This window comes from Haliotis rubra, unplaced genomic scaffold, assembly GCF_003918875.1.
Source record: "Haliotis rubra isolate DU_JTF1 unplaced genomic scaffold, ASM391887v1 Scf152, whole genome shotgun sequence".
Taxonomy (NCBI): domain Eukaryota; kingdom Metazoa; phylum Mollusca; class Gastropoda; order Lepetellida; family Haliotidae; genus Haliotis; species Haliotis rubra.
In genome coordinates, this window is record NW_025765470.1 from 1,279,190 (window position 1) to 1,392,663 (window position 113,474).

General features: G+C 40.9%; 1 protein-coding gene and 1 long non-coding RNA gene across 5 annotated transcripts; one reads left to right on the forward strand and one right to left on the reverse strand.

Moving 5' to 3' along the window:
- Nucleotides 1-53,304: 53,304 nt before the first annotated feature.
- On the reverse strand, nucleotides 53,305-98,366 carry LOC124270503 (ras association domain-containing protein 10-like). 3 transcript variants are annotated; one of them, XM_046705519.1, is made up of 4 exons: nucleotides 98,295-98,366; nucleotides 96,983-98,009; nucleotides 67,058-67,744; nucleotides 53,305-56,284 (listed from the first exon to the last, which is right to left on the reverse strand). In XM_046705519.1, exons 3-4 carry the CDS (start codon nucleotides 67,061-67,063, stop codon nucleotides 54,641-54,643), a joined length of 1,650 nt encoding a protein of 549 aa, XP_046561475.1. In that variant the 5' UTR covers nucleotides 67,064-67,744; nucleotides 96,983-98,009; nucleotides 98,295-98,366; the 3' UTR covers nucleotides 53,305-54,640. The 3 variants fall into 3 exon arrangements, with proteins under 3 accessions (XP_046561475.1, XP_046561476.1, XP_046561477.1); XM_046705520.1 differs by lacking the exon at nucleotides 98,295-98,366 and having other exon boundaries at nucleotides 96,983-98,030; XM_046705521.1 differs by lacking the exons at nucleotides 96,983-98,009; nucleotides 98,295-98,366 and adding an exon at nucleotides 68,410-68,852.
- Nucleotides 98,367-109,206: 10,840 nt separating this feature from the next.
- Nucleotides 109,207-111,905, forward strand: LOC124270476. 2 transcript variants are annotated; one of them, XR_006896812.1, is made up of 2 exons: nucleotides 109,207-109,268; nucleotides 111,583-111,905. It is a non-coding gene; the product is annotated as an uncharacterized LOC124270476 (long non-coding RNA). The 2 variants fall into 2 exon arrangements; XR_006896811.1 differs by lacking the exon at nucleotides 109,207-109,268 and adding an exon at nucleotides 110,872-110,981.
- Nucleotides 111,906-113,474: the final 1,569 nt, after the last annotated feature.

Below are 113,474 nucleotides of genomic sequence, written 5' to 3' on the forward strand. Positions count from 1 at the left end.
TTATACGTTTTTTGCCTCATGGAATCTGTTTCCACTGACAGTCGACTAGACTGTTAGTGTTTTATCTTAAATATTATACTCACCTTTCATAATTAATTACATGTGTATTCAATCATAATTGCATCACAAAGAGACAAAGACACCTGTATAAAAACAACTTTTTTCCAGATTTTTTTAGATAACATTCAGTCAAAGAAATTACAAATACACCCTTCTCAATACATTTTATAATTGTTGTGTTCTTGAATGACACAACAAACAGGGAAATCCATCAGCAACTGATTACAATAATGGCAATTGTTGACACATTTAATGTGACTTTTCGATTCCCCATATACTCTGTGTGAAGCCCATTTCTGGAGTCCCCCGCCGCGATATTGCTGTAATATTGCTAAAAGCGGCGTAAAACCAAACCCACTCATGTATTTGGATACATGTGTGTAGGCATTTAGCAAAGTGCAAACAAGAACTGCACAGGTATAGACGAGGCTATATTACAGGGGCCAGTAAATATGGTCTAAGTCAGTTATAGCAGTGGTTGATACTGTGAACAACTTCCAAGTAAACAAAACCCAACTGTGGTCGTGAAGTTAACCATCCTTATATCACAGATGTGCAGCTGTGTTGCCTCTTTGTTGGTAAATCGTGAAGGTTAGAACTGGTCATTAGTAACCCATGCTTGCCGTAAGAGGCGACTAACGGGATCGTGTGGTCAGACTCGCTGACTTGGTTGACACATGTCATCGTATCCCAATTGCGTAGATCGATACTCATACTGTTGATCACTGGATTATCTGGTCCAGATTCGATTACTTACAGTCATATAGCTGGAATATTGTTAAGTGCAGTGTTTTGGTAACTGTGATGCAAACTGACTGGATTGAACTTACAAAGTTTTTTGTCACGATCTACATAGTCTGATGACGACAACATCAAACATATTCTCTAATCCCACTGATCCTTCGCTTTACCTATCTACTGACAGGAACGCCAATACAAGTACTTTTGGCCAGTCGTCCTTCAAAGGCTATGATCTTCCTAACAGATCGTGGCTTAGTACCATCATCTCTGAAGTCATCATGATCAGTTTTGTGTAGATTAACTATACGTTTTATGGTATCATCTAGACAATGAGTTAGGAACGGCATGCCCAGACATGTCAATATGATAATCCACTTTAATCTCTAATGACGCAGGTCGGTCAAAGATGGAATCAGACTCGTCTAGATAACGAAAAATGTGTAATGACAGATGGGGCAGAATCGCAGAACAAGTATTTTCAATAAACGAAAGTTTTAAGTACTCTGTACCTGAAAGCAATATTCCGCGTCTTCGGTAGATTAGGTCAATATAGGACTTGTGGTCTGGATTTAGGAGTAAAGGTAATACCAGGAAGTAGTTTCAGGGATGCATGAAGAGCATCATACGAAACCTTTACAAGAGGACATTTCCCTGAGAAGAGAACTGTCATTGGTGCACCATCAAGTATTTTCACATGTACTCGGCCTTGGTGGTTGTCTTCATAATTCAGCATCTTAATTCTGCATCATCTGGACATGTCGTGAACAGCAACATTGACGTTATGAGTATTATACTATTTTCCTTATCCTGTATATCATCCGTCGGTATCTGAATATAGAACCTGTGACTTGTATAAAGAGGGTGATATATGAAAAGGGTGATATATGACTCCTCGCAAGTATAGCTTCTGATGTGACTTGCTGGTGAATATGGGATTACTTCACACATACATCATTGGTTTGATATAGCCTTTAAGATAACCGACTTCGTCCAGAGAAGGTATATCAAAGATTAATAATATATAGCCATTGTCAAAGATAACCATTTTGTAGCCCATAGATCTACAATTGCATCCTAGTTTCAAATTCAGCAAAACCCACGCCTGCAGTAAGAGGCGACTAACTTGATCGGGTGGTCATGTTCGTCAACATGTAATCGTATGTGATGCTCATGATGTTGATCACTGGAAGGTCTTATTCACATTCCATTATTAACAGACCGCCGCCATGTAGCTGGAATTAAACAACAAACAAACAACGTGCGTGGTTGCAACATGACATGGTAATCCATTTAATAATAGTGTTAACATTGGTGAAGTAACACCATTCTCCATGTCTCCCAGTAGTACATTACAGTAGTGAACTAGAAACAGACAGCCTGGCTCCAGAGTTCAATTTGTTCGAAAGACGTTGTTTTTATGCCAAGCGAGGTGGGACAGAAGTTGTGGTAAAGGTTAATAAAGCTGCCTTGAGAAGACGACGTTCCCATTGGCTTACAACAACACATTACGTTTATGTATGTGCTGCGTGTGTTGAAGACATCTACCATCTCATGTTAAGTGACAGGTTTGTCAGCCGCACCAGTTACACTGCAAACACGTCGTATTTTTCTGTACATGTGCATTGGAAAATATCCATTTTTGTATGTGTTTTTTGTCATTGGTTTTTCGTCCAAATAACGCCGTTATGTGATATCGGAATTTACCGCAAGGGAATGTAATTGTGCCTTGGTTCAAGAGCAGCACATCGGTGTTACATTAACTGATTCTTTTTTATAGGAAATAGATTGTATAGTTTCCGGCAAGATGGTTTTGATTGAGCAACATTAAACGTTAATGGTAACGTTACATACTATAAAACCGAAGGAAATGTATTAATACAGACATAATTGCAATGTCTAAAATGCCAAGCAAGTTTGGTTTTTAACACCAGTAACACACAAAAGATCAGATAGCCTACATATGGTTCTTTCACATCATGTTATATAATGAAACGCCTCGTTGCCAGAATAAGCTTTAAAATGTCAGCAATGAAAACATGGTGATGAGTACGGTTGTTTCACATATACCAGATACATTACCGGTTTGATAGCCTTTAATATAACTGACTTTTATGGAGAGTGTTTAAAACTTCATAACAATTGTCAAAAAATATAATACAATTAGACAGTTAAATTTATAGCTCATAGACTAACACGTGCTGGTTACATCATGATATTGTAACAAACTGAGAAATTGGGACAACATGTTAAAATTCATACATGGATTCCATGAAGATCAACAGTATACCACAACAGTGACTCGGCATCAGACAGTCTGAAGTTGATTAATGAACAGAATATTCATGGCGGGCGATGCAGGACTTTGAAAAAGGTTACTACGATTGCCTCCAAACCTGCAGACATCAGGCAAAGTGTTCATTCCATTTAAACTAACATAGACAATAAACGCACGCACACACCAGACAAACACACATACACAGATACATACATACATGTACACAGACACATGCATACATGCATGCATACATACATATATACATACATACGCACGCACGCACGCACGCACGCACGCACGCATTACATACATACATGCATACATACTTACATACATACATTTGTCTATTACTGTTTATTAATTACCGCTATATAACCATCATTGGGATTTCGGAGTTGAACCTGTGTCACATAAACAGGCCCACAGACAGAAACAAACTGCAGCAACAAAGAACGTTCCCCGACAATCATAATAGTTTTCGTGAAATTGACAAAAGGTTTGAAATGGATGTGTATAGACGTTCGAAGTGCTCTTGTAAGACGTGTATTTTTGACGAGCGATGGTCAAGAAGGGTTTGACGTCAATGTGTCTCCCTCCTCACAGCGATGTCAGAAAACTGCTTTCAATATTGCTTATATCTGCACATAGTTAGCTTTTGGGTTCATGTAGCACAAGTGTGCATCCCTCTGCATGGATTTGGATTTCGCGATAGTGAAACACAGTATTCACTCGTGTCAAAAGTATAGCTGAATTCATAGAAACTGATTAATGTTGTAATGTCTCGCCTTTGAGTTCTAAAGGAAGAAATAGTTATGTTCAAAGATATTTACTGCATCTGCCTTAAAATATGTGAAACTCATAAACTGCATTTTCGTCATTATATACCAGATGCAGTTTTCATATTATAGCAGATTCATGACGACTGCAGCACCGTTATTAGGTTGTCTTATCAAGAAAGTCTATTCATCACTAACAAGAGTATAGTTCCTATACCATGTATGTGACAAAACAAACTGTGACACATCTCCTGAATGTGGCAGAGCTGACATGAAGACATCTTGGATACTGTGTGTTGGGTACAGCTGGATACGACACTGCTCCCAAGCCTTTTCAATGGAAGACATGTCCCGTGCGCTTTATACAAATGTGTATGACAGATGTCAACGTTGATGAAGTTAGCAATGTAATATGCCGTAGACATATTCACCATCACCCAAACCCACGCTCACAGTTTTCTTTCTCTCTTGCATGGTCTCATTGTTTGGTCTTCTATTTCACAGACTGTAAGGAACCGGTGCCACCGACAGAAAGCTAGTCCCGGAGTGTGTATATTGTTGTAAGCGATGGGTTTGATCTGGAGCACAATCTGTACTGTGACCTGATATAATTAGAAAAATGAAGTTTTGCAACATCAAGCATTGCTCTATGCAAGCAGTCAGAAAATCAGATGTGTTTTGATATTGTGTTAAATGCTTTATACAGTTTTTCAGGACTTATGTACCAGCTCATTCATTCATTCATTCATTCATTCATTCATTCAATCATTCGAAGCTCCCTACACCCATCTATCACTCTAACCTATTATGTGATAATAGGCTTATTTCTATACTTTATAAAAGTCTCAGTATATTGCATTGAAGTCAGTACATAGAGTCTCGTCACATACGGACTTCTTAAGAATTGTAGCCAAGTGGCCCCATTAAACATGCAGGGATATGCAGTGTTTTATTAACTCCATATTGCTAAAGATTTTCCGCGACAATCATGATAATCAAATCAGCTGACATTTAGCGTAGTGTTGAGAATTCATTAACGGAGCAGAAACAAGGATAGTTTTGAACTATTCTTTTCTTTAAAACGAATCGTGGAAAGAGGAACTTATTGAGAGACTCAGTACGTAATGATCCTTTGCATGCGTGTAGTCTTGCAGAGATCACGAGATCATGGGATACCAACGAGAAACCAACACATTCTGGCTTGTTGTGTCGGATAACTTAAAGCAAGCTTTCGTCCGAATCAATATAAAAATATTCATGGTATTCAAGACATGCAGCCTGTGATACTGATTCCACACTGAAAACAGTAATTACGGGATGCTGGTTTACGTAAATACAGATTATTACCCCGGTTGATAGTGTTGTAGTTTCTATATTAGCCCGAGTAGAAACGTCCACAGTATCAGAGCCTTTGATTTCTCTTTGCAATTTTAAGGTTGAATAAATAGCATTTATGCCTCAGACCGAAATCATTCAAAACATAGCCATGCGTTTATACACCCCCGCAACCATTTACACATGTCGATATAAATGCGTATAACGTTTAACGCCTTGCTTTTGAAGTTTGGATTCGGTCGATAGAAATGTAATACACAACATTTGTCTGAACACACTATTTCATTAAGTTTAGTACATAGGGTTACTGTCCACCCACTCCACAAACAAAACAATTGGATACACCCCTCGACGATTTTTCACTTGTGTTTCAGACAAAAAAGACAAAGCTTACATTGCAGAGATTGTTGCATGTTCATAGCTTTGATAGCATGTTTTCTCCTGTTTACTTTTGGGTATCTGAACAAATTGGATGTGCTAATGTTACTATATTCAATTCAATTTTCAGGTGTACAACACCAGAATTTGTCCACGCCACGAGGCTCTGTTATTGACTCTGCCTTTTTACACGGAACTTGAAAGATAACATTGAAGATTATACATGCGATACATATTAAAACAAACATCCAGATATTGCATAAACGGTTTTGTCATTTTAGAAAGGTAATAGTGACCTTTTATCAAACATGGTATGTATTTGAACGATTTCATGGCTACATTGATTGGTTAACTTCGCGATCAGGTAGCATGCATGGCCAGTTAAAAAAGGGTTGTTTTTAATTAATATATGTGGTTGTGGTTTAATTAATATCACGGAATATCGCATTCTCGTTAAAGCATAAATCAAAACGACTTAATGTTTCAAACAGCCTTGATTTCGTCCCATAGGGACAATAAAACCAGCAGACAAGTTCACGTCCATTGTGTAAATAAGCTATAAACATAGAATTAATTGAAACAAAGAAGTTACATGGAGTAGTGGTCGATTATACGGAAGGAAGAGTGCTGTGTATTCCCAGTGCATAACCCCTGCCGCCTTCCCCTCATGAGACACTGAAGGCCAGCATAGATGTCAGGGTGATCACGAGTTGATCACTGTGCACGTAGGTAGAAATAACCCCGAGCGAACTCAGTGACTTGCAACTGTGGAAAGAGGACTATTTGTGCAAAATCTATGGTCCCCTCAGCTAGATGAACAGTGTGGAGTTATCCAAACTGAAAGGCCGCAAAAGTATCCACAAACATGCATTCTGAGAACAATAATAAATAACTTAACCGTCGCGTGGCAGGAGTACTGCTGTGCAGCATCAGGGAAACAATTCATCCATTTTATGGCAAATTTTGTGAACGGCGGCTGCTACCAGTAGGACAGGACATGCTTACCTCTTCGCGAGCACCTGTGTCATCTATGATTCTCGGCGATCCATTCCTACATTTTTCACAACTATTTTTCACTTATACACTAAACCGAATTTGTTTCTGATGATAGTCAAGCCTGAGTATTCTTTCGCACTGACGTTATATGGGAAGATCGGCATCTGTATATTCGTAAATCTTACTTGGAAAAGTCCATCAATTTTATAAATGAAAATATTTAATAGAGTTGAAAGTTTTGGAATGAAAATGAAATATCTTAATTTTGGTTTCTGACTGCAAGACATAAACCTGTTTGACAACAGCTTTTCCTTTAAATAGAAGAACCATAAAGAAGTGAATTCCATCAATCTGTTAGTCTCTATACATGGCTATGGTGCGCATGATCATATCTGCAATACACCGTCAATAGTGTCCAAGTACGTAAATGCCATTCTATGTTTACCCATAAAACACGAAAGATCTAATGCCAACACAAAGCTTCTCTGGTTTATTAAACAAATAGTATGACACGAAAAACATTAAGCCAAATGTCGTCTTCCCAAACCACAACAACGGCTTCCTATTACAAATATGAAGCTATTAGAGAAATTAGGTTAGCTCTGTTTTGTCCATTAAAACCTTTCAGAGAAATAGGTCGAGTTCACTTACTGCTATATGAGATTTGTTAAGAGAAATACAAGAAAGGATGAGCTAATGCGAAGGTCTTGCGACTTAATGAATGTACGACTGTATCGTTCAAAGAAGGATGAATATCAAATATGACACATATAGCCCGTTAAACTTGAAATGCATATCTGGTGATGACGGAAGACTGTGGCTCGAGAAGCAATGTATCGATGATCATCTTAAAGCTAAGATCGTTTTGTGCAACTGGACCCTGCCCATCAGTGGTCAGATTGGAAATGTCAAACCAGTCCTTACCCATGGCCGTAAGAAAAGTTACCGTTTGAATTAACATACGGACAAAGATAGAATTGTATATAGTGTCAAAACTAGATGATTTACTGGTTATGAACTAATCATTATCAATTGCCGTGACACCCAAAGTCATTTCTGGGGAATGATATACTCATATCATGGTGTTTTCAATACCAAAGGTTTTACTTCACAGAATGTGTCGCAAGTATGTAAACCAATTAATAAATAACCATAATCCAGATGATCCAAAGGTAGCTGATCCATGTACCAGTAATGGCTCAAGTCTGTGTATTCTTTTGACATTTTCAAAAATATTTTAATTTTCATCACTCATAATTAAAATACAAATATGCAAACACACCTTCACTAAAATATATATTCAGATCTGTGAGAGAACATGCAACTAAAGAAAGACATACCATAAGGTCAACTACCTCAATATATTTTAAAATTACTGATCTACAAACATGGGGGAATTTAAATTCATGAAGTACTTGTGCACAGTTCTGCAAGCAAACAGAAACTGCACGTGTCTATACCAAGCAGTCTGTGATATTCCAGCAACTTGATTACCCTGGTCTGTAAATTATGGTCTGGGTCAAAGGTTGAATCCTGATCATCTTCGGTTAAAAGAAACCAAAATGGTGACCGATATGTCACAGATATGAAACGGCGTTGCCTCTTTTGTTCGTAATGTCTGTGATGTAAATTCGACATGACGTTGTTGATTGATCTAGCTCATCGAAAACCGACCCTGTTTCCCGAATGAAACATGCTTTCATTTAATTGGTTTCTGAAGAAAGTCTTTCATCTTAAGGTCTCATATGACCGCAACGGGAGATCGTCGTTCCAAATACGACATAAAATCTCCTACGATTCCAGACACAGTGATTCAAAATCTTTGTTCCTTTTTTTCTGCTTAAGGTATTGTCAAACATTGCTAAACTAATCCCTCTAATTGACGGATACACGATCTGGTCAGTACCTTTGGACGTTCCATATATACATTAGACAAACAAAAGATTCATCAAAGTTTTCAGTCGTTCATCTAGACGCATCGAGGTTCAGTACCATCATCTCTGAAGTCATCAGTTTTGTGCCAAGTAGATTGGCGATGCGTTTCATGGTATGATTCAGACAATGAGACATGAGGAACATGCCCCAGACATGCCAGTATAATAATCTACTATAATCTCTGTTGAAGCAGGTCGTCTTGGAGGGAATCAACATCGTCTGGAGAACTAACATGGTCTCACTGTGGATGGGACAGAATCACGAAATAGCAACTTTCAATAAACAAAGAAATTAACTTGGCTGAAGCTGAAATCAATATTACGCGTCTCGGGTATTTTATCCGTCGATATCTGAATATAGAACTTGTGGCTTGTATGTAGGATTAAAGGGTAGTATTTAGTTGTAGTCCTTTTTCAGATATACACATGAGAAGGACAGTATACGAATACGTGATGAAAGGACATATCGTGGAAATTAGAACCGTCATTGGTACACCATCAATTGTTAATTGACTGGATGTTTTCATTTCTTTTCATTATTTACCACCACTTGGGCATGTTCTGAAAAATAATAATAATAGACGTTAAGAATATTATTCTTAGCAGCCTGGCAAAATAAAAAAATGGATCTCACCAGAAATTACTAATCTGAATGTCTAAGAACATGTGATACCTCATGGGTTCAATGCTACGTTTGATGCCAGTAGGTGACCTATTGAATAACGCCTTCAACGCCACACAGTAGCCTTCAACTCTTTGTACTCACAGGCGGTTTTAATGTGTTACATTCACATGAAGGTTTATGCCTCAGTCCACACTGGTTTGCCACGAGGACAAAGGAAATGTACAGTGGAAGTATAAACAGCATACAGCTATTTTAAGCCGTGGCAGACAAACCTATGAAGACATAGCGGTATGCTTGCATTTGAGAAGTTAACTAGGCACGTTCGGAGACTTAAAATACATGGTGTCTTGTTATTGTGTCGCGTCGGTGAAACCAACAAACGACCTTGATGACATTAGTTCAAAACCCGCAGTCACCATGACTTCCATAACTAATTCTTCACTCAGCACGTATCAACACGAAAACCATCTTTCCTGAAACTGAATGTGTCATAATTATGCCGCCTCCCCATATCACCTTTCACCAAGCATTTGCTGTCTCATCCACTGTGTGATGTCAATACTATTATTCTCAGCTATATTACCATGCGCACCGATGTGTTATACACGTTCAACCATGTCTTCTTATATTTTCCCATTTGGTTTCATGTCGTGTTAATTTGATTTGCTGCAGTGCAGAAAGATGAATCCATAAGACATGGAGTCAAGATGTCAACCACATCAGCCGTATGCAAGGATTAAGACAATGTGGAAATGCCACATATAGAAGAATATATAACCAAAAACATTGATGATTTTATCAATAACAACAATATAGAGGCCGGTATGATCAACAAATAAACTCAAATAATCAAAGTATCATTTTGCAGTAATGTTGCCAAAATCGTTTAGATATACTGTTCAACATTTACTTAGGACCACGGAATGAATTAAGTAAAACGTGGAAGATAAATTAAATCCATGAATAATGAATGGTGTATGCACATGCAGTGACTGGAAGATGATGGAAAACGTCATGTATGATGTGTGACAGAATGACAATCACGTGCTAAGTGACATGTTTTGAGCGTTGTCACATGCTATCCGTGGGGAGATTTCTCTGCTTGTTTTCAGTATTGTAAGCCATAACTGACTGTTCAGTTAACAAACATGGTTAATCCACGTCGTTTTGGATGCCAGAAGAACTGTCACGAGACATTGGAGTGTTGCAACGAGTGGCGACTCAGCGTGAAGTTGATGAAGAACCTTATGTTAGCTGCAGTGTCATCAATAGGACACATGTTGGTTGACTTAGGAGATAAACATCATGTGTTGGCCAATTTCCGGGTGTTATTGAGTATTTGAAGCACGGGAATATTTCATTTGACGGCGTCAGCCGGAGGTTTCAAATGAAATATTCCCGTGCTTCAAATACTCAATAACACCCGGAAATTGGCCAACACATGATGTTTATCGACATTGTAAACACAAAAGTAAAACAAAAGGTCCACACACGCTTTTGTGTCTGCACTCATTGACATCGAGTACGTGTACAGCAGTGAAATGTCACCAGCCGGCCGTTTCGGCTGTCTCCCATGGTACCATCTGGAACTGCTCATTTGTGACGTCATTCGGACTTTACGTCACAATATGATTTGAATGACGTCATCACAGCTGACGACGTAACAATACAATGGTGTGAGCGATGTTTGTATGTATTAATACGCAGCGAATCAGATTAAAGGTGAGGTGAGGTGAAAGTGAGTATTTCGCTCATATGACGACGTGCATGCGTGTGTATGTGTATGTGCGGCTGCTTGTACTAGCCGAGACTAAAGCTGGTTTTATAGTGCTAGCCCACTGAGATACCATGCCGCAGTGAAGCATGAATACCCCACTCAGACACATTATACTGACTCCGAGCCGACCAGTCCTTGTTGTACCCATTAATGCAGAGCGCCAGGCAACAAGTACCATATTTATAACGTATTTTGGTATGACGCGGTCGGGGATCGAACCCTCGACCTTCCGCTCTCCGGGCGGACGCTCTAACCACTACACCACGGAGGCGGTCATCAGATTAAAGAACACAGTGATTTTTGGTTTACAATAGTCCTTTAACGCCGCACTCAGCAATATTCCAGCTATATGGCGATGGTCTATTATATAATCGAGTCCAGACAATCCTGTGATCAACGGCAAGAGCATCGATCTACACAATTGTGATACGATTACATGTGTCAGAGCCTGACCTGCCGATCCCGTTAGTCGCCTCTTACGACAAACATGTGTTGCTGAAGACCAGTTCTAACCCGGATCTTCACGGGTAATAGGTCATGGGATGATCGTTTCCAAACATGTGTCATTGCTGTCAGACGGCATGGTGGAGGTCGTGTAAGGTCAACAAAGCCACGGAATGGCCGTATTCTCTAGATAAAATCACTCAGACAAAATAACAGAAATGCTACACAAACTGTCCGAAGACGACTGCACGTGAATGGTTTACGTGTGAGATGACCCCGTGTTCAAATCTCTTTAACCCCTGCTTTCATGATAGGAAACCTGATCTAATTTAGCATAATTACAATCATGGCCATCAAAGCAAAGCTATTTTGGTGTATAAACACACACAAAATCATATTGCCTTCATACGGTTCTTGACAAGTGAACGGTATAGCTTTGAAAACTGGGTGCTTCATTATATACCAGATACGTCATCAATATAACTGATTCCATCTCCAGGAGGGATATGGGAAAGTATATGAATTGTCAGAAATAACATCCTTTTGAAAAGTTTCATTTTGTAGCCCATACACGTAAATCTACACGTGCATTGTTATAACTTGGCTTGGTAACACGTTCAATTATAATGGTTTTAACATCAGTTTTACACTCGGATCGCATAGTGTAAAACCAGACCAGTGAACCAGACAGACTCCAAAGACTAATTTTATGGCGAGGGTTGTGGGACAGAAGCTAACAAAGGCTAACTTGGTTATCTCCAAATCTGCAGAGATTAGGTGACGTTTCCATTTGCTTACAGAAAACACATTACTTACTTCTATGTGCTGCATGTGTTGGGCATATCTTGTTTCTCGTGTAAAGTGCTGGAGGTTTGTCGCCTGCAGCAGTAAGTGGATGATGTCTGCAGTCAGCAGTACGCCATGTGTGTCACAGTGTCCTGGCCCGACAAACCAGTAGCTCAGCAGCGATGCGTCAGAATATCAAGTGTCAAAGGACACACATTGTCACCACTCGATCTTTTTGACCGGCTCAAGAATTGCTAAATACAAGGCAATATAGTGAAAAACGTATCGTCGGTGCATGTAATAAACTCATACCAAAGTGTAGACGGTTGCCCCGGTGTCCGTTTATATTATTGAATGATGTTTAATAAAGATACAAAGAGAGGAATATTTGTGGGAAATTAATCTTACAAATTACCGTTTACCACATGCCAGATAGAAGAAAGTTTCATTGATCTCAAGCCTTCGTGACAGGCCATGCTCAGCAACATCTATCACCAAGTTTCAGTATTACTATTTTCTGTGAAGAATTTCAGTTCTTATAGGTGTCGCCTGTTTCACTGTCTATTATTGTTTATTTATTACCGCTTTATAACCATCATTGAGAGTTTAGACCCGTATCTGTGTCACATGAAGAGAAACACACAGCCAACCGAAATGAAACATAAAGGACAATCGCTTACAATCATGAATAATTGTGCCTTTTAAGTGATAGAAGTTTTGAAATGAATGAGTATTGACGTCCATAGCGGTATTGCTTGTAAGAAGGAAACACTCTCTGAAAGCAAATTATTGTAAGACGTCTCTTCTTGAAGACTGAAGGTTAAGGAGGGTTTGACTTCAATGTGTCTCCATCCTAACAGCGCTGTCAGAACAGTGCGCTCAATATTGTTTATCTCTGCACTTAGTTTGCTTGTGGGGCCCTTTGCACGAGTCTACATCACCATGCATTATCTTGGATTTCGCAATATTGAGCCACGTTAATCACTCGAGTCAGGGGATAACTGATGTCGAAGAAACTCCGGTGCCCTGTTAAAATGATTTCCTCTTGAATTCTGAATGCAATGTGGTGCTGTCCATTTATTACCGCTTCAAATATATTAAAATATATTTTTGGTAACTGTTTAAAAATACTTGAAACGTACCCTTTATTTTATAATGGAAGCAGCTTTCATATCATAATCAGATTCATGTCAGCTGCATGCCTGCACTTAATATAATTATGTTGCATGCATGATTAAAGGAGGCACATTCCCTGTACCATATATGTGTCAGAACTGTGTGACACATCTCCTGAAGCTTTTATGCTGACTTGGAGACATCTTGGATACCGTGTATGTTGAGCGACAATGCTCCCATACAATGTCAATGGAAGTCCCTTGCGAGTGTATACAAATGTGTATATTGACCGCAGTGGTTAACCTCGCCTACATGAACACCGAGCAAGTTGTTCATTTCCCTATGAACTTCAATATGTCGCGTGATTACGTTGTCAATCGAACGGAGAGTTACAAATCTTCATTTGGTAAATTCTTCAATTTCCGTGCGGCGTAAAACTAAACTCAAACTCACCTAACAATGAGGTTTCTTTGGAATTCGCAAGCTATGCAGTTCCATTAAAGTCTGGAGTCAGGCTGTCTGCTGGTGGCACACTGTTGGCGTATACTGCCTGGCCACATGGAATACAGGCGTAGATTGTAATACCTGGATGTGTTTGTCATTGTTACTGCAACTGTATATTGCAGCAATGCACGATATCCGGCTCTTATTAACAATACTGGCATAACTGAAAGCTATCATTGACAACGGTTAAACACATTTAAACACTTTAATTCATCCATGTCAGTTTTGTGAAATCCTTGTAAATACGTCTGACATATCCGATCAAAACTATCACACTACCATGTAGCTGATTGATGAAAGTCCTTAAACGGCATGTAATAATTACCCACCGTGGATACATTTGTAGCTAACCGTTGTTAAATACCCGTGTTGGCCATTTAGTGCTCTTTTGTTTTTAATTAAAATTGTTTTTACTTCATTTGCGGTTTCATACCCAATTTTCAGTGGACAAGACATGCATTTAGGTATGGAATACTATACATTGCTCATGGAATCATGGTTTAATGTATAGAGTTTATGGAAGCTTGATACGCCTTAATTGTATCCTCTATTTTGACTACCAATGCAAGAACGTTAGGCAACCAGTTAATGCCTGAGCAGGGGTCCATGGAGAAGAGGTTTCATGAACCACAATCACATGATGTGACAATGTGTTCACATTATCGTCATTTACAAAATTAACTTCACTCACTCTTTAGTACTTCGCAGAAACAAGGCCACCCTCCTTCCAGCAGTTGATTCTTATATTTCTGTTTTACATGTAGACATTCAAATTACATAAACCGATAATTCTGTACTAAGATCAAGGAATTCAGGCCCCCACATAAATTGTAAAAACAGAATGAAAGAAATACTAAAATTATTGAAAAGCTTGAAAAACATTGTTTTTGTTGAAAACAACCAAACTACCGATTCAACTGGACCTCTTCACAACGTGTGCTAGATTTGCCAAACATTTGTTTCACATACTTCAACGAGAAAGTGTTTCAAGACACCTTGAAGACAATGTGTGTCTCCGTGTCTTTGAGACGCCTCCGTGGTGTAGTGGTTAGAGCGTCCGCCCGGAGAGCGGAAGGTCGCGGGTTCGATTCCCGACCGCATCATACCAAAAGACGTTAAAATATGGTACTGGTTGGTCCCTGCCTGGCGCTCGGCATTAATGGGTACAACAAGGACTGGTCGGCTCGGAGTCAGTATAATGTGCCTGAGTGGGGTATTCATGTTTCACTGCGGCATGGTATCTCAGTGGGCTAGCACTATAAAACCAGCTTCAGTTTGGGCTAGTACAAGCAGCCGTACATACACATACACACGCATGCACGTCGTCATATGGGCGAAATATTCTCAAGCACGACGTTAAACCCAATTTCACCTCACCTCACCTCACCTCACCTCACCGTGTCTTTGTTTGTTACCTTCTTCTCTCCTGCTCACAACACCTTGAACCTCTCGAGAATTGACAACCTGCTTCCGATTCAACAAGGCTACATATCCGTCAGTGAGACCTCCATGTACAAACAACATACACCACGAGCCTTGTACGTATATGCATATCGATCGCACATGTCAAACACAATTTTAATCGATTTTCCGATTCATAATAACAAATTCTTAATACCAAAATTCTCCCAGATCGCCGGAAATGCTTTTCACTCTTAGTGCCAGACAGATAAAAAAAAATAGTTGTCTGGGAATAAATTCATCGTCGAGAAACTGCGTCTCGTGCTGTCGACTTTGATCCCATGTAAGGTTTTTAAAGCCAGTCGACATTGTGAACGTGCGCGTGACTGTCTGTGTGTGTGCGTATGTGAATGAATATATGTATGTCTTATCAGGAACACTTTAAAACTGGGAAATGAACAGCTCGATATTTGTGAGGATACATCCAAATGACAAATGTTACACCAAGTGCATGGGTATCTTGTTATTATATAATAACCACATGGAGCTAGTCTGGACACTGCTGTTCTGAAACCGAGCTTCTGGTTCGGATCTGGAACATTCGATTTAAAGGGATCGTAGTGTAATTTGATTTACTGAGTATGACTGAACTACCTAACACTGATAAACACCCCATAATCTAAAAAATATCTTTTGGCAGTCGCTTAGAATGAACAAACTACATTTAAATAAGCTTAAAGCTTGATATTTATTACATATGAGTTTTGACTCGCACAATTTCGTATCTATGTCAAAGGAACTTCACAGAAAGAGCATAAGTTGAAATATCTGAACAATTACCATGAATCCGAATCCAAGTAAAATGACAGGTAAGGTAGCATTGGAATTGAGGCAAGCGCAAAAATATATAAAATGAGTCCAGATATTTCTTCCTGTCAAATCTCCTTTATATCTGCACAAGATCTTTCGCCGTTCAACGGCTCTTCAGGTGTGCAATGAAAGCTGAGAGTCGTAATAGGCGACACATAACGGTAATAGCTATGTCGTCATCATGCGTATGACGTTAACATGAACTGCCGCAGCAAAAATGTTATATGTGTTTTAACATGTGCGGGATGTGGTGAGCACTATATTGGAGAAACTGGAATGCAACTAAAAGACCGAGTCACTGTACACAGATTCGAGATCCTAATGTGCGATGTATAAATGTAAGCAAACACATTGATGAATGCGGGAATGGCCAGTTTACTATCTTTCCGTTTTATCAATTGTTTAACAATGATAAACAATTACGGATGGAAAAAGAACAAATGTTCATAAGGCTGTTTAAACCTAAGATAAGTACAAAAGTATAATTTTGTAACTTTCTTAATGTAACTCAGTATGTTTTTGTGCACTGAAACCATAATGCATACACGTCCACCACTATTGTTTCTAACTATGACGTCAAAAACACGATGACGTCACAAACGTAACCTTACTGTCAACCATGACTACGATTTACGTCTCCCGCTATTGTCACTAACTGCTTAACGTCATACGCATGATGACGACATAGCTATTACCGTTATGTGTCGCCTATTGCGACACGCAGCTTTCATTGTACACCTGAAGAGCCGCTGAACGGCGAAAGAGCTTGTGCAGATATAAAGGAGATTTGACAAGAAGAAATATCTGGACTCATATTTTATATATTTATTGCTTATACACCTGCAGAAATCACTTGTTTATATATAAACTGTCAAAGATACAAACAACATCATATTCATGTGATTCGTAGGGAGCATTCACAATGACATTTACTCTAATATAAATAATTTAAAAAGGTACCTCTTGCAGATTTATTCAGGATATTCCAATAAGCCTGGGAAATAGACAAAACAGTTTCAAATCGGTTAAAATATATATTTCTGAGTCATTGTAATTTTGACCAATGACAATTTTGATATAAAAGACTCTGACGTCTTGTCATTCGAAATGGTTTCAGTCATCTTCAATCCAGATACAGCCAATAATGTGGGAGCATGTAGATGTTGACAAAATGAATACATTCTGTTGGGCTGTTTATCTTAATAATATCATTATATTCTTATTTTTTATACACTATCAAGAATATATATGAATTGTGACATGCTAAACACCAACGCTTATAATAAAGGATGCATCTTGTGAAAAAAAATATAAACTGTTAATTAGGTATACATCTGAACAAGTTAGGACCAGTGACACATCGTACCACGCATATAACATTATATAATTGCCATATTTTATCATATTATCATACATTTATAAGCCGCACCTATCCACATACTATTATTAGCTCATATTCGGTTTATCTGTTCCTACCTTTGGAACTACCATGTAGTTCAGTAACGTCATTCTCAACTCCCTTGGGAGTATTCAATCCAAGCTGTTTGCGGATACTATTTATTTAAACCCTCCTCATATACTATATATACATTCAATGCTTGGTCAACATGGTACATTTTAAGTCGTACATTTGATTCTTTTGCTCCAGGTGACACCAAACTGTTTGCCACTTTTGTTTCGTCGTATGAACAGGTTTTGAATGTGGTAATACATATCCTGAATACTTCTGAATACACTCAGGCACAATGCTCCAGCTCAGACATTCGCAGACGTCTAGGTGACTGCATGGTTTGGACTAATGTCATCAAGTCATTTTGTGGTTTCACCAACGCGACAAAATAACATGATACCTTGTTTTTTTAGTCCACAAAGGCGACCAGTTGGAGCAACCGTACAACTTAGTCTACCAGAGGTTGTCTGCCACGACTTGAAATAGCGGCATGCTGTTATTACTTCCACGGTAATTTTGATCTTTCCTCGTGGCCAACCAGCGAAGACCTACCCATAAACCTTAATGTGAATATAACACATTTTAACTGACAGGGAGTGCAAACCGTTGCCACGCACAGAGGTACTTTCCAAAGCGGCGTGATTTGTGGGGGAGTGCAATTTGGTGACACTAATACCATTGTTCCGTACATTTGCCACTGCAACACCAAGAATGATTGATTGATTTTATTTCAGAAATGTAGGCCATGTAGAAATGTAACACCAAGAGTGCACTGTACATGTGTTTGTTCTCAAACTGAGAGTCGTTTCCATGTTTTAACCACAAGCTAAAACCGTGTCACCGATCTAATCAGCCCACTTAATCGGACATTATGTAATGTTGCTGGTCACAGAATGACCAATTTCTTCCGCAGTTATGAGAAGAACCAATAACATCCATTCAGTTAATAAATGTTGCCGGTTCTGTTTTCCACGAAATGTCCTTTTGGCACGGTTTTGAATAATGTTCTTCTCATATTCTTATCTGAAAATGCTACTAAATATTACCCCTTACTCGTAAATACAAGCCCAAAGTTCTACATTCAGATATCGACGGACATAAAATACCAGAGACGCGTAATATTGACTTCAGCTCCAGCCTACTTAATCTCCTTAGTTTGTATTTTAAAAGTTGTTATTTCGTGATTCTGTCCAATCTATAGTCATACTATGTTAGTTCTCCAGACGAAGCTGCTTCATCAGAGATTATAGTGGATTATTACATTGGCATGTGTGGAGGCATGTCACTCTGATCTGACTGTGAATCATACATAAAACGCATTTTCAATCTACTCGACACAATATTGATGTATTATGTATTTGCAGATGATGCTACTTTACTCGGCCTATGGAAGACGGAATGCGGACTCGTTCAGAATTCTTTCTTGGAGAATGGCCCACACTATTGACTGGATCGTATATCCGTCACGTAGAGTACATATGTTTGATATTACCTGAATCAGAAAAAAATGGAACAAACATTTTCAAAGATCTTTTTCCGATAACGTATTTGTTTAATGTTTCCGGAACACGCCAGTGACAAGACATAAAAGCACATGGAAATATACTGTATTATTTTGGGGGCGTAATAAGGTCCAGCCTAAATAATTTGTTATCATTGCGCATTTCGAACAGCCGTGAATTGAGAGCCCTTGTATTATTATTATTTATCTTAAATATTTATTTTTCAAAGGTTATTTTTATAGGTGTCTCATAAAACAAAAGGTAACACATTGTACTGTTTTTATAATGTCTTGCGTATGTCTATGCTTAACTCGTGACACTTTAACAAACTATGTCTAGCAGACTATCAAAGAAAGTCAAAAATGCTGAATTTCTTGTATCACATGTTCAGTTCGGAATGTGCAATCTTAGATGGACCAAAGCTCATGCAAGGGAATAGACCTTATGGTATTCGGACCAAGTCAGCTGAAATCATTGAAACAGTGAAACAACAGTCAGATGACAAGAACACTGTTTCACTGCTTGTGTTGACGATGCTCATGGTATCAATCATCCGTCTGTCTTGGGTACAGAGAAGTATTTCTAAGCCGCCGTGTTGCAACTTGAATATTGCTGAGCTATATTATTCATGTTTTGATGCTCACACTAGTTCATAAGCTAAAGGGTCATCTTCTAGGACATGTTTCTATTACTGCAAATCAGGACCAGTGGAACCAAAGATGGCACAATGACACAGCTAGGTCACAATGACACGATCAGGTCACAATGACATAACCAGATCACAATGACATCACAAGGGCACAATGACACAGCCAGGTCACACACGCCTGATTCTCAAGCGCCACTAGGGCATCGACTCCAGAATTGTGTAATGTAAAATGCATTGGGGTTGTCTGGATATTTCCTTCTAAATTCTGCAACCATTTTATGGTGTATGCGTGGGTTTCCTTGTCAGTGATACATGCACACATTAGTTACAGATCTAGAACAGCTGGAGCTGTCGTTCAGTGCTCCCAACAGCATGAGTTAAATGTCATAGTTCCGTTTGGCAATTCAATCAGAAATTGGAGTAGCTCGTAACGACAAGGACTTTCAACAATGTGTCGTGACCAAGCCCCAGGTGTATGACCAGACCGCTTTCCACTCAATTCTCGACTCTCTGTATTTGTTACTGATTGTCATGTCGACGCCCTTCCAGCTACATCATGCAAACATTTTCACAGTTTAGATTTGGCGAACGTCAGTTGCTACATTGCTAAAACAGTCCTTTGAGCTTCTTTACCTTCTACTCCGTCCACTGGTGTTGACTCCTTTAACCTCAAGTGTCGACTTCACGGCATGTATAGAGAGCACAACATGACAAATTAACCTTTTAATTGTGATTATCCGAACCTGTACTAAAACGGGGAAGGTGGGCTAGCCTAGTTGGTAAAGCGTTCGCTCGTCACGTCGAAGGCCCGGGTTCGATTTCCCACATGGGTACAATGTGTGAAGCCCATTTCTGGTGTCCCCCGCCGTGATATTGCTAAAGGCGGCGTAAAACTCACTCACCCACTGTACTGAAACGACGTGGGTGATTTTATATTTGTTTCAACCAGGCAGCAGTACAACTACTGGGCCTCCACTTAGCCCTTCTGGGCACAGCCTATGTTTATACGTAGTATTCGTGGTGACAGTCACACGTAACATGGATCCTTATGGCCATTGTGGTGACCCCAATCTTGATACGACCAATATTAGTCACATCCACTTTGTTCTATCCTTTCACCATGTTATTGCCGACATCGATCAGATAATACAAAACCAGTCTTTTGACGATCATAATATGATTATAAAGGAATATATAACATGTTGAAACACTGCACTAGAAAGAGTTAAGTTTAACTGGTCAGTTACACGTAGCCAGTTCTGCAGGGTCGTCATCTTACCTAAATCAATGAGCTCTCACCCTGTAAACACGAAAACGTCCTTTTCTTCGTAAATTGGCATTCGACGGGGAAAAGAGGAAACCCAATTAAAACTGATCTATTGGTGAGTGTCCAGAAAGTGTCCGAAAAATGTCGAATTTTTCATCGGTAAAATGTACGGGAAATGAACTATTTGCTCCGCCTCGTACAAATGTTAACGCCCAATCACATGGCAGCGGTTCCTTGACGCACGTGTTCACTAAGGCTTCCCTTGTGGAGCAGGAGGCTTCATATTACTGGCTCTCCGTGACATGACTTGATCTTTAGTGCAGCAGAACTGCTGATAAGTCGGTGTTCGGATATGAAGCCTGTCAGCGGAATTCGGACATGCACAAAGACGTTAAACTAAATCATGTCACCAAGTTTATTGAGGTCAGAAGCCCTCCGCTAAGGTGCCTGTATAATAATCGGTTTCTATTGTTTCATTACGACACTAAAACAGAGTCAGTCTGAAGTATGTAACAACGCTATGTTCTGACTAAAATATCCTCCAGTGGTTGGAATTTGCCCGGATCTGAAGACAGATTGTGGTGTTTGAAATTTCCAGAGCACTTATCATTCTCATATCTTCGATGCTGGAGCACGCTTCTTTGTGACATCTTATGGCGAAAGACCAGTATATCTGTATTAGTTTCTCATCTAACCTCTAGATTTCAAATTGCATAAAAAGTTGTATAATTTTCCACTGCTGTTTTGACCTGTAGAAAGAGTTGACGTGTGGAAAGAGTTCATACAGCATTTGTACATGTTCGATCACAACTGTTTCTGTTTCAAAGTTATTAGTTATATTTATAGCAAAAAGCAGTGTTTTGCAACTAAGGTGGCACAAACATCATGTCTTAAACGACACAGTGACATGGCTTGTTGTTTCGCCATCAAAGAAAACAAGAAAACGTCTGTGCTTTGGCTTTCTACTTTTCAGACTTTTTCTGAACAAACCTCAAACACAGAAGGGCAGTATTTATCCCTTCCGCTGACAGCTACCCGCACAGCGTCCAGTCTGACACCGAGAGGTGGACAATGAAAGATGGAACATCAATGTCAATCAAGAAAAGGGAGGCAGTGATGGCATCGTTCGTTTTCTCTCAGTACATTTTCAATGCCAAGTAACGACGTTATTTGGACGAAAATACTATAGCATGAATACATCCAGAAAACGTCGGGTTATCGTCAAATGCTCATAAACAGAAAAACGACGTTCTCGTTTTTACAGTGCCATGAAGAACAGATACACTCAAGTAAGAAGCCTTTCCACTTTTAGCTGTTACTTCAAAGCAGGAAGTGGCAGTCTGAGATTCTGTAAGTGCGGAGTAGAATTCTTTGTAAAGACATTTAATGCGTTACTTTGGAGTCTAGACCACTCGTTGCTGTCTCCATTCGTTTCAATTTGACATGTATGACAGGATCAGTAGACTGTTTAGACGGAACAAAGGAAAGTTTACAAAATGACGTCGAGATAATGACCGTCAGAGGGCACTTATTGTTAGATGGTCAAAGAGGACAATATTGTGCAAGGTTTAGGTGGGATGTCCTTTGACCATGTGCAGAGCGTGAGTCTATGTCAAACACACTGTGTTCTTCAAGGCAATGTAATGTCATGACGAACTTAATTATGTACCTGTTATGAAGTGTCTAAAGTAGACAAACTGACGTGTGTACCACTAAAATATCTCCTGCTCCGTAAGAAGACAACAGGGACAGTGAGGAACAAAAGTCTGCGCGCTGTCACGAAGAAGCAGGTATCACATACATCATCTCAGAGACAGGATATATATCTGTTACAGGAAAACCAAGCCAGAAGTGCGTGTGTTGTCCAGACTAAAATTAAAACCACTTTATCTAAGAAACTAAATCAATTGTGTTTGGTTTCTTTAGCTCTGCTAATAGAGTAAGATCTTCAGCTCTTACTGATGATAAAAGACGATTGATGTGGTAGGTCTTTGTTGACTGAAAAACTCATTCCGATGGCATAGGGGTGCTATACACGCACCACCTGCTCATCGTTCTTACACACAGATCATGTGCTCGTTCAAGTATTAAGAAAATCAAACATCGTCAGTACATTACCGTCACATTCTCATTTACGGATCAAGGATGACAGTTTCTTTAAAGAAACCAAAACTTCCAAAAGATGCAGGGAAGCGTCCTTTGTGCATGCAATGGTACACTGGATGTTTATGTTAAAATATTACAACAGGTTCACTACTAGGTATTAACCAAAATGTAAATGATTTATGACCCTACTCCCACACTGGCTCCCACATTTTTTATCGTGTATGACATTGTAAATGTGTCAAAAATCTTAAACGCATATACAGCTTCTTAAAATTAATATGAGCGACGTTTCGGTGTAGCCACTAACACTGTTATCAAGCAAGTTGTTCAAAACACAAACTTCTAAATGCCACACAAAGAAGTTGCCTTTTTCAAAGTATAAGAGCCCAAGCCTGTGATGGTCAGCTTGCTTAGTAGAGACTGCTTTATGACATATAATGAAGTCTTAGTTCAGTGGATTGAAGCGTATTAGATTTGGTGGAGTTAATCGATGAAGACAATGTACCTTACCTTACCTAGGCCAGACTGACAATGCAAATATAATGATGAAGGTTTGGATGTCAGTGACTATTGATTTGTCACTGCTACCAGACAGTCTCCTCAGTGTAGGTGTAAGGCGAGGCTGACTGAAACAATGATGGGAGATGCGCCCAATAAGTTAATTGTGACATAAACTAGACATTAGCGTCTCCATTCCAACAGACAGTTAATAGATTAAACGTTAATAACAGCCATGTTGCTGTCAACTATATCCCAAACGAGGTGATTGTACCAAGCTGTAAGGAAACCAGAAACCTGGAACGAGCGGGTAACGTGAACCTCTCGATGCTCTACATTTTAATTTTGCAGAGACTATGATATTGCAGAGTAAATGGTATTCATGATTTTTATAGTCATCAATGTCATATTGGTAAGTAGTCATTAAATGAAAATCGCTTGGATTAAATGTCACCCAGTAGTATGCAGTGACTGAGTTTAGTTTAACGCCGCTTTTATCAATATTCCAGCAACATCACGACATGGGACACCAGAAATGGGCTTCACACATTGTACCCATGTGGGGAATAGAACCGGGCCTTCGGCGTGACGAGCGCACGTTTTAACCATTAGGCTACCCTACCCCTCATGCAGTGAACCAACATCATACAGTTTAGTGGACACCAAAGATGTCAATTTTCTATGGCGAGTGATGCAGGACAGAAGGATTATACAACTACTCGATACCAACCAATCTGCTAATTAAACTATCCCTAATCTATCCCAAAACATCTTCTTATTGGGATAGTCTGTTATCTGTGTGTGATGCATGTGTTGGGAACATCTTGCACTTGATTTGGGTGAGCGCTATTAGTAATATTCCAGCGATTGGAGGGAAACACCAGAAATGGGCTTCATGTATTGTACCCATGTGGGGAATCGAACCCGGGTCTTCAGCGTGACGAGCGAACGCTTTCACCACTTGACTACCCCACTTCATATGACGTGACGTTTGTAGTGGTCGGGCTACATTGGTATTGTCGATTGGAATAGAATCCGGGTTCACGGAACGAGTCTTTAATACCCGACCTGTCTTCCTCAAATCACTCACACCTAATCTGGGATAAGCAGGCACTTGTTCTGTAATCTGTATTTTCAAGCCCTAGAACAGTGTGGGAATACCTTAATTGGTGGCTTCACGGTTCCATGCTCTATCATCCTCATCTCCATCACACAGTGTCCCTAGAGGGGGCAGCATCATGTATTCCTGGCTTGATATTCTTCACACACATAATAGACTTCTCCCATCACGACGTGTTAAGTAATGTGTTTGCAGTAAGCAAATGGAAACGTCGCCTGATCTATGCATGTTTTTTAAAGAAATCGTGTAATTGTATTAACCTTTATCACAAATTCTGTCGGACTTCTCTCGCCATAAAAATGGTTTTCTGTGGCTTTTTTTCCACAAGGATTCGCAAGCCGTACAGTTCCATTAAAGTCTGGAGTCAGGCTGTCTGAAGCTGGCTCGCTGTTGTCGTATACTGAAGGGCTACATGGAATCCAAGTGTAAATTGTAACATCTTGATGCTTTTACTAATGTTAACACTATTTGTCTGCTGTTACATGGCTTGTTATCACGTGATGTAAATATAGGTCAACAATGCATGCTCAGATTTATGGCTATGTAATATAGCAGTGTCGGAATGGAAGTTATTTTTGACAACATCGCGTTTAAACATGTAATTGATTACGTCTAGATTTCATATGAAGTTCATATACATGGACATTTGTGTGTTCGAAATAGATGTTGTCATACTGCAAAATACTTGTGGTTGATAAGCAAAATAAAACACATCTTTTATAACCGTGGATAATTTGAAACTTTACTGATGAGAAGATCAATATTTTCAAGCTCTTGAGAGATTTTGGTTTCGATGTTTTTTCCTTGTTATTTTCATGTGTTTTCTTTCCAAAATGTCACATTTTACACTACACAGTACATTCAGAAGAACAAAAACATCATGCATTATTCTTGCCATCTGCATTTGTTTCAAAAACATATTGAAAGTAACAACATCACTGTTTCGTTTTCAATGTATGTTTCTCGAAACACGTAAAAAGCTGAAATAAAAATTGAAAATTGTGCGTAACTAATGACACTGACGAGTTGGACTGTCAAAGTCTAGGTTTACATGTCTAGTAGCAGTGTGTTAATATTATCACGACTATAAGCATAGACCTTATTGTACAAGCACTTTGCACAGCAGCCTCAGGTATGAAAAAACGAACTGGTAAGAGAGGAAACAGAGCTCAAACTTGGCATGATGCAGAGTGTGATAAACTGAAAAAAGAAAGATGCAAATATTTAAATAGGTTTCGTAAATCTAATGATGTTCGAGCTCTAGAAGATTACCATTGCATTAGAAATACGTAAAATGCAGTTTGTAAACAAAAACGAAGTGACTATTTGAAACTGAAACAACAACAATTAGAAAATAGTGTTAACAGTTTTGGTCTTCGCTGAAAAAATTGAATGGGGAAGCAAGACAAACAAATGACATTGAGATCAATGAATGGTATTCCTATCTTAAAGAATTGTTTTCTACATCTGAAATTAATGATGCCATGAATAACTATACAGCCAGTCAGGGCGATAAAAATAATTGGCAAAGATGTGATATAAATAACTCAATTTACAAATGACATACTTGACGCTCCAATAACTCGAGAAGAAATCATAAATAGTATTAGACAATTGAAGCTGAACAAATCACCAGGAATAGATGATACTATCTCCGAATTTTTCTTACACTCATCAGATATTCTACTCCCATATCCTGAATTATTGTTTAATGTCATTCTTGAAAATGGGCTTTTTCTACATTCATGGTGATTGGTATCATTGTACCTATTCATAAGCATGGTGATAAAAATCAAACTGAAAACTATAGAGGGATTACTCTTCTAAGTGTCTTTAGTAAAATATTCACTGCCATCATAAATAAACGTCTAGTATTCTGGGCAGAATCCTTTGATAAGATAAGCGAATCCCAAGCTGGCTTTAGAAAAGGATATACTACTACTGACAACATATTTGTTTTACATTTACTTATACAGAAATACTTAAATAAGAAAGGTACCAAATTCTATGTTCTCTTTGTAGATTTTGCAAAGGCTTTCGACTCTGTTCAAAGAGAAAAGTTATGGAATCTTGTAGATAATCATTCCTTAAGCAGTAAAATGAGTAAACTTTTAAGAAGTATTTATGATAACGTAAAGATATGTGTGTGAGAAACAATAATGAAATATCTGAAACCTTTGAGAGCCAAATAGGAGTAAGACAAGGTTGTATCTTGAGTCCATTTCTATTTTCTTTCTTTATCAATGAACTAGCAATACAGATTCATGAAAACTGTTCAAATGGTATTCAGCTACATCCAGATATAGTACAGCTATTTCTTCTATTATTTGCTGATGATATCATACTTCTCTCTAGCACTATTCGCGGATTACAAGCAGAAATAAATGAATTAGAAACATACTGTCATGAATGGAAACTAACCGTAAATAGAGGTAAAACTAAAATAATTGTGTTCAAGAATGGAGGTAAACTTGCTGCAAAAGAGAAATGGTATTATCAAGGTGAAATGATAGAAATAACTACGTCTTACAAATCCTTAGCAGTTTACTTTACAAACCACCTATCGTGGTCCTTACATGTCAGAAATGCATCGGTGCAAGCAAAGAAAATACTAATTGATATTATTAGATAAATTTATATTCTAGGTGACTTGTCGCTCGTATCATATTTTAGAATCTTTGATGCTAAGATTAGTCCTATACTTCTATATGGTTCTGAGGTTTGGGGACTACAAACATTTGATACACTAGAAAAAGTACATTTATATGCAATAAAAAGATTCCTTGGGGTTAAAGTTATTACTTCAAACATAATGGTTTATGGTGAATGTGGTAGGTTTCCATTATTTGTTGAATCTAAAATGAAAGTAGTAAAATATTGGTTAAAAATCTTAAATAAGCCATCTCACAGATTACCCAAAAAATGTTACAATATGATGATTTTGTACGATAGAAATGGAAAACGTAATTGGGTCACAGATGTCAAATATTTACTATTTTTTACTGGTTTCGGTAATATATGGCTAGAACAGTGCATAGACTCGCACCCAAATTTTCTCATATCCATTAAACAAAGGTTACAAGATATATATCTCCAGACTTGGCTTGACCAATTATCTGTATCAAATAAATGTTTCTATTACAGAATGTTTAAGCCATCCATATACAATGAAACCTATCTATCATATTTGAATGTAAGGAAATAAAGAATCACTCTTACAAAATGTCGTTGCTCCTCCCACGATTTGTTAATAGAAACAGGTAGATATATTGGAATAAAAAAAAGACGATAGAATATGTAAAATGTGTGACTTGAATCTAATTGAAGATGAATATCATTTTCTTTGTGTTTGTCCAGCCTACCACAGTTTAAGAAATAAGTATATTAAGAACTAGTACTTTGAAGATCACAATATTTATAAATTTATCTCTCTGTTAACCTACTCTAGCAAGGAACACCTGGAAAAGTTGTCAATGTTCCTATACCATGGCTTTCTACACAGGAGAAATATACTCTCTACTGCCTAATAACAATATAGTCAGTATACATGTACTATAGGCCTGTGGCCTTTTAAGTGCAAATGAAGACTATGTGACTGGGTGCACCGATCACATATAGTATTGTATTATTATGCTACATGTATTTTGTCAGCACCAGTGCCGTGAATAGAACTCGGGCCTTCGCCGTGAGGATTGAGCACTGTGACTACTGAGCCAATGTACTACTGAGCCTTCTTTAAAGTATCCCAAAGCTGTTTATATAATTGAGTCTATTTTTACGAAATATTTCTTGCAAGAACGAAGAAGTTTTAAGACAGGAATACCATTGTCAGTGAGTAAAGCATGACATGTTCCTTTTTGTGTAATTTGCAACTCAGAAGTAATCGAGTTTTAAGGGAACCTATTAATATGATGTTACAGAAGCTTGTGCATTAAGGTTCATTCACCACATTAAGCTATGAGTTAGAGGCAAGTGTTTGAAATCTGATATTTTGAAATTTTAATGACGGTCGGTGTATAGTTCTGGCTGGCGGGGAAAACTTTGCGGAGACTTAATGCAGACTGGCGGGACAACTTGGTGGAGACTTCATTCTGGCTGGCGGGACAACTTGGTAGAGATCTAAATGCTGGCTGGCGGGACAACTGGGTGGAGACTTAATGCTGGCCGGCGGGACAACTTGGTGGAGACTTAATGCTGGGTGGGGGTACAACTTGGTGGAGACTTAATGCTGGCTGGCGGGACAACTGGGTGGAGACTTAATGCTGGATGGCGGGACAACTTGGTGGAGACTTAATGCTGGCTGGCGAGACAACTTGGTGGAGACTTAATGCTAGCTGGCGGGACAACTGGGTGGAGACTTAATGCTGGCTGGCGGGACAACTGGGTGGAGACTTAATGCTGGATGGCGGGACAACTGGGTGGAGACTTAATGCTGGCTGGCGGGACAACTTGGTGGAGACTTAATGCTGGCTGGCGGGACAACTGGGTGGAGAATGCTGGCTGGCGGGACAACTTGGTGGGACTTAATGGCGGGACAACTTGGTGGAGACTTAATGCTGGCTGGCGGGACAACTTGGTGGAGACTTAATGCTGGGTGGCGGGACAACTTGGTGGAGACTTAATGCTGGCTGGCGGGACAACTTGGTGGAGACTTAATGCTGGCTGGCGGGACTTAATGGAGACTTAATGCTGGATGGCGGGACAACTGGGTGGAGACTTAATGCTGGCTGGCGGGACAACTGGGTGGAGACTTAATGCTGGCTGGCGGGACAACTTGGTGGAGACTTAATGCTGGCTGGCGGGACAACTGGGTGGAGACTTAATGCTGGCTGGCGGGACAACTGGGTGGAGGGTGGGTGGAGACTTTGTGGCGGGACAACTGGGTGGAGACTTAATGCTGGCTGGCGGGACAACTGGATAGAGACTTAATGCTGGCTGGCGGGACAACTGGGTGGAGACTTAATGCTGGGTGGGGGTACAACTTGGTGGAGACTTAAAACTGGGTGGCGGGACAACTGGGTGGAGACTTAATGCTGGCTGGCGGGACAACTTGGTGGAGACTTAATACTGGGTGGCGGGACAACTGGGTGGAGACTTAATACTGGCTGGCGGGTACAACTGTACGAAAACTGAATCGTGAATGGCGAGACAACTGCAATAGACGTAAACGGATAGTACAGAAGCTTATATATTAAGGTTCATTTACCATTATGTGAGTGTGGAGTAGAATGTTTTGTAAAGACATTCAAGGTGTTACGGTACTTTGGAATCTAGACCACTCGTTCCTGTCACCTTTTGTTTCAATTTGACATGTGTGGCAAGGCAGTAGACCGTTTAGACGGAGCGAAGGAAAGTTTACAAAAGGACACCGAGAGAATGACCCACACGGGGCGCTTATCGTTAATGTCTCGTGGAGAAGTACAACAATATTGTGTAAGGTTTAGGTTAGGATGTCCTTTGACCATGTGCAGAGCGTGACTCCATGTCAAACACACTGTGTTCTTCAGTGCAATATAATGTCACGACTAACTAAATTATGTACCTGTTATGAAGTGTCTAAAGTGGACCAACTGACGTGTGTACCACTGAAATATCTCCTCTTCCGCAAGTAGACAACAGGGACAGTAAGGAACAAAAGCTTCACAACCGTCTGCGAGCTGTCACGAAGAGGCAGGGATCACATACATCATCTCAGAGACAGGATATATATCTGTTACAGGAAAACCAAAAGTTAGTGCGTGTGTTGTCCTGATTAAACATAACACCGCTTTATATTTTATCTAAGACAACTATGATAAACTGTGTTTGGTTTCTTTAGCTTTCCTAATAGAGTAAGATCTGCAGCTCTTATTGGTGAGAAAAGATCTGCTCATCGTACTCACACACAGATCATGTGCTCGCTCAAGTATTCAAAACATCAAACATCGTCGGTCTACTGATCATTTGGATGGTTGTTGAGCAGTTCATCACCATCACATTCTCTTTTACGGATCAAGGATGACATTTCTTTCAAAGAAAACAAAACTTCCTATATGTGCAGGGAAGCGTCCTATGCCTGCAATGGGACATTGGGTGTTGATTTTCAGATATCCATGTCGATAATTGCAATAGGTTTACTACTTGGTGTTAACCAAACGTTAACCACCTCCCACATTTAACTCCCAAACCGGCTCCCACACTTCATGTATAGATATGACATTCTACATATGTCAAAAACCTTAAACGACTTTTTCAGAGAATAAAAACCCAAGCCAGTGATGGTCAGCTTGCTTAGTAGTGACTGCTTTAGGATTTGTAATTAATTCGTTGTCCAGTGGAGTGAAACCTATGAATGTGTGGTGGTTAATCGTTGAGACAATGTAACACAACTACCTTACCTAGGCCAGACTGACAATGCAAATATAATGATGAAGGTTTGGATGTCAATGACTATTGATTTGTCACTGCTACCAGACAGTCTCCTCAGTATAGGTGTAAGGCGAGGCTGACTGAAAAAAATGATGGGAGATGGCGCCCAATAAGTTAATTGTCACATGAAATAGACATTAGCGTCTACATTCCAACAGACAGTTAATAGCTTAAACGTTAATAACAATGATGTTGCTGTCAACTATATCCCAAACGAGGTGATTGTACCAAGCTGTAAGGAAACCAAAAACCTTGAACAAGTGGGTAACATGAATCTGTCGATGCTCTACCTCTTAACATTGGGGAGACTATGGAGAGATGTAAATGATAGTCACGATTTATATCTTCATCAATGTCATGTTGGTAAGTAGTCAGTAAATGGAAATCGCTTGGATTAAATGTCACCCAGTTGTATGCAGTGAGCCAAAATCAGACAGGGATTAGTGGACATCAAAAAGTGAGTGAGTGAGTTTGGTTTTACGCAGCTTTTAGCAATATTCCAGCAATATCACGGCTGGGGACACCAGAAATGGGCTTCACACATTGTACCCATGTGGGGAATCGAACCCGGGTCTTCGGCGTGACGAGCAAACGTTTTAACCACTAAGCTATTCCACCGCCCCGGACACCAAAAATATTAATGGCGAGTGATTCAGGTCAGAAAGATTATATGACTACTCGATGCCAACCAATCTGTTGAACTCGGGGACGTTCCCGTTCACAAAGACATTCCTAGAAATCTTGTTATTGGAATAGTTTGTTATCTGTGTGATGCATGTGTTGGGAACATCTTGCATTTCATTTGGGCGAGTGAATTTAGTTTTACGCCGCTTTAAGAAAAATTCCAGCGATATCACTGAGGGAAACACCAGAAACGGGCTTCATGTATTGTACCCATGTGGGGAATCGAACCCGGGTCTTCAGCGTGACGAGCGAACGCTTTCACCACTTGGCTACCCCAACGCCCCGCACTTCATATGACATGACGTTTGCAGTGGTCGGGCTACATTGGTATTGTCGATTGGAATAGAATCCGGGTTCACGGAACGAGTCTTTAATACCCGACCTGTCTTCCTCAAATCACTCACACCTAATCTGGGATAAGCAGGCACTTGTTCTGTAATCTGTATTTTCAAGCCCTAGAACAGTGTAGGAATACCTTCATTGGTGGCTTCACTGTTCCATGCTCTATCATCCTCACCTCCATCACACAGTGTCCCTAGAGGGGGGCAGCATCATGTATTCCTGGCTTGATATTCTTCACACACATAATAGACTTCTCCCATCACGACGTGTTAAGTAATGTGTTTGCAGTAAGCAAATGGAAACGTCGCCTGATCTATGCATGTTTTTTAAAGAAATCGCGTAATTGTGTTAACCTTTATCACAAATTCTGTCGGACTTCTCTCGCCATAAAAATGGTTTTCTGTGGCTTTTTCCACAAGGATTCGCAAGCCGTATAGTTCCATTAAAGTCTGGAGTCAGGCTGTCTGAAGCTGGCTCGCTGTTGTCGTATACTGAAGGGCTACATGGAATCCAAGTGTAAATTGTAACATCTTGATGCTTTTACTAATGTTAACACTATTTGTCTGCTGTTACATGGCTTGTTATCACGTGATGTAAATATAGGTCAACAATGCATGCTCAGATTTATGGCTATGTAATATAGCAGTGTCGGAATGGAAGTTATTTTTGACAACATCGTGTTTAAACATATAATTGATTACGTCTAGATTTCATATGAAGTTCATATACATGGAAATTTGTGTGTTCGAAATAGATGTTGTCATACTGCAAAATACTTGTGGTTGATAAGCAAAATAAAACACATCTTTTATAACCGTGGATAATTTGAAACTTTACTGATGAGAAGATCAATATTTTCAAGCTCTTGAGAGATTTTGGTTTCGATAGTTTTTCCTTGTTATTTTCATGTGTTTTCTTTCCAAAATGTCACATTTTACACTAGACAGTACATTCAGAAGAACAAAAACATCATGCATTATTCTTGCCATCTGCATTAGTTTCAAAAATATATTGGAAGTAACAACATCACTGTTTCGTTTTCAACGTATGTTTCCCGAAACACGTAAAAAGCTGACATAAGGCGTGAAAGTCGTGCGTAACTAATGACACTGACGAGTTGGACTGTCAAAGTCTAGTTTTACATGTCAAGTAGCAGTGTGTTAATAGTATCACGACTGGGTGCACCGATCACACATATACTCTTAATAAAAGTAGGGGAACTTCTTCTTTATTTTACGATTGAAGAAATTGGAAGATATATGGGAGTCAATCAATGTTGATGTGATACTAATGAATGTTTTGAGAGTGCATCACCACTTGCACTTCCTTATGGCCATAGTTGTTTGTACAGTAATCGCTCTTGAAAGATGATTGGTGTATGATATGCAATTTGCATGTGTACGATTTTCATTTTCAAAAACCCCCAGCTAGAAACAAACACTAACAACTGTGTGATGCAAGATGATTGTCAAAATTAATGGTCTACAGTCATTTATCGACCTTCTTGAAAACCGTAAAAATCAAGAATGACACCCCATGCACGTGTTTGTGCACGTGTATCCATGCGTTTTGTTTAGGGATGGTGATAAAGAGAAATGGTGGTGCGTTCATAAGATGTCAGCCTTTGAAAAGTTTGTTAACGCTTATACTTCCTATCCAAATTGAAATTTCAGGTTCTACTACTTTATTTAAGAGTATAAATTGTATGACAGAAAACAATAACACACTTTTATTTTTTGCTTTTTGTTTTTAACAGAATAAGTGGTAACCTTTCATTGTGTCTATTATACTACATGTATTTCGTCAGCACCAGTGCAATGAATAGAACTCGGGTCTTCGCCGTGACGACTGAGCACTGTGACCAATAATCTCTGCCTTCTGTAAAGTATCCCAAAGCTGCTTATATCATTTATCCTATTTTTACGAAATATTTCTTGCAAGAACGAAGAAGAGGTTAAGACAGGAATACCATTATCAATAATTAAACAGTGAATAAAGCATGACAGAAGTAATCGAGTTTTACGGGAACCTATTAATATGATGTTATGAAGCTTGTAAGTTGAGGTTCATTTACCATATTAATCTATGAGTCCGACGCACGTGTTTTGAAATCTGCGCGCCCGCTATTAATGACGGTCTGTGTATAACTGTGTGGAATCTTACCTGTCTCTGCAGCTTGAAGGGATAATTGATAATCCTGAAATCTTATTCATTGTCCTTGTATAACATTCAGTTCAAACAGAGGAAGGAGGCACTGAGCAGCCGAGTGGCTAAAGCGTTCGCACGTCACGGCGAAGGTCCTGTTTCGATTCCCCACATGGAACAATGTGTGCAGTACATTTCTACCATCCCACTAATAGCGGCGTAAAATAAAGCTCATTCACTCAAACAGGCGATCATGGTTCAAACTTAGACAGGACAAGCATTGTCCATGCAATTATCCAAACCGCTTAAGATAACATAAACATGCAAGTGACACGTTGGGTGAAGGTAATATACAATAAAAGAAAATTTTAATCAACTCAGCCAAATGTTTATCATTTCCTTTGGCATAAACATGTAAACAGCACCATTGTCATCACTGTCTATACCGTTACGCAGAATACCAACAGATTATCTGTTACATGCATAACCTCTTCCACTTCGTATGTCGCCATACCTCACGACAGCTGGTCGGCGAACATCTGCTGACGTCAAACCGCCTTCATTATGCTGGTCAGTCTGACAACCGCCACCAGAAACTCCTGCATTAATACATGCTGCTATGATATTGTAGACTTGCATGCATTCCAACCTACTTATTTAAAGATATGTTAATTTCGAAGTGATTTATGTGGGGAGACACGTATGGAGGTTGAATGAATGTTTACTTAACATGAGAGCAGATAGAGCTTAGCGTGCTGTGGGTGGTTACGACCGGACATGTCTTATGCAGGTGCTTCTCGGAGGGTGTAATTTTGGAATGGCTGCAGTAACTGTATAATGTTCAGTGACTAGAACGCACAAAGGGAAGATTGCACGCATGACTTGCTCGGCATACTTACAGTTATCGTTTGTCATAAACATATTGGGGGCGGTGGGGTAGTCTAGTGGTTAAAGCGTTGGCTCGTCACGCCGAAGACCCGGGTTCGAATCCCCACATGGGTACAATGAGTGAAGCCCATTTCTGGTGTCCCCCAGCCGTGATATTGCTGGAATATTGCTAAAAGCTGCGTAAAACCAAACTCAGTCAGTCAGTCAGTCAGTCATACACATATTGCGTCTAAGGGTTGGTTGGTTTGTTGTTTAATGGTCCACCGAGCAATATTCCAGCTATATGGCAGCGGTCTGTGAATCGAGTCTGGACCAGACAATCCAGTGGTCAACATCATGGGCATCGATCTACGTAATTGGGATACGATGACATGTGTGAACCAAGTCAGCGAGCCTGACCACCTGATACTGTTAGTGGCCTCTTACGACAAGCATGGGTTACTGTAGGTCAATATTCTAATCCGGACCTTCACGGGTCACTGTGACCAATGAGCCAATCTATGCCTTCTTTAAAGTATCCCACAGCTGTTTTTATCATTGTCTCTTACGACAAGCATTGGTTACTGAAGACCAATTCTAACAAGGATTTCACGGGTCGCGTCTCGGGGCGGTGGGGTAGACCAGTGGCTAAAGCTTTCACTCGTCACGCCGAGGGCCCGGGTTCGATTCCCCACATGGGTACAATGTGTGAAGCCCATTTCTGGTGTACCCCGCCCTGATATTGTTGGAATATAGCTGCAATTGGAGTAAAACCCACTTCTTTTACTCACTCGTGCTTATGGAAGTATGCATATATGTTTGGACCACTGCGTCTATGTGTAGTCCTAATAAAATTGTATAACGAAATCGACAGCCAGTTCGTAAACTGCCCGCGGTTTTCGGTCGACTGCAGGATTTGCAAAACACATGTACCGTCAGCTAGGCGTCACCAGATATTGTCCAACTGGTTTCGTTTCTTAATCCAGGTGCTCCAGGAAGTAGATGCTCTTTGCGAGGTCATATCCGTCTTATCACAATATATATCTTGACTATCGATCGGATCTGTTCTGTTTGCAGCAAATGCATGTTATTTGATCGCACGATAGGTGGAGTTGGGAGGGGCAATTCGATTCAGTTCCTCGTTGTTTCATATTCACTGCAAAGAGTTGCTCGCTATTTGAACGTGGTCCTGGCGACTGACGTGACATATGTGATCATAAAACGTGAAAAAACCCGATCATCTTAGCGATTGCAAATGACTTTAAATGCAAGCACACGAACATTGCCAAACTAGAAAACGCTTCAAAAATTCAAGTATAAGAAAAACGAGTATCAACAACGTGGGTGTACCTTGGATAGGCTTAATGCAGGACAACCTGGTGCAGCGGTTGCACAAGCCATGGGCTGTAGGCGTCAGACAATACAGTCTAAGGACCCGCATATTGCAGGCGGGCACCGCTGCAGATCGCCCAAGCCCTGGGGAATCGCGCCTGACGTCACACCAAGATGACGTACAAATCAGGGTATGTCATCTCTGCAGCAGATTTGGGACAGCAATATCCACTGGAACAAAACCTGTTCAGAGACGTCACACCGTGTTCGAGAGGCTGGCCGATTTTGAGGGGGGAGCATAACGGTTTGGGGAGAATTTTGTGTCAACGGTCGATATCAATTGATTGTCTCCAGGGTAGTCTTACTGACATAAAGTATCTGGACCAGGTTTTGACCGCGGTCCTTCTGCCATTCATGCAGGGTTGACATGTCAATGTGAGAACGCTGAGTCCCATACTTTGGTTCCGAAGCGAAACATCAGTGTTGATGTCGCGTTGGGGACATGGTCATGATGCGAGAATTTTCCAAAAAATGATGCCACCGTTACAGCAGAATGATACACATCTATTGTATAATAAAACCACACTCTACTTCCATTATGGGATTCAATTTAGCAAGAGTCAAGTTGTTTGGGGGGATGAGTATACATTACGGTTAGATAATAGGGATTGAGAGGCCTTGGCGACGCACATATATTTGATGTAGTGAAGACGTTTCGCAAACAAATTTAAGGTAGGAAGTTATTACGAGTTTAGTACGTCATCCACTATATTGAAATCAATACACGAGTGTACATGGAGCATTGTTTAAGGTTCAAGTATTTTTTACCGTAAAACAAGTCTTTTCTCGGTCCAGTGACCGAACAACCCTATCCGCTAAACTCACGGTTGGCTAAGTTCAGCTTCATGATATTTATGTGGGCGTCATTGGATAATTTGTTGTCTAAAATGTTTACTCTCTAACTCATATAGTTAATCTCGTATGGGTAGGAATGCTTATTCGTATATGGAAGACGTTTTGGTATCTTTGGTTTTCTGTTTGAATATTTGTTCCTGGCTTGTTAAGCAGCGATCTTTGTCAGTGTTGATTGGGGTTTTGCTGCCTAAGATTGTCTGTCTTTAGTTACATGTAGCATGTGATTATGAAACTGTGAACATTTATCCCGTTTCGTGCATTACTTTATTCTTATTTAATCACATCCTTATCTCAGATATCACAGATCCGTGACCCAGTATTTCAGGGCGACTTTCATACATTACAAGTTGGACATGTTTAGTGGTCTTTAGCAACACACGCTTAAGACTCACAGGATCGAGTGGTCAGGCTCGCTGACTTGGTTGTACCAACTGATAGATTCTGTAGATCGATGCTAATTCTGTTGCTCACTGGACTGTCTGGTCTAGACTCGATTTACAGACCGCCGCCATGTAGCTGGAATGTAGCTAAATGCGGCAATATTTAGCTGTTGAACATCTGAAATATTGCTGTCACCATGAAACAGTAATCCTTTCGCTCAGCCACTCTTCTCTGTCCGGGGCGGTGGGGTAGCCTAATGGTTAAAGCGTTCGCTCGTCACGCCGAAGACCCGGGTTCGATTCTCCACATGAGTACAATGTGTGAAGCCCATTTCTGGTGTCACTTACTTGACTTAAGTACAGTGCGAAATGGCGTTACATCCGTGTCACCCATAGATGTTTGCTTGTTAACCATGAATCAATACGATGATAATTCTACGAGTTATAGCTAGCCGCAGTATTTCTGGTGCCAACATTAATCCTCCTCAGTAACAACAAGTCGAAGTATTATCGTCCTCATTAAATATGAGTGAGTGGTTTCCTTTACAGAATTAATGAGAGGTTACTCTGTCGTTGCTGAAACGGAAACATCTTTTAACATGCAAAGGATAGCATGATGGTGATCGCTCTATCCACAGTCTTGTTAGGAAGCGCCTGTAAAATGTTACAATACTCTCCAATGTCTTTGTTAACCCAGCTTCAGTTGGTTCGTTGGTTCAGCATCATGAGAATCGTTCTACGCAATTGGGATACGATGACATGTGTCAACCAAGTCTGCGAGCTTGACCCCCGATCCTGTTAGACCTACCGAAGACCAATTCTAAACCGGATGTTCACGGGTAGCCAACAAGACAGCAGGAGGACGAAAAGAATAATATAAATAATAATAACTTATAGAGAAAAATACAAATATAACAAATGCTTTTTGAAAATACGCAACTTTCTTTACATACTATAGTAAAGAAGACTGTGGAGTGAAGTTTGTCGGACTCTACCCAAAGACATTGTGCCAAAAAAACCTAACATGATGTGAAATGTTCACGCGTTACAATATCCTTCTATCCTAGTCATACTGAATGTGTATAGTCTCATGAACTTATTTCAGCTGATAAGCGTGTTGAAGGTCAATCGAAGCACTAATCATTAAGAAGTAATTTCTGACAGATCTAAAAATTGATCAATATTGGCATTAAGTATTGCGTTCATGAGCGTGCAACCGTTTTGGGAGGTGTTTGTGGGGGTTTTTTTTACATTTTGTTTATGAAACAACCTTAAAATCGTTGTCATATCAGGTCGGATCTGTTCCTCACAATCTAAGAATGTGTGATCAGGGACTGGGTTTCATTGTAAAATCGCAAACGTTTCAAGCTGCAAAGAGCGTTATGGAGCCTTGAATGCATACTGATTAGACCCGTGATGATCCGGGGTAGAATAGGTCTTCAGCAACCCATGCTTGCCACAAAAGGCGACTATGCTTTGTCGTAAGAGGCGACTAACAAGAGGCTGTAAAATCTACCAAAGATTCGTGAACAATGGAATTTGAAGTGAAAAGAGCATGGCAATACTGGAATAAACGTACAACATGAAATAATGAAATATTAGAATAAATGTAAGACACCAGTCATGAAGGCCTATGTGTTTCAAGTCTAATATATTTTCAATAATCTTTGTCATATGCAATATCCCAGAGACCACACCGAGTACTACGAATAGCTTCAGACGTGGAAACGAACCCAAATTCCAGCATGACGAGAAAACGCTTGCACTACAAGATAACAACATACAAATACAGAAACCTTTAACATATCACAAAGTGTACATATATGAACTTTCAGGTATGGACGTCTATATGCAACAATGATACACTGTCGGAATGTCCGATATGTTTGTAGCCACCATGTTGTCTTAATGAACTGTAACAAGCTGCACACGACAAGGTAGGTATTTGCCATGTTGTGTGATGAACATCAAAATAAGGAGAAGAATACCTCGCATACATTTGGTTTGATATGACTATTAAACCAGTAACTGTACATACTCATAGAACCCAATTACGTAGTTCGATGCTCATGATGTTGATCACAGGGTTGTCTGGTCCAGACTCGATTATTTACAGACCGCCACCATATACCTGGGATATTGCTGAGTGCGGCATTAAACAACAAACCAACCAACCAATCATACTCATAGAAAACTTTGACATCAACATCAAACTTATTACTCAATAATGACTCGTTTATCAAGGCCACGTTTAAAACGTATTTTTCATGAACCACAATGACAAGGAGTGTTGACATTGCCATTGTGTATTCATAAAGATATATTTACTATCGATAACTTTTGTTTTAATACGTTTAGCAAGGCAGCTAAAATGACGGTGTAAACCCTTAGCTGCAGCTCATTCCATGCCAATTTTTATGCCAGTATTCTGTATTCTAGACCAGCTCATTACAGAGTGAGGTTCACGTCGCCTTTGACACTACCGGGCTGAGTATACCAACAAATAAATCACATTATAGCCATGTGAAGAATCAAACACGGCATGACAATCAAACACTCAATGCAACGCACAAAGCTAACCCTCCTCTGGCCAGAACACCTCCAGGAGTTTCATTTCCCCATGCCTAGCGTTCCTTGCTGTGGAATGACATCCCTATTGGTTGATATAAATGTCGGTGTCATGCCGTAATCCTACACCCTACACACATTGTTCCTCTGTTTGAATGTGTAAGTCTGTTGTACACAGAGGTAATACAGAGTATAGTGTGACCATGACACGGAGTTCCTGACATGGCAGTGATGCACATACATCCATTGTGTTGATAGATATAGCCACCCACTGTTGTTGTGCTGGATTAATCTAATGCAATGTATGGAAATGAAGAGGAATGTGAACTCTGCTTCGTGAGGCTTAAGGTTCCCGCTCTCTTAAAAAACTCATACTCTTTTTAACTATGCCATTTATTTCTATTGTGTATCAAAGGTAAAATATGCGCATTGCCAAACATGTGTGAAAACAGAAATAATTCGCCCGTTATACGACTTTGTATCACTGAAGGTTTTTCAATAGACGTCATGGTGTCTGTGTCCATTCTGCGAGAGATTGAAACATAAAACTACCACATTCCTCGTGTGCAACTGTACGACATGTCAGAGATGTACAGTACAGTCTATGTTAAGCGAAGGTTGGCTACCTATGGCTCGGTATATTATGTTATGCTCGAATATACATCTATTATAAAGATTGGAAATATAGATAACCTGTAAGTGTCAGCGAGCTATTCATACATAAATCTCATGTTCTGGAACTTCATAAAAATAATTATGTGGACAAAGGGTGTTTTGCGTGAGATGATCATCGTCGTCAAACTTGTCGTCAAAGGCGCCGTTGTTCGCTGTGCAGACATGCGTTACCAAGACGGGTAGAAACCTATGGTCGTCGGTTTGAATCTCAGTTTGAGTCCAGTTTTGTCAGCACCAAACCGACTTCGTGGTGAAAAGTCAAAAACCTCCATCACTTCGGGGTTTTCCCCCATATCAACTTGATACAACTGAAATAGTGATGAATACACAATGCCATTTAGAAAGTGGTCAGATGTAACGTATGTTATATTTGGGATTACACTTTCTAAGTAAAGTACAGATTCTTGAACTTTTGTTGGGTTGAGCCATCCAGGAAATTGACAGGAAGACGCGGTGGCTGAGCGGGTTAGGCTGCTAACTTTGTGTGTTAGCGTTTAGGTGCCTGACTCTGAGGGTGTGGGTTTGAATCCCGGATTGGGCTCAAGCCAACAACAGTACTAGAATCTGTAGTTTACTGAAAACTTGTAATCCCAAATATAACATATGTTAAATTATATACGCAAGTGTAATCCCAAATATAGCATATGTTACAACTGGAATGGTGTTCGAAGTTAAACCCAATTCACTCACTTTCATTCATTCATTCACTCATTCCATCATCATCATCATCATCATCATCATCATCATCATCATCATCTTCTCTTCTTCTTCTTCGACGATTTCTAGGGGCGGTGGGGTAGCCTAGTGGTTAGAGCGTTCGTTCGTCACGCCGAAGACTAGGGTTCGATTCACCACGTGGGTACAATGTGTGAAGCCAATATCTGGTGTCCCCCGTCGTAATATTGCTGGAATATTGCTAAAAGCGGCGTAAAACCATACTAACGCAACTCTTCTTCTTTTTCTTCTTCTTCTCCTTGTACAGTAAGCCGGGCGAACGGCGTTGGAGCACTGTACAAATACGACCCCGACATTTAGTCAGTGAATTCGTCAGCGGTTAGGGTGAGGAGTGAGTGTAGTTTCCGAATTTCTGTAAAGTTTACTTCAGTGTTTTAGAAACCCTTGTATCAACACCCAGCGTTACGTCACAAATACTGGAGCTGTTACCAAAAGGTTGTGAGGACCTCTTGAGCCTTCTCCTTGGGCGTGGAGTGTCGGCTTGAGCTCTGCTGCATGCTTATTACACGTGGTTACAGCTCCCCACTGTGTATCAAGTGAGGGTAATACCGACCTACAACAGACGCCTGGCGTGGTTAGGAGTTCTTCTGGTTCCGCCAATGTTTATGTTTGTACTTCAGAGATCTGACACCTGACTGTCGCTTATGCTGAGATTGCGCCAGTAATGCGATTAAAACTGCCAAGAGATCATTGCTTGGGGTGTTGTTTGAAGTGCTCTTACTGATGTAGAAGATTGGAGCCCAGTCAGTTCTTTCTGAAAACCTTGTCCAGCCACTATTGGTTATGAAACTTCCTGATGAAGGGTTAAGGATATTGGCCTATCTACCTTTGTATGATTGTGTGGGTGTGAATCAATTGGTACCCGAACATTAATCTGTACCTGTGTGCGTATGTATGGCTGTGTACAGACTGTGCTTGACCGTACCTGTGTAAGAGTGTGTATCTGTACCTATATAGGACTGTGTACAGACTGTGTGAATGTACCTGTGTAAGAGTGTGTATCTGTGCCTATATAGGACTGTGTACAGACTGTGTGAATGTACCTGTGTAAGAGTGTGTATCTGTACCTATATAGGACTGTGTACAGGCTGTGTGAATGTACCTATGTATGACAGTACCAGTTTATGACTATGTATCTATGTGTCCGTGTGTCTGACCCTATGTAACCATGTATACTGTGTAATTATGCCTGATTGTGTACCGATGTCTGACTGTGTCTGACTATGTAACCATGTATACTTGTGTAATTATGCCTGATTGTGTACCTATGTCTGACTGTGTCTGACTATGTAACCATGTATACTTGTGTAATTATGCCTGATTGTGTACCGATGTCTGACTGTGTCTGACTATGTAACCATGTATACTTGTGTAATTATGCCTGATTGTGTACCGATGTCTGACTGTGTCTGACTATGTAACCATGTATACTTGTGTAATTATGCCTGATTGTGTACCTATGTCTGACTGTGTCTGACTATGTAACCATGTATACTTGTGTAATTATGCCTGATTGTGTACCGATGTCTGACTGTGTCTGACTATGTAACCATGTATACTTGTGTAATTATGCCTGATTGTGTACCGATGTCTGACTGTGCACTGGTGTATGATTCTGTAGCTATACATGACCGTGCAGCTTGACAGGATTGTGTTTGGCTGTGAACTGTAATAATGTAACTGTGTATTATGATGTTTCCGTGTGTGACTGTGGAGCTGTCTGTATGTCCAGAGTATTCAGTGGGGTAGCTTAGAGTGAAGTACTACAATGAGTCGACAGTATTAATCACGCGTGAAGATAAACACGCCATGTTTTATGACATATTTGACCTACTCTCTTAGGCTAATGATAGCCTTCACCGTCTTTAATAGTGTTATTGATGAGGTTTTATAGGTTTCTACTGATGGGATTCGTACGCTCAACCTTACAAGTTCAAGATAAAATGTTACCAAGTTTTAACCTTATTTTTCAATGGGCGTCATGCTAGCACACGGTGATGACTTGTCATGCAGTCAGTCTGAGGCATGTTGGTGTGTCATGCAGCCAGTCTAAGGTATGCTGATGTGTCATGCAGCCAGTCTAAGGTATCTTGATGTGTCATGTTCCAGGTCTGAGGTATGCTGCACATGCAGGCGGGTGCCTGGTCACGTTGCCAGTCTAAAGTATGCTAATTAGGTGTGGTTTATACTGTTGCACGTAAGTAAAGCGCGTGCAGCGATCACTTGACAGTTAGGTGACTTGTTGACTCAAGTTCCATTAAAAACTTCAGACAAAGGAACTTCACTGGCTTTGCCAGTGTGTTTTGTTGCAAGAACGCAGTGTTAAATGAATGGACTAGCTGTGTGCACAATGGCCTGTGGACACTTCATGAAGAGTCAGGTATATCTGTGTATCTATATATTTGCCAGAAGGCGGTGCCTAGCCGATTGAGCTTATTGATGAAGTGTTGGAATGACGAATAGCGTAAGAAAATCTAACTGGGATCTGCACGTTGAACATTTGTGTAATTGTGTTATCATATTGTCACCATCTTGTAATATACCTTCGTATTCAGAACAAAAGGGTAGCCTGGTGGTTAAGGCGATCTCTTGGCATGCCGAACGTTTAGGTTCGATTCCCTAAATGGACGAAATATGTAAATCTCATTCCTCGTGACCCACCGCCGTCTTCTTGCTGAAAGTTTGCTAATCTGAATACTGTCATGGAGACCCACTCGTTGTCAGGTATACTGAACGCAGTAGGTACGTTTCGCCAAGAGCTGTCCAGAGTTGCGTCCCCTGGTGTTAAAGGATCCAGGATCCTGATCGCAGGTTGGAATCCCAGATTCGGGTTGACTGTAATGCTTGGTTTGTCAACTATGTACATCAGCGTCACTTTGTTTTAGTTTATTTTTATTTTATGTCAATATTTAATCCAGAGTGGACAACATTGTGTGGACAATAATTGTTCGGTATACAGCTAAAGCATCGATGCTTTGGTTGTTTGTTTGTCTGTTTACATTGTTTTGTTGGTTGTTGTCAACCGCCGCCCTCAGCAAGTTTCCACCTATATGACGGCGGTCAGTATAAATCGAGTCTCGACCAGACAATCAAATGACTGACATCATCAGCATCGATCTACACATTTGGGATGCGATGACATGCGTCAACCAAGTCGGCGAGTCTGACCACCCGATCCCGTTACGACAAGCATCGGTTGGTGAAGATGTGTTCTAACCCGGATCTTAACCCCTACAACAATGCTTTGCGTTGCATATAGGAAATACGTATTGGTGTACGTTTAGATAATAATACGTTAGTTGCAGCTAGTATTATTTCACTGACGTGTATACAGCGTTGAGATAACATTAACGTACCCAGAGACTTGCATATAGTACATCAGTACATTTCTTGAAATAGATTTTTAATTGTAAAATTCAATGGTTTGGGAGGGAGGATATTTTCAGAATGCTACAGTTTTGGTTCCAAAGTACCGTAATCTCTTTCAGTTGATGCGATTAGGACAAAGATGAGTGGGCGAGTTTAGTTTTATGTCGTTTTTAGCAATATTTCAGCGATATCACGACGGGGGACACAGAAATGGGCTACACACCATGTACCCATGTGAGGAATCGAACCCGGGTCTTAGGCGCAACGAGCGAACGCTTTAACCACTAGGCTTCCCCACCGCCCCAGTAGAAATACGAGATTGGCCCACGTGATAAAAAAAGATTTTTTGAGTGTTAGTTGACATATACATCAATATCAAAATCTTGAAATTGTGAATTTGCAATAATAATTAATAAGTGAGACAATACAAAGCTTACTTGGCGATGGGTTGGTCAAGTGGACATGTAGACCCCAAACACAATAGAAATGGATTTCTTTTCCCCAATCTCAGCTCCGCCAAACCCCTAAGCTACTACACCCAACGTCAGATAGTACTAATGTTGCACATATTGAATCTAAGGGTATTAATCATGCATGGTGATGATAAAGGCCTGCACATGTTGCCATTAAGACTACAGATTTTACGAGTATCAATAATCGAATTGTCATTAAAACTGAATGAAGGGAGTGTACTTCAAAGGCATCGTAAAGTAGCTCTTCAGGTGATACTCTTTTGATAACAAAAACATTAATGGTATCGTTTCAGGTATGCAATTGCAGTTTTAGGAGGGACAGGTATGGTGCATGGTGAGCTGTGATGGATCTTTTAGAGCTGGCTGGAAACAGTGAATAGGCACCTGTGCATAATTTAGAAAATCAATGAGAGTGTTTTATACACTAAATCTATATTTGTCGAGGTTTCGTGAACCTGACGTGATGGCAGAATTGTAGGTGTTCATTTCCTGAATGATTATACTCAGTATTGTATATTATCATTATGGTAGTAGTAGTAGTAGTTGTTGTTGTAGTTGTAGTAGTAGTTGTAGTAGTAGTAGTAGTAGTAGTAGTAGTAGTAGTAGTAGTAGTAGTAGTTACAGTAGTAGGTAGTAGTAGGAGTAGGAGTAGTCGTTGTTATTGCAGTAGTGGTAGTGGCGGTGGTGAGTGAGTGTGTGAGTTTAGTTTTACGCCGCACTCAGCAATATTCAAGCTATATGGCGGCGGTCTGTAAATAATCAAGTCTGGACCAGACAATCCGATGATCAGAAGCATGACCATCGATCTTCGCAAATGGGATACGATGACATGTGTCAACCAAATCAGCGAGCCTGACCACCCGATGCCGTTGGTCGTCTCTTACGACAAGTATGGGTCACTGAAGATCATTTCTAACATTGATCTTCACGGGTTCAGTGGTAGTGGTGGTGGTGATGGTGGTATTCATCATTGTCCAAATGGCCACCAAAACACCAGGAGTGACCGAACCTGTCGGACATCTGTGTACACGTGGCGATATTGGTAGTAATCACGTGGTTGTGGCAGTTTATGTTATACAATCTATCAATCAGTGTTGTGTATGACATTAATTAAGCTGCAAAATTCGACACGTTGCCTTCCAAAACTTGTTTGGTTTATTTTGTCTTGTACCATTGCTAGTTTTACCTGTTACTATACACGAATATCCTTCATTAGTACCGTCGGGTGAATGTAGATTTCTCGATATATCTGTTGCGATCAGCTGCCAGTGGGTGCGGGCCTATCGTGTCACTTGGGCCGCCTGTAGAGAATGTCTACCTCGTTATCTGGACATTTTGGGCGATAACCCGAGTGATGTCACCGCCCTACAGATAACTGCCCAATACAGTAGACGTTATTGTATATGTGTGGCCTGATACATGGTACAGAGTGGCCTGATGTCGCCCGAACTCACCCAATAATGTCACAACAGTACATGTATAGTGATAACATTTTATACCTCAGACATATTGCAATATTTTGGAGTCGCTTTCTCTGATCTAATTCGAAGAACACGAAATTTGTTGGGTTTTTTCATTTTTGTTAGGTTCTTTTTTTTGTTGCTTTTTGTTTGTCTGGGGTTTGTTTGTGTTTTTGTTGTTGTTGTTGTTGTTGTTTTGTTTTGTTTGTGTATTTTGTTTTTTTATTTTGTTACTTGTTTTTATTTTGTTACGTTTTGTTTGCTTGTTTTGTTTTGTGTTCACAAAAGAGTGGCTCAAGTACCCCATTTTTGGCCCTACTCTCTTACACAAAAATATCCGGATTAGCACAGAATCTATCGACCTAATTGGGAAGTCAGGTTCGATGACTTGATTGATTACGTGTCACCTTGCCCCGGTGGCGTGTGACGTCATCAGCAGTTTGTTGGTCCTTGTAATAAAGTTTGTCAAATGCTGGATAAAACAATATTCACCTCACTCACATTACAACAAAAAACACGTGAATCGTCAATATCATCAGATTGATCATAACCGATATTCCGGGTAGCAAGTATCCTTCCGTATTTGGCGTCAGCGTATGCAATACTTATCAAGCGATCCTATTATAAAGCTATAAAGTCACCTAGCCAGCACATATGGATGTTGACTGTCCATGCAATAACCCAGCAAAACGCCCGTCCAAGCTATTGTGGTAGGGCTATTCTCGGTGTTTAATGGCAAAGAAAGCGAGTAATTGGCCTGGCTGGGTATAGATTGTATTGACCCGGGGGTCAAGTAGATTAAATCTGATGAATCATTCACCGTTAGAAATGGGCTAAAGATTGAGTCCCGTGGATGTTAACTGCGGCGTGATTAGTGTGAAATATGAAGGCGACTTGTGTCATGACAACGGCGACCCTCGCTCTGGAAGGATGCAAGTTGCACTCACTCTGTTGATTAATTATCTTGTTCAAAGGAACGGACAGCATCACAATGAGATGATATTTGGTTATAAGTAGGGTGAACACTATGATGAAAAATTCGAAACATTTGTTTTTAAATACACTAACTGATAATTAGTTTATTATGAATTGGGTATTGACTTTCAAATCAATAATTGTTTTCTTGTTCATCGAAATTGACATCACCAAATTGTCATTGTTTACAACAAATTTATAGTATTATAACATTATTGATATGAAACTCATTTGATGTCTATGACAAAATCATTGTAAGAGTGATTGTGAGTTGAGTTTTACGCCGCACTCAGCAATATTCCAGCTATATGGAGGCGGTCTGTAAATAATCGAGTCTGGACTAGACAATCCGGTGATCAGCAACATGAGCATCGATCTGCGCATTTGGGAACCGATGACATGTGTCAGCCAAGTCAGGGAGCCTGACCACCTGATCCCGTTAGTGCATGGGTTACTGAAGATGCATTCTAACACGGATCTTCACGATTGTGATAAGTTGATGAAGAGCGTATCGAGTACGCGATTAGTTTTCAATGAATGAGTCAGTAATCAGGTGACGTTGGTGGCTTTGTTGCCAAGTGTACACTAATTGGTTTTGTCTTACCTGTCAGTCACGACTGCGTCTGTTATATCATACCTGTCAATCATTGCTGAATATGTCTCTCTTGTCATACACACTGGTATGTTCACACACAGTGTGTGATGGTATAGATGTATAACGCTTTGGTTGACCAGGGACAGACTGGCGCCTGAAGTGTATACGTGTATCCTGAATGCACTGTAGGTTTCCATTTGCAATGCATAACACGCTGGAAGACAGGGAAAACAAGTAGAGATGTGTGTGGTGATGGGTGAGACAAAGTTCGTGACAAGTGGCCTTGAGTCAAAACAGGTTCAAATCCAAACACAATATAAATTTGTATTGTCGTGTGGTATGAAACACTGTCAACTCACCCGTCCAGCTCTTTCTCACTCATTTACTCATCCATCCACTCACGGACCGCCTCCGTGGTGTAGTGGTTAGAGCGTCCGCCCGGAGAGCGGAAGGTCGCGGGTTCGATCCCCGACCGCGTCATACCAAAAGACGTTACAATATGGTACTTGTTGGTCCCTGCCTGGCGCTCGGCATTAATGGGTACAACAAGAACTGGTCGGCTCGGAGTCAGTATAATTTGTCTGAATGGGGTATTCATGCTTCACTGCGGCATGGTATCTCAGTGGGCTAGCACTATAAAACCAGCTTAAGTCTGGGCTAGTACAAGCAGCCGCACATAGACATACACACGCATGCCCGTCGTCATATGAGAGAAATATTCTCAAGCACGACGTTAAACCCAATTTTACCTCACCTCACCTCTCACCTCACCTCACCCACCTCACCTCACCTCACCTCCATCCGCTCACCAATGCTCACATCTACGTATTCATCATCCAGCTCATCATCACAGTAAAGTACGTTTATGACGAACACGATTATATACTCAAGGAAACGAATAAGGAAACACATGAAAGTACATTGTTCCTCTATTTATTCCCATAATTTCACCCACAGTACAATACATACCTTGTTAAGAAACCTTGAAAAGAATAAAAGAACACTTGTACTTTCATGGGTTCACTTATTTGTTTCCATGAGTATATAGTACGTACGACATTTCACAAATTAGGGCACTGGCGAACACACCCACCGTCTCACTTTCTCTCACTCTTCTATACAATGAGCCTTTTTATTTATTCCTTCACACGCTCATTCGTTCATTCACTCACTCATCCAAAAGATGACCATCTCACTAACACTTCCACTCAGGTGAACGACCTGGCCTCATGCTTGTTCAGACATCCGTGAGTATATTACACCTATGTAGCAACCCGTGGACCTTCAGGGGTCCAGCCTACCATGTCCAGTTCGACTGACCAGTCCGACAGGAATGTGCCACTCTCTTGAGGTGTATTTACCCAACATGCAGGGGGTCAACACAACATGGGACTGGCCACGAAAGGCCAATGATTTGTTCGCTGTAGCCGCCTATACAGGAGAGACACTGCAGTGATAGCTGTTTTGTCAACTAAGTACAAATGTACATGCTAGTACATATATTGGAAAACAATAAGCACATCCTCACCTTCCCTTTTAACTATACACCGAATGTTCAGTTAGCACGAGATCTTGTACACTGTATATTTCAAACACTGAGCCATACCATAATGAGGACAAGCCAGCAATTAAAAGTCATTAACAGTCAAGTACCGTTTGAACATGTCGCTAGATAATGGATTCAGGTACATGTTTATGTTTGCAGTGCATGTCACGTCACAAACGAAAGCAGACATGTTTTATCAAAAACAGGAAATGATTCCCCAAAAGGAAATAATGTAATTAATATGGAAATCTATTGTCAACTGTTTTAACGGCTCTTTTCGAGTTTAGTATACTGTCGTTTATGTCTGTTGGTGTTATGTCAGAGTGAGGTTACAGTATTTTGACTGCTGCTACCAACTCCCAACCCCAAACCCCAAGTAAACCGGATAGTTAGAGTCCTGACACAATTCAGATGTGTATGTATTCTTAGCACGCCAACCCTTCTCTCGCTGTTGCAATAATCTTGAATATGATGTTCAACCCCATTTTACCTCACATTCTGAAAATGTTATAGTTTGAAGCAAAGGTCATAATCGGGATTCGAACCCACGATCCGCGGACCCACTAGTCGTATTACATATAATGGAGTGCACGCACGCATATAAGCTCGTTCAGTAGAAGACGTATGGAGAACCATCAGGATTCGATCATTTACAGGCTGTAATCATTTGTCTTGAATCGTAACTACATCGTGGTCGGTTAATTGTATTGGTATGTCCACAAGTCTTAATGGGGACGTTAGTCACGATATGGCTGAAATATTGCCGATGTGACTTTAACTCACTCACTCACTCACTTAACGGGGACGGTGGGGTAGCCTGGTGGATATTTTAAAGCGTTCGCTGGTCACGCCGAAGACCCAGGTTCGATTCACCACAAGGGTACAATCTGTGTCCCTTGCCGTGAATGCTCGATTATTGCTAAACGCGACGTAAAACTACACTCACTCACTACAAGTCTAACCGACATAGTCTTGACAAACTAAGAATTAGAGAACAATCCATATTGAGCTAATCGCGTGGACGACGTTATTTAAACCATGCAATTCTTCTGTAACTCTGCTCGACATTACCACGTGGAAGATCTGTCGACACGGAAAAACTACACAGATATTTAATAAAGGACCAGACCAGCTGTGTTCCTCCTTTGAGAGAAATCCCAGGTCACGTTTACCTAACAACAGGTAATATAAGCGGACACTTCCAACCAGGAAACCAATAACAGCATTAGCGCTAATTCCTTGGGCGTAATGCATATCACGTTGCTCGTCTTGTGTTGTGAGGTTCGATTTGGTTTTCAATCAGCATATGTTGGGATTAGGGGTGTTCAACTATGGGGTACTGGATCTGCTTGGCGTTCAGTGTTTTGGGCTGCAATAAGATTTATGTCGGATTAAGGAGATATATTGTATTTGAGTAGGCATGTAAGCAAGATAAAGTGAATGCCTACTGTATTAGGGTCAGCCCCTCACCTTGCAGCTACCGTGACACATGACTGTGCGTGGGTGGGTATAGGGAGATTTATGTTTTTAATGTCAGTATGATGAGGTTACAGGTGATAGGACTGCTATTGGTCATATGTGAACAGTGCGTAATAGGTAATAGATCTGCATCCGGGTTATTTTAGTAGACGAGGCAAGGGCGACATGTTTTGTTGTGCAGAGTGGTGACCTTTTTTGTACCAGGATCAGAGGATTCTCGGTTCGCTGTAAATATCACTCTTCCTGATTAAGTCATCCCTTCTGAAGGATATCAGAGTGAGATGTATACTTTCTGGTCCAGTCGAAAGAATATCAGTTCGTTGTGTGGAGTTTCATTCCAAAATCGTGTCAGAATCCGCTTATTATGTATTCGAATTCAAATTCACCTTTATGGTTTTCATAACCAGCTGGTAACCAGCGAAAAGGTTTTATAGTTTAGGCTTTCCGTCAAATTAAGATTAAGTTTAAAGTTTGTAGTGGCCTTTAGTCGATTCTTTGGTGGTTGTTCATCTCGATTGTGATTGTAAACAAACAGCAATTGTACTTTAAATTCGGAAGTAAACGTAAGCTAACAATGTCTGGGTATCTACACATACGGATAAGTATTGTAGAGGTTCACGAACAAGTGCGTGATAAAAAGGTCATGTGATATAAATAGGTTTTATCTTCCATGTTCTAGTGTCAATGTTCCTTCAATATTCTAGTGTCAATGTTCTAGTGTCAATGTTCCTTCAATGTTCTAGTGTCAATGTTCTAGTGTCAATGTTCCTTCAATGTTCTAGTGTCAATGTTCCTTCAATATTCTACTGTCAATGTTCCTTCAATGTTCTAGTGTCAATGTTCCTTCAATATTCTAGTGTCAATGTTCCTTCAATGTTCTAGTGTCAATGTTCCTTCAATATTCTACTGTCAATGTTCCTTCAATGTTCTAGTGTCAATGTTCCTTCAATATTCTACTGTCAATGTTCCTTTAATGTTCTAGTGTCAATGTTCCTCTAATATTTTAGCGTCAATGTTCCTTCCATGCCCCATTGTCAATGTTCCTTTCAATGTTATAGTCTCAATGTTCCTTCCATGCGCTAGTGTAAATGTTTTTTCCATGCTCTTGTGTCAATGCTTTCCATGCGCTAGTGTCAATGTTTCTCCCACGTTCAGTGTCAATGTTCAGTATGTGTTTCTAGCGATTGTTTATGTTTCCCGATGATGGTCAAGGTCATCACTACTCAAGGTCACTGCTCGAAACAAAGAGGATCAGAAAACATCTAGCCCTGAGATGCCTGTCAACGCTGGATATATCCCAACACTCGATAGTCGTATCAATGCATCATATTCCGAATAATGAACAGGGGACAATAATAACATGGTAATAACCCCGACTCAGATACCCGAGGTTGTCTATCAGCGAACAATGATTATCTCGGAAGGGAAGGATTGATTAACGAGCACAATCTTCCTTCTGCTGAGAATTGATTTTTGTAATCAATCGGTTTCATTGATTGGCTCAATTAAAAGACTATCAGATTACATAAACAGTGACATTAAACTGAAAAGTGATTATCTCTTTATATACTTAATTGTACCGCCTCGAAGACATTCAATGGCCTCGCTGGTCATATAATATCAGGTTGTAATTTGCATTTAACTATTGTATAGTCGTCAATTCCCCTTGTTCGAGTCGGTCTCCCTTGAAGATTGTCAGTATCACAGAGCTCCATGCGTCGTTAAATAACAATCAACACGATGACAAAGAGTATTGAATATTTATGAACGATGATGAGAAATGGATAACAAAAAATATTGCAATCGCTGGTTTCCGTGGACGTCAACTGGAGTTGTGACGTCACGCAATGACATTATACAATGTCATTTTCAATGACATTTACACCCTCTAGAACTGGTTTCTGGCAGGCGTGTACATGTTGTAGACACAGACTTCGACTTGGAAATAACTAGCTACATGTTTGAAAGCCGGTTTCGGAAATAAATACGATGTCACCAACAAACCTGGTTGCATAATTTGTTCTTGGCATCGACTGAATAGTAATGGATTTTACAAAGATAAATTACATGCAGCTAAACCTCAACACTCTAACTTCAGGAACTCGCTTACGACAACGGATCTGAATAGTCCGTAGCTACGTAACTTAAAGCTTAGACTTTATTGATAAACTCAGACCTTCAAGGCGATGAGGTTTTCCTGTTTACAATCTCTGAAGAATTGTCTTCAGTTATGAACAATTAGTCACATGTAATATGTTAAAATTTCTGTTCGAACAAAGCCTCATGATTGGTCAGATTCTGATAAAGCGGTTTATACAATATCAAAAAGTAACTAGCTGTAAAGTTTGCAATATTTCATCAAGTCATAATGTTTCAATGAATTGAACTTTCAGAACATTCATGATTATTCTAGCCTTTCGAACAAAGACAATTTATATATAAGATGACGTTGTGCTTTAACTTAGTATTTTGAGAAGTAATTAGGCAAGTTGTTATTCTGAATCTTTTACAAAATATGTTAAGCGGTTGATTTGGACTGTCTGACCATAGATATATCTTGTATCAGTGTGCCCTATTACAGCTGGGTGATGAGATGATGAAGGCAGTATTGCGCTCGCCCTATACGCGGTCACCAGAGGCTACAGGGAATTAGGACACGTGTACGTTCTTATCGTCAAAATGCCAGAAAAGAACACTGTCAGCATTAAGTTAAAAGAGTTGCTTGAGAAAACAACGGTCGCAGTTATAGATACTTGGATAAATAGAAACAGTCTACCTCAGGAGTAGACAGTGTGTGTACCTTAAATAGGTAGCGTGTGCGTGGCCTACATCAGGAATAGGCCACGTCTATGCCAGGAACAGACACGTGTCTACACCAGGAATAGGCTGCGTTTATACCAGGAATAATGTTTTCTACACCAGAAATAGGTCGTATCTCTGCCAGGAATAGGCTGTGTCTACATGATGAAGAGGTCGTGTCTTTTCCAGAAACAGACTGTGCCTACTCCTAGAATAGATTGCCCAGACATAAATTCTGTCTAGACCATGAATAGTCGTGGCCTGCACCAGGAATAGACTGTGTCTAGACCAATGTTTCTAGACCAGGGGACTCGTCACTGTGCATTGAACTGAGCCCTGTGTCAGAGTTGGAGTCCTCATCTTTGTATTGCTTGTTAGAAGAATCTAGCAGAGAGTAATGTCCATCATTTGCAAAAGTGTACATGCCACTCGGCAGATGATACCGACCACTGTCATGGGCATTGGTCAGCCGGTCAAGTTCAGACCCCGGAGATGTGTCCGACGGACTGAGTGACCCCGTATCTGGACCGACTCGAGTATTAACAGGAGGTTGGGAATTAGCTTTATAACTATATTGTTCTTTGTTTTTCAAAATGGACGTTACTTTCTGTTGTGGTGGTGTATAATGCGGCCGCCGCCTGTAGGAGCTGTCGTTCACATAGGGAGGGATCTGATGATTGGTGGAGCTGTCTCCGTTCCTGTCACTGCCACCGAGCCTCTCCATCAGACTCTCACGAGACGTCCCTATAACATGCATGTGATTCAACCTATCGTCAAACGTCACTGACTTGTTCCTCGACTTGGGAGGAGAGTCATACACCTGTATAATAGACACTCTGTCGTCCATGTCATCCTCGGCGGATTCGTCCTGTCTCTGGTCCACATTGGGACTGTCCAGAGGGACCTGAAGACTGTCCAGGTCACGTTTGAGTGACCTGATGAGTTGCCTCTTGACCTCGACCTGCTTGTCACACTGCTGCAACTCCCGCTTGATGGAATCCTCCTGGTATTTTTGCATCATCCCTGCACTCACAAGGCGGTTCATCTCCACCTGAACCTGCTCCAGCTGCTGGCTCAGAGGCAAAGAGAGGTCAAGGTCACTCAGACTAGACAAGCCTTTACCTACACAGTCACTCCTGGCAAGAGATTCCTGTAGCTGCTTGGTGAGATCTCTCACTTTACTGTTCTCACCTGATAACTTATCCTCAAGTTTGATAATCCTCTCACAATATTCCAAATACGCTTCAATATGTTCTGATTTCACATTACCAAACAACTCATCCATACTGTCTTCACTGAGACTGTCGAGGTAAGCACTTTGAACATAATCGTCGCCATTTTGTTTCACACGGCTAAAATGGCGACGGGTTTCAAGATTGTCGATTTTGTCATCTGTTTTCTCAATTCTTTCACCCAGGTCCTGCAACTTCCGTTCCTGCGCAATGACTAGCTTCACAAGGCTCTCAAGAGAGCGCAACTTCCCTGTACTGTAGCAGTTTCTATGTGCACCAGGTCGACACCCGCAGTCGTTGCCATGACGACTCTTATGCCTGTTTCGCTTGTGTCTCCGACTAGTCCTGTACGACTCGCCGGATACGTAACTATAATCCTGCAGTCTTCTCAGCGACAACTCGACGTTATTCTGTTCTACCCCCCAGGCCTTCCAGATCTTCATGATTTTCGTTCTGGCCTGCAATGGCCGCTGCACGTCCCGCCATCTTTCAAAGATGGCGTAGTTTTCTGTCGTCTCGCCCTCGTGGTTGCCGTCTTGGTACAGTAGGGCGTATATGACATCATCGCACGTCGTCCGCTTCGTGAGGCCCGTGACCCATCTTACTGTACCGTCAAGCAATATCGGAATCTCCGCGGTGGCGTGGTCAAAGGTCATGAGATTGGGCGAACCGGGGCTTGGAGAGTCTAAGACCATCTGGAAAAGAAAAAACAAACATCTGAATATAGAGTCATTTCACATATCAATGTGAGTGTTGAGTTTAACGTCACTTTTAGAAGTAATACCGTTACATAACAGATTACTTCGAGAGGAAAATACTAACCGACACAGGTCATGGATGAAAGCGACCTTCATGAAGCCACATCATTGTGTGTATTGCCCTGCAGGAAAGGGTTATGCGAACCGGGACACAACCCTATCTACCACTGACTAATTCGAGCCCAAATGAACAAGACAGTGACAGCACCTTCTGCTGTTTTGACCTACATTACGTACACAGCTAAACCCCCAAACCCACAAGAACCCCACCAACCGACCTACTAACCTCATCCCATTCGATATATTCATCGGATGATGATGGTGAGTGGATGAGTGTAGTTAGTTTATGCCGCTTGTAGCAATATTCCAGCAATGTCGCAACAGGGGACACCAGAAATAGGCTTCATACATTGTAATCATGTGGGGAATCGAACTCAGGTCTTCAGCGTGACGAGCGAACTCTTTAACCACTAGGCTACCCCACCGCCCCTCGGATGGTGATTTAGTCCTGTTCTGTGTTCAACGTTTATGTATAATTAGCATATAAATAAACCCTACCATGACGTCCTCAACCGATTGGCCATGGTAACCCTTATGTCACTCCGTTGTCTCACTGTATGTACTTTACAGTAATCAGTAAACTCTCTGCAAACAAACCTCTCCGTGAACCATTTAATACAGCTTAGTTTCATATGCCTGGGTATATTTGGATTGTATGTTCCCGCTTGCACATCTTTGATGAGGTTGCTAACGCTGCTGGTACAGTTCCTGCAGTTGCTGACGTCATCACAGATATCGTGCTCCCCAAATGGATGCTTTACATCTGTACCTAACTATCCCGAACCTACAAAGACTATCAACATACATCAATAAATGATTAACGTTATTTATCCCCCAATCCATCACCCTTACGCCTTAATCCCATACAGTCACGCTCTGCGCAAACCGACAGCGCCCTGACCGACCACCAGGTACAGGCTTAACTACAGGTTAACGGCGAACAGCGTCCAGGTAGGGGATTACGGTGGAACAGGGACCAAAAGCAGGTCTTGTATTCGTGCTCCAATATACATTAATGATGGCGCGTGCCTTGAACATTAGCAGCTTTTAAATACAATACTCCGTGCCCGAGACGTTAGCAGGTTGACAATTGTTGGCAATCGATAAACGGCTAAAAATCCAGTGTAAAAGCAATGGCTTGGAGGACAAGCGGTTGATGAAAAATTTTCAATGGACAATTGACGCACTTGTAAAGCGCTCTAGCTGTAAACCTACTTCACACACACGCAGCACAGAACACAGTAGGGGTATTATTGTTGTATTGAGTCCACCCCCTGGGAGAGGGCAGTGTTTGCGAAGCAGGTTGATTGTTATTGAGGCGCCTTGACTGCAGTGGGACATGTCAATGCGGTATTAAAATACATGCAAAAATTCATCAGCGAGTTTACTCTGCTACCGATTAGGAGTCACATGGCAGACTTTTGTGGATTTACAACCGGGATATGGTAGTTAATTCTTAATCGCTGATACGTGATAGCGTCAACAGACAGCTGATATCCTTGGCGGGACCTTAACCGAGCACCACCAGGCGGGCAGTGAGTCTGCGTTGTCGTGAGTATCTTACATCACACTGTACTTAAAGGAAATCATCGAGCGATACCCAGAGGCTGTCAGACATAAAACAACACGTGACAAAAACATTTCACTGTAGAATTCATTCCACGTCGCAGCGGAATTAATTTACACGATACCAGTTCTACAACTACCAGATAAAAATTATGTGTAGAAAATCCCAGTGATGCAAAAGGAACACGTTGGTGTAAACATAGGTATACGTGTTATTAAGCAGCGCTTGGAATGAACTATCGATAGACACCTTTAAAAACGTATATATGGAAGACTGCATATGGAAGTTTTATGCTTGCGTTCCAATTAGAGGGGACAAATTATTTCCTTCGACAGTAAAATTACTACACCGATGCAAAAAAAAAGAATTCATAAACTTAAAAAGACATGAGCAATTGCCAGTGGTCTTGTCATATACAATTAAATTACGTTGGTCTGTATACTCGCGACGGTTACAGTTATAAATGTGTTCGCGCGAAAAGGACAATCGTATATCAGGATATTTGTTGTGGGGTCAATTGATTTCATTCGGAACGGTGTCCTCCGGAAATCCTAGTTTTACGGTCTACTGCAATGTTTCAGAATCAGAGGAACCGCATCTTCTGTCTTCTTTGTTTTAGGGGCGGTGGGGTAGCCTAATGGTTAAAGCGTTTGCTCGTCACGCAAAAGACCGTGGTTCGATTCCCCACATGGGTACAATGTGTGAAGCCCATTTCTAAAAAGCGGCGTAAAACCTCACTCACTTCTTTGTTTTACAGGGCATACCGCTTTAATCATATCCCATGGACGCGAGGTTATATTATCATCTTTATAAACGGAACACAAAATGTCTATGTACGTTTTCCAATTTCAGTCAACCTTCCAAGATGTTTCCTGAGAACATGCTATGAACACACACACACCCCACACACCCACCCCATTCCCCCGCTGACACCCAGGATCCAAACTACCACAGGATAGTCCGTCCCTGATCAACAATAGAAAACACCGCATATATTTTCCAGTCCGAATAACAGAATATCTAAATGAGTATAAAAGTACCCCATGGGTAGATTGTACAAGCTCCTACAGTGGGACCTCTAATCCATCAACATCGTCACTCCCGGGGTTTTAGCCTCTGCCTGGGTATGCTTAAGCAGGTTTACATCCCTCCCCCCGGCTCTTTCAAATGTTTTTATCTGTGACATCTGCACGGGTTATCGAAGAGCCCGTTCTGGACTTACACGACGGTGAGTTTAACGGATCTGGGACATTCCTTAGTTCGTTTTCATACTTTTACACTAAATGTTTTATTTATGTGGGGTTTTTTAGGTTTGAGAAAAGTTATTCTTTGTCAGAAGTCTATGAAACGAGTAAGCTGAGACTGGAGTGGGGCTGCTGGCAATATACACGACATGATTTAGTCAAGCCATGCTTGTGATATTATGGGACTTGGCAATGGGAGTCCGGGGGCGTATAAACTGTATGAAGAAAAGTGATCTAGATTATCGGGAGAATAAAATGCATATATGGCACATGACAAGGCTGAGACGATAACAAATATACCATATCCGAGTTTGTAGTAGTAGTAGTAGTAGTTGTTGTAGTAGTGGTTGTAGTAGTAGTGGTAGTAGTAATGCAATGGTAGTAGTAGAAGTAGTAGTAGTAGTAGTAGTAGCAGTAGTAGTAGTAGTAGAAGTAGTTGTAGTATTAGTGGTAGTAGTAATGCAATGGTAGTAGTAGAAGTAGTAGTAGCAGTAGTACTAGTAGTAGTACTAGTAGTAGTAGTAGTAGTAGTAGTAGTTGTTGCTGTTGTTGTTGTAAGAGGAGGAGTGGTTGTAGTCAGAGTAGCAATAGTAGCAGTAGTAATATGAAGAATAAAGTGTATAATACAATCATATGTCAAGATTGAGAACGTGTGTATCTATATATCTGTCTGTAATCTTGTATGTAGGATTGAGAGGGTGGCTGTGAGTGTGTGTGTGTGTGTGTGTGTGTGTTAGTCAGGGAGTATCTGTGTGTAAGTATGTGAGTGAGCGTGTGTGAGTGAGAATGTGAGTGAGTGAGTGTGTGTATATGTGAGTGAGTGTCTGTGTGAGTGTGTGTATTGCACGGTTTGCACCACACAGGGCGTATCATGTAATATATGCATATTTAGATGTATTTATGAAATCACAGACATCAGACAAGAATGTTTTTCAATAAAACACTGTAACTGGCGACTGCAACCAACTGAACAGTAAGTGAGTATTCTCGCCTTCAGAGATGCCATCATGTTCATCACAGGAGGATGAAGATCAGCTACATCAGCAACACGTGCCCAACATGCATTCACTACAATAATGTTTTCACACATAAACGACCTGCTCTATTAATGCCATCATTCTAGACTGATAGAAATCGTTTGTCCAAGCGATTGGTTTAAAGGAAAGTTAACACAACGTATCAGGTACCACCTGCTGACCGCATGTCCGGCGGTGCTATCAAATATGTATAGATAAAGGATGAGCAGGTGGAGGTCTGGAGCCACCTGGTGGGGGGATAATAACCTGTATTTACTGGGCGTCCACTACAACACTGGTCAAGCGGTCACTATGTTCTGTAGTGTTTTATCACCAACATCCCTCAACAAGAACCTGCATGGTGATACATTGACATAGGTGAGGAGTCTTTTGTGCTATGATGTGATCAAACTAGCAAGGAAACGCATAAAGGAAGACCCCTGACTTTCAATGCATGTGCTTATTAAAGCATATCTATAATTTTGTGAATTTGATGATGCGTGTGAAAATTATCTCACGCAGCCATGCGTGTGTTGGTTCGAGAGGAAGGATGATTTCGCGGGAAATTGATGGGTCTGTTGAAATCCTGAGGGGATTTGATCGCTACGCTACCTGAGAAAATGATGTACGTGGTAGAAAGGGATGACATGGCATTCATTCGTCCGGTTTGTGATGGGATGTGATCACAATATTTACACGCACTGGTGTTCAATTATCTCTGTTGTTCGTACTGACTTGACATCTATATTCATAGGAAGGGCCCATTAGCCCGAGTACGTTGTGGTCAAGCGACCTCAACCTTACCTGGTTAATCGTTGCTTTCATAGTATTTCAGTCAAGTGGAGGAAAGCACTCAGTGAAGTTGGTTCAAAATGTTTAGAATTTTTTAAAATCAACAGTAGGACCATTTGACGATAACCAGGAACTAAAACAAGGGCAAACATGATATACAAAGTTGAAAGGCATTTGAAGTGTTGAGCGCAAATGGACCTTTAAAGATCCAAATCGCCCTGAAATCAAAATTCAGTATCATGTGACATTTGAATCCTCCCGAAGCTAAGGGACTTAATTCTGCTTAATGCATTCCACGGCTATGTTTTCCAATACTTGAGTCTATCCGGGATGTCATCGACTAAGATGAATACTACAAAATACAAAGGTTATGCTGGATAGAGAGCTGGGGGGAGATGTATGAAAAGTATATCGAGTGATTTTTATTTACAAACAACATCATACAGCTGTAATACTGCTGAAACAAATATCTGATCGTGATATAGTCACAATTGTACAATCGACTCTTCTGTTGGCAGAGATTTCTTATGAATGTGGAAAGGCTTTTGTCGCTTCTATTTGTATCGTATATCATTTGGAGCCTACATATTAAATCACACTCTTATTTTAGAAATTTTAATTCAGTTTCAAATTAAAGGGCTCGCTTCACAAAACGAAGGGTATATTTATCATTATACTATGTTCAATTGTGAGTTTTGTAAGTTTACTGCAAAGACTCCTTTGAGGAGACATATTATTATATGCACTTTAAGCTTGAAATGCACCTTAGCCAGCTGTTTCATACTCTGGTATAATACATAAGGTCAAATAAGGTCATCACCTCAACGGGTTGTAATCAACGACAGTATTGTAAACAGGTATGTTTGGAACGTGTGGTATCAAAACAAAGTATCGAACTGTATCTGTGACAGTTCGATAACATCACATAATAAAAAGCAATAAAATCGATCCACAATTCCACATAAACACAGCGTTGAGTATATACCACTATCGATAGGCCTGCTGCACTAAATGATACCGATCACCAGATTAATTAAACCAGAAGAATGATACGTTCTATTTCCTGTATCTGAGCGCCATTGTAACAACAAAGAACTTGTTTATTAGGATCCACGTATCCATGTCTAATTCGATAACATGTTAGTGTATGAATCCTTGTCAGGTAAATGTAATTAGGGAACATCCTACTAGCACTTCAGTAGTACGTATCCACTTAACCCTGTTCACAGTGCAACAAGAACACTAAACATATCGGTATGCTTACGTCAAATGTCAACCGTCATTTATATAATTAACATTATCAACCTGTTTATGAAATGTTTACTTTCAAGAAGCAAGTATATGCGTTTCTTTACCTGTCGTTACAATGAACCCAGCCATGTGTGGATATCATGACAAAGGGTGTATATTGTGGTATTGAGAACGAGAGCGTGTATTTTATGCGGAACTAGACGGGTTGAGTGGGGCTAGGGAGCTGTTAGCTGCGATATATTCCCACACTCACCAGCAGGTTGTGTGTCAAGGAGGAGTGACAGGCGCCCATTGCATGGGAAATTGACATCTACAGTGATGTCTCGTTGACAGGTTTACATGTCGATGTCACAACATGGAACATGCTTGCTGATATGGGACAGGCGATGTGATCTTGCCGATGTGATCTAGGCGATGTGATCCAGTTATGGTCGAATGATCAAACTCAAATTCATTTCATCTGAGTATAATGATTTGAAATTTAGAACTGGGCTGTTTGAATTCTTGAGTTGAAAAACAAAGTGACACCAGTTGGCCAAGTCCTTGTCATATGGCGGTTGTAACTGATAAGGTGATATATTGGGACATGTCGATCGACGTGTTTGGAGGTGCAAGTACATTTTGTAACTGTTGTTTGGGGTGATAGAGCTTAGAGTATTATAGAGGTAGCAGTAGAAGGAATGGTGTCAGTAGCAATAGCAGCAGCAGTGTTGGAGGTGGGGTGGTTGTAGCAGTGGTGTAGCAGCAACAGCAGCAGCAGTGGGTGGAGTAGCGATGGTAGTAGCTATAGCAGCAGCAGCAGTGTTGGAGGTGGTAGTGGTAGCTTGATGGTAGTAGGTTGTAGCAGTGGTAGTGGGAGTAGCGATGGTATTAGCAATAGCAGCAGCAGTGTTGGAGTGAGCTATAGCAGCAGCAGTGTTGAGGAGTGGGTAGCGATGGGTAGCAATAGCAGCAGCAGTGTTGACAGCGGGTGGATTTGCAGTGGTAGTGATGGTAGAGCAATAGTGCATGGTGGGGTGGTTGTAGCAGTGGTAGTGGGAGTAGCGGATATAGCAGCAGCAGTGTTGGAGGTGGGGTGGTTGTAGCAGTGGTAGTGGGAGTAGCGATGGTAGTAGCAATAGCAGCAGCAGTGTTGGAGGTGGGGTGGTTGTAGCAGTAGTGGGGGTAGCGATGGTAGTAGTATGGGGAGTAGCGATGGTAGTAGCAGTGTTGGAGGTGGGGTGGTTGTAGCAGTGGTAGATGGTTGCAGGAGTAGCGTTGATGGTAGTAGCCATACAGTGTTATGGCAGTGGGAGCAGTGTTGGAGGTGGGGTGTGTTTGTAGCAGTGGTAGTGGGAGTAGCTTGATGGTAGTAGCCATAGCAGTAGTAGCTAGCAGTGTTGGAGGTGGGGTGGTTGTAGCAGTGGTAGTGGGAGTAGCGATGGTAGTAGCAATAGCAGCAGCAGTGTTGGAGGTGGGGTGGTTGTAGCAGTGGTAGTGGGAGTAGCGATGGTAGTAGCAATAGCAGCAGCAGTGTTGGAGGTGGGGTGGTTGTGGTAGTAGTTGGTAGTAGCAGCAGCAACAGTGCCGTGGTAGTAGCAGTGGTAGTGGGAGTAGCGATGGTAGTAGCAATAGCAGCAGCAGTGTTGGAGGTGGGGTGGTTGTAGCAGTGGTAGTGGGAGTAGCGATGGTAGTAGCTATAGCAGCAGCAGTGTTGGAGGTGGGGTGGTTGTAGCAGTGGTAGTGGGAGTAGCGATGGTAGTCTCAACAGTGGTCACAACGATTTCTAGTTACAGTAAATTGTTGTAGTTGCTGGGGTGACGCCAGCTGTAGTCGTAATAGTAGTAGTAGTAGTAGTAGTAGTAGTAGTAGTAGTAGTAGTAGTAGTAGTAGTCATAGTAGTTTTATACTCGATGCTGTTACTTCCGTGGAAAGACTTCACCTAGTAGGAGTCGTAGTCGTAGTAACAGTAGTAGTAGTCGTAGTAGTAGTAGTAGTAGTAGTAGTAGTAGTAGTAGTAGTAGTAGTAAATGAAGAAGATGATGATGATAATGATAATGATGACTCCACTACAAGCTGCAGCAGGAGCAGTCGTAGAAATAGTAGTGTAAATGATAATGTGCATGTTTCCCCTAACTCCTTCACAACCCCCCTGATTCCACCTAACCCCACCCAGTTCCACGTGGCTCAGCACCTGTACATTACGTGTATGTGACAACACATTAATGTGTACAGGGTGACAAGCCTTCACCCTCCAAGTGTGGCCGCTTATCTCCTGCAACCCTTGTCTCACCCCTGGCCACACCCCTGGTCGCACCTAGCACAAAGGGTAAGGTCTCAACATGAATGTAGCAGTTCTAGCCCAGCTGTCACCACCTTGCGACAAAACTGTTATTTCTGGAACAATTGTCGATCTTTATCGTGGTACAGATTTCGACTTGTATTGACACGGGGCGACATTTGGCCTCTCAAGCTGCTGCAGTGACTTGGCCGTGATTGTCATCGATGTAGGCATAAATGAATACGACATGTCGTGGAACAATCAGAACAAAACGTATACTTTGTATATAATTAAATTATTCACGTTCGCATTGAGCAGGGCTTGCGCCTGTTGGTCCTTTTAGTCACACGTGAAATATGTGCAATAGTGATGATGATGATGATGATGATGATTGTGGTGGTGGTGTGATGATTTGTTGCCTTAAAGCAAGAGGAAATAAGGGGAACATAGATCAGAATACTAATTACATAGGTACATTAATCTCATTCCCTGTCGTTGCTATGTTTGCGTTTCGTATTTCGTGTAGGTCGTTGGAGTTGTTCTTTTATATAGCCCCGTTATGTCAGAGTCAATAAATACAACGTCCTCTAACCATTTAATCATGTGTTAATTGGAAGAAAATATTTGAATCTAAGTTCAAACACGCGCATAAAGGAAGGTACTTACAAAGCAGGCTTCACACATTCGTGACGACAGCACGGATACAGAAATTGCCCCACATATAGTACGTACTCCATTTAAACAGACATAGTGTATAAATAATCACCAATTCGACCCCGTTCAGAACAACAAGACTCACAACCCCACTCCTCCGTTGCCGTGCCCTCACGTGACATCTGACACGCCCAATCATCAAGTTAAGAGCTCTTACACAATGTCAATAGATAGAAGGGCAAGTTTTCAACCTGACTAACACGAGTTGCGGCCTGTTCGATGTGCGGTATTGTATCAATAGACGGGCTGATATTCATCTGTGATATGCATGCTTGAGGGATGTATCATGCTCTAGAATGTATTGCGATTACATACAGAATACTTGAATTCACACGATCAACACACATGTTTTTTCCCACTAGTTTGGTTGGTTGGTTGGTTTGTTGTTTAACGTCGCACTCAGCAGTATTCAAGCTATATGGCGGCGGACCAGACAATCCAATGACAATCCAATCCAACAACAGCATGAACATCGATCTACTCAATTGAGATACGATGACAAGTGTCAACCAAGTCAGCGAGGCTGACCACCCGATCCTGTTAGTCGCCTCTTACGACAAGCATGGGTTACTGAGGATCTTCACGGGTTTTTCCCACTAGGTCTTAAGGAGATCACGGGACAAAGAGAGGGGACAATACCTACAAAACACGCGGATCTGCAGTCTTCAATTGCCGAATATGAACACTTTTGTTGTAGATAGTAATTCTGGTATGTCGACTTCTTTTATAATGAGTACTCTACATTGATAGATTTTTCGAATATCAAACTGCCGGGCGAAAAAATATTTAAAGGCGAACCGAAAATAAAGTATACACATGGAAATTTGATTTGACAAAAATATTCAAGTAAAAACGGCTCTTGACAGTTTAAACAGTACTGACAGTACATGTAGAAGAATGAGTGTGTGAGTGAGTTTAGTTTTACGCCGCTTGTAGCAATATTCCAGCAATATCAAGGCGAGAGAACCAGAAATAGGTTTCACACATTGTAAGCATGTGGGGAATCGAACCCGGGTCTTCGGCTACCACACCGCCCCACCCGTAGAATATATAGATTAGCAGTGATGTAGATTTCAATGTGTAAAGCAACATGTATGACAAACATGCATATTAGGAAATATCAGTGTCAAATTTAAATCAATATTATCTGAAGTTAATAACTGAAATAGTATTAAGGAATTGATTGTTTTGAGGGATTTTCTTACATTTCAGTTCATTTGAATTTAAAAGTATGGTTTTTTTAAGAAAGAAAAGGATATGGCACAACGTTAACTTATCCTACTCCAGGGGCTGGTGATATCAAAAGATAGAAGTTGCATTTCAGTACATCACGAAACGTCATTACTGCCGAGGGAATGCAGCACGTCTCATATGTTACGTTTTGGACCAATCAAGTGCAGGAGTAGTGATAATAAAGCTGGAGGCATAATCGGTTTGAAACTGGATTAGAAATCACATCCTTTTTTTCATCAGTTATAACAGCATGAGATCTTTTAAGCATAGTATATACGCTGATAATAGTGAAATTAAGATTCCGAGGCATTTTTCCCGCATCAAGAACATATACAGTGAAACCCCGTTAGTCCGAACACCTTTCAATCTGGAAACCCTACTTTCCGGACGCTCACTGATGGGAACGACTACATGTATACAAATGACACTTCTCACAAACCATAATTTGTTAATCCGGAAACATCTTAATCTGGACGATTTTAGAGAAAAACGTAATGTCCGGAAAAACGGGGTTCCACTGTATGATTGCTTGACCGATTGATTGGATGAGTGATTGATTCAAGCTCTACGTACCTCCATAGTTATGTGTGAAACTGGAGAAGGAGAACCTGTCCTTGGTATAATCCAAGCATGATCCACAGTCACTTCACAGACTGATATCCACTAACTGAGCACACCAAGATATAGATGAGGTACATATGAACTTTCCCGTCCAGTTCTTTGTCCGCTTTGGTAATGAAATACAACGAGGTTGTCACTTCTCATATACGTAACAAGCAATGTAACGAATGCATATAGTCACCTGAATTCGTGTATGGTACATCCACCGTGTTGCACATAACCTTAATATAGGTTAAAAGCAAATCTGGACACATTAATCAGATGTTGCCAGAAGTCTTAAAGTTGCCTGTAATTCCGGGTTCCGGGGAACGGCGGTTATTTAACCATATTTGTTGCAGGAGTATGTATATCCGTGTGTTAGAGCAGACACAAGTGATAGATACGTTGTGGCAGTTCTGCAACACCTGGAGCATGGACACCTGTTCCCTGCCTCGCTCTGCCTCGAATAATTAAACACCTCCGTTATACACCTCTAGTTGCCGTCGTGCTGTCGTTGTGCAAACTGCAGCGTTATCCTCTTGGCTGTCGACTCACATGTCTGTAACGCTGCTAACTCCACCAGCCTACTCTCACTGAGACGTCAACGGAGGAGAAGCGACTTGACAACCGCCCTCACTGAGGTAGTTCCGCTTGTGACTGCTGCAAGGCAAAGCGAACATGTGAAGGAAGCGATACGCTACTAGTGTCAACGTACGGTGATGTTCGATATTTAAGCAACGCCAGGTGATCAGGCCAGGCCATGTGGGTACAGGAAATTTGAAACTGTGAACGTCGCGTATTATCATGTGTATAATAAAACATCGATTAAACAGAGCAATAATTATTTTACTGTAAACCGCTCGGGTGATCATACACAAGGGATTTCCTTAGTGGTGAAAAACCTTTCCTGGCTTCCTGGGTATCGGAGGGAGAGTGACATCTGTCTACACACCCTACTGCGCCCCGACACAACCCCCGCCCCTCGTCCGGCACACACACACACACACACACACACACACACACACACAACAACAACAACAACAACAACAACAACAACAACAACATCAACAACAACAACAACATCCTCGGGTTCACAAGGACACACACACACCTCAACAACATCCTCGGGTTCACACTTATTTCAAACAACAGAAACGAGCATCCACTACCTATGTGGACACGAGTCGTGTCCCCAGCTGACGTCGTTGAACATACTCATGGCTAACGGGTGAGTGCACGTTCTACTCGAAACCCTCCCACCCCCGAGCTAACACACGTTCTATTCTCAGGCCTGTGCGTGTTGCGAGATCCGACAATTACCCTACCTTGACTGCGCTTCCTCAATGCAGCCATCAACCGGCAAATCTTCGGGTGTAAAAACACCACCTTGTAGGCTCCCGTGCTCGTTACAACTAGAAAAATGATCCACAATACGACACAAATTACTGCCACTACACACCGCACAGCTGGGACGATTTGAATTTCCAAGACCTCGCCAGGTACAACCATGGAATCACTACATCCGCTGATATACAGCTGATACGGTCAAACCCAAGGGTGGGGCATCGACACTGCCTGTCCACTACACCGGTCAGCCTATCGTCAACACGGACTGTGTCCACACTGCGTCGGCCAAATCAAACGTCGGTATCCCCGGTCTTCCCCCACACCCTCGGACTCTATCGTACAACCCTGTCGGGTAATCCCCGGTAATCTCATTCAGAGCTGCGACGCCTTATCTCAGCCCCAAGCCGCCTTCTACGACTGAAAGCCGTTAGAGTTATAATAGCAGCATACACTCGCTCCAAGGCTCTCATACACAGGTGTACATATACCGTGATACACCAGTTAGGCCGCTATCATTGCCCGCTCGCATTCCGCTGGGGCGCTGCGGGGTGATTGTGTTGGCTAGTTATTACATTACATAGAACATTTATACCCTGGCTTCAAAGGCGGAAGAATTCCGATGAAGGAGGATGACAATATCAGTTACTACTCAAAGAGCACACAATACTCAGTCAACAGTATATTATAAAACAACATTTCCCCACATGCTTCAAATTCTCGAAGAAAAAGCTAAATATTTATTTTAGTCTATATTTATGTTATAATTTTTCTAATAAAACGTTTTAAGAAAAATCGACCATAGATGAAACTGATCACGCAGATAGTTTAAGTACCATAGAAGTAAACGTAAACATAAGCTTGTGAACATAGTGTCTTATTCTATGAGCGGACGTGTTCAGATTAGCAATATGGAACCTAGCCGATTGTAGGTTTGAAAGACGAGTCATGTTGTGAAGCTGTTTCCAATATATAAGAGCACGAAACGCGATCTACGACAGCCTGTCTTCGGCCGTTCCCTTAACACCTGATAAAGTGGAGTTTTAAATTGGCGGGAATTACTATGATTCACGGCTCGTGTTCCAGGGACAATGTTTCGGCTTGAACGGCGTTTGATCTCACGTGTCACGTGTTAGAGGGGAATATATGATGAGTTGTCACACCTGAGGGGAGATACAGGTGAAAACCAATTATCCCCATCACCAGGCCGTGGGGAGGGGGAGTACGTTGGCCGCGAGTGCGTAGGAAGAACGTGCTGGAGCTAGGTACAGCTTGTCTGCTGTGGGAGGGTGTTTAAATATGGAGCGCAAGTGCAAAGTGATGGTGCATTTTAGAAGTACAATACATTCGTACGGAAATATCAACCAGAGTCGTTTTTCTTCTTTGCTGAAGCTGAAGCTTTTGTCTAAATGCATGTGAGTGTGACTGAGTGCGTACGCGCGTGTGTGAGCGTGTATGTCAGTATATATATCAATAAAACACTCCAAGTCCAGTTTCTCAATGTTGGATTGTTTTTTCGAAGGGAGAGAAAGGACACATCAAGTAAAAACTTGTTTTTCAGGATTTCGATACATTGATATAATAGAAATGGTTTCATTGTCATATTTGGTCCGTGACAAAGTGCTCAATTCACAATAGGTAATTAAGCAATTTCAGAAACAATGGACACAAAAGCCACCAAATTGCACAATATAATATTGGTTAATCACAAGCCAAGTTTTCATCGCCACTGACTAACAATAGTTTCATCACACAAAATATGTTTTAGATGATACATTTGTACAACTTGTTGAAACTGTCCCCGGTAAAACTACATCAAATATATCCATTCGTCTATGTATGGTAGACTTTTAGGTTTACATTCAAATATCTTCATCACTTTGTCCCTAAAAGCATTTCTGTTACAATTAAATATGTTTATCACTTCGTCCCTGGAGACATTTTCTGTTACATTCAAATATGTTTATCACTTCGTCCCTTATTACGTTTTCTGTTACATTCAAATATGTTTATCACTTCGTCCCTAATTACATTTTCTGTTACAATTAAATATGTTTATCACTTCGTCCCTGGAGACATTTTCTGTTACATTCAAATATGTTTATCACTTCGTCCCTAATTACATTTTCTGTTACAATTAAATATGTTTATCACTTCGTCCCTGGAGACATTTTCTGTTACATTCAAATATGTTTATCACTTTGTCCCTTATTACGTTTTCTGTTACATTCAAATATGTTTATCATTTCGTCCCTAATTACGTTTTCTGTTACAATTAAACATGTTTATCACTTCGACCCTGGAGACATTTTCTGTTACATTCAAATATGTTTATCACTTCGTCCCTTATTACGTTTTCTGTTACATTCAAATATGTTGATCACTTTGTCCCTAATTACATTTTCTGTTACATTCATATATGTTTATCACTTTGTCCCTAATTACGTTTTCTGTTACATTCATATATGTTTATCACTTCGTCCCTAATTACGTTTTCTTTTACATTCAAATATGTTTATCACTTTGTCCCTGGAGACATTTTCTGTTACATTTAAATATGTTTATCACTTTGTCCCTTATTACGTTTTCTGTTACATTCAAATATGTTTATCACTTCGTCCCTAATTACGTTTTCTGTTACATTCAAATATGTTTATCACTTTGTCCCTAATTACGTTTTCTGTTACATTCAAATATGTTTATCGCTTCGTCCCTAATTTCGTTTTCTGTTACATTTAAATATGTTTATCACTTTGTCCCTAATTACGTTTTCTGATACATTCAAATATGTTTTTCGCTTCGTCCCTAATTTCGTTTTCTGTTACATTTCAAATATTTTTATCACTTCGTCCCTAATTACGTTTTCTGTTACATTCAAATATGTTTATCACTTCGTCCCTACTTACATTTTCTGTTACATTCAAATATCTTCATCACTTCGTCCCTAAAGACATTTCTGTTACATTTCAAATATGTTTATCACTTCGTCCCTACTTACATTTTCTGTTACATTCAAATATGTTTATCACTTCGTCCCTAATTACGTTTTCTGTTACATTTCAAATATGTTTATCACTTCGTCTCTAAAGACATTTCTGTTACATTCTAATATCTTCATCACTTTGTCTATCGGCACATTACAAAATACCTATCTGAAAAATAGAACAATTACACACAATGTTACAGCTATGTAGCTTGTGTCCAACTGATTGCATGCACGTCCCTGTGAATGACCTCCCACAGGTAACCCATGCGATCAGCACTGAATGACTGACGGTGAGAGCTTATACCTTTGAAAAACAAACCATGATTGCGCAGGTAGACGTATTTTCTTAAAGATTTTGAAAACAAACATGACTTTTGGAAATTGGTTGGGGAATTTCATTGATGTTTGACAACCTTTAGCAGGAACCTTTCACGACCAGCTGGCGCATGCAAAACCCGCTGCTGAATGGCCTCCAGGAACACTGTTTACCAGGTCACGTGATGATAGTGCCCAGACACGACGTCACAGCACGTGCTGTAGTCTCGCACAGTCACGTGAGATTTACAGAAAGATGAGAGTTTGCCCTTATGTCAGTGACGGCTAAGCATAAAGTTAAGTAGAGACATGTCATGGACGCTACTTCGGAGAAAGCAAAAACATTTACACACAATCCGTGTGTTTTACACTCAAGTAAATTTACAAACCAAACATAGATGGTGTATTGACAAGAAACTAGGAGTGTGAAAACGCATACATTAGTAACACATTTCTGTGTTGTTTCTGCTCAACCCAGTGTTTACTAATGTGTCGTACTCATAAAACACGGGTGAGGAGTATTTTCAGCCATTACTGACAGATTACATTTAAGAACCTAATATTTAGAGAGCAGATTGTTTCTTTAAATGAGGATCGATTGATTAAAATGTCGGCGTATGAACGACTTACTCTATTGGCATCATATCGCACTGTACACCTAACAAAGCCGACCAAGTAGACACATGCTTAATTGTGCCTAAAATCAAACATCCAAGAAATGGTGATTCGATGGTTATTTAATTTTGGACTTACGTTTGCAGTGTTTCGGAGAGCCTAGTAGCTTCTTGACACGTATGTAGCTTAGTGAACAAATGCATTTTGCAAGTGTATGTACATTCGTCTACCCGGCAATTATATAGCTCTATGGCCGCTGATAGGGGTATGACATAGCACTCACTCGCTACGTCCTTAGCGTTGGACATGAATTTACTCGTTCAGTGTTTAATGATGATTCCAGCACAAAATAGGTCTCAAGTACCCCACGGGTGCCATATGTTTCCACAAATGAAGATCGGATAGTATGACCAGAATAATACAACCATGATGGTATGACCAGAAAAGTATGACTTGGATAGTATGATCAGGAAAGTGTGACTTGGATAGTATGACCACAATATTATGACCTGGATAGTATGACCAGGATAGTACAACCTGGATGGTATGAACACAATATTATGACCTGGATAATATGACCACAATAGTATCACTTGGATAGTATGACCAGGAAAGTATGACTTAGATAGTATGACCAGAATAGTACAACCTGGATGGTATGACAACAATAGCATGACTTGGATAGTATGACCAGGAAAGTATGACTTAGATAGTATGACCAGGATAGTACAACCTGGATGGTATGACCACAATATTATGACCAGGAATGTATGACCAGGAAAGTTTGACTTGGATAGTATGACCAGGATAGTACAACCTGGATGGTATGACCACAATATTATGACCAGGAATGTATGACTTGGATGGTATGCCCTGGATAACATCACCAGAATAGTACAACCTGGATGGTATATGACCAGACATGATAGTATGACCTTGATATTATGACCAGGAAAGTATGACTTGGATAATATGATCAAGACAGTATCGCATGCATAGTATGACTTGAATAATGGCGTGTTAGCGAGCTCGATGGCCAGAACCGTTGCTCATGGATCAACCACAAGCCGGCTAGTCGCCGTGGTGTCCTGAATGAGCGAGTTTGGGGTTTCGCAGCGTTGATAGTCTTTCCACCTAGTACATCAGACCCAAGAACAATCTGTTGAAACCCACGAACCTCCAATAAACCCAGAAACATAAATTAATATGAATTTAGAATTCGAACCACTATCATAGCTTTCAGACACGTAGGACAACTGATGTCTGAACCAACAGACCAACAAGAACATTGCTCTCTACCGCATACGGTAACATTAACTTGGATCAGTTACATATATACTCTACATGGCCATATTTATGTATCGGCACACTCGTCGTGTACATATGTATGCCGTATAAACTGACCGACCACGACAGTCATTAAGAACAGTCATGCCTACATAGGCTGATGTATTCGCTATTGACAGACCGCCCAAGGTTATATTTAACAATGCATTATCTTATTAATGAAAATCCCTTCATCTATTTCCGTGATTCAGGTGTGCTAATGTACTTAGGTAGGATGCTGGCATCCAAATTTAGTCATCCAAAATAATTACAAAATCGAAAGCCAAAGGGTAGGCAATACCTAATCAAATCTCCCGACAAGGTTACCCTGACCAGAACAGTCAACTGCACTCACAAGAGGCACGAAACAAAGAAAGAAATCCATCACAGGTGTATTTTCTCTCTTTCAGGGACCACAATAACTGTTACCATAGCAGACATGTTCAAGGCAGGTCCAACACATCAACCTGTTTTAAACGTCGTGTAGTTAGTATAATGCGCAGCATGGACCCCAATGGGCTGGCGTCACGCAAGCGGGTATTTATTGGAGCAAATTACGCCATGCTAACTACCCCGTGACATTGATACGGGAACGGGAATTGTGGGAACGTGATGAAGGGAAGGTTTTTTGTGGAAACATCTAAGAAAAGACCTGATGTCAGTACAAGATCGAACACGATACTCTTGTCTTCCGTCGAAACTGCGTAGAAGTATTTTTTAGATATATGAGTAACCTGGAACCTGTGACAAATTTGTTTTCAGCTTTTGTTTCGCAGTCAATAGATGAGGAATACATTTTTTGTCTAACTTATCAACACAACTCCCGATGCTAAATTCGGTCATGTATGTAGGAATGTATATGTTTAATGAAATATTTAAAAATTCAAGACGCTTATTTCAAGGGATATCTGCAATACTGGCCCTTAAAAGTAATTTCTTTAGAGATCATGATTTCTTTTATGATGTTCATGGTGACAGAAATCAATCTTTATACCTTATTTTAAACTTTTTATATTGATTGCTTTATAGGAATGAAATATTTATAAAATTCAAGACGTTTATTCGAAGGATATTTGCAATACTGGTCTTTAGTTCTGATTTCCTTCAGAGAATTGATGTTTATACTGACAAAAGTCTACCTTATACGATATAGTATGATTTAATTTGAGTCATTTTTAAATTTGAATCAACTTTGATTCAACTGTGTACAGAAGCATGTGTATAGTGCCCTTTATTCAGATCGAGACCAATTATAAGATTACGTATTTCAAATATTTTCAAAGCTAAATAAAAAATTGGAGTTCACTTCAAGTAAATGTTGATTAAAACTAACTCAAACATAACATTGGTGTTTGTGTCCGAGGACCGGAAAGATGTTAAAGCTTATTAGATTCAAGTTGGGGTTAATCCCGAGACAGCTGTTAAGGGGTTTACATGAGATTAACTTCGGAACAGATAACATGGGGATTGACTGGTCACGGAATGTCATGATCACATGACCTTAAAGTAGAGGGTTGTGTACACGTGACCAATGACTTTCACATTAGACACAGACGTCATGACCAACTCCTCATCTGACAGAGGAAAACGTTCAGGTTTAATCTATACTAATTGTTATATCATATTTGTGTTGACATGTTAATTGTTTTATCATACGTAAGGAGCCATATTAATCACACAGTTGAAGACGGCGTGACTTACCGTGGATTACCACACGAATCCGTCTGTCACGTGAACAAGAGATATATCAAACTAAACCCTCTGCCAGAAATATATACACCTTATCGTGCTCCTCAACAAGACATTCCAGACAGTGTATCTCAGAATACTTGGGGGCAGACGCAATGGCGTGAGGAAACCAGACTACACTTCTATATCCACGCGTGAAGAAGGGGCTCAGTCTACCTGTCTCAAGACGTACGCCGTGAATGAACGTGTCGAGAGGATTTAAGAATGATAAACCTGTCTATTCCCATGCCATAGTAACAGAATAAAAGTGATTTATGACAGATTTATTGCCAGTTGTAGATCCAACAAGGCGCTCTGTCAATGGTGGGCGGGAGATAAACATGTGAACATTAAAGACTAATCGCTTCAGTTCCCAATATGGTACCCATGGCTCCAGTGTCAGAGTCAGTTTTATATCAAAGCTATGGTAATGTTTATACCAGGCTTGTATGTACTTAGAGAATACGCCTCGGGAAATGAACCTTTTTGAAGTGTACGTGTATCGATACTTGACTTATTGGTTTTCTTTGAAGTAGCCTACATTATTATTGGATCGTTGTTCCATACTCTGATGTTGTTAAGTTCATGCTTTCTTCCCCTGTTGATTGTTGTTAAACGCCGTGCTCACCAATACTCCAGCTATATGACAGCAGGCATAAAGTTTTCGAGTCTGGACCAAACCATCCAGTGATCAACAGCATGAGCATCGATCTACGCATTGGGATACGATGACATGTGTCAACCAAGTCAGCGAGTCTGACCACCCGATCCCGTTAGTCGCCCTATAGGACAAACATGGGATGTTGAAGAACAATTCTAACCCGGATCTGCAAGGCAAACCATGAGAGCGTCGGGTTAACACCACTTTGAGCACTACATAAGTTATTTAAGCGTGTCGTCTTATTGTGGGAGGAAATAGTGATGTTGGTTATAGAAAGATCAATAAACACCCCTCTGAGCCAAGTACATGGGTATAGTGTTGGGAAACCAAGGATTGTAGTCGGATAGAATCTTAGGTTCGAACCTCGACTCGGTAGCCAGAACGGAAATCACTCCATACTACGAACTGTCACCTCAGACCCAAGACAAGATGAAATATATCCGCGGATTAGGACTACACAGGTGGATTGAGGCGGATTTCCCGGATTATAAACTAAGCTTATTTTATAACCTTGACTTCTCGTTTCAGACAGGTTTATAGAATTGTATCGATTCCCCTCGATTTCAAAAGACAAAATCTGTGTAATAGTACGAAGTGTCACTCAAAATTGGTGTTTGTTTAAAGAAGATATTAGTAGAACACTTGACGGTTGCCTACGATGGAACTATGTCATGTCCTGAAGGTTGCGTGTTCGCCCTTGTCAACGTAAAGCATTTCTACTGACACGACTACCGGGGTATTTGCAATGCTATCCAGTCACGGGGCGGGGATGGGGTCTCGAGGGGCCCCACTTCACACTGCAGACACAACACTCACTGTCCCACATACACACAAGAGTAGGCGCCACGACTGACCGTTTCTACAAGTAGAACATCAATGGTACGCGCTGAAGCCCACGTATAACAAGTTAGACAGTGTTAAATCTTGACGTTCTACTGTTCATTCTTGAAGAACACGAGCTCTGGATGCAGAAGTTTGGTCAAACCTTGCCCTGGGGTAATACCAAGTACCAGTAGACATATTGTTCTTTTTGTGGATATATATTTGCTTGTTCGTGGATATATTTCTTTTTATGGCTAGTGGTCATATTGTGCATTCAGAGTACTCTTTCAGTACCGTTATTAAACGAACCACGAAGTTAACATTACTTAGTGCACATGGTCAGTGCAAAAGGAAAACAAACCGTTTTTAACTGATGCAATATGGACGGACATATTGATCATCTCATGGCTTGCGAAAAGACACATCAAATATCTATTTAGATCAATAGCATGTGGAACTAGAGTGAGTGAGTGAGTGAGTTTAGTTTTACGCCACTTTTAGCAATATTCCAGCAATATCACGGCAGGGGACACCAGAAATAGGCTTCACACGTAGTACCCATGTGGGGAATCGAACCAGGTCTTCAGTGTGACGAACGAACGCTTTAACTACTAGGCTACCCCACCGCCGTGTGAAACTAGAGTCACACGGAGAGTGAAAATTCAAAACCGTCCCTTGAGTATCTATGCTGTTATGACAACAACACAATGTTTTCAGAAACCTGCTGTCCGTTTCTCTTCTGCTGGTGGCACCGGAATGTGTGCAAGACACCAGGTGCTTGTGAAAGAAGAGAACGTATCAGTACTATAATGTCAGCTTTACTTATAATACCTCGGTATTGTGTGACTTTTCCATTGAGGGTCTGATATGAGAATCACAAAACATCATACAGAGTGTTTGGTTGTTAGAATTATTTAACAAGGCCCATTGAATTATCAAATGTTTGAACAATGTTGGACGGGTCTTGTATATATCGCTGACACTTGATTGACAGGTGAAGTGGCCATGTCATTAGATGATATTGGTTACATCTATGGCAGATATTGTGCCCGTTGCGTGTTGTAATAAATATACTTGAATATGCAATCGACATGAATATCTACTTCTGACATTAACCGTACGAAAAATGTCTGGTCTAATCAACCTGACTGTCATGACGTCACGGTCAATTACAAATTAGAATTAATCAGTCGTAGGGTGAATACGATCTCCAGAAGAAGTGCTCGATGATGGAAACAATTACGACAAGTAGATATCTCGCAGTCTCGGACACGAATGACTGTGTAGTCACTGGCTTAGACTTGCACAAGTTTCTAAGGTAATAATTAATAGTTTGAATGAAAATTTCTAAACATAATAAATACTAGACTGTCGTCCTTACACCCGCTTATCTAGACTTGCCTCTTCAAGGGACAGAATTACTATACATCCATGGCCTTAGCATTCTGTACAGACTTGAAGCAAGGCTATCACTGGTTCTGCTAGACTAATGCTTAGTCTCTGAATAGATATAAGTTTGACAGTAACAAACAAACCTATTATAAATTGAAAAGGAGCCCCAGGGGGACCAGAGATTCAGACCTGGGGAAATCTAGACTTGCTTCATTTAGGGCTTTAGCACTGCAGGGAAGGCTAGGCTGTAGGGAAAATAATGTGGTTCAGGGACTTGCGTTACCTCCCTAAGTATTGTCACGGATATATATCGGTTCTGATCGTTTAACCATATAGACATTCTCTCTTATTATGATCCTTGGTATATAATTATAAGCATCATAATTATACTCAGCAGAAAGTCTGCCTGTCATACACAGCCTCGTATAGCAAATATAGATACATTCATTTAATATTTTGTTCATATGTGTTTACAGCTGAACGGTCAACATGCACGGGCTAAAAGTAACCGTAAATATACAGTGAATGTCACGAAAGGGCACGTGGGTGTTTGGACAAGCGCAGTTCGTACAAAGAAGTGACTAGGATTCTCGGAATGTCACAACATATGTATTGGGCTAAGATAAGTCAAACAAGTTTTCTTTTCATTCACACACCACGAGGTTCGGTCTCCGGACCAGCGGGTCGACTGGGTCTGTATGAGGAATGTGTTATGTTGTCTCTGTGTGGGTTTATCGCCGACACCATTAGAAACAGAGAGATATCTATCCCACAGGTGTACATATACAGGTGTCTGATATTGATGTCTCAACTAGCGTGTCAACGATAGTTCATTACCTGTTCACGCTGTTAATTATCTAATAACTGAGTACAGGTACATACGTGAGTCCGTGTCGACCCAAGTCTCAATGTCTCTGGGATTGAACAATTGTTAAAGACATTTAATTTCTAATTATTTGAATTTGCGATTCTGAAGGAAAATTTAAATGTTGCCAGAAATATGGTTACATGCTGATACATTTTATATCAATATATCTAAATTCATTTCATAATTCATAATTTTGCGTATAGGTAAGCGTTCCTCCCGTTTATATATTAGTAGACATTTAATTTCTAATTTTTGGCATTTTCGATTCTGAAGGAAAATTAAAATGTTCCTAGAAATATGGTGACCTGTTGATCCATTTTATCTTAATATATCTGTATTAATTTCATAATTCATAATTTTGCGCATATATTATCCCATTATCCTTAATGGCTCGTTACAGTTTTAACTCAGAAGTTTGATGCGAACAATTATTTAAAATGTATTGTAAGGAGGTGAGACTCAGATAAACAATCTGTTCGTCTTCCATCCTGCGCCGGGGCGGTGGAGTAGTCTCGTGGTTAAATCGTTCACTCGTCACGCCGAAAACCCGGGTTCGATTCCCCACATGGGTACAATGCATGAAGCTCATTCCTGGTGTCCCCCGCCGTGGTATTGCTCTAATATTGTTGAAAGTGGCGTAAAACTATACTCACTCACTCCACCCTGCGCCAAATAACCGCGTCGGCGTGCGTTTGCGTCGTCTACCAGCTCCTAATGACAGTCTAGACAGCATCTGTCTATCTCCTGCCATCTATATACGTACCCCACACACAACAGTAACACACGAGTCTAACACTAACTACCTGTCGTCGAGCGCATAATCCACACAGAAAGTAATAGTATCCCTATAACTTAATCCACTAACACCAAGCACGACTACGTCTGCTGGAGACGGCGCCCTCCCTGTCAACGGAGATCATACCTGATCGATACAGATCTCAAGATACAGTTGTTGTCGGATCGTACAGGCAGGGATAGAGACTCAAAGCTTGGCCTCGAGCTGACCTATATTAAAATGAGACTCAAGCCATATGTTGACATTCAAATAGATTGTTGACTCTGATTTTAACTTTGCTTGATATTCAATGTACATTTTTATTATATGGTTTCGTTTTCAAGAGGGTCAAAGTGCCTCTCTGAACGGATGTTAATTCGGGCCTCGCGCGATGAGTTATCATGAATCGAGTCAGATATTAAAGTGGAAAGGTTGACGCTTTGTATGTTTTCCATATGGTTTTATAATGTTGTCGTTATTCGAGACCCGATGGGCATAACGGTAGTTGATTGCCAACAAATGTTGACCGTACCGGTATTTACAAATGTCATGTTCAATATATTGTATACCCAACCCGTCAGACCATTAAGAAGAAATTCATACTCAGGTGTTTGTACTGTAAACACAACGGCTGGTATTTGACGTGGAGTTTTGAATATTCAAAAACACGACCAGTTGTGACCTAGATTGGTGGGGTATAATAACTTGTCACCTGTCTATAATGCACGTGATGACAGTACACATAATTACCCCCTATGTGTACTGTCGTCAAATTGTGTATTCAAGTCGCCCGGGAGCAAGATGAAAGAGCAAGAAGAACAGCGGTGTCTCTGTTCATTCATCGTCAGTGTTAAAAGGGTTTACTTACCCCCAGCGTTAAAAAGATAGCTTTGTAAAGAGGTTATTTGTACTCCTGATCTATATAACACGTATTGGATTAATAATTTCATAGGAAGTATAATATTATATATAAAACACCCATAACGCTAATATTTAATATTTTCATACAAGCATTCCGCGTCGTATTCTACAAAAATGTATTAAATTCTTTAAAGACAGTTGATTGTTTGATAATACTGTAACGCGTGCTGTAAAAAAACGTTGGCTCAGATGCAACAAAAAAATCGTTTGTACTTGCATTCTATTCAGACCTGTCGTGACGTTCTGCCATGACTCGAGTTGATTAAAGAAGCGTCTCTTTGTACAGGTGTCTGGCGGTAAATGTCCTATATGATTACCATTATGGTGGAGTTGGACTCCGAACCCATGCTTTTGGGAAAAACACCGTACATTCCGTTATATTTTTCTGGTAAAGTGCATTAATGGTCAGTATATTGACCAATGTCCCAGTGGGCAGCGTGAGTACCCACACAGCAGGTGCCGGTGTTGGCTTCTGACTATATGCAGTAGGCAAACGCGACGTGATTAGGAAAGACATGCTGTATTTTTTGCTGTGAGCGTCAATTTACATTGAAGTATACCGCACAGTAAAAGCCTTCGTTACCAGTCACGAAGAGAGCTTTGAAGTTATTATTCATGTCAGATCGTTTCAATTTTGTCAATTTGGACAATTGCTGCGCAAAGCGACAGATATGTTCAATCATACATCGGGTTGTATTTTTTGTGATTATGGTTTCTATACGGAAAGGGGAGGGGGGGGGGGGGGTAACAGTGGTTTGTTTTCGTTTTGATCTATTTGTCTTACTTTTGTGTTTTCTTTGCCTTTAGTGCCAATGTGTTCCACTTAATTAAGTTTGGAGTGGGGGTATATAAAGTCTATTTCTCTACAGATACGGATAGTGACATTGATACACAGACTACTACACGATACACGTCATTTGAATGTGCTGGCTTGACCCTACGCGTGTCCTTTGGTCAGCTTGCGTTTAGCTTCAGTGCCTGATGACCATCGGTCACTTCACGACACCGGGGTCAGGGGTCACCATCACACATCCAGTGTTCACTAATCCTCGGCAATACCTGTTAATCCGAGATGTCTTTGCTCACACGACCAGCGTGATTCCACAGCCGAGGTCAATACACACAAACATTGAAGGTAGATTCCCTTCATCCTTGAACTAGGCCCGACCACACACTGAACAGATTAAAATACAACACGCGATCGTGGTCAGTTTAATTTTGGTCATTAATCAACTTCAGTCTGGGTAATAAATGGCCCACGCCTTGACCATTGGGCACAGACTTTGGACCATAGGGCGTGGGTTTCTCGAGACATTGAGAAAACGTGGAGAGGATTCCTTTAAACAATTTTTCGAAACATTTATCATTCTAAACAGTTTCTCTTTCTCGCAATATTCGTGGTTTGTGGCAACTGATATGCGCTAACAGACAGTATATATTATGTGGTGTCTGGTGCAACACTCGGATCGTAAAGCGTTTATCAAATATCAAATTTAGCAATTGTTAATGTTATAAACTTATAAACCTACATAAATATCCGTTATCCCCCTATTGTAAGATTCAAGATCCAGATAAACTTGATGTCACTGGCCTTAAACCTGTATAGATATGCACTAAAGCAGTCAAGGAATTCGTTCCCTCTAGTCGTGCTAACTTTGGATTTAATGTGCATTAATACAGTGCAAAAAATACTCATAATATTCTACTCCAGGCCCCAAGTCTCGGCGTCCCCTAGGGCATAAAACTGTGCTCATCGTATAGCATTAGATTAACCGTGATGGGTGGATGGCTCGATGTGTGGGTGAATGTGGATGGGTGGGTGGATGTGGATGGATGGCTGGTTGGATGTGGATGGTTGGGTGTGTGGGTGAATGTGGACGGATGGGTGGATGTGGATGGCTGACTTGATGGATGGGTGGATGTGGGTGGGTGGGTGTGTGGATGGATGGATGTGGCTGGCTGGCTGGCTGGCTGGATGTGGGTCGATGGGTGTGTGGGCGGATGTGGAGATGGATGGGTGGATGTGGATGGATAGGTGGATGTGAATTGGTGGATGTGGCTGGCTAGATGTGGATGGTGGATGTGGATGGATGGGTGGGTGTGAACTGGTGGATGTGGCTGGATGGATATGGCTGGATTGGTGTGTGGGTGGATGTGGAGATGGATGGGTGGATGTGGATTGGTGGGTGGATGTGAATTGGTGGATGTGGATGGATGGGTGGGTGTGAATTAGTGGATGTGGCTGGCTGGATGCGGCTGGCTCGGTGGATGAGGATGTGGAACTTAAAACTTAAGGTGGTGATGACGTACGTCAGTGTGGAGACTGAGTGGATGGATTCACTGTAAATGTGGGATGGGGTTCGTATATACAGTTCATTATAAGTCGACCATACAATATCAGGGCAAGGGTGAACTCCATTTGGAGGAGGGTTGAACGGTGTCTCTGTAACAGGGGGTGGACGAATGAGGTCTCTGTAAGTATGAGTGGGGGTGGAATGTAGGTATGTCAGGTACAACCTTGACCGGTGTCCACTTGCCTCACTCCCACTCAATTAAGGACGAAATGTACTCAGGTTGTTTGCGACATACCGCAACCGCCGTTACAGGAAGTCAAGTCAAGTTTAATCACTCTCGGAGGTGAGGTGACTTTCGGATTTGTAATAAATCATCTATTTTGTTTTGTGCTTAGTTTCCGTATATTCACTATACACCTAAAAACATGCGTTGCAGTTGAATAACCTGCGATGGCCAATATACTCATTGTTACTAATATATATGTAACATTTGAGTTGAGTTCCTAAAATACTGATCTGAATGTAACATTTGATTTAAGTTTCTAAATCTAACCATGTTTCACCAGCCAAATACAACCTAACGTGACAATTATTACTTAATTTCTTAATAATATGATAAAATTAAAGAAATGTCATATTTGTTATTTACGTCAAATTATCATGTTAAATGTGATATATAAAGCATCTCTGAAATACTAAAAGCCATCTGTTCAACAACGACTGCGTATAATACATTACAATATTTAGAAGCATAAACTAATAATAAAAATACATATTCAATAAGAAACAACACGCGGTTATGCAAAATATATACTATACAATATAACAACGATACCTTTCGTAAGAATTTAAAAAATGACATAGGCAATATATCTTAGCCCACAAACAACCCAACAACCAAATAGCTGTTCGACTCACCTGAATCCTCTCGTAATCAAGACTACAGATGGACACTGCCCGCTGCGATGACCAACAGTCACGTGACCCTACTGGTCATCCTTGACCTAGGCATATCCACGTATATCACCAGACCCCCCTACCCAAATCTTGTATTACATACAGCGACCAGTGGCCATGTCGAACTGATGGGCACCGAGTTAATAACAGCACTGATTCTAGATTTGCTCTCCACCCGACTGGCGCCATACAATTTGTTCTATACAACCTCCCATAAGGAACGTGCCAGAGAAGCGGCATTGTGCTACAGGAAAATTGGCCAACACGGGGCATTCATGTTGAACAAGTAGGCCGAACTTTCAATGGAGGCAAAACAAAGGTTGTGAGTGATTACTGACGGGTCAGGTATTATCAAATATAGACTTACAGAAATATTTCCTCTTTCAGTTCGTTCTTTATCGCGAAGACCAGGTATTTCTCACACGGCAGTTGCGTGATGAGTGAAGTGAGAGCGATTTGTCTGCAAGTGCTGTATTGTATGCAGTGATGATATCGCCGTGCTGCGCAGTACTTGATCGTATTATCTGCATGGCTGCACATCTTTGTGAAAGTGCCGTTATTGACACCTGACTAATACCGTATAAAACGTATTAATGTCATAAAAATAATCTTGATTGTATTACTGACATAACGCATTAGTGGTCGTAATATGCATGGCATTGATCCGTGTACGGGGCTGTGTAAATCATAATACATTTCTCACTCTGTGTATCTATTAATGCTAATTCACACACATGCGTGAGTGAGTGAGTGAATTCAGTTTTACGCCGCTTTTTAGCAATATTCCAGCAATATCACGGCGGTGGACACCAGAAATGGGCTTCACATATTGTACCCATGTGGGAAATCGAACCCGGGTCTTCGGCGTGACGAGCAAACGCTTTCACCACTATGCTACCCCACCGCCCACACACACACATGCATTCACGTTAGATAGATCGTTGGATTAATGCCGGATCGGTTGTGTGTAATTGTGTAATCATCATCTCCCAATTAAAACTGGCCGTTGGAAACGCATCCCGCAAAATGATAGAACCTGCCATCTCTGTAACTCACTTTCAACAGCTGATGAATTCCATTATCTATTTAGATGTTCTGCCTTCACTCAAACTAGATGTCACTATTTGGAACCATATTATTGTACGTTCTCTAACTTGTATAAGATTAAATCATTGTTCGCATCCAACAAACTGTCTATTCTTAAGAAATTATCAAAGTTTATATCTATTATCAATAACCGTGTTAAAGCTACGCAAAAACTGTAAATAATGCAACGATCTTCCAACAATGCAATTAAATTTATGTATACTATATATCCTATGCTCTTGTACCACCGTGGGTGGTTAAAAGAGAATAAAGATTGATTGATTGAAACATTCCCATATAATAAACGTCTACAACGTTCAACGAACCGCGTCTATACGGGGATTTGCCGTTACGCTGCACTGTAACTTCACGATATGCATTAGGACTGAGAGAGTTTGGTTTTACGCCGCTTTTAGCAATATTAATATTCCAGCAGGGCTTCACACATTGTACTCTGATATGCTATAGAGAGAAAGTATGCAATGAATATTGGTTATAAATTAGTTTTATGTATTTGAGAATCGAACCCGTGACGGTTACTGTTTCCTTAGTTGATAAACTAGTCTGTTCCCAAGGCTCCAAAACTTGATCACGAAAAGAGTCTAACTATGGTTTAGAATGGTTGGGAAAGTCGAGATTGCCTCAGCTCTATGCAAGAAAATAAGAATTGCTCTGGGCTCCTTTCGGATTTTTTTTCCTTTTGAAGATATAAACTTTCATATAAGATAAGATAAGTTTATTTCAGGGATTAAATGTCAATCTTGAGATAAAAGATCAAAAGCCCCTTTCAATAATATACAAATGTAGTTATTTTCGTCATTGTAATATACATACTATGACCCTGTCGTTTTGCTGTAGATATATACAACGTTCAGCTCCCTTATGTCGGACGCCATCACCCAAACGAAACAGTCCGCACTGTCGAAATACTGTACTTTCCGTTAAATGTGCGTCGTTCTCTACTCGTAGACAAGGCGGACTTTTCGGGTTTCTAAGAGAAAACTGAGGTTACATTGTGAAGGTAAAATCATATTGACGTATCTTAAGTGAGTGCGTTATTTCATCAAGATCAAGTTCCGACCCTATGGTGGTGGGGGTCACCAAGCAGGGGCGGATACAGCGTTTTGAGAAAGGGGGGTGGGTCGCACTATTGAGAAAAGGGGGGTGCACACTTCATTTCCACCCGAGTTTCAATGGTCATATAACAAACTTTCTGGACAAGGGGGTTGGGGGTGCGCACCCCTTCACCCCCCTCTGGGTCCGCCTATGCCAAGAACATGTTCACGTTCATGTTTAGATTCGAACCCGACTCTACGCCATGACCAGCAAACTCTTTAACCACTGTGCTACCCTATATGCGGTACATTTAGAACATTAACAAAAAGGTAAAACGATATTCAATATTTTCTCACCTGTAAATAAGGTATATCTGGCCGTCCTTTCAATCGGCCACAATACGAATAAGACTGCTCCTGTACAAATCGTAGTAAGACTTCTTAATATAATCTGTTTACGTTTAAGGTGGTGATTTGTTTCTCTTTCGTATCTAGATTATGTTGTATAATCATATATCTCCTGTTGTCACGACCGCAGAGATTATTGCTGTGACATGTTAATCTACTTAGCGTGACATGTGTTAGTCCCATACCATTATCAGCTTGACATTATACCATATTTGTCGTGTATGGTCTGTGTAAGATTTCTACTGTCATAGGCCCGGCTTCATAAAACGATGTTAGTGTAAGTCCATGTGTTGGTGTCAGGTGGCTCCACAGGTGAAGGTGACTCCTGAGAGTCTCAAACCTGTTCTGTATTCAGTGACAGTGTAAAGCCTAGTTAACTCAGCGAGGGGGTACCCGACATGATGAGATGTTTATAAGCATATAAACGTGAAAAATCAGAATGGGTTTTCTACTCCCCTGTACAGTTTATGTATTCTTGTAAGAAAAGGAGATATGAAAATATTGCTTCTAATGAAAGATTTTGTTTATTTTGTGAATCAAAAGGTATTAATGTTGTTGAAGATGAGTGGCATATTTTCTATATCTGTGAATGTTTTTCTGACGTTCGAGATAAATATATTGTGAAATATTTTAGTCAACCTCCTACAATAAACAACTTTATAAATATTATGCAGTCTACCAATGTTGATGTGATTCAGAATGTTAGTCTATTTTTATATAATGTACAAATTAGAATTAAGAGCAGAGCTTGTTTATAACTCTATGTGTACCATTTATGTGATGTGTCCCCATGCATCTGTCTGTATTATGAGCCAGTGGTCCTTACTGTCCGTCTGTCTGTCTTTCTGTCTGTCTGTCTGTCTGTAAGAAAAGGAATTTTGTTAAGTTTAAAAGGGGGTCATGAAATCATGATAGATGTATTTCGACACACCACTCATTGTTGATTCTTTTGTATCTCAATTCTAAAACTTCCAGGTATAAATAGGTTTGCTCATTTGGTTTTCTTGGAATCACAAAAATGACTATATTATTCATAAACAGTGTACTACATGACTCTTTAGTGTTTCGCAACCAGCAAACGCACACGCCCCACCCCCACACACACACACACTCTCTCTTTCTCACTCACACACACATATACTTTTAATGGAAGTGAGGTTTGAAAAAGTTAAAGAATTAAAGTTCACTTTGACCAAATGAGTAGTTTTTTATTGTACGTGGCTTGATTTCACTTTTTAAAACTTTTGTCATAATAGCAGAAAAAGCGTTTTTGTATACAATTATCACTGATTACATGGACAAACCTATCTTCATCATACGCATTTTCAAACATTGGACATATGTTCACAAAGTAACTCAAAGGACTTAAGATCCATTTCTGTGATCATGTTTAAACAAGTAAACTAATTTAAAGGAGAACATTTGTCGGCAAAGATTAAGTAACTTCACCCAGGCCATAAATCCATATCGCCCATGCTAAATGCTAAACCTCTACAAAAATGCTTAAGCCTCGGTGCACGAACACAATTATCCTTAATTCTAAAGGTACTTAAAGCTTAACAAAACTCTGTACACGGCGACTAAATGCTATCAGCTCCCATCTGCATCTAGGGAGTATGCAAGCGGCAGAACATCAAAGCCGGTTTTATCAATTATCTGCCAATTGCGTCACAAAGACCCGCACGATAATCACTCGTCTAAGTTTATCATATCTGATGGCGGCGATATGTGATATGCGAGTGTTATCTTGGCTCAAATCTTCTGGGTAAAATAAACATTCAGGGCAGCTTATTAGAAATATAGCTAAATACTAAGCTGATAGGTATAATCCCGGTTTCAAGTCAATCTAAATATTTGTTCGTCTATTTACATTGATCATGTAAGGTCTTGTATTGGGACTTAGCAGAGATTGAGTCAACACAACATGGAGTTAATACGGAAATCTCTATGTCAAATTCACACACATGTCTAACGGAGCTTTGTTTTGCAAGATATTATCTGATGGTCAAGTGTAAATCAGTTCGAACATAAGCATTTAGACTTACAAAACATGCAAGTACTTATTTATGTGACCTCCTCCATCAGAATAGTTAGTAAAATAAATACATTATGTTAGTTTCCTGTAAGGAAAGTATGATTTAGTGAGCGTTTTAACGAGTGAATGAAGTGTGAGCAATCCTCTCTAAAGAAATATGCATGTAAGTGAGCTAGCTGTTACTGAAAGTGCATTTAAACCAGATCAAATCAAAACTTCGGGAAATAAGAAATTCGACACCACCAACAACGTTCGTTTTCAAGCGTCTGTGATTTGCAAGAGTCGCAAATTATCTTCGTTACAAAGAGAAAAACATCAGTTTCAAAATATCACACTTCATATTATTAGTTCTGCTGTTTTTATGGCAAATGTCTCCCTTTCAAAGGTCGAAAGCTCAAAGTCCACAGCATTTCAAAAATAACCCTATTTCATTCAAAATTAAATGTCCACCTTTATTATGTCCCGAATGTTCATATATTTGCATAAACAGTTTTAGACAAGATACTTTTATTACTAAAGTCATGTTGACGCAAGATATACTACTCATCTACTACCTTGCAAATATTCCGATGTTAAGTAACATAGCTGTCTATCCAATATGCAATGACTGTAATGGAAGATAATGACTTCTGAGAATATTTTCATTGTTTCCAACAAGACAATTAGTCGTAAACAAGATAGCATTCCTCCGTGGCACGCCCTGCGGTGCTGTGATGTCCGTAACTAATAAACAGCGTGAGGAGGCTGGCCCAAGGCGTGTTACAGGCAGCCCGAGAGGGTATGGATCCCGTTAGTGTAAATCAAGCGAAGGATGAGATAAGTACCGTTATCTCACATTTTACACCAGACCTCGGTGTGCTAGGCTATTGTCTCGCTGGCAACTATAGAGGCGATGAGAGAGTGTGTTCGTACACGTGCAGCGGCGTTCACAATACGTCGTGCAATACGTCAGTCCGTGCAGCAGCACTTCAAGCAATAAGCCGTACAATACGTACTAGGTTGTGCAGTACGCTGTCTAATATGCCGCGCCTTAGGTCCAGAAATAAACCATTGCGATGAAATACGTTGCCTTAATAAATCCGTCTGATAGCTGAACACAAAACACGCCGAATATTATGTTAGGGAATACATTGTTCAATGAGTCGGAGAATACGCCGGCCAAAACGTCTGACAGTATGCCGTTCAAGACGTCGAACGATACGCCGCGCGATACATTTCCCTAACACGGTCAACAATACATGAGTGAGTGAGTATGATTTACGCTGCTTTTGGTAATATTCAAGCAATATCACGGCAGTGGACACAAGAAATGGGCTTCTCACATTGTACCCATGTAGGGAATCGAACCCGGGTCTTAGGCGTGACGAGCCCCATAGGCGCCCCTTGAGCAATACAGGCGCTGGGGTAGCCTAGTGGTTCCAGCTATATGGCGGCGGTCTGTAAATAGTCGAGTCTGGACCAGACAGTCCTGTGATCAACAGCATGAGCATCGATCTACGCAATTGGGATACGATGACGTCAACCAAGTCCTGGCCACCCGATCCCGTTAGTCACCTCTTACGACAAACATGGGTTACTGAACATCAGTTCTAACCTCGAGCTTCACGTGTCTCCTTCAATACGTGCAGCCTGTAGTCCAATACCTGAATATTATGAACTATGACCATAGTTCTCACAACTGCAGGGTTCATGGAGTTGATTTGGGTTAAGCCACCTACGTACGAAGGTTGAAGGATAAAATAACACATATTACGATTCCTAGGTACAAAAGCATCACCTCTTTGTACTGGGCATGACAACGATATTCAATGAGCAACCAACATGCGTTAAATCTGTCATACAATGATAGTCATTGATGCACACTTGACTGGTTCTGACAGACGGTCAAACAATGTTACACACTGGGCACTGAACACTTGGCGCCAGTTCCTGGCCCAGTAGTCCCTCCCAGACCTTAGTCTATCATCATCATCATCATCATCATCTTCATCTTCTTCTCCTTCATCATCATTATCATCGATCAAGAAATAAAATAATGACACAGTGGTCCCTCCCCGGCCTCAGTCAATCATCATCATCATCATCATCATCATCATCATCATCATCATCATCATCATCATCAACATCATAAGATAACAAATTATGCTCCAATAATGACTTTAATCACTATCATAATCATCACAGTGTATGTTACTGAAATAGGGCGGTGGCATCCCAGAAAGTCATCATGGGGTTCTGTTGGTTCATGGAGTCCCCAACCCCAACCCCCATTGCCCCCTCCACAATGTACATGTTGATATAATATACTATTGCAGTGTTACACATCTCTATGACCTGTGTCACCCCTACAACCCTGATTGTCAGCAGTGAGTGTAACCCGCTCCGCCTCTTGGTGTACAGTAGTGGGGAAATACCATCTTAGCAGTTAAACAGTTTACACAGTCGCCCTGACGGCAAACATACCACTAAAGTATTGACACGGGATAAGTTCGGTAGTACCAATACTCGGGTCATCCCGGCCAGACAGGGCGAGCGGACCGAGCGGCAGTGAACACCAGTCTTTGTGTTGTAAGCCCAAATCATGACATTTATTACCACAGTAATTTATTGACGATCATGTTTAATTGACTATGTTATTTACATATTGATTTATCTTCTAACCGTGTAGTGATGGTACTCAGATTTAAACACATTTACCAAAACTTAAAACAGCGTACAAAAATCGAGTCATATACAAGGCGTGCAAATTTGCATTGAATATTCAGTGGGGTATATCGCAAATCAGGGCGTTGGCTAATACTGCTTCAAAGAGTATTTCTTTTACAATACGAGTTGTTGAATGTGGGAGAACAGCACGGAGTAATGCATGTCTCAGACGTATACCACGTGGGTAAAGGCGAAATGAGTTGGTATACATGTGCTGAGGATCAAACTTGGGGTGAATCGTAGATGTAATTCTACAGTCAAAGCTATCGGATCCTGGTGCCGCAACTCAGACCGTCATATACGACCTCGCCAACTATACCCCCTTATGTAACAAGAGACAACAAGGCTTTATTCTATGGAGAGTGGGGGCGGTGGAGTAGCCTAGTGGTTGAAGCGTTCGCTCGTCACGCCGAAGACCCGGGTTCGATTCTGGTGTACCCCGCCGTGATAAAGCCGCGTAAAACCATACTCACTCACTATTGAGACTGAGACTATGTCCATCATCTGCTGAGCGCACAAACCAATTGACTACCTTTAAACCTTTTATATGAACCTAGCGGCTCAAGAATATATCTCTATGTACGTTGTGTTACTATTCTCTAAAAGGATGGTGACAGTATGAGTCTCGTGTGCACTGAAGCCCGCTAATCCAGACGCTACCTATATGATAGTCTGTCTCACAGTCCCTGAACCACATTAATTTCCCTACTGCCAAGCCCTCTCTGCAGTGCTAAAGCCCTAAATAAAGCAAGTCTAGATTTCCTCAGGTTCAATCTCTGGTCTCCCTAGGGCTCCTTTTCAATATAAATGGGCTTGTTTGTTACTATCAAAATTATATATATTCAGAGACTAAGCCTTAGTCTACCTATATGACTGTAATGCCCAGATGATCGAATATTTTGAGAATCACTTTCTGTCCTAAACATATTGCTCTGTGAATACCTGGTGCCATCAGTGACTCCCATGGAGTGATCCATTCATACAATTGTCACACTGATTTTAGTATAATTTATCACCCAATGGATTCATTTCAGATACCGGATATTGACGATTTATGTTCAAAGCAAATGTCCCGAATGTGGAGTTTCCTGACTATCCAGGTTTCACTGTATTGCAATTATACCTAAAGAATGCGATGTCCAAGTGAGATAGGCCCTTACTGGGTGTCCTCATGAAATGTCCTCATCATATGACCTCGGTCACTTGAACAGCCTAATTTCGCGATATCGCGATGTATAACAGACCGCCTTATCAAATATATCTCACCTTCGCTACACCTGCCAGCCGGTATTCCCATGTAACTAAGTCACTTCCTCGACAAGCCGGGACACCGCTTGCAGTGTTTACGACCCCAGAAACAGGTCACTGCGACTATCAAGACGAACTAACAATACCCGATCCATTGAGGAGGATGGGATCAAACAAGGGTGCTATCTACCTCCAGCTTATTAACACACTCGGCACAATCAGCTGGTGCGGTTTCCCACACGATCACTCCGAAACTTGTGAAAGTGTTTTCACTCAAAATCCTAGATGATCGTGAGAAATGGGTGTGTATCGAGGTGCTATAGTCACAATTAAGATCCTTCATACACCATTGGTAAAATACCCTTTAGAAGTATGAATTGTTCTTGACTTTATACATTTCAAATTGAATGGATTCGATCAAAAAATCATCTCTTGAATGAAATCACTACAAGATATGATCAAGATGTTCAGTTAAGCGTCATCTTCTACCTGGACGGCAGGGAAAGTAATGCATACACCCATGTTTGTATGGAGGGTGAAAGGAAAGGAAATAAGAAATAGTAATTCAATGGTAATACAGTTCACATGGGTACCTTGGGCGATATTACTTGCATCATATTAATGAGTATCCCACGGCAAGCGATACATGGCGTCTATAGGGTCGCGGTTCATTTCTAACCCTCATGTGAGAGTTGGGGCAGGGGTTGGCCTTGTGGTTAATGTGTCCGCTCGTCACGCTGAAGATGCAGGTTTGATTCCCCAAATGTGTGAAGTCCGTTTCTGGTGTCCCCTGCCGTGATATTGCTGAATATTGCTAAAAGCGGCGTAAAACCATACTCACTCACTGATGCGAGGGTTACTGTTATAATGCCACATATCCTCACTAAATACCACCTATAGGAGTCGCTTGGAATATTAGGTCCCATAGTTGTCATTCAATCTGGGAAGTGGCTTGATAGAATATGTCATGTTGTCACCGTTCCCCAGTAGGTAGTTTGTTACGCTATCAACCACCGGTTTGAGTTAACCAGGTCCCCGTTCTACCAACTACCAACTTTAACACAGGCTACGAGCGCTGGGATCGCGTCATGGAGCTGGGCCCTGGCCTGAATATTCACGGGTTATATTCACATGCAATAGCATTTCTGATGACTGGTATAAAACAACACTCTTTCAGCAACTGCTTTAAAACTGTCAGACAAGAACGACATACAGTGATTGCTTGTAATCAAACAGACAACATCAGCAACTGCTCTAAGCTGAACATCGCACAGGTAACATCATCACTGTATCTCTAGTCACAGTCATGTTGACAACATCGTCAATGTTTGTTTGTTTGGTGTTTAACAACAAAGCATATTCCCTGTCATATCGACAACCTTGTGAGTGCCACTATTCACTTTAATACAGATAACATCGACAATGCCCACATTCACTATCGTATCGACAGCATTGCCAGTGCCTTTTATACAGTGTTCCCGGATACTGTCATACACACAATATTGTCTCAGCAATATTGTCATATTCAGTGTTCCCAGATACAATCATGCACACAATATTGTCAGTGCCCAATGTTCAGTGTCACCGGATATTGTCATGCACAGTATTGTCAGTACCCCCGATATTGTCATGCACACAATATTGTCAGTACCCCGGATATTGTCATGCACACAATATTGTCAGTGCCCAATGTTCAGTGTCACCGGATATTGTCATGCACAGTATTGTCAGTACCCCCGATATTGTCATGCACACAATATTGTCAGTGTCTCCGAATATTGTCATGCACACAATATTGTCAGTGCCCCTATTCACTGTCATGCATACAGCTTCGTCAGTTCTGCTTATTCACGAACATACAGGCAACACCGCCAGTGTCCTTGTTCACGAGCACCAAGACAACATTGCCAGCACCCCATACATACTGCATTATTCACAATAACACCGACATCACCAGTCCCCCTTTGTTACTAATCCTTCCATGAAGCCAACATGACACAGGCTAAGGTTCTCGCGATGCCATAACAGCTGCGGTATAAAGGGATATTCTCAAATTCTCATGATACTATCAGGTGTGATAGGCTGTTTGGATCTCAGGCACAGCCTTCACACTTTATGTTAATAAAAACAACATTTTAACGGTTGAAATATCGTATATACATATCTAAGTGTAACCTGACGCCTCACAACCTATGGCCGGGACTCTCATTTCTCCAAGTAACTAGCGGTATGCGAACTGGCGTGAAATAAGATTTCATTGTTAGCGTCCCCAGAACGTGACACCGTCCAAGAACGGCTGAAACGTAAGATGGCGGCACGGCGGAATTTAATTACGTCTGAAATGTTTTGATAACAGAGTCATTCGCCCGGAACAATATGGACCGTTCTCCATCCCGATTATATGTCCACGTGTACAGGTGTAAACCGTGAGAATACCCTCCAAATACCAATAAATGGCCTAACTGATGTGAAAAGCAAATTATCGAAATGGCAAGTCACACCAAACACGACATATGTAACAAGACGTCCGTGTTTGACATATACTCGTTGTCAGTTCACGTATAAACTAGACACCACTCCTCAAGTTGCTGAATTGAAAAATCTAAATTTCACTCATGAGAACATTAAACTTAACTCCTTAGAAAAGCAAGAAATGGAGTTATGGTGTTTGTAACTCATCTGCATGTCTATTCGGTACATTGAGCTTTTGTGTGAAAGCAAACCTTTAAACTTTCAATAGCTTTCTTCAAGCATAGAGATGTAATGACACGCCATTATGGTGGATGGTGGCTATGTACACGACGGAGGTTGCGCCCCGAGTGTCTTTTCATGACGTATATATCAACCGAGTCCTACTTAATCGGTGAAGGTAGAGCCTTTAATGAAACAAACATCGATTGAGAGGGTACATTATATGTCTATACAGCCACAAAGATGTAATTTTGAGGATAAATACCATGACTTCATTGCTTGAACGTCTCTCCAGGATGACTCGGTCGTGTAGTAACACATTGTACCCGAACTCTATGAAGCGTACACGAGTCTGATAGTTCTACCCTTTAATTGATTGCTTCTTTAAGTCGGTCACAGTCCTTCGTGAAGAAACTCGTTAAGCTGATAATGTGTTATCCCAGGGAGACTATATAAGTTGTAGAGTATCCCTGGTTATCCAGACTTCAAAAATATAAAGGACATTATCGAGGCTGCATTCGTTGCCCGAAAAAGAAGAATAACACGAATTATGTGAATATACATCCCCATATATACATGCCAATACAATGATAATAATATCTGAAGTCATTTAGAGAGACGTCATAAGTACCGTCACTGTTAAATACTACCGTACCGTTCCAAAGATGATGTTATTATTTTACGTTATTACTTAATTAGCATTCACAGTCCTTTTGGAGGAAATATTTATATCAGGTTCACTCCCATAACGCAGAACTCCCAAAACGCAGAACTCCAAATATGCAGAATGAAAATTCAGTCTGGACTAGAAGTTTATGCTGGTCACATCTATAAAGATAATAGCCTTGTCCACTCACTGAGCACAATACTTCCTTCTCCAGGACCATATGGTTTCTTTAAACAACTTTTTAAGAGTCAAAAGATCGAAGTATGTCAAATATTTTTCTATTTCGATTTTTCCGTTTACTCGGTGTCGATTACGCGAGACCTGGTAGGAAGGTTATCGACCAGAAAGGGGTTTAGCATGAAATACAAAGGTTTGAATATATATAACACTTATGTCATTTCCTCAACTTACATCAGTTAAAGATACTTTACTTTAGGTCTTCCAGCCTTTTGTCACCCAAGTGTGAAACTAACATTTAAAGGTTCAGAAGGAGAAATAAACAATTAACACAAGGAACCGTACTTGACTACTCATGCATGATACACTGTTCAATCCATTAACCCTGAAAGTGTGCAGTTAGTACAATATGCATATGAAATTTGTAATCCAGAAAAACAATATCTTTCGATTATCGTTCATTGATGACTTAAAAACAAATACAATAACTGCAACAATAATCAAACAGGAAAATCAGAATTTCATGTTTAGGAATTTGACGTTAATGAAAGCTAATCGACCTTGTAATGTGAGTTTCAAATACGTCTTCTCATATACAAGGCCGAACATATACTATAACATCGACCACCTTATGTGTATAATGCTCTATACTCTGTTCGGCACGACCATCATGATGCGGCATGAAGGTATACTCTGTCACAACACCGCAGACATGTGTTTATACAAAAATATATAATAATCAAATAAGATACTAATAAACTATTTCTCTGCCTTTCTCTCCCATAATTGTGTATATGTTTCATGATGAAATATTGGCTTACCTGTCCCAAGCTCACCACTGCAATCACGTTCGCCACTGAGGTGGCGTATCCATCACACCAGGAGATGTTAACAGGCCAGTCGTTGCTGTTGATTTATGATGATATTAAAGTCGGCACCAGAAGCAGAGCGTCACAAAACGCAATCTACAAGATACCCAACATTGGCCACCATAATGTTTTCTACTGACGTTATGGACACAACATCCGGGCACCCCGTGGACGTGGGTCAAGACAAACAGTTCTGACGCCTTTTGATATAAATATTTAGATTTCATCTGATGAAGGTTAACCTGTAATGTCAACTTCTTTCGGTAAGTGGTCGGTAAAGGCCGCTGCATATGCTTCAAAAATATAATAAATGAGATGGCGGAGTCTGCACAAATGTTCACAGGTCTTTACATGTAAGTCCTCATATATGTGACAGATGAGTCCTTGGAATCGGGTAGGATCAACATGTTGACGATGTTTCAGAACAACCAGAGTACAGATATCTGGTACAGTGGTTTACAATCAACACAAACACTTATTCAAACATACAATCCTTGAACTTGTGTTACACCATGTGGGTTCCTATGTACATAGCGTTCAGCAACAATCAGTCGTGGAATACCTACAATGTGTGACCACAATGATATATAGATACATCACCAGCTCTCGACCCTTCTCAAACAAGCTTCAGTGGTATAGAATGGTCTGTATACAAGCCAGTTCACCCTTTACAAAAACGTCAGTAGACGATGTCTCTGTACCCTTAACGCCAGTGTTGTCAGATGGTAGACTTGAGCCGCCCTGTGTTACGTTGTCGGGTAGCAGGATCAATCGGGTGTCAAAACCCTTCAGGCTTAAGTGCAGTGAATCTGTAGCATGTAATCCTTGTGTCAACCCTTCTTGACACCAGTGACTGTATCGTGAATTATTATAACATGTTCCACGGTCGACTTAACCCATTCACACAATGCTGTGTCGTCATCAAATCAGGTCGTGTTGCCGGGAATTGCCGTTGACGACACTGTTGATGTTAACTCATCTGGAAACACAACTCAGACGCTGCAACAGTAACAACCACAGACGTAGATGTTCTCACGATTATGCTTATTCAACATGACTGTTTTACGACAAGCAATCTTAAATAACATCGTAAAATACAATACAAGCATGCTCGTGACTCACGTATGAAACACCCAAATTTACATACAGACAAAGTAATTATCTACCCACGTATGAAGCATTGGTCACGGTAACGGGTATCATAAACAAATATATTTTCTACGAATTTTCCTTTGTTTACAACACATGCTGATAAGCTGCTTACATATTCAGTTGGAATTCCCCACGAACAACCTGTCAGCATTACTCAAGTAATGAACGATCGTGGCGCATTCCTTTCAATACACGTAAACCGACAGATCTCATTTCGATCTACTGGCCCTGTGGAGTCATGTGGTCTTTTCTTACCATAAACACAGGTTGAATGTAAGTATACCCGTTGCAGTGGGTGCATTTAAACGCGGATCGTTTGCAGTGTGGAGAAGAACATAATTACTGGTCATTTTTTTCTGTTGTACACGCGCATGTTGAATAATTACTTGACTACTGAGTCGTGGTAGTAATCTGCCATCGATGGCGTTTATCAATACTGTCAAGATATGACGAGCAGGATAGGGAGAGGTCAATAATGTCAAGAAGAAGTCGTCAATATGATTGGTTCTTCGTGGTGATTACAACACAGGTGAAACAGATACCTGTCTGGAATGTCAGGTATGCAGGTAGGCGCACAAACAGCGTTGTGAAACTAGGTCCTGGAGTTACCTTGGCGCTTGAGGAACGCCTGATCATTGGAGTGTTTTGTGTGGGGTGGAAGTGGAAATTAGTTAACAGTAATGACATTTTGCGAAGTCACCGTGACCGTGGGTTCGAGACAGGTGTGGAGTGATGGTTTTTGTTGGTGCACAGCTGTTGCGGGTGGTAGAGAATGATGTTGTGGCTCCATCTCGACAGTAAAGTAACTCGACATGTAGTGATGATTACAACTAGAGGACGGCGATGGATAATAAGTTAACTTTACAAGTAGGGATCAGGGAACCACACGAAGCCAGAGTTCACCTCAGTGTAGGTTAGGGACATCTTGCTGATGCAGACTACCTGTTTAGTCGACCGCTAGTTCAGTCGTGGATGGGAGCATCCAGTTGCATGGTACTGCCTGTGTCGACATACAGTTTAGTCTAGCAAGGGAACATCCAGTTATAAGGTACTGCCTGTGTCGACATACAGTTTAGTCTAGCATGGGAGCATCTAGCTATAGGGTACTGTCTGTGTCGACATACAGTTTAGTCTAGCATGGGAACATCTAGCTATAGGGTACAGGCTGTGTCGACGTACAGTTTAGTCTAGCATGGGAACATCTAGATATAGGGCACTAGCTGTGTCGATATAGTTTAGTCTAGCATGGGAGCATCTAGCTATAGGGTACTGTCTGTGTCGACATACAGTTTAGTCTAGCATGGGAACATCTAGCTATAGGGTACTGGTTGTGTCGACATACAGTTTAGTCTAGCAAGGGAACATCTAGTTATAAGGTACTGCCTGTGTCGACATACAGTTTAGTCTAGCATGGGAACATCTAGCTATAGGGTACTGTCTGTGTCGACATACAGTTTAGTCTAGCATGGGAACATCTAGATATAGGGTACAGGCTGTGTCGACGTACAGTTTAGTCTAGCATGGGAACATCTAGATATAGGGTACTGGCTGTGTCGATATAGTTTAGTCTAGCATGGGAGCATCTAGCTATAGGTTACTGTCTGTGTCGACATACAGTTTAGTCTAGCATGGGAACATCTAGCTATAGGGTACTGGTTGTGTCGACATACAGTTTAGTCTAGCAAGGGAACATCTAGATGTAGGGTACTGGTTGTGTCGACATACAGTTTAGTCTAGCATGGGAACATCTAGATATAAGGTACTGCCTGAGTCTATATACAGTTTAGTCTAGCATGGGAGCATCTAGCTATGGGGTACTGTCTGTGTCGACATACAGTTTAGTCTAGCATGGGAACATCTAGATATAGGGTACTGGCTTGTGTCGACATACAGTTTAGTCTAGCATAGGGAACATCTAGATATAGGGTACTGGTTGTGTCGACATACAGTTTAGTCTAGCATGGGAACATCTAGATATAAGGTACTGCCTGAGTCTATATACAGTTTAGTCTAGCATGGGAGCATCTAGCTATAGGGTACTGTCTGTGTCGACATACATATTAGTCTAGTATGGGAACATCTAGCTATAGGGTACCGCCTGTGTCGACATACAGCTTAATCTGGCATTGGAGCATTTATACATAGCTTCAATGAAATAAATATAATACAAAACGTTCTTCATAGATTTCCATCGGTTGTTAAAGGACAGTTAATTTCGCAAATTATGGTAATACGTTCTCTAGTTTCCATTGTATGCATATATCATACAAACACGAGATTTGAAAAACATGGAGGAACATATGCACGTACTTCTTGGAAGTAATTCAACTGTTAGATTTCGTAACATTTCCGACATTGATTTGTCTGTAATAAATGTGACGTTTGTGAAAAGACAATAAGCATGGGTAGCCTCAGCTTCATAGTGGTCAAGATTGTTTGTGCAGAGTCTTGATAGGATCCGCTAATACAGGGTTCGAAGGAAAGAATAGTACTGATTATGGTCTGTCCGCACCACAGTGCCAAGATGGTCAAATTCTGCTTCCTTTGTCACATTCAGAATCCCTTTGTACACATCAGTGATATGCCCTTATTTCATAATAATTATTTAGCAAGCAGGTTGGATTTAACAGAAATCAGTCCCCACTGAATAAGTGCCTCCTATGTTTGATTGACTATAAGCAGTAAGGTAATTCGCACACTCTAATCAACTGCAGCGAAACTTTCACCTGATTAATCCGGACCTCGGTAATACGGACACCCTATATTTCGGACGATCACTGTTTGGGGCGACTGCAAATATACCGTGTGCCACTCGTTTATACGGAAATATGTCAACTCTACGTCCAGAATAGCAAGGTATCCCTTTACACGCTAAATGTAATGGTTCGCCTCTGTCAACATTCTCATATAACTATCAAATGGATCAAGTCAGGTAAATGGAGTCAAGTAGATGAAGTCAGGTAAGTTAAGACAGGTAACGTAGCGGCTCCACAGGGTATATCAGGTGTTGCAATCTATCATGGGTGATTAACTACCTGAGACAGGTGTGACCCTTGTGGGAGCTTGCATCCGCAACACTGGCAGTTAGTGAACTACAATGGTGAGATCAGGGCTGATGGCCTGCCCTGGGACGGAGACCAGGTCATAATTTATGAACATTAACTATTCAGGTCAAGACCATCAGAAATATAAGCTACATTAACCCGTTGTTTCAGTTAGTGTCGATGTGACTCATTCGTGACGAAGCCCATAAGCTGATTTCATGTAACTAGGAAGTGTATGGAATAAGAGGGTTTCTTGGTGGTTAAGTGATAAGAAAATAAAGGAAATTGGGTTATTCGAAAAGTCATTAAGGTCTTTTGTGTAGCAGCCTAGTATATTCCTGGGGTGGATGTGGGTGCAGAAAAGTCGTTGGGGTGGGGAGGGTGAGACGTGATGGTATTGGCCCATGGTGTTACAGAAAAGTCGTTGAGGTCTTTTGTGTAGCAGCCTAGTATATTCCTGTGGAAGATGTGGGTGTGGGGAGGGTGAGACGTGATGGTATTGGCCCATGGTGTTACAGAAAAGTCGTTGAGGTCTTTTGTGTAGCAGCCTAGTATATTCCTGGGGAGAATGTGGGTGTGGGGAGGTGAGACGTGATGGTATTGGTCTATGGTGTTACAGAAAAGTCGTTGAGGTCTTTTGTGTAGCAGCCTAGTATATTCCTGTGGAAGATGAGGGTGTGGGGAGGGTGAGACGTGATGGTATTGGTCTATGGTGTTACAGAAAAGTCGTTGAGGTCTTTTGTGTAGCAGCCTAGTATATTCCTGTGGGAGATGTGGGTGTGGGGAGGGTGAGACGTGATGGTATTGGTCTATGGTGTTACAGAAAAGTCGTTGAGGTCTTTTGTGTAGCAGCCTAGTATATTCCTGGGGAGATGTGGGTGTGGGGAGGGTGAGACGTGATGGTATTGGTCTATGGTGTTACAGAAAAGTCGTTGAGGTCTTTTGTGTAGCAGCCTAGTATATTCCTGTGGAAGAATGGGTGTGGGGAGAGTGAGACGTGATGGTATTGGTCTATGGTGTTACAGAAAAGTCGTTGAGGTATATTTTTTGTGTAGCAGCCTAGTATATTCCTGTGGAAGATGTTGAGGTCTTTTGGGTGTGGGGAGGGTGAGACGTGATGGTATTGGTCTATGGTGTTACAGAAAAGTCGTTGAGGTCTTTTGTGTAGCAGCCTAGTATATTCCTGGGGAGAATGGTGTGGGGAGAGGGAGACGTGATGGTATTGGTCTATGGTGTTACAGAAAAGTCGTTGAGGTCTTTTGTGTAGCAGCCTAGTATATTCCTGTGGAAGATGTGGGTGTGGGGAGAGGGAGACGTGATGGTATTGGTCTATGGTGTTACAGAAAAGTCGTTGAGGTCTTTTGTGTAGCAGCCTAGTATATTCCTGGGGAGAATGTGGGTGTGGGGAGGGTGAGACGTGATGGTATTGGCCCATGGTGTTACAGAAAAGTCGTTGAGGTCTTTTGTGTAGCAGCCTAGTATATTCCTGTGGAAGATGTGGGTGTGGGAGGTCTCTTTGTGAGTGAGACGTGATGGTATTGGTCTATGGTGTTACAGAAAAGTCGTTGAGGTCTTTTGTGTAGCAGCCTAGTATATTCCTGTGGAAGATGTGGGTGTGGGGAGGGTGAGACGTGATGGTATTGGCCCATGGTGTTACAGAAAAGTCGTTGAGGTCTTTTGTGTAGCAGCCTAGTATATTCCTGTGGAAGATGTGGGTGTGGGGAGGGTGAGACGTGATGGTATTGGTCTATGGTGTTACAGAAAAGTCGTTGAGGTCTTTTGTGTAGCAGCCTAGTATATTCCTGGGGGGAAGATGTGGGTGTGGGGAGGGTGAGACGTGATGGTATTGGTCCATGGTGTTACAGAAAAGTCGTTGAGGTCTTTTGTGTAGCAGCCTAGTATATTCCTGGGGAGATGTGGGTGTGGGGAGGGTGAGACGTGGTGGTATTGGCCTGTGGTGTTACAGAGTAGTGCTACTGTCGCTCTATATACTTTGGTTTGCTTTCACAATACCCTCTTAATTATGTTTTCCCAAACTGATAAACCTCTATGACTTACATCCTTCAGGCATTCCTTCCACTGTTAGGTGTCAGTAAGACACATCATAAACGAAATATACCTAGTTCTGAAATGCTATTAATTATGTCAATAATCGAGGCGCGGTTAAGACGGGCGTTATACAATGAACAGGGGAGTAATTGGGTTGATTATGATTGTTATGAGTTAAGTATATACATGTATTCTTAAAAAAGAAGTATACCATAACCCCTTTTTCACATTTTCTGAACCTAGACGTATCTTTTGATCGCCTTGTTCTAATGTTTGATAAAGGCCTAACACACCAACGATATACGCTGGTAGTTGGAACTGAAACACTACCAGATCGTCAATGAGACACATCCAATGACACAAGGAAGAAGGGGATGCAATTAATAAGATATTTTCGTCAGAAACCAATAAAGGATACTTTTTAATGTGCTGATTTCACTTTTTTATTTATTATACATCATATGACGCTTGATGTGTGTACGTGCGTGCGTGCGTGCGTGTGTGTGTGTGTGTGTGTGTGTGTGCGTGCGTGTGTGCGTTCGTTTGTTCGTGCTTGCCTATCTGACCATTAATTACAACTTGCTTCTGTCAAGAAGACAAATGACACAATTAATGTTCTATTTCCATCTTCAGTTCTTCTACTCGAGGTCAGCAGCTAACTGCCAACTGACCCCTTGTGTAAACAAGAGTCTGTAAAGCGCGACCTTCGGCAGTCAGGGCAGGGGATGTAGCTGTACAGGTAGGACTAATTATCCCCGGAAATACACCTGTGTTGATGGTATCTACCTGTCCACCTTGTCCACACACCTGCCAGGAGATATTTTCATTACCCGACTCTACCTTTAACCGATTGAAGGGTGGTGTGTGTCACTATTCGTCCTTTACCTGTCCATGCTTATCTATGAAGGCACATTGGAGTTTGGCTTCCCCGCGTACTTAGGGCTTCAACGGATGTCTAATACATTTGTTTAGAAGATTTTGCTGGACGTTAATTAAATTAAGTCGATTAAGATAGATGATGTCATATTCAGATGTCGGTTTGAACAGAGTATCGGAGTGGTTGTTGGTTGTACAACGTCGCACTCAGCAATATTCCAGCTATATGGCGGCGGTCTGTAAATAATCGGGTCTGGACCAGACAATCCATGTGAACAACAGCATGAGCATCGGTCTACGCAATTGGGATACGATGACATGTGTCAACCAAGTCAGCAAGCCTGACCACCCGATGCCATTAGTCGCCTCTTACGACAAGCATGGGTTACTGAAGATCAGTTCTAACCCGGTCTTCATGGGTCAGTATCGGAGTGTAAACATGCAGGCTTAAACAAAATGTGAGACTATACACATCTGATGGTCGACAGAATATTTTACGCCAGAGGTTATTTCAGACAGGGCGTGGGATCAATCATGGATTGAACGGGATGTCAGACTAACCAGATGTCGATTGGACAGAATGTAAACTGACTGTGGCGATAAACGAAATTCACTCACCCACTGAACGTCAATAAATGTGGTAATTATGACTACAACTGTGTGTCCTTCTTGCAGACCGCTAACATAACTTATGTTGCAATGGCTGTCGTAAAATATGCTTCTGGTTTGCTTGCAATCTGATTTGCCTGCTTTCATTTCTAAGGAAAAATAATGTAGTGTACATGCATATATGCCATACAGTGACAGAAAATGTAGACCAACTTACTCCGTACATAGCTCATTGTGAACATTGACCCTGGTTCGTTGCTATGAATAAACGTTAGCTTCACACCGGAGCGCTACTTCACGAAGCGCAGGGGAAGTATTTAAATTAATGATGCATTCTATGTGATTTTATCTGAATAATACGGCGTTAACTCGAGACAAAGGTACATGGAATAGAGGAAGGGTTTGATTTCATAAAATGATCTTACCGCTGCGACTGCAGTGTGTTTAATTTGGGGTAACCAAATTGGTGGGTTGGTTGGTGGGTTGGTTGGTTGTTTGGTTGTTTGGTTGGTGGGTTGGTGGGTGGGTGGGTGGTTGGTTGGTGGGTTGGTTGGTGGGTTGGGTGGTTGGTTGGTTGTTTGGTGGTTTGGTTGGTTGGTAGGTTGATTGGTTGGTAGGTTGGTAGTGGGTTGGTTGGTTGGGTGGTGGAGTTGGTTGGTTGGGTGGATGAGTGGATGATGCCATACTCAGACATGTACCAGCGTCGGCTGTAAATACTGGACTCTAAATACAATCCATTGATTGACATGATGAGAATCAGTCTAAGATGCCATCCATCAACCAAGTCAGCACTTCTGATTACCGGAGCCAGACCAGCTTCTACGGACAACCATGGGTTTCTTAAGGCCAATTCTAACACGAATACTTTCATTTCAGGCACGACTCAACGTTTGACAAACTACCATTCTTTAGTGGCAGAGTTTGAGAAATATGAGAAATATTTTGTCACAGACTTATATTGGGACTCTAAAGCGAACTCAAGCTGTGTACATTAGCATTCTTTCCGTGACGAAAATATCATTTCATTTCAATCACACAACGCACGACTAGTACATGTCACACGCTGCCACCAAGGCCTGTGTTATTGTATCAGACACAGAGATAAACACAAAAGAGGGATACACATTCTTGGAACATTTTCTGCCACTTCAGACCTAAAAGCAGTGTAATTACAACAGCTGATCAGGCATACATCGACCACACCCTAATTCCAATATCACTGATCAAAGCCAAAAGTCAAACAGGTGAGGCACGCTGCCTTAACGCCCGTCTACTTGACGATCGCTGTTCTATTGGCCCAGTCACAGTCAGAACGTCTCGGGTTACTGTCAGGGTAATTGAGTGGGAGGTGCTGGCTGTTGACCCAGGGTGCCGATGGTCAGTTTTCACCTGTAGAATGGGGGGACAAAGCTTTTACAACCTCACCGACATGTACCAAACTATATTTATTGCATGGCTAGATGTTAATTACAGGCCCGGGGGACGGGCGGTCTTCGTCAAAGGGCTGTTAAATGTGTGTATTTCAAGGTTCTCGTCCTTACCTGGATAACGGGTTGTAAAATGGCTGTGTGTATATTCTATATGTTTGTCAGAACTCATGAAATTGTAGTAAGATTCTTATCTTGGATTATTGGCGACATTCTGACGTCACCGTGCTCTGATCTCCCTGCTACGCATGTAGAAGTAGGTATATATCGCTGTACTAGTAAAACGTACTTCAGGACGTGGTGCTCTGACGACATAAAGGAACCCTCGACAATAATTGTTTTCATTGTCGCATGAATCATGGTGCTTGTTATAACATGTACTTGTTCTGAGCGTGGCTGGTAACCGTCATGTAACGTAGAGAACTCGTAAATCTTGGAATTTGGAATACGTTTATTCAGAGGAGATTAAGGACTCGAGGACTATATCCGTGGCAGTATTTATCTGTGGCCTTCCCAGAGACCGGGGTGATTGTTCAGGTTACATATATCTGCCAATAATATAGAGGGCATTTTCAGCATACAGACAGACATGTACAAACAGACATATATGTTCTTTGAAACCCATAGGGCCGTAACTGAATTAATATTCTAAGTCATTCAGAGACTGTAGCTGTGCGATATTTATAGTAATGTACAATATGGGATTAAATAAATATACCTCTAAACAGACTGTTCTAATGATATATATTATGGGTCAAATCGTACGAGTCAGGATACGTTTAAAAATGATATTTCTATTCTAAAAAATACAATTTCTCTAGGAGAATAAAAATATTTTTAAACGAATAAATTTTTGTTGTGGTTGTTGTTTGTTTTGTGTTTTGGGGGGTGTCTTGTTTTTATGTTGGTTTTGTTGTTGTTGTTTTCGTTATTACCCGCTCTGATCAATAGACAAGTTTTCAAAATGCCAAGCGTAGTCAAATGTCAAGGAAGTAGGGTACCAACTGATTGTGAAGGGAGGCATGAAAACCCATATAAACTATAGTCAATAATTATCAATATCATGACATTACGAAAGAGATAATCTATAAGGACTTATTATATTTCTCACTTACAATCATTTTCTACCTTAAAGATTGGCGGCTGGAAAGGTACAATTGGAGAATCAATGCTGTCTTCGACTCACCAACTATTGCCGATGATTCCCGCTGTCAATATAGACGTACATACTTTGCTAAATCCAGACAACTGTAACATACGTGTGTAACTGGTCAAATGTACATGCGATTAAGAATCTTAAGTGGAAGAACATTATATTAATGATGAAACGAATCTAAATGAATTGCTATTATGACTAAAATAACTAATAAGTGGAGGTACCTGGGCCCAAGTAAGAAAAGTAAAAGAAGAAACATTTTATGTTATTGTGTTGCACATTGTACGTTGGTAAATAGTAATACATTCTGTTAAGTGTATTGTTCGGCCAACTGGTACATAGTAATACATTCTGTTATGTGTATTGTTCGGCCAACTGGTAAATAGTAATACATTCTGTTATGTGTATTGTTCGGCCAACTGGTAAATAGTAATACATTCTGTTATGCGTATTGTTCGGCCAACTGGTAAATAGTAATACATTCTGTTATGCGTATTGTTCGGCCAACTGGTAAATAGTAATACATTCTGTTATGTGTATTGTTCGGCCAACTGGTAAATAGTAATACATTCTGTTATGTATTGTTCGGCCAACTGGCCTATGCGAATTTCAAGAAACTCCTTACTCCTTCCTCCTATGTGAATCTCCCTGTATATATACTCTTAACTGTAACGGGGCGGTTGGGTAGCCTAGTGGTTAAAGCGTTCGCTCGTCACGCAGAAGACCCAGGTTAGATTCCCCACATGAGTACAATGTGTGAAGCCTATTTCTGGTCTCCCCCGACGTGATATTGCTGGAATATTGCTAAAACTAAAAACTAAACTCACTCACTCTTAACTGTAACCATCCCTACCAGAAGTCGTCTTGATCACCAGGTACAGTGACTGTAAAGAATTAAGTTGGTAAGTATCTCTACTGTCTTTGACACTGCATAACTACATCTGGTTTAAACATATTTTATTCGGGAACGAAAAGGATTGGCAAAGAAGCCTAAACGGCTTTTATTAATGAAATACACAATGCCATTGAATATTTCGGCCGCGGGAGCCGTGCCAATTAACACTTATCAGAGGGGTACACAAAGTCCACAGTCTAGACTACCAGTTGTCGGACTTCCATTTTTGTGGAAGCCGCGGTGGCTGAGCGGTCTAGGCGATTAGGTGCCTGACTCTGAGGTTGTGGGTTCGAATCCCGGATGGGACTCAACCCAAAAAAGTACTAGAATCTGTACTTTACTAAGAAAGTGTAATCCCAAATATAACATATGTTAGGCTTATATTAATGCCGCTCCATAATACTTGTATAGGTTCACATGATATATACATGATGTTGTGCATAATAATTATAACAAATTCTGAAAATATGAACAAGTTATCTCTGAATGATAATCATCTTGGATATTAACAAATTACCTTAGTTTTGTTTCACTTGTAGTGCGCCCAGTTTGTTCTTCTGCAATGGTGGTCAGTGCCATGCAGGTGTAATATATATGGATGGAGGATGGAACGGGTCAGTATGCCTTCAGCTGTTGTATTGGTGTGTTCAGGAATATTCGACGAATAATCTAGAAGCACAGGTTAATAGAAACACAACATATTAGTGACGTTGTTATTTACATTGTAATACCATTGTTACTCATACACAGTTTTCATTCATAGTTAAAGTTCATTTCAATGACCCGTGAAATCTAAAATACAATCTGTAAATGATATGACAATGTTGTATAATTGTTAATTGTAGCAGAACTATAATATCACCTTGTTCGTCGATAGGCGTGCGTGACAGGCGGAACCATATCATTGACTGATCGCTCTGGGTGATTGGCTCTGTCTGCTATTTCCGGTACAGACAAGCGCCCAGTTTGTTCTGTAGCAAGTCGGGTGATCGGCTGTCACCCACGGGCCTAATTAGCAGTCACGTCCCAGGTGAGACTAACTATCCAGGGTGACGTACTGACGTATGGCACGGAATGGGAGCACGTATATATCACTATAGGCATTGTAGTGCTGTCTTTCTACAAATGGGTGGTCTATAGCGTGTAATATGACCATGGGAATTATTGTCGCCACTGTAACAAGTTGCAGTCCGTGTGTATTAGTGACAACTTTATTGGCACTGCTGGTATATTTTATGTCATATTTCTGTTACAACTGGTATGGTAGAGGCATACTAACTATAATAATAACATCATATATGCTTTGTTCATGTTTCCCTTCTTGTGTTTAAAATGACCAGAAGATTGACCAATCATAAGAAGAGTTGGACAGAGACCCTCGTCTTGTAATACAAGGTATAGAAGGAGGTTGAATACAATAACAAAGCATATTTTTCTTTTCAATGATAGCAACGCACAAGAGAAGATGAAACAATCAGGACTCATTTGGAATCACCCACAGACATTTTCTTATGATCATGTGCTTCTTCTAAAACCGTATTCAGGACAAGCTAGCAGAAAGTGATATTCATCTTCCAATACATTTACACTTTGCTGATAGCAGTAAACATACCATGTTGGTTTTCTTGCAACTTTGTTGTAACGACCTGTTTAAATTTCAAGCTTATGACAATACATTCTATTCATCGTTAAAGACATCTTCAAATCTTGAGGTAAAATATCTTAATACATTTCAATGTCAAAATGAACTTTCAAGTCCCCATATGATGCATGTTTCTCATTACGGTCTTTTACCTCAACTTTTGGACGAAGGTATTAAACAAACTTTTTGTAAACACATACCAAAAGCATAACATTTTAAAGTGGCGGGTTTAGTCCACGTTAGACGGTGGTACAGTGGACTACACTGCATCCAAGAATTACCAATGCCAGCATAGTATTTCTATTTTTTCTTCAGATATTGTTTTCTTCAAAAACTGCAGTTACACATGAGGTCACGTGACATTATGATGTCTCTTCTATTGTATCACTTCTTGTATTTAGTGCTACGACATTTTCTGTTTTTAAATAAAAATGTAATGTATATATATATATTTTTTTTTAAATATAACCATTTTGGACCTTGGACTTAAAAATGGTAATGAATGGAAACTTGATCTCGTCACTATATGGCTGGAACAATGCCGATGTGATGTGACGTAAACCCCAACTCAACTCAACTCAACTTTTTATAACACAATGTGTGAAGCCCATTTCTGGTGTCCCCCGCCGTGATGTTGCTGTAATATTGCTAAAATCGGCGTAAAACTAAATTCACTCACTCACTTCTTATAACAACACATCAGTTTCTAAAGCGTGGATTCTATTTATAACTTTTATCTCACTCATTCACTCACTCAATCTACCTGCGACTCGCTGGTCACCAGAGGCCGATGCAATGCCCAGACATTTACACAGGACAACGGCGTCAACTCACACGCCATCATTGCACTAACTTGCAATCAACTCATCAACTCACGCAACAACAGAGACATGTTACTGACGTACAGTCTGAACGAGACGTGCTTTAAGACGTGTTTATTTCCTATATGTCCAAAATATGTTCGTTACACCCTAATATTCACATACCTGGGGTCAGCAGAACGCTAGGAACTCCTACAAGGACGTCAACACCCCCGGAAACATCCACAAGTCAACGTCTAATACCAGGAAGATGCTTTAAAGCGTTGCGTGGCATAGCGTGGTTAGTATGATATCCTGAGGCCGCGGGTATAACATTAAGCCTGAAACTCGCTACGTGTGAGTGAGTAAGGTTAGTTATACGTCGCTTTCAGCAATATTCCAGCTATATCATGGCGGAGGACACCACGAATGGGCTTCACGCGTAGTACCCATTTGGGGTATCGAACCCGGGTCTTAAGCGTGACGAGCGAACGCTTTAACCACTAGGCCACCCCACCGCCCTCGTATCACTACCATAGTTTGTGAAACGGGCCCTGATCATCACGGATCACAATTTTCAAACGGGATTCGATTAGAAAATGTTATATCGGGGGTAAAATTAATTTAAAGCTAATACAGGCCATGCCGATGCTTTACTCCACAGTTTTCTGTCCTTTTAGGCTTATGTCAGGTAGCCCTATGGGTTAAACACGTTCCTTCATCACGTTGTCATGGGTTCGATTCCCCTAAATTGTAAGGACCTGCGTTTAAGTTCAACATTCACTCAGTACATCCCGGCATACCAGGTAAAATGTGTACTTAATTGAGTCCGGAATGTAAATAGGTGTTCTGTTGCAGTCTGGATTTACCTGATGTTACTACTTTCATTTCTCCGTGCAGAGGTCTTCCCGGGTTCATTCATCCGGGCAGTTATCAGCACCCTCTGGTGAGAGAACAAAGACGGAGTACCGCCGTTTGTAGTCCCTTGGTCGTTACAGAGATAAGGTGTATTATTCTTTGTGTCCGTGTCAGTGGCGACACATACTTGAGGGCGGATGTCTATGATGTGTGACTCTTTGTTGAAGCCTCTTAACAACCTGCTTATGTAATTGCTGCGATGTTCCTTTTGTAGAGTCCCGGTGCTAACGACCCGACAAGTAGAACCGAAAGGTGACTGACAGGTCGTTGCTGGAAATAGGAAATAAAAAAGATGGTTTAAAATTGACTTGTTTTTGCATGTGTTTATGACGGGTGTCACCAAGTGACAGGATACGCTAACATTTTCGCAAACAAGTGGTACCATCACCCTTTGATGGTGATTAACATGAATACACGATGACATTTAGAAAGTGGTCAAATGTATCGTACGTTGTGCTTGGGAATACATTTCCTCAATAAAGTATGGATTCGAACCCGTACTCACAGAATTAGGCAGCTGATTGCCAGCACACAAAGTCATGGACCTAGCCCAAGCAGCCACTACGCCTTCCATAAAATGTTTTTTATTACACTCTAAGTGTAAAATGGCACGGCTCCAAGGGACAAAAGCCAAGAATAGCACTCACGATGGTGAGTGACTGAGCTTAGTTTTGCTCCGCACCCAGCAATATTCCAGCTATATAGCGATGGTCTGTAAATAATAGAGTCTAGACAAGACAATCCGGTGATCAACATCATGAGCATCGATCTACGCAACCGGGATACGATGACATGTGTCAGCCAAGTCAGCGAGCCTGACCATCCGATCCCGTTAGTCGGCTCTTACAACAAGAATGCATTGCTGAAGATGAATTCTAACCTCGATCTTCACGGGTTATTTAGACAGTGGTCACATGTAACTTATCTTACATTTGGGACTACACTTCCTCAGTAATGATGGTGATTCATGATGGTTTAGCCGAATTTGATGATTTTGAATGTTTCGTTTTTGATTTATCAGGGGTGTTTTATGAACAAGGAAGGGGTATTTACGCTGTTAACGCCACAACAACCAGATATGTCACTGATCAGATGTTTCACATGTGTGTCCAGTGTAACGCGTCATTAGCGTTGGCCATCGATTCTGCAGTTGTAGTGAGTGAGTATGGTTTTACGCCGCCTTTAGCAATATCCCAGCAATATCACGGCTTGGGACACCAGAAGATTCGCTTGTTACATATACGATTACGTGTGCATATTTTATGTTCGCTTCAGTTATTTCTTTAAGCTCAGCCAAAAATCCCCTTCTGGAAAGCTTTAAAACGTTTACTCGAGTGAGAATGGTTTAGGCCGTTTTAAAGATACTGCTAGTACACCAGAAATGAACTTCCCACATGGGTACAAACAACCCCGGTCTTCTGTGAATGAACGCTTTAACCTCTAGGCTACCCCACCGTCCCTCCTGTCCTGGAGAGAAATACAATATTTTGGTCCCATAATTATGTACATTATATGAAAAAGTAAATTTATTAGGAAAGTTTTACTTTCCTTTTTCAAAACCTTTAAGTTGTCATCGCATTTCTATTAACTCATTTTAAACAGATCAACGGGAAAGGCAACCCATGCTCGTTGTAAGAGCGATTAACGGGATCGGGTTGATCGATGCGAATGATGTTGATCACTGGATTGTCTGGTCCAGACACAATTATTTACACACTGCTGCCATATAGCTGGTCTATTGGTGAGAGCGGCGTTAAACAGCAAACAAACCAACCAAATACTCTTGTGTTGATTAATTTGCCATCCAAGTGAGTGTGTAGAAAACAAGGACCGAACAGCGTGTCCCCTTGGGGATCCCTACTTTGTAACGTGAAGC